Here is a 131520-nt window from a genome sequence, read left to right as displayed (position 1 = left end):
TCACTTAGAATGACATAAATATTGCAGTTTTTGCAGCCACTCACACAGATGTTCAAGCAGGAAGAATACAGTACTGTACATGCGAAAAATACGATATACACATGCAGTAATTGGGTATGGACAAGCCCGATTAAGCATATTGTTACGTCACAAATGTAAGTATCACTACTGCCATATTTTAGAAATGAACCAGCAGAATGTCGCGTGTCTTGACTGGCAAATGATCCTTCAACAATTTCTGCACCGTTCGAAAGTTATTGTCTCACTCCAAGAGTAGTGTGATAAATGTTATTCGCAACAGTAGAAGTGGCATCAGAATTCCCCATTTCCCCCCTAATTTCAAGCGAGCAAAGAATCGGACTTGAAGAAAATTGTAAATTAGACACCAAAGTTTGAGCAGTCATAGAATCTTATTACCGATCAGTCGATCGCGATATATTTTGAAGATTTTAGTCGATCGCAGTCGGAAGCAGGTTGGCCCCTTCTGCCCTATACCAGTGGCTTACAACATATTTTAGAGCCACCCAATTTTGTTTTAAATAACTTTAGTAGAATCTCGCAACCCAAGGAAATGCTCAAATACTACTAGAATGTAGCGCGTTTATGGTCGCAAACTTAATGACTAACATAAAATAAAACAACCCTATTTACATAACATTTATTCCCACGAATTTTGCGATAAAATACAAAATTTTGAATAATGATGATTTTGCTACTTCATAAATGCATCACAAAATTTGAGGAAAAAAACAAAAATCATATCAGGTTATAAATTTGAACTAGAGAAGTCTATTACACCAGAGGTTTCCAAACTTTTTGTATATTACAGACCAAATAAGAAGACAACTCATAGTTTACAGTGTTTTTTAATGAGATGGATGAGCTTGGTGTTCTTCAGCGAGTTTATTATTATATATATCTAAAATTACCCCGTTTACTGATGGAAAGGCGATTTCGTTGTTTTGATAGCAATAGTAGGACGGCAGAAAATCCCTTTTTCACCATATAAGAGGTCGGAAATGGAAAATTCCAGGGTTTCACCTTCTCAAAACCCACCGTGTACTCTTGCCTTATAGCATTTACCTCCTTAAATTCACCCCATTTCACATTAAACTGATGAAAACAAAATTAATTTTTCTGAACACTGTATTAAATATTTTCGTACAACGCGTTCGTCCCTACAGCCTGGTGACCTGCACCAAAATACATGATATATAACGGTCTTCGGTAAAATTCAACCCCGATAATCATCCTACCACGGCCTTCAGTCCGATCACCAGTCCATAGAATTAATCAGCCATTTGTTTTGAATTCGTGCACTCGGATGTGGAGAGGTCGTGACCAACTATCGGCTACGGCCCAGAGGTCGGCAAATTTTATGTCGCTCGCAAGACAAAATTTAGGGTTGCTAGTCTTTTTCATGTCGCATATATTTTTTGAAAGCTAGAACGGAACAGCGCGCGAAAACTGCGACAACACGTGAACTCAACTCAGTCGTCCTATTGAAAAATTATTACAATGACATTCAATGTGACACCGTCTTGTTGCTGTATTACGCTTGATAGCTTTACGACGACAAGATTGAAACATTTTCTAAATGAGCATCACTAATCCTAGTTCTGTGTAATCTTCATGTTCGAAAATAATTGTTCGCACAAATATGTAGCCCACTTCCAAACATCGAAGTGAATATTTTCGCATGGTTTGTGAAATTTTGATAAAGATTTTCTTTGGGAAAAGACATTCTTACAAAAATTAAGCAGTGAACGAATTTCTCGAATGGAATATGAATTTAATTTCCTTATTGCATTGCATTATATTCGAATATTTACTGCGCTATTGAACCCTTGTACACAGCATCAACTTTTCTGCGTGTTTCCATTTGTCTAATTAAAATTGAATTGTAGGCTCGTTATTAAACGAGCTGTTCAGTAGAATTTTTAGGATATAATGAATTTTAGTCTAAACGTGTCTCACGATAAATTCTGTTACGTAAAAAATGTAATTTACTCGTTGCGTAGATTATAAATAAAATTCTTAGTCAAAACCGCCGCTTGGGTGTTTCGCCGAGCATAGACTTCCTTGTTTACCTCGTGACATTGGCCAATCAGCAAGATGCAAAAATAAACGTAACAATGCCCCCTTTCGCATCAGCTCAGACATAAATCAAACAAGTCAATGATCACTTAGTCTTCCTATGAGTCTCAGTTTAATTACACTAATCAAAAATTAGTATAGAAATAGCTGTGATAGACTAGGCTAAAATTCTTTACCGTTACTTTTATAAAAACAATTTGTTGAATGGTTTCAATTAGAAAAGATAGGCGGATAAAATGTATTGATGTAGACATATTTTACTTCAGCCGTATTTGCCGATTACCGGGATACGCAAACTGCCGTGCGCAGATAAGTACAGCATACGAAAGACAAGTAGACAAGTACAACATACGAAAGCACGCAGAGTACAGTAATCAAGTGCATCGATGCGCCGAACAAAAACAGGTTTTGCGAAATCGCCCACCTATCGCCCCCTTCGACTTTTTCGCCCCCTCCCCTTGTATCGTTTTCGCCCACCGGGGGGCGATATCGCCCACTTTGGGAATCACTGTATTACACAGTCCTATTCCATGGCTTAAAAACAAACAGCCGTTCGCACAAATTTCATCAGTAAAACTTTAGGACTTAAAATTTTAATGCTGGAAACCTCCAGTTTATTTTTTTAAACCCTCTTTCAGCCGGATAGCTTATATGAGAGAAAATTTATATTTACGCTAGCGATGGGTAACATACTGTTAATATTGCTCTTAGCTATTTATTAGGGATGGGCCGGGATTCGGATTCGAGTCGAATCCAGGAATTTTTTGGACCCGAATTCGATTTCGAGTCCATGTCGTTTTTACCGAGTCTATAATCAATTCTGTTTTTACTAATTTACACCTATGTTTGTACTTTTACCCCTATAAATATCACTACATACCTTAGCTAGTTGAAATTCAAGGTTAGACATGTAACAATGTCACTCGTGTGTATTATAAACACACCTAATAAAAACGACGACAGATATCCAGATAATATAACGCAAGTTTAAAATTATTGATGGCTTATAACAATGATGCGCCAGTCGCCTTCAAATTATCTATCCTTTCTGGTATACATGTGGTACACAATAAAATATGCGTTAGCGCAATATTTTCGAGTTTTCAATTCGCGTAAATAAATATGAAACATGCGCAGGATCAACCCAAGGGAGAATCTCACATAAATCGAGTTTATTATGGGCAATCCTTTCTCTAAAAAGGGAGCAATGGAAAGCATGGAGCGTTTTAGAACGTTTACATGAACTACTAAATTGCAAGCATTGTATTGAGACAGAGTGGCATCTCTCTATCATTTGCGCACGCGACGGAGTAAATTTGAGACTAGGAATATCTGGAATTATGGGAAAGCATTGTGGTCAAAAGCTTTTTATTTTTCATATTGACATGTAAAAATTTTTAAATAGCCGCCCAGAATTTATGCAAAGTGGTGGGCTGGAAATCCAGGTGACCCGCGTTTACGTTTGTAATATGGCCGCCAAAAAAGAAGAAAAATATATTTTTAAATTGATTCAACAGCTATCTGCGGAATCATTAGGGAAAAAAATATGAGCTACGACGTATGTTCGTAAGCGCGCGATGGTGTAGTATGGTCAAAAACGTGTTTTCTACTTTTACATTGTGACGTCACGGACTCGGAGGATTCGATTCGAGTCCTTGACCTATTACTGGATTCGTCGAATCTCTGTAATGCCGGACTCGTCCCATCCCTACTATTTATTGACGTAATGCCCTGATATGAGAGAAGCGATAAAACCTTCCAGCCGGGACGCAAAGTGCGAATCGTATAAATATCGTGGATTTCAAAATCGCCTGTCAGATGTCTGAAAATGTTGACGCGACTCTGACAGGGACAGAGCGCGTCGATCAGAGCGCTGTTTGATTAAGGTAAGCCTCGAGCCTTTCTCGGAACTTTAGCGCAACAGCTGGAAAACAACGCAACGAGGAAAAAAAGGAAGATGAGCTACTCAGCAGCTGTGTCCTCGACTCCTGCCAGGGAAGAACCCACGGTAGAGACAAGAAACGCAAGACAAAGATCACTGTTTCTGAAGACCGAATTGGACATAGACTTCCCTGGACTAATGGAGATCCTCCGAATCAACAATAACACCACGGAATACGTCAAGTACATAAAGGGACTATACGAAAGCCGAAAAGGCACCTGGATTATAACCTTTGCTGCCACAGAAGATCAAAACTCAAGCTGCAGAGAAGAGTTTCTGAATGCCACCAATGGGCAAATAAGAACAAATGATGATGCTCTGATCTCCGTTACTATGCCTAGCGGAGCTTCTGTAAGAATAGCAGCTATGAAGGAAATTCCTGAAGAAGCATCATACCCTAAGGTTGCCTCAATAATCCACCGACTTGGTTGTGGCAAAGTAAGGAACGCTGTCAGAAATTGGCACAGAGGTACAGATGTATATAACGGCTTTACATCGTTTTTGATTGATGATTGCTAACCCTCAATGGGATTAGATGCAAGACCTATCTCCCACGCGAAATGTACATTCCCACATGTGGACGATGTCTCGAAATCGGGCATGCTTTCATAAATTGTGTAAAAGAAGCAGTATGTCGATATTGCAAAGAACCAGATCACATTAGAAAGAATTGCCAACAAAGAAAAATGGACTATCCGACCCCTGTCCCCAAGCTTGGGCCATGCCAAAAAGAAGACCGCAAAAAAAAAACTCGACACAGTCACCTCGTAAAACCATGGAGCATAACAAACAAAACAACGAACTTATTACGCCTAACCAGCAAACCCAATCAACGAAATTAACTACGCCGACCAAAACAAAACGGAATAAAACTCAAACCGAAGACCGCCGCCCTGAACCAATCGAGATATCTGAATTCTCGTCGTCTGAGAAGGAATCAACATCAAGCCAACAGCTGAGAGAGCTGTCCGATTGGTCAGCTTGTGGAGAGGTTGATGATCTCATCAGCCCGATATGTACACCAACGGCCCAGCCCAAACCAGCTAATACCAGACAGGCTGCAAGACTAAAGAAAGGCTCGACCATTGGAAATACGCCATTCCATCCGCCACCGAAGGGTCGAGCTTACGTGAAGGTGATAGTGCATAACCTCGAAGGAAAGGATTCAACATCATCCACATTCAGCGCCTATCCACAAGAGGTGATTTCAGCACCAGCAGACATGGGGAATAGAACAGTACAACCAAATTCAAATAACTCGGATACCGGAGACTTGGAATACAATAATAAGGCATAGAAACGATACTTCATCAGAGACGTCAACGTCCGAAAAACAGAAGCAAAAAAAAGAGAAACGTACGTGAGTTTAATCAAATTTCCATATAATTCGGACCTAACGTGTCTACTGGCGCAATTTCTAAAAATTTTAAGATAATAGAGCTCTGGATATTATGCACTTTTACCACACGGCCGAAGTTGTGCTGTGCTCTGCATGACATGGACGGAAGCCCTGGGCCAATGTTATGCTGTGACATAGCCTACAGCATATACAGAAACCCGGGGTGAAAGTCTGTGTCTTGCAATGGCGCGGCTAATACCGAAACCTCCATAATTGTATGACTGCTGCCTACGCAGTGGCGTGCTTATGAAGCGTCATATCGATATGACTCGGATATGACGTGTCTTTAAGACACAATCCGAGACTGGAAAAACTATGATCCGTACATTAAAAAAAGAGACTCTGACAGGAAATACTTCTTTAAAATGACTTATTACTTATCAATCTTAAGATCGATAAGTATGTTGATAGGTATTTGTCTGTTTGTTACTTATCGATTTTAATATGTTGGACCAGAAGCCTATTGATTTTGGATAAATTATGTCGTATAATTAGTGAGATATTAATTAATTAGTGATGAAGAGATCAGAATTTTTACAAAGGATTTTCGAAACGCGCTGATTGTGTGTGTGCGTATCCGATGCGCAAGTTTTCACGCTAGTGAGTCAGAGCGAAGGATACACACCGCTAGATCGTATCTCGTGATTAATTTTTAAGCATTGTCCATATCTCCCTTGTAACTTTGACGTCGTCGCGATGCCCAAGTTTCCTTCGAGAAATTTTCCACACTATTGAGTCAGAGCGAAGGATACACGCCGCGAGATCGTATCTCGTTACTTATAATGACTCTTTAAAGTTTAAGCAATGTCCATATACCTCTATCAGGTTCGGAGTTGCAGAATTCCTCACCAAAATATCGCTAGGCTGTGTTTGAATAGCCGTCGCAACCCGGGTTAGCGCCGTTGTATTTGACACAAAATATAGGATTGGTAATAGGCTATTGGCTGGAAACTAATCGAAACAATCCAGTTCGGATTTGCAGATTTTTTCATAAAAGTATTTCCTCGAGTAGCATTTCGACGACGACATTGTGCCGCTAGCCGAGGCCATTTATCTTTCAGTTTCGTAGCGCACATAAGGTAACTACCTGAAAATGATTTTGAAATGTTACTTAAAAATTTAGTAACAAATATTGCCTTGTTCCCACTTCCAAAAGTTACGCGTTTTACAGAAAAGACGCTTTTACTACAATAAATATGTGTTACCATCTGTCCTATTTTCTCTGCTTTTTCGGTATCATGGGCCAATGAACGCAGACTTCTGCATGACGTAACAATCAAATAAGTCAGCTGTAGGTGGATCCCCCGTGGTCGGATGAATATCAGATGTACTACTGATCGCTTTTGCGTTGAGTTGGGTAGCCTTTCCATAGTTTTTTTCAGTTATTCTAAGGAGGTGCTGAAAAGTATAAGTAAGATATTAAACACTCGTATATCCTTACCATAAATAGCAATTTTAGTTGAGCACTAGCTCATAAGACGTTGTTAAATAGGTACGGTGCGGTAACTCCAAGGAAGGCTAGACCTAGAATAATATCTCACAAACAACGATATTTTCTGGCTTGCATGAAATGTTTATGATTAATTGAATGACTCTTCTTGACTATTCAGCAGACTTATACTACTATATAGGCCACAGCATATTTGGAAATAGAAATTAATGGCTGTTTCTGTAATGCACGGTTGTGTGAACGAGAAGAAAATAATCAATTTTACTAATGTCGGTTGGTCTAAATCTGAATTCATAGAGTCGGCAAGAAACTGGGAAGCAATGATAAGTTATGCCGTGGAAAGAAAGTAGCATTGGAAGCAATTGAGAGGTGAGAAATCAAGTTGTAGACAGACAGTTGATGTTTTAAAATATAGTCTATAGTCCAAACTGTGATATGTCAAATATTAGTGTAGATATAGTCTAGTACTGGTATGCAAACACTGCTGGACTGTAGTACATGCAATGAGCATATATAAGCTCATTGAGTACATCAGATAAAATGCATTATGTATTCAAGGTATTAGCTAGTATTTAGTGGTATTTTTACACTCATGCTGTTCAAAATAATATTTTCTTCTTCATTTTAGATACTGTACTACAAAAGAAAACGGCAATGTTCCACCAGACCGACCTGACGCAGGCTCTAATCCCTGCTGCTATCAGTGCTATAAAATGGATTAAACGAGAAGTCTTGAAGCGTAAAGGTATATGAGAATCATAATAGTTGCAAACAGCTTAGAGGGGTTTTCATAATGAAATACTTTAGCACTTTTCTGCAAATGGAACTGCCCATCAAACTCATGTTGGAGACTTCATTGAGGTTTTCAATTCATTTTTTTTCTCAAATATGAAGATCTTTTGAGGTTAACGAGGCATTAAAAAATAAAGCTGAGGAAATTGTTTGTTCACTGTATGAAGAGGATATGAAAAATGTAAATTATATCAGGGCACGTCTATTTAACACTGGCAAACATAAGGATTATACTCTTTCACCCAACAATGATTCACTGAAGAAGCATGTGGCCCTCAAATCAGTTCTTGAGTTGGCAAACTGCAAGTGTAAGAAAAATAGTCAAAATAATTTAGGCAAGTGTGGCAAAATCAACTTAAATTGCACGGATTTTTGTTTTTGTATTGACTGCAAAAATCGCAGTACACTTATAGAGGAAAAGTCGATTTTCGAGATAGTGGATTTTGAAAACAATTCAGAAGAAAGTGAAATAGATATTGCAGTTGATTTAATAAGTATCATTTATTTGTTTGTTTTTTCGGACATTTGTTAGTGTCGTAGTCCTGTTTCGAGAAATAATATTGCCTTTGTTCAAATACATAACCACATGGACTAAAAAAAGACCAATTGTAATATTTCTGTCCACTATGTTATGTACATACTGTACATTCATTTAATTTTTTTGACATTTCCGGTAAGTTTCTAAGTGAGAAATAACTGATTTATTTGTGTTTTCGTGTTCACGATGTTAATTTGTGACTTCATTGCTTAAAAATAAATACGTTTGATAGCTTCTATAAAATGGATGTAGATTTTTATGCTGTTCTTGTTGTAAACTGCTTGCGGTTATTACATAAAATTTATTCGAGTTTTCGAGGTCACTCGCGACTCCTGTCACACAATAAAAGTATTTTTGTTGTTTGTTACATGTATGCTATATTTTTCGTAATCTACCTAATAAATATGATTGACTGGGGAAGTCTGATTTTGGTCATTCAAAACGTTACAGGAATACATTTGTGTTAGTGTGCTGTAGGGCTCTCGAATTGCATAGTTCTTATGTATGTGTTGTAAACTTATGGTTATTGAATTTCCGGTAACCTCTTATATTCAATTTTGCATCAGGATTGTGGAAAAAGCTGTAATGCGTTCAGTATGTTCATTTTCACACAAAACTGAAGAATTTATAGAGTTACCAGATCTGCGCTACGAAACTCATTTTCTGGGCGTTTTCAAGGCTTCGTCTCACGGCCCATATCCGTGGTAAGGATCTACAAGTGATTAATAACTTACTTATATTTTTTAACAACGTCTTAGCATAACTTACGGTAACTAATAACAAGAGAGCTATGCTCAAATATATGGACACGCAGAACAATTCTCCAAAAATCATATTCGGTGACTTACCAGTACCTGTATAAACAACGCACCACATCACAGGAATCAAACAGACAAAAACACGGTGGTCGCAAATTGGTTGACAAAGATATTATCGACGTATTGAAAATACGCACCCCCCTATTCTCCCTCCTTTAAATGTAAAAACGCGAAATCTTTAAAGAAGGTTAAAAGAAACACAACTCTACCCACCTGACAAAGTTCATCTTTTTATCTCATATATTTGTATGAATTTTCAAGCTTTTGACAGCTACGACTTAGTTCAGTGTCACCGCGCTACGAGGACTTCTCTATCTTTGAAAATATTGGGCTTCTAATTGCATTTCTGAACGTCATATATTTTAAGAACACGGTTATTTCGAACAAAAATCGTCAAATTATAAATAAAGCACCACATCACAACAATCAAACGAACGAAAACACGGTGGTCGCAAATTGGTTAACAAATACTGACCAACATAATATTGAAACGATCGTTATGTCCACTACCTGTCCAACAAGAGAGCTACGCTCAAATATATGGACACGTCTGTTCGTAGTACAGTACGGTTTACCGTACCGTCAGATCACAGTCTACAAATATATTCACACCAAGTGAAGCAGTACAGTAGGACACAAAATGGCGTACGATGCCGCAGAACGTTTAATGACGTCATAGCAAACAAAAACAAATCTCACAGAGCTAACAGAAATATTTAAAATGAATAAAAGTAATAGCCTTCTGGGGAAAAATTTTATCTTCAACCACTGAAAATTTCAACGCAATTAGTCCAGTATTCGAGAAAGAGAGAAAAGCGGATTTTTAATATTTCCACTAGGTGTGTTATTCTGTGTCAAACAACAAGAACAACATAATACTGAAACGATCGTTATGTCCACTACGTGTCCAATAACAACAAAATTTTGAAAACGATCGTTATGTCCACTACGTGTCCAATAACTAAACAGGGCTATGGAAAGGCTGCCCAACTCAACGAAAGATCGAGCTGTAATAACTAAGATTCATCCGCTCGCTAACAGCTGATTCGATTCAATTGTTACGTCATGCAGAAGCCATTGTTCATTGCCGGAAATGTAGAGAATATAGGACAGATCGTAGCACATATTTCTTGTAGTAAAAGCGTCTTTTCCGTAAAACGTGCAACTTTTGGAAGTGGGAACAAGGCAATATTTGTTACTAAATTTTTAAGGAACATTTTAAAATCATTTTTAGGTAGTTACCTGATGTGCACTACGAAACTCACTTTCTAGGCGTTTTTCAGGACCTCGGCTCGCGGCCTACATGGTTAGTTGGCCAGTGTTAACTCTAAGGAAATTATGAGTGCAAAGGGGCTTCGCAGTTGAAAATAAAAGTGCGAAAGTGCTTTTGCCGATTTTAGCAAGTTAGGTGCCCTAGTTTCTGCTTAAATTCATTTCAAATAGCGTAGATACTCGAAAAAGCGCTTTTTCAATATTGCTAATTGAAGAGGTGCATTTCTGTTAACGTAGTTTCGTTTCAACCATTGTTTAAAACAAGCGAATTCATCAGTAACAAAGGACACCTGCTAAGCACATCTGTCGCGAACAAAACTTTGTGCAATAAAACCAACCGATGTCAGTTGCTAACCGTACTCCTTTCCGTGATCATCAATGCCTCGCACATTTTTATTACTCCTTCCATCCAACAGACAGCGATTAATACACACAGCCATGGTATTAGTTACTACCGGCCATAGTCTAGACTCTAGAGAGGTAGTCATTTGTACAAAGCAGGTGCTAAATAACATCCCCAGTCACCGATATAGATTGACGTCATGTTTCTTCATCCTATTTTTTTTTTCGAAAGATTACACAAATTCACTATAAAAGTTGGCATCCAGCTATTTTGAGCGATAGGTTGACCTACTTTACAAAGGCACTTCGAAGCCGTTTTTTACGTTTAGAAACGTCAAACCAAATAAAGTAAGACAGGTAAATAATGTATTCCATGGATATTTCCAGAGATTTTAGGCGGGAATATTATTTTGACTACGGTATGTAGAATTGCTATCATCCCGATTTATTTAATCAGTATATTTAATTGAAAGCAACACTGAGTACACTGAATATTTTCATCAGGGGGTCAGCAATGATAATATTGTTCGCTAAAAACTAGGACCGTAATATACAAACTGTTATCGAACCAGATGATAAGATCAAAATAAAATTAAAATGTTTATGAATTCACTACCTAATAGTGTCTTTAACATTTTCGCCAATGTGAACTCATAGTTTGGCTTGAAATATAAAAATAACTTCAATGTCCGCCGCTGCGTGAGAATTATTACTTGTGAAAAAGTGCCTTAAAATCTAGTGCAACTATAATTAGGATGTCGGCCGCTGAAACGGTCCCCGTGACAAAAAATATTTCGCGATTGTGACAAAATTAGGAAGTAAAAACTCCGCCTTGTTACCGAGTTTTTTTTTTTATAAACGATTGTAACACCATTGATACTCGCGAGTTTTACTTTTCTCTTGAAAGTAATTTTCACTATTTTTATCGTTTTATTTCTAACTATTCCCACATTTGCGAATTAAATAATGGTCGAAGATTAGCAAGTATATTCTTGAAATAGGCATACCAAATTTTCACCAAACGACTACAGCGGGAGGCGAGCTACGCGAAACTCTGGAATGTATTTAAGAGACATCTTACGGAGTTGTAAATTGTACGATTAAAGCAATTACCGGTTTTTTATTTTACCGTGAGACCCCCCGTTGGAAAACTTCTGGCTAAGCGCCTCAAGTTCCTAAGACTTTCCTTTTGGTAAGTTGGTTACTCGATTACACTATAATATTATTATTATACACTTATTTGGGCATCCCGGCCAATTTCTAATTTGAAATAAATGAAAACCCAACAACAACATATCATAACTAAAACACAGATGTAAAATATAAACATCCATTAAAAAAGTAATTATTTAGGGAAGACGACATGATCGTACAATTTCGCCCGATGTTGGCCAGTGAGATGATAAATAAATGCTTCCCGTGTATTCGATCAATCAACTTTAGCGAATCGTTGTTCTGCAAATAGCAGGGGTGCTAAAGATTTCCGTCCAGTGATATACTCACAAATATTCTCGGCATTAATATCATAACCTCGCATATCAATGAAAAATAGTTGCATTTAAGTTTTGACTCTGGGGTAAGTTCGATTTATAGAGAATGAATAGATAACATTAAATATCGCAAAATGGCACGTGCTTTTGACATTCGTGGTTACAATAAAATGGCTGTTAATACGACCTATGTATTTGGTGAGTTCGCAAATCTGTGAGATGCTGCTAAAAGTTTCTTCTGGGATAGGATAGGATTTACATATTTATCCCGGGGAGAGGAAAGCCGATAAGACGGCTTATCCATATGGCGAACCACGGCCTCTCGTCCGGTTACCATTCTAAGTCGGGTATGGGATTAGTTATTGGACACGTAGTGGACATAACGATCGTTTCAAAATTTTGTTGTTGGTATTGTTATTTTCCTTATTTGTCTCCATCATTTAAAAAAAAAAATCGCTTTCTTTTCGAATACTGGACCAATTGCTTTGAAATTTTCAGTGGTTGGAGATAAAATTTTTCCCCAGAAAGCTATTACTTTTATTCATTTTAAATATTTCTGTTAGCTCTGTGAGATTTGTTTTTTGCTATGACGTCATTAAACGTTCTGCGGACTTCGGACGCCATTTTGTGTCCTACTGTACTGCTTCGCTTGGTGTGAATATATTTGTAGACTGTGATCTGACGGTACGGTAAACCGTACTGTACTGCGTACAGACGTGTCCATATATTTGGGCGTAGCTCTCTTGTATTGTTTGTTTTCGGAAGCATGGACTTGGTGGTGGAGGAAGCCGTAACCGACCAGTGGTTACGTGAACCACCCAACGACGGCGAGGAGTCCAGCAATCCTCCCGCACTTAACCATCCCTGCATGGGATTCGAACCTGCGAACCCACACAGAGTAATTAGAGGTGCGGTGGCGAGCGTATTCCTAACGCTTGGCCTGTTGAGCCACACCGCCGCGCTACTTCAAAAAATAATGGCCCAGGTTTACATTCGTTAAAAAAAACACCGTATCGGGTATCAGAACTTCCTGAATGGCTCCAATAAATTTACTAAGGAAGGAACAAATCCCGTCAAACTTGCACTAGAAAATCGTGTATATTGGTCACAATTCATCAATGTTATTGACAGTCACGTGACCACTCTCGTTTGAAGAAACGCACTGCGTTGTATTCGGACATCTGGTTTCAAAGACGCCGCCAGCTGTTTTTGCGGGAGAAGCCGAAGCGGTGTGCTTGTATAATAATCATATTATGAACAAGAATTTTGCCGTCAATGCAAAAGCATTGGTTTAGCATGTATTTTCAGTCATACATACCATCCCTGGCGCTGTGTTGTTTTGATACATATGATTTTGACTGCACCATAGTTGGCAGAGGTATGGAGATTTTGTATGTGAAAAAAAAACGTAAAATTAATAATGATTTTCACGCGTAACTGCGCGTATTGGATTGTTTACGTAGTTCTACGCGTATTTCCGTCGAAAAAAGTAAAAAAGTTTTTACATTGGGGGTGGTCTGTACAGTAATAATTAGAGCTGTGACGTCATCAAAATCGTCAATTGAAGCGTTGAACATGATAATTCTGTAAATACAAATGTGAATTCCAATAACCATTTATGCTATAATAGTCGTTTTGGTATTGTTATGTTGGGAAAAACTTGACGAAAATGTTGAAATAAAAAATGAATTAATTAGGAATTAATTATTAACCCTCTACTGTACACAGAATATCTCAAGGTCCAATTTTATTTTTTAGAAATTTTTGAAATTTTTTCGCATAAAAATTTGTTTTTTGGAGGAGTGTGTTTTAAAGATATATTGCTGAATAGAACTCTAGCACACGCTTTTAAAAAGCCATTGGCGCATTTTTAAAAGCTTTAGGGATTAATGAATGACAAAATTTTTTTTTTAAAAATACCCTTACTAAATGGCATGGGCTCAGGTCGCTGGGAGGGTTAATTTTCTATGAGTGGGATGAGAAAAAAAGTGCAGACAACACCGTTCACTGTTGTTGGTTACAACTAGCAACAAAAATAAAAGTGTGCACGTTGGGAAAGAGAGAAAATTAACAATGTTTAATAAATTATGACTCGATGAGAACAAAAGTAATATCAAGTATAAAAGAAGGACTGGCTGACGACAAAAATCCACTCAACAGATAAATACAAGCTCTAGATATCGGCTTGTTCGTTATTTCAAGTAACACGATTGAACATATGACTTGCTCATTATTTCCAAAAGTGTTGCAAAAATTTCTTGGATGAAAAATTCCCCCAGATGCAACACTGAAACCATTATGTGGTGCCGAATTTTACTATAACTTTTACAATTTATCATTATTTCGACACTATATAACCAAATTGGCCATCGTTATAATTTATCAATGCACCAAATTTCCAGAAAGTTTATCAAGATTAAATGCATTTACACTATGTAAATAAACAAATAAATTCTAATCAAACCATAATTTAATCAAAATAAAATATGAATGAATCGACTTCAGAAATTTGCGTTAGGAATAGAATGAACTGTATATTGGTATACACTCATAAATATTCCTCTAATTGATTTAGTCACAAGTTTTAACCATTTTAATTTGAAGTCGTCACATGGTGAGAAACAAATGAACAATCAAGCACTACACCAAGCAAGTTAGCTCTTCAATATTAACAAATTCTACTAAGGAGGAAAGAAAATCTCGCAAAAATTGTAATAACAGTCAGATGGATTGGGGCAGACAATTCGTGAAAACGACTAATAAATTGACATTCGTCTCCAATAGCAACAAGTCACTGTTATAACTGAGATCCAACAAAATCGGAGGAATCTCGTTGAAGTTTGTAAACCGCAATGTGAAATTATGGCAAGTCCTACTAAAGCATACATCAAATTCTAATGAAGTTCATATAAATCACAGTTTATCTTACAGCCAAAACACAGTGGTAATAAAAAATAGTCACAGTGGACTATAAAATACCCTTGTTAGGCATAGTAAAATACCACATATTGGGCAATAAAAGAGGACATATCTAAATTGCAGATTCACCTGTGATACAAAAGTGAAAGAATAAAAACGAGAATATCGGTCAGGATCAGGGGATCCCCAAAACAGCGCTCTTACTCCATAGTGACACCTTGTGTACAATCACTATTTGATTAATAACTCGCTACTTAGACTGCATAATTCATCCAAAATCAATAGGCTTCTGGTACGACATATGATGAATGCACATGCAAAATCTGGAGCAGATTCAATCTCGCTTTCGTGAGATATCGCGTGCATCTAACAGACAAACGAACAAACAAACAGACAAATACCTTTCAACATACTTACCGATTGAAATCGATAAGTAACGAGAATATCGGTCAGAGACCGAAGACTTATCGATCGAAAGTTAGGGGATCCCCCAAAACAGAAACTGCTGTTTCGATTCATCCGCTCTTACTCCGCAGCGACACCGTGTGTCCCATCACTGTTTAATCAATAACTCGCTAATATACGACATAATTCATTCAAAATCAATATGCTTCTGGTCCGAGATATGATGAATGCACATGCAGAATTTGGAACAGATTCAACCTCGCTTTCGTGAGATTTCGCGTAACATACGAAAGTGTCTAACAGACAAACAGACAAATACCTATCAACATACATACCGAGCTTAAGATCGATAAGTAACCACCACAATGGGATGACAAAGAGTAATAAATAAAACGAGAATATCGGTCAGAGACCGAAGACTTATCGATCGAAAGTTAGGGGATCCCCAAAACAGAAACTGTGGGTTTCGATTCATTCGCTTTCATTCGACTCCATATTGACACCGCGTGTCCCATCACCAATTAATTAAGACCTCGCTAATTATACGAGATAATTCATCTAAAATCAATAGGCTTCTGGTCCGAGATATGTTGAAGGCACATGCAGAATTTGGAACACATTCAACCTCGCTTTCGTGAGATATCGCGTGTATCTGGCAGACAGACAGACAAACAAACAGACAAATACCTGTCAACATACTTACCGATCCTAAGATCGATAAATAATGAAGACTCAGTTATTCATTCACAATATTGAGCATATCTACATTAAAAAGGAATAAGTTTATGTAGATTGTAGGCGAATGTTTAATGAGTGAAATATAGGACATAAAACGACAAAAAAACAATATTAAGCATATATATACGTTTGCGTGAGCAAATGTTATTCTAAAAATAACATAGGGATTTGTTGCTAGCAATTGTTGACAAAGTACCACCCGAACAGATCTTCATGCTTTCAGTCTGAATGTTCATGGGCATTTTAATCACTGCACGCATGGCTGCAATTGAAAATCTTGCATATTAAATTTGCTCGGATCTTTAGTTTGTAATGTTAATTGAAATTTATCGTTCTGTCCATCACTTCGAGTGTCTACGGATTCAGATAGCTTTGAAGTTCCTCAAATCTTTTCTACGACTAAACACCTCACGAATATCGGGTATTTATTGTAAATGTTTGATTATATAATTTAGCATTCATGATCGGAGTAAAAATTTGTAAATATTTTATCAACATTGTGATTTATCAACTGGACATGTTGTATTTGCTAGCAGACATAAGTCTTCATACTTGTTTGAGTTGATATAGAACAATGAATGGTTTGTCATGGGTCCATATTGTCGCTTCCTTCTTCCTCTTGAAAGTTTTCATAAAGATGAAATGATTGAAGGAAGTAGCTGACAGCCTGATAGCAAAAGTTCTATTGACCCTAAAAATGGAGATAATATTTTCTGTAACCTCATTTAAAATTTGCGTATCTTGAAGTAGTGAATTTGGTTTTGAAATTTAATTTGGTTTGTCCAAACGAAACAACTATTCTATAATACACAAATCGCATTTCATTTCTTGGAGAGTCTACAACTCTGCATACCATAATTCGGACCATCATCGGTCTTTGATCCCTCACATCTTTCACAGTAGCGATTTATCTGTCCAGAATCGTTATTTCATTTGTTTGGTTGATTATTCACTGAATATGAGGCTAAAACACGGTCTGAAATTGGTTTACCTCCAATGTTCAACGTCATCTTGTTCTCAGAATTTGCCAATGTTCGGCTGTGCCTTTCAATGCTCGCAACTATCTCAAGAATAATGCTAGAATTTGCTGGATTTGCTTGTTCATAGGTCGTAGTAAATTTGTGGAACTGTCATCTGAATTTCAAAACGTATTTTTATCAGTTCAAATTCTGTCCTAGTCAAGCAACGGATATTATGACATTGCGGTATCTGGAACCATTGGGTTTTATTGCAATTCAGAACTTCTCATTTTTTTGTTAAATTTCAGCAATGTTTCTAAATTCAAGTTAGTATTAAATAAACAAACTCATAACTAAAGTTTGTGGTTTACGCAGATTGAATGGAATATAGGCGCCAATAATTATGGTGTCTTAATGCATTTAAAAACCTATATGCCGCTACAGTGGATTTTCCGCCTTGTGCAAAATACAAAATATGACGTTGTACTAAAGTTTGATCTTTGTATACTAAATTCATCAAAAACAAATGCCACCGAGTCTTACTATTTATCATCCGAATTATCTTCATTAATTTGACTATTTTCGCTACCAAAATTGTGTAATCTATATTCTGAATAATATGTGATAATTAGGAAAAAAAATATTAGTCAAATATCACCGCATATATTTCTAACACCGCTACTGCTTGCGTGTGGACACAACAAAAATGTTTGCAATTGTTGCGGACATCTTTTCATGCGAACAGAGTTTGTCATAAAGCAATTTACGGGACTAATTTTGAATTCATAGATACGCCATTTATGCATATGGGTTTCTCATTTTTTGAGATATTTGTTCTTCAAATTGGTACACAAAAACGTTGTATACATGTTGATTATTATTACAAATTATCGGAATATCTGTAATATAGGCAATTAGAAGTATCAGCGTATTGGGATTGGATTTTATTTGGCATCGATATCGATACATGTACATTACTTAAATGAATCTATATTATATAGATGTGGCTGCATATGCATATGATAAGGCTGTATACATTGAGTTGACGGTATATATATTTTACAAAATTTATCATACACATTTATCAAATTTACATATAAGCAAGATTACCTGGAGGCGGTCGTCCCAATCGCAATCCGATATAAACTGCATATTAAATGGGAAGGTATTTAGGTACTATATTAAAAAAAAAATTCTCATCTCTCATAATAATTACGCCTCCTTTATTTCGATGAGAGTAAACATCGCCGTTGAATGTATACGACGCTATCAGGTTAATAATACCTTTTTAACGCGAATACGAAAATATAAACAGCTCTGCTGATTGCATTCAATGTCAAATCAATTACGGGTAATACAGTCTTCACACACGCCGATTGACATTGTTCTTGAAAGTTGCGTGCACGTCAGAGCGAAAACGTTTATCACATTTTCAAGAAACTTTAAGAAACTAAAATATAAACGCTCACTAACCTCCCTGAAAAGTAAAAGCGACCTGTGGTATAAAACCGATTGACTGATCCATTGTCGCAAATCTGCGGCGTCACATGCGTATAGTATACTAACCACACTCCCTGACAGACGACAATTTCCTAATCAGTCAAAAACAATCATAATGCAAAATGCAGGTTTGTCAATGGACATATTTTTCTGTTTTTATTTCTGTATTTTTCTGCCCCCCATTTTTTTTTTTATAAATAATCAACAACTGTAAAGACATATTGTTAACTGACGCGCCAAATCGTAATCTTAAGTAAAAAAAACTGTATGTATGCATCTATCAATCCAGTGTCACCAAAAGTATAAAAACTAAGGCTAGCTTATGTGTAATCAAGTTGCTGTGACATTTATACGGCTTCTTAGTAAACACGAATGTGTGCCCTGGCATCGCAATCCCATGGTTAAGCCTAACAAAACGCACCCAACAATAGAAAGCGTTGCCCGGTATTGCCAAGTCGACAAATCGATAACAACAAATTCAGTTCATAGCTTTCATGTGATATTTATCGTTTCGTAATCAATGAAATTTTTTCAGCGATTAAGAATGAGTAGATGGATTGCGTACATCAACGTGTGATATAGGGCATGGCTGAAAAATAGTCCGAATCCGAACATGGCGCAGCCCAAACTCAAATCATACTATTTCTGCATAGAATAATATAATAAAAAAGAATCGAGTATTATATTCATATTTGGAGAAGCTTTATTATTTCATCTTCAATCTTTATCTATCTATTTGAAGAAAACGAAACAATTTTCAATTCTTCTTCTTCTCCATCTGATCTCGCGTCATTGCTTAGCTGCTCTGATAATCAAATGGCAGTGTTTCTGAAAATATATATGCGAACATTTAATTCACGTCTCGCTATGCTTGTAAATGAAAGATGCATGTATTTGCTGCTTTTTACTATAAGATACATAGATTATACAGCCATTTGTCTTTATTTTGAACTTTGGTGGAATTAAAAATTGAATTATTATTTCGAAGTGCTGCCTTTTGAGTGCTTCAGAAGTATGTGTACCAATATGGAGGTGACTAATTTTGTTCGCCTATTTTACATAAATTTGTGTAAAGGGACTGAAACTTATGGGTAGGGGGATATTCATTTGGCTACCACAAACAGTCCCCTATTCGTAATATAACTAAAATAAGAAAAATCGCAATGAAATTTTGGCCCAACCCTAACCTGGTACACATACTACGGAAGTACCTCTTTTTGTACATTCGACTTATACGGATTTGGTATAAGTATCTTGCACAGCATATTTTATAAATACGAAACTTGACTTGATTGACTCACCATTGCATCTGTACATAAGATCTGACCAAATGATGTTCTGTTGTGAATTACAGAAAACACCGAGTCTTCCGCCTTTCAACGTTCCATCGATAACTACTCCACTATCAGTCAACTAAATGCATAGAAAAATATTTATAAGGTTTTTTGAATCATTATTCATTGCTGCTGGGATATTTAGACAGAACTGAGCTATATGATGAGCGCTGTTTTATATATATAATATATTTTTCAGAATAAAAATTTCGATTGTTTCATGCAGTATTCGAAATTTTTTATATGCAAAAATTTGAAAATACACGAAAAAAAAAGAGTGCACGCTTCTTTAGCACTCACAAGCTCATAACTGAATTTTTCTGGTTGCACCCTGTGTGGAAATTAACTAGAACATATAGCCACCATACCAATGAGCTTCCTTGATATATTCTCAACTTGATGTATCCAACTGAAGGTCTGTGAATCAATTCCCATCGGTATGACGTTTTATCACTCCATCCCGTGTTTTTTGGGTCAATATAGATGAGTTTAGCTTGGCCTTCTACACTTGAACCCGCCCACAAAGCATCAGATAATTCTTTCGAAGGACCAGTTACAGTTTCAACAACCTGTTTGTCATAGTATACAAGAAGGTGTTATTAATGCGCCGTCGATCGGGTAATTATATTTAAACCTACAACGAATTTGTAAGGAACATAAAATTTTTGATGTTTATTCATTCAGAGTTCTAATAAATTAGATTTATTTACAACTGTATTTGTTTTGATGTATATGCTAAAGTGATAAAATTGAAGTGAAATATTATCAAACTGACCTTAATTTGTAAACCAGCTTTGGCAACGTCTTGGTCACCTTGTTTCCACTGGGCAACGTAAAATCTGCTGCTGTCCTGCAAAAGAAATGTTACCAACTATTTACAAATTACTATTATTTCGGACATTTGCTATTGGTGATAAATGGGAAACGGCGCAGGTGATGGAAGCTGATGAGGTGAAATGATAGAATGAATACAATTATAGTCAGAGTTGAAGATAATTGATTTACTTGCATTTTCTGTTTATCACCTCGCAAATTAATCAAAATCAAACCTGGAATCCGAAAATAAAGCCAATGAAATCGTCGTCATAATCGTCATTGACAAACAATGTCCCATTAAAATCAACTCCATTGAATGCAGTATCACCGACTGCCAACGAGGGATCACTGTTGATTGTTTCAGTAATTTCTTTACCCTAAATCAAATTGCAAATTTAAGTTCAATTCACTTTTTTCCACTAAAAGCTTCTTCGACTCTATAAAGACCGTTTCAAACTCTCTCGAATCTGAAATCTTTAGTCCAACGAAGAATAGTGAAATTTTTATTTTCAACCAGTTTCTTTCCGCATTTTCTATTGCTTATTTTTGTCTACTTCAAAGTTGTGTTAAAAAATTGTGGGAAATTAGAAGTCGTTGATTTTTGCTGCCCTTTAGAAGTATACGACTTACAATCAGAGAATTGTCGTGGACAATGCATGTTATATTTAGTGAATTGTTTTTGCTACATACATTATGTGTCACCACCCAATTTGCCGGATATAGGCCATTTGGATCAAGATTAATTTGTTGTAGTTTGCGGAAATCTGTTTTCTGAATATTAGCATTATGTGGACAAACATCATTCTCGTCTGGTACATCATCATTGTCAAAATCATCTTCACACGCGTCGCCTTTGCTGTTTTCTGCAAAAAAGGGATTGGGAAAAATTAGTATAATCATGAACAACTTTTTGTCATGTTTCATAACAAATTTAAATGAGCACACTCACTATTTTTGTCTTCCTGATCAGGGTTTGGAACCAATCTACAGTTATCGTTCTCATCAGTCTTGCCATCATTATCATCATCGTCATCGCATGCATCGCCTAAAAAATTTGAATTTTCCAGATGGTACATATGCTCTTTATCAAATCACAATTAATATTAGTAATTTTAAGGTAAATGTCTTGAACTTGACAAATATCATATTGCATCATATCATTCTCCTTTTTTAAAACAAAGCAAACGATATTAATGCAACAAAATCTAGTATTTTGAATTGATGCCAATACATTTATTTGTTATCATTTTCTTGATGATTATGTATGTGTTAAATTTTCGGTTGTCGTCATTTGTAGTTTCTCATTTCAATTTCCATTACACACCTTTTCCATCTTTGTCAGTATCGAGTTGTGCACTATTGATGACATCCGGACAATTATCTTTATCGTCTTGAACACCATCCTTATCCCGATCCTAGATGTTGCCATTTTTTTTATTGGATTCAAACTTATTTACCAATGTTTTTACTAAAATTCTCTGCAATGTTTGATAGGAATAGTTTCTACAGACACTAAACTGTCTCCGAAATGTATGTTAGCGAACCTAGGTCAAATAGTAATAAACATCACGGTCATCACAAAACATAGTATATTATTCATTATAATATATATTATTAGGTATATTATTTAATTCAGTCAATTCAGAGAATGGTAGACAATATATATATTCTATTATGATAACTGTTGCAAATAGCTATTCCTGGCTTATAAAACAACGTAGATTCGCAGTTTGCCATTTCAGTTAAATCTGTATGCCTGAACACCAAAGCCAACGTATAGTAATGAGCTATTCTATCTGATTACAGTACTTAAAAATTACCTGGTCGTCGTCACACACATCGCCTACAAGATCTAAATCCGAATCCTCTTGGTCTCGATTTGGGTGATCTGGACAATTATCGCAGACATCTCCTACATTATCCCCATCTCTATCAAGCTGACTGTCGTTTGGAATATCTTCACAGTTATCATCAGAGTTGTCATGGTCTAGAAAAAGGTATAGATCAATATCAATAGATGGACGTCGGACCGGAATGTCTGTGGGGATGAGCATTATAACTTGAGTTACTTTGGCACTGGATCTGACTTGGCTCGAAAATAGCCTACAAGTAATTCAGATTAGACAGCACTTTTTTTCAAAAGTAGTGGCGTCTTTTTAACTTATAAGACGCCAAGTGGAGCTCAATGGCTTCTTCTTACTTACGACATTAGTTTCAGCACTGGTCGAGGGTTTTTGTATGAGATATGAGATCTCATATTCTCACTTACCGTCCCCATCCTTATTGTCATCACACTCATCGCCTAATCCGTCTTTATCAACATCAAATTGCTGGAAATTTTCATCCGATATGCAATTATCACATGCATCACCCACACCGTCTCCATCACCATCCTCTTGCCCTGCATTCGCAATGTATCGGCAATTGTCCTAAAAAAACTCATAATTGGGTGTGTATAGCAACATGTATAGAGTATATGCAACATTACTTATAGGTTTTAGAGTTGCTATTTAATTTATATTTACTTACATAATCAAGTTATAAATCAGTAATCATGGGCGTTTTGCACAAAAGTTATGTTCTTCCTTGTATATGCTACAAGTGACCTGTTTTTAGGAAAGGGGGTCATACTGTGCTGGCCATGAGAGACCAAAAAAGTGCAATCGAGGAAACTACTTTACTTTCGCGTTTGGTTTGCCGTCATCGTCGATATCCTCATCGCAAGCGTCGCCAATTCCATCTCCATCACTGTCCTCCTGTCCACTATTTGGTACATTTACACAATTGTCCTTCTGACATGAGTGCTCCTCACACGGCAATTCTTCGTCTGGTCGCCCATCAAGATCACTATCCGTTCCGCAGTGAATCCCGTTGCCGGCTTGTCCTACTGAACACTTTGTGATAAAAAAAATGGAATTTTATTTCAATGTCATTTTTGCATAAACTTGTACGCAATTGACATTTTCATAAATACATAAAAATTGATGAGGATGTTATGAACCATAGATAATAAATTCACAAACTCACGTCTTCGATAAATTTGCACGTTCTTCCATCACCCATATATCCCTCAGGACAACGACCACACTTCACGCCTCCATCTACATCAGTGCATTCAACACCCGTAAAGCAAGGGTTACTGAGATCACAATCGTCTTCTAGCTCTATTTGAAAATAGTATGATTTTAAATTGAAAATAATCAAGCGATTTTTGTATCAAACTTTTCTACAAAAATTAGCAACAACAGGTGCCAATTATGACTTTACTTTATTGCAAGTATTCTACACTTCTGTAGAGGTAGATTTAAGGACATCATACCACATGCTTTGCATTGAAGAAGTGCCTTTAGCATTTTCTGTGATACGCGTTTCAACTTTCCCATTTCTTCTTCCAGTTTTAAAAAGCCATCTTTTGTCGGGCTTTCACCTGTAACAAATCAACCAACAGACAGAACTAGTAAATAAATATTATTGATAAAAAAACTTGATGATGTGTTGCATTATTAATTTTTGATATATATATGTATATATTTGAGTTTATGGCTCAAAAAAAATAGGCATATACAATGTGTGTTATAGGCCACTTGGGAAATTCCTGGCTAAATTGCAGATTGTATTAACAATGTGAAATTATAAAGTGATGAAGGGCAATATTTGACGATTGGCAATATTTGTGATGCCAACTTTTGAGACATTCGACTTTTACTTGTTTGAAAATATGGATGACGTACCTCCTGAACTTGTTGGAAGCGAAACCACCTTCAAACACAGCATCACCAAAATTGGGTACGCTCTAACCATCTTTTCTCTCCGGTAATAAGACGATTGTGTTTTGAATCCAAGGGATCACCACAAACTAACCAATTCGGTTGTTACAATATTTTATATAACTAGAGGCAAGAAAAGATTTTTTTCTTTATTTTCAATATTTCCTTATTTAAGTCGATGGCCCATATTTTATAGTATACAAATTTCGTAAATTTGCAACAATTTTTAGCGTATGAGATGTTCATATAATAATGGTGGTGAAGTGGGGAATAAATACTTGCCTTGAATATATTATATTGAAATTTCCGATGAAAACAACATTTGTAATAGTTATTTTTTCATTTTGTAAGCAAACAAATATCGATGGTGCAACTGATGAAAAAAGTCATGGACATTTCTGTATTTTTGGTAATACATTCAAATTTGCAATAATACCTGTTCACATGGCAATACTTCATGATTGTGTTTTTTGACGAGTTTCAAAAAAATCAACTAGTTTTTTCGTAGCAGGTTAATAAAAGAGTTTCTTGATGCTTTCATGTACAATTTTGGGTTCTTCATACAAATCGTTACTTTTTATAACTTTATTTTTCGATTTGATACTAAAAAAACCTGTTATATTATTTATTCCTTGAATTTCACCTCAATTTGACGCCACATAATATTTCCTGACTAAATATTCCCGTAAAAATTTCATGAAAATATTCTACTAAAAAGAGTTGTGACTTTTCTTAAAGGATTTTATCATATTCTTCGTTTTAAAAATAAGCTGGTGAAAATGATTGTGAATCTATCTTCACTAAACCATTGTTCAGCCGATTATAGTAAACAGGTGACAAAGTAATAAAATCAAAGTCCAGTTAAACGTCTATCATTATTCACGTTTCATTTTTTATTATGAAGTCCAGTCAGGAAATTTTTTGTAAAGTTTAACCTACGCCTGTTGATAACTTTTTTTTTACGAGGCCCAGTATAAGTACAAGAACAGTAAGTATAACAGAGTTATTTTATAGTGATTAGTTATCACTACACATAGATTGTTTGTAGATTGGTCTGGTTTGTGTATTATAACCCCAGCATTGACTGACAATAATTTTTTCTTTCGTTCGTTAACTTGAACTGTCTATCTGTCGATAGCCTTCGGCTGTAGTAAAGAGACGTTTGAAAACACCTTATGAGTTTATTGCAATTCCGACAATATATACAGAAATACAATGCACACACAATTAGATCAAATCTAGTCTGATTAACACAAAACACATTGCTGAATATATATCTTTTTACTAAGCAATTAAAATGGAATGAAGAAACAGATTTTTACATTAACAATTAAAGAATCACGCTTCATTCCGGTTTCTGGTAAGCTTTCGGTTCACTATAATCAAATATTATTAAAAGTGTTTTCTTAAAGTTCATTCCTAGCAATTAACTTGTTATTGCCAAGTCACCGTGTTCCTGGTACGTACTTACTCCAATTATGAGATGTAAAAAGTTGTTCTCAAGTGGATAATTTGGTTTTAACAAGATATTTCGAATTTACGTTATTGGAGTATTACTGAAAATAAATTTTCATTTTTACATGGGATGACACCGAAAGACTATCAAAACTTAAAATTTGATTTTTAGAAATTGATAATTGCTATAACGGGAATAATTAATTCTGTTTTTCATGTGTTTCTCACGAATTGGGACAACTAATTGGCTACAATTTAACATTTTTTTTATGAAGCCCAGACAGAAAGTTTTTGCCTGTTGATAACATTTGATAGTGTCGCTAGACTTGCAAAAACTTCGAAACGGTGTTATTGATATGTGATAAATTACTTGTAACCAGCGTAAGGAAGATGTAGTAAAATGTCATTGTATCAGCCTCATTCGCCGGTAACCCTCTGTATGTTATTTGCGAATAAAGAAGTAACTTAATACCAATTTGCGTCAAACTTTAATTTAATTCTACGAAAGCTGGTTGTGACCTTTTATAAAATATTTCATCGTATTCTTAACTTTGAAAAATAAATATTATTACTGTATATGCTTGTGCATTCTTCAAATTATTTTATTATTTCACGTTACTTTCGTAAGAACTTGTTGCTATTATTTTTTGTAAAAATATGAACGCTGAGAACTTTACTGGTATTACACATCCTAACATTCTATGAAATTCGGCAGCAGAACGTTTCGACAAATAAAATTTTTCTGTTTACACCTTCTACAATTCCAAGTACTTCTGGCGCACTACTTTTTTTTACTCTTTGTCATAAGCCTTTGCTCCATTTTAAGTCAAGCTTTGCAATTAAATTATAATTCTGCAATACTTCGAATTCAAAATCTCAATATTTATTCGAAAAGTGGTTCAATCACCTCTAACTTCATTGAGTGCAATTGGGAACGTTACATATATACAGCCAAAATATACATGACCACGCCAATACATAGTACATACAGAGTCAAAAAATAACCGGATAAAGATAGTCAGTTAACAATTTATACCACCAAGCGCATCATATTTTTTGGAAAATTTGCCAACAAATTTGGCATCGTAGAAAACTTAAAATCGAATACCTAGGTTGGCTATGACTGAATATTAATGTAAGTAAATATTAATGTTATGGTATAACAATATGGTACAACCTCCCATTTGGTATTCAATCAATCAGCTGTTATTTGTAAGGTATTTTGTAAGCATGAGCTCATGACCTAAGAATATAATTCGAAACGGTGTGTGTGTTTGTGTGCAATGAACATTTTTTAAAGTTAAGATTTTGCTTACCGATGGCGATACCGAAACGTAGTATGTGTACCTGGTTATTGTTAGGCCATAATTTCAGGTATAAATACTACGGGATTCACTTGGCTAGTCTCCTAACTCATAATAAAACTAAAATAAGGAAAATTGGAATAAAATTATGGCCTAATTTTAACCTGGTACACATAATATGTTCCGGTGTCCGCCATCTTGGTTCACATGGGGCAGTAAACTGACGACAACCTTTAAAATTAAAGTTTGATGCAAACTATCATTAGGGTACGCCTTAATTCACAAATAACATACAGATGCTTACCGACGAATGATTTTTATATCATGTCATTTTACTACATTTGCTTTACGCTTCTTACAAGTAATTTATCATATATCAATAACACCGTTTTGAAGTTTCTGCAGATGTAATGACACTATCAAATGTTGTTAACGAGCTTAGCTTAAACCCGACCAAAATATTCTGATTAAGCTTAAGTGTAGGCTAAAGCGTAAAGTGAATAATATATGTATACCACGTTCTACGTGCATATGACATTGGCTACTACAGTAGTCTGATTGAACCCCTTCACTGTCCCAGTATGTACCCCACAGAAACAATTTTTTAAAAAATATTCTATAGTAGTTGGCTTGGTAGTTCAATCAGCGTACAGCAACCCTGGTGATTAGGTTGTAAGAGCTCAAGCATAAGGGTCTTCTCCAGCTGTATTTGTTTGAATTGTAAACATCTGAAATAGAAAGTGATAGGCCTATACTTATGGCATATATGATTGGTAAATGAATGTGATGTTACCGTATATTGCTATTTCGTAGACCGTCTCAGAACTGCCAGTCGCCCGTTCACCCTACAACTTCAATGCCCACGTTAATGAAGAAACTTTAGAAAACTCTGTTTGATTTTATTCTCAGATTTCCACGATACACAGAATACAAATCTTATAACATTTATCCAGACTAGCGTAACATTGAAAGATATCGAGTCGTATTTATACGTCGATCATAAATCTAATTAAATACTGTAAACGTGAGCTCGTGATTCACGTTATAAACTCCTATTATCTCAAGTGTAATTATGTACATCGTACGGATGGGAACTTAGATATAATTATTTCAATCAGTGCCAAAGGTCTTGAGAATATAAATTTTAATTTGATAATGACTGGGTGGAACACTACTTAAAACTGGTGTGATTTTATTCCTACGAAAGTCTTTGTTCGAATTTTGGGGAAAATTAACTTTGTTTTGATGATTTCAACATGAAGTGGGGTACATTTGGGGGTTAGTTGCTATATACTTACTCTGTAATTGTTCGTGAATACAGTTTTTATCTAGGCATACCGGTAGTCTGGTGATGTTATTACTTGTAAACAATATTGAAAACTCATCGAATCTTACCTTATAAGTTAAAAAAAGAATACCTTTCTTGTAGTATAATTTATGAGCTACCTGTATCAATATTATCCAAGTTATTGATCTGAAGATCAATATGGCATCGCATCGTATTCACATATGGAGGTTTACGGTACATCATGTGCACGTTATTTTCACTAAAATACCATAACGCATCTGAAAACAGTAATTCTATGAATCCACCAACGAAACACCATTACATTGCGTTTTATTCACAAGAAACATTGGAAGTCAGGCTTGGACGCGTTAACGTTCAGAGCAAGGAATCGCAGGCGTCACCTCTTGTTGCATCAGCGAAGGTCAAAGGGTATGTCAAAGGGAATGTCCCTAATTTGTTACGTGTAAACCCCGCGCTTAGCGTTAACGTAAATTCCATTCTAATTTTCGAATTGAAACCGTCTCGATGACAATATGGTCAATGAAGACGGTCGGGATGGTTTTAAGGGTAGTCCTCTAATGTAAAATCGATAAATTTAAAGTTGACAAAATCACAGCTATGGTCTTTGGAGGCGTCCCGCTTTGAGCTCACAAAAATATGGTAACCCTAATTATAGAGAATAAATATTTGACGTATCGCATAGTTATAATTTAGTTGCAAAGCTTGACTTCAAATAGGGCAAAGACTCTTCAGTAAAGAATGTATTGCACTAGAAGTACTTGGAATTGTAGAATTTATAGATTGAAAATTTGTCGAAATGTTCTGCTGCCGAATTTCCTAGAATGTTAGGATGCGTAAAACCAGTAAAATTCTCAGCGTTTATAATTGTACAAAAAATAATAGCAACAAGTTCTTACGAAAGTAATACGAAACAATTTAATAATTTGAAGAATTCACAAGCATATAATAATATTTCATTTTATAAGTGAAGAATATGATGGGACATTTTATAAAAGGTCACAACCAACTTTAGTAGAATATTTCCATGAATTTTTTACGGGAATAAAAGTCATGAAATATTATGTGGTGTCAAATCGAGGTGAATATTCGAGGACTAAATAATATGTCAGGTTTCTTCAGCATCGAATCGAAAAATAAAATTATAAAAATTAACGATTTTTATGAAGATTTTTATGAAGAACCAAATAATGAGCATGAGAGGATCAAGAAACTTTATTTACCTCCGTTACAAAAAAAGCGGTTGAATTTTTTTAACGTTGTTAATAAACACAATCACGAAGCAATATCATGTGAATAGGTATTATTTCAAATATGCATATCTTACCAAAATTGCAGAAATGTTGTTTACATCGAGCATTTTCTTGCGAGATTTCCAATGCAAACATATAATATTTCTCATTTCACGATGTTGACAGCAACATGTTCATTTTTTGGATTTGGTTTTTAAAATCTATAATATTGTTACTGCTGCCTGACTGAAATTTTCAGTCTCCAGTGGCAAGCTTGTTATTATATGAACGATCTTATGCGCCCGAAAATAGAGAAATTCCCAAAATTCGTCTACTATAAAATAACGCTGGGCAAATCGCATGCGGCTTGCGATAGTTGTCATGCGCTCTTCTCGCTAGCATTAATTAATATCCAAATTTAACCTAAGAGAAACTGTAGTGTAACAGTTTTTTTTTTTAATTTATTAATTAAGCGGTAGAGGAAGTTTTCATCAATGATTAAGACATTATGTTTTAGTATGAAAATCGTTATGGCGTGGAATTTTAAACCAGTCAATGGACAAATGTAATGTTCATATTCGATAATAATTGTTAGCACGCATATGTACAAACATCGATGTGAATTTTCTCGCATGGTTTGTCAAATTTGGGTAAAATCTATACGCACAGTTCCGGGGAAAAACAGAAACCTTTTTCGACGTCCTTGTCCAGTGGATCACTTGCCAGAGAGGTATAATAGACCTTAATCATTCAAAACCCATCCTACGCGCGAAATATAAAAGAGGCATAAACAAAACGATTTTAACATTAGCTCTTACGGGGAATGTGATCACCAGAGAAGAAATTTGCATTTTTTGTAATTTTCTAGTTATCTTTCATTGTGGACGTGTGCAGTTTTGAAAAAAGAATATTTTTTTATATACTTTCTGATATTTTTATCATGACAAAAATGGTCAAGATTTTTGATAATCGTTCATTGGAATATAATGGACGTGGTGTTTCCGCTGGCGTCTTTCTCACTATTTCATGACATTTCGCCAACGCGTTGTGGTCTGTGAAATATGCGCTCCAACTGCTCGTGTTTCTTATTATGTGATACCGGCAACACAATACCGGGACCACAACCTACCGTGTTTGGCGTTTAAAGAAAGACCTTTTTTAGTTAGTAAAGTTGAGCCGGAATGGCAGTCTGTTCACGTATACAGTCAGATTCATTTTTCCTTACTAGATTTGCGCATATCCTACCGGTACAGCAAGCGACTTTTCTCTGAAGGCATGCTTACATGTTTTTTAACCTAGTTAGGATACCGGTACTGTACCGGTATTGAATTTAATGTAATAGGTTGGAGATATTTATCTTTGTTTTTGTATACAACTTATTATACCGGGACCTATTTGCTAACATTCCCGTTATGATTTAGTTTTCACCCCCATCGTAGTGTACGGTACTGGTAGTTTAAAATAAATAACACGTCAGCATGCCTTCAGTAGATGGTTGCTAAATGTACCGGTATGAATGCGCAAAACCAAAAACAAACGCGAGTGAAATGGTATAGATCATTGGTTCTCAAACTAGGGTCCGCGGTCGCTTAGGGGTCCGCGAAGCGATTTTAGGACCGCGACCGCGAGACAACTTTAACCTCGGCACAAAAGCACTTTGGTCTGAAGTAAAATTTTGATATCATACTTTTGCAGTGTTTCTCCAAACCACGACACCGTCTAACGAAGATAGTATTACGTAACAAAGTACGTACAATAATAATGGTGGTAAAATGGGAAATAGATGCTTGTATGGAAATGCCCGATTAAAACAACATTTTGTCATAGTTATTTGCTCAATTTGTGAGCAAGCAAACATCCACGAAGCAACTGATGGTAAAAGGTGTGATCATTTCTGCATTTCTGGTAAGACATTCATATTTGGAATAATAACTGTTCACATGACAATGCTTCATGATTGTGTTTATTGACGATTTTCAAAAAATTCAACCTTTTTCGTAACGCAGTAAATAAACGAGTTTCTCGAGCCTCTCATACAAATTGTTAAGTTATATAATGTTATTTTTCGATTTGATACTGGAGAAACTGGAATAGTATTTATTCCTCAAATATTTACCTCGATTTGACACCACATAATATTTCATGAATATTATTCCCGTGAAAATTTCATGGAAATATTCTACTAAAGGTGATTGTGACCTTTTATAAAATATTTTATCATATTCTTCACTTCGAAAATGAAATATTATTATATGCTTGTGCATACCTCAAATTATTAAATTATTTTATATTACCTTCGTGAAAACATGTTGCTATTATTCTTTGTACAATTATAAACGCTGGGAATTTTACTGGTATTACACATCCTAACATTCTAGGAAATTCGGCAGCAGAACGTTTCCAAAAATACCATTTTTCAATCTATAAATGCTACAATTTCAAGTTCTTCTGACGCAATACTTTTTTTACTCATAAGTCGTTGCCCCATTTTAACTCAAGCTTTGCAGCTAAATCATAACTCTGCGATACTTCGAATTCTAAATCTCAATATTTATTTGCTAATCAATAGAACGCAAGGGGTTCAACCACCTCTAACTTCATTGAGTGCAATTGGTAACGTGATACATATATACATCCAAAAATATACATGACCACTCATATACATACAGAGTCAACCAAATATTCATATAAGCCAATGTCATATATATACACATGTAGTATACATATATAGCCGTTTAATTGATGCACATACAAAATTTAATGTCATGTGCTGGTGACAATAATGATATTGGAATTCCATCTTTACCAAACTATTGTTTAGCCAATTTTAGTAAACTGGCAACAAACTAATCATAGAGACTAGTGCAAACTATCATTATTCACTTCACACTTTTTTAATTTATTAAGCCTAATCAGAATAATTTTGTCAGGTTTAAGCTATCCTCGTTGACAACATTTGATAGTGTCATTACACTTGCAGAAATTTCAAAACGGTACTATTGATATATGAGAAATGAATTATAACAAGCGTAATGCATATGTAGCAATATGTCATGATATAAGCATCATTCGCCGCAAGCCTCTGTATGTTATTTGCGAATAAATGAGTAACCTAATAATAGTTCGCATCGAACTTTAATTTTATAAGGTTGTCGTCAGTTCGCTACCTGACAACCAAACAATTTCCGATTGAAAAAAGAGTTTCAACGTAGCTGTTGTCACCAGCACCTTCCCTGTGTTATGAGCGATCAGCTGTTGTGGGGGAATATGTAACCTACCACGAGCGTAGCACCTACTTTTACCACTAGCGGCCAAATGTATCATTATTCTCAAACAACGTGTTATTATGGTCAAGCAATTTGTTGGATCTAAACCGGGGTGGTCTGAGGTTGTCGGCTCCGGTGGCCACAAAATTATTTTTGCAATGTTCGCGGGCCACAATAGTGCCAAGAATGTGTAAAAAGTGCAATACAAAACAAAAACTTTTATTGCGCAAAATCATTGATCAGTATTTGTCAATTATCAAGCTAAAACATGCAAAACCACCAAAAAACTTACTAAAACCTGAAAAAGTCTTTCTGTATCTATATGTATAGCAACATTTCAAACTCTTCATAACGGAAAAAAAGTGCTTCCGTAAATGTAAGCGCTTTCGAACATCGCTAAGATTTTCAAAGCAAAATCTTAACTTTGAAAAATGCTCATTGCTCACAACATTCTAAAACGGCGTTTCAAATTATATTCTTTTGTCACCGATACAACTTGTCGACATATTATTGCATATATAGCATTGTGGCATTTTCCCTCGAACATCCAGTTAAATCTGTTTGAATTCAGCTTTCTTTTTAAACTCATGCTTACAAAATAAGTTACAAATATTAGCAGCTCGATTGGTTACTAAATGTGAGGTGCAGGAGGGTAATTACTAAATTTTCTGGTATATATAGGCAGTATTTTTTGTAATACTGTTTCGGCTGGTGGCAAAAAAACGGCATATATATATATATACTATATTGATATATGAGAAATGAATTGTAACAAGCGTATTGCAGATGTAGTAAAATGTCATGATATAAGCATCATTCGCCGGTAAGCCTCTGTATGTTATTTGCGAATAAGTTTAATTTTTAATTTTTATACCGTTGTCGTCAGTTTACTGCCTGTCAACCAAACAAAATTTTCTGCATATTACGACCACTTGAGTCCACGATTCGTCGCAGTATTTACTGCTATTTAAAGTCTGAAATTTCTATTTCCGATCTGTGTAAAAATGTGATTCATCAGTCACTTGCTCGGTTCTTGACTTTCTTAAAAAAATATGAGCGGCCCGCCAAGATTTGCAACCTTTAATTTTGGCCCGCGAGTGACAAAAGGTTGCCGACTCCTGCCGTACGACATAATCCATATAGGCTTCATAATTAAAAAAAAGTGATAGCGTGAGTTAGGATCGTTTACACTTGACTTTAATTAGTTTGTCGCTAGGTTACTTAAGATAGCTAAACATTAGTTTATTAAAGATAGAATCCCAACATCCTTAATTTCACCAGCAAACTCCCCTTGATATGTAAGATCATCTGTTGTGGGGTAGCGGCTTCGTAGTCGTATTCATCCACTACAAGCGGCTGATCTTTATATGCGTATGACATTGACTTTTGTCTGTACATCACTTAAAAAGTTTTGTATATGTATAATAAATTGACCCTATATGGCATTGGATGTATATACAGACTTATCATACGTCCCATTTTAGGCGGGACAGTCCCACTTTTAATGTCTTGTCCCGGCGTCCCGAACAGCCAGCCACAAGTCCCGATTTGACGTTCAGCCAGTCTGCATATTACACGAACATTACCGTTAAGCATGTTCTCGTTACTGTTGTTGCTGTATAGAGTACAGGTAGCCTGTTTACTAAAGTGGAATGCGTGATTTTCTTTGTTTCGTTGTTTTACGCTAACATTGTTGGCGGATAATTGCTACAATTTGTTACGGGTAAGGCCTGTACGCCAAGCGGATGCTGGTCAGCAGAACGTGAAAGCCGTTATCGCATGTAAAATCAATACTGATTGGTCCTGCTCGGACTTTTACGAGAATGTAACATTGAACAACATCTTTTTGAAGAAGGCGTTATCTACAGAATAGTATGATTGGGCGAATAAGTAAATTATTAATGCTTGAAAACGGCAGGCTATTTTATTATTCCTGTATATATTTCCTTTGGTGACCGTACATTTGAACCCATGTACATTTGAACCCATGTTTATATCCGCGGGTTCAATCAATATGCGGGTGCTAAAACCCATGGGTTAGGTTAGTATGGGTACAAATATCCGTAAACCAAAAAAAATTCCATAGGTGCAATGGCATGCAGGTGCAATTGTCGTGGGTTCAAATGTACGTGGGTTCAAATGTAATGGAACCATTTTCTTTTGCTGTACATAAAAAAATCTAAATTTGAATTATTTTGTATCGTTGACGTCAATTCCTTTCTATTTTTCGAACTGAAACCGATATTTAGACAGAGAATATTCACATGAACTCTCGATGACAATATGATCAATAAAGACAGCCGGGATGGCTTTAAATGTAGACCTATGTTCTAAAATCGAAAAATGTATATTCATGTATGGGGGGCTCTATATGTATATGGTTTGCATATGCATATCACGTTGCCAACCCAACTCCATTTTGTAGGCAAAAAAAACCAAACATCCCAAGTGCCACTAATCGCAAAAGTCGTCAACATTTTTAGCACTTCTGATAAGACATCCCAGTTTGCAGCACAAACTATCTACATTAGGGTTGCCATACCGTCCGGAAAATTCCGGACATGTCCGGAATTTAGGGTTAAATTTTGCGTCCGGGAGGAATTTTGAAAAATGCTCAAATGTCCGGAATTTTACTGCATCTGCAATTGTAATGTGCACACTGCTAATACAGAACATTGTTATTTCGTACCGTGCGCATATTTTTACTACGAGGTTGTATGGAATTTTAATATAACAGAGCGTTTTCCTTATCAATGGTGTTAGAGTTGCAAACGTCAATGAGAGATGCTTGGAATACCTGTGCAAATGGATGAAACCAATGGAAGAGTTTACTTGTTTCAAATGGATAACCTTGAACGAGATACCAAGTTGGAAGGATGTAAAGCAGGGGTTGGCATCCTACGGCCCGCGGGCCAGATCCGGTCCGCGGAGCAATATGATCCGGCCCGCGACGCTTCACTGGATTATAGTAACAAAACAGCTGTTTTAAAGATTATATTCTTTACGTAACAGAATTAATTCTGCGACACGCGTAGGCTAAATTATGTTATAACTCACAATTGCGCGTTTAATGACCCTATAATTTAATTATAATTACACAAATGCCAACAAAACGCAGAAAAGTTGATGCTTAGCGCAAATGGTTTAATGGTGCAGAAAATATTCAAATTGTCAGTCTTCGTGCGCTGCTCTAAATTTAACTTCTGATCTGTGTGAAAAAGTGTGATTCATCGGCTATCTGTTCGGTTTTCAACATTCTAAAAATATGAGGCCCGCCAATGACTTGCAACCTTTGGTTTTGGCCCGCGAGCGACAAAAAGTTACCGACCCCTGATGTAAAGCCTTGCCTGGAACATCTGATTAGTAAACGGGTTGATGTGGACGATGATAAATGCTTTGACCAATTCTGTAACTTGAAGGAAGCAGTTTGTGGAAAGTTACCTACAAGACGAAGAATTTATTAAACTGCCAACGCATAAGAAATGGTGCAAATATTTCGATCAGTCTACGAACATCACATGCCACTCCAAAATTTTGAGGATTGAACTGTTTTTCTTTGCTGTTACATCCCGCAATGCCAATGTAGAGAGTCTTTTCACTGATGCAAAGTCAGTGGACTAAAGAGAGAAACAAGTTGCGACTATAAAAGGCATGTTGACTCTCCAATATAATTTCAAAGATATGCACTGTAGTGAATTGTTTTCATTTTTGAAATCAGACAAGAAGAGAATTAGATCTTCAGAAAAATATGCATGGTCAGAAGAGTAAATTTGTAGTGATTGTCTTTAATTTGTTTTAAGCATGTAATTGCTGTTTTTCCGTTTCGGCACAATCTAATTCTCATTCTTATTTTTCACTCTGAAGTTGAGATTTTTTCAGTCGACGGCCCGTAGCTATATTTAGAGTGTGCTTACCTGCCTGGTGTGAGATTCTGCTTGTGACTGAAGACATTACTTTTCATTTCGGTAGCTGGCGCTTTAGAATGAGTATCGTATAGCGTTTGCAGGCTTAGCATTTCGGTAGCGCATATATATGGTCTCATGAAAATAGGGACTTCCTGAAAGAAGTATGCGCACCAAGCACATAGCACCCCGCACATAGTTTTTGTGTACCGGTTAGGACTAAGGTTGTGCGACATAGTCATGCACTGTCCGGAATTTTGCTTTTTCAAATATGGTAACCCTAATCTACATGGCATTACTTCATGAATGTGTTCAACGAGTTTCCAAAAATTTGTTCGGCTAATTCGCAACACCGGGCAGGTAAATAAACGTGTTTCTTGAGCCGTTCATGTACATTGTTATGTTTTTCATAGAATTGTTAATTTTTTTAAATGTATTGTGCGATTTGATACTGGATAAACTTAAAATGGACTACAATTTGTCACTCGAATATTTCACGAAAATTTGGCATTACACGATGTTCAATAACTGTTGTTGACTCTAAATACATTTCCTCATATATAAAATAAGTCTTCCTACAGCTATAAATGTCGAGCAATTTTCTTGTATTTGACATTGTTACCAGGCATTTTCTGCCAAAATTCTAGGAAATTTGACTTCAGAACAATTCGACAAAAATTATTTTTTCATTATTATTACACGTTTTTCAATTCCAAGTCCTCTGCATGCAATATTTTATTAATAATATTTCTTTGCACAAATTTAGTGTGAAATTTACAACCAAATTACAATTCTTCGTGACTTTAGGTTTAGACTCACAATTTCCTCATAAATTCACTAGACTAGTCAATAGAACCAAAGAGACTTCAATAACTTAAAACTAAAATACAATTGTTATTTTAATAATACCCCATCATAACTATACGAATGTCAAACTAACGAGTATTCAAGAATGAATTTTATGTTAACTACTTTGTAGTATAGCATAGTAGTGTGATTATACTTGATCTCCGCTCTATAGGAGACCCTTATTCTAAGTTGTTCTATATGTTTGTTTACCTGAAATTTCTCACGTGGGTTATGCTGTCACACTAGTGATGTGCGTTTCACCTAAAGTCCAAAGTGCTATTTTGTTTCCGTGGCAACAGCGAAAAAACATGCCGATCGTTGAAAATTTTCTATTTTTTTCATTTATAATTTTACGTTATTTATTTGTCAACCAAGTCGACTATTGAAAATCCGAGAATGCTACCCTCCGCGGAAGAAAATACTCTTTCGAACAAGTCGTCTTTTGTCTCGATAGTCCATGAACTGAGGAAGCTTTACAAATTGGGCGCCCACCGGCTTGTTAATCTAATTATATCATTTTAACAGATCAATTTGCATTAATACGAATAAAAAAATCCCTCTTATTCAATTTTGGGTAGCAAGATCGTCAAAAATATTAGTCGTTGACCTATTCTAGTCATGGGCGTTTGTTCTCATTCATACTGGGTTGTCAACAAAACGTCTTTGCTAAAATATTTCTCTCAATTATTTTTTCACTATGGGGCTGGAAACTTTGTTTTGAGCAAAATTGTATAATGAAATATGATGGCGAACTTAAGCACCAAATTCAAAAAGGTGTTATAACTTTAGATTCATTATGAGGAGTTCATAATGCCTCTTTGCAATTTAAAATATTTATTTCGGATGCTGAGATAGGAAGACGGTTATTTTGTGTGAGTTTAACGCAGAGCAAAGACATGGGTAGAGGTATGTAGTCTATCACCTGATAGACTGGGAGTTGATGAAGCCATAAAGAATCATATAAGTAGCAGGCCTATAGTGAGTTCAACATAACTGAATTTTTTTAGGACAACATCTTTGTCTAACGACGACAAGAGCATAGAGTCCATCGTGTAAATATATATATGCCGCTCTCGATAGTTCTGTAGCGAGTACATTGGGGTAGTTACTGTGTATTTTAATATTTTCACCACTTATTGTTAATAGTGCATGTTATTCGCCTGAAACAAGGTCGTTGCTCTAATTCATTTCCTTCCTGATTTATTTCCTTCGCTCAGTGTTGCTTGTCTTTAACGTTCTTTGCTAGTTAGAAATTTGGTTTCATCACTTAACTGCATTAAGGTTTTAAGTGTAATTTGTTATCTGTTCTTGGGATCCATTCAATTGTGCATCTTTACGATATAACTACATCGGCATTCAATACATTGTGACCTCTGAAGGAGTCAAGATCGGAGTTACACTCTGTTAACGTGTATTCAATAACACGGGAGTGTGGACCCGCAGATAATAGCACCTATAGTACATCTTGAATGGTAGTGTATCCCATTAATAACATAAAAGATATTTTTGCCAGATATTCGAGGTTTTACATATTAAATACCAAAAGAGTCTCTAAATACTATTATGGAATTTGGAATCGTTGGGCATCAGTTGATCTCGGAGTTCCTCACTGAATAAAATTCCAAAAAAGAAATCACTCCATATTCGTTTATTTAAAAACATACAAAAGCAGTGCGACATTAGTTTTAGACAGAGCTGCCATTGAAATGAACCCAAAAATAAGGACATCAGAGAAACCTAATGATAAGACAAAAAAAAAAACGAAGTGTAATAAACAAAATGTATTCATGCCATACTTTGCACTAGAAAAGATTTGCTGCGGCAGTTCTTTATTCTCATAAGTGAGGTGGACATAAGTTCACTTTCACTTGTAGAAACCCATAATCACCACGATAAAATAAGGGCAGATCTTCGAAATAAAGACGTTATGGCCGCCCTGGTTATAGTTCTGGTTAACAATACACGGATTGAAAATGCAAAAATGTTTATTGTACAAGTTTTGAAAGAACTACCATATGGTCATATCATCATCAGGGATTGGTGTTGTAACTGATGGTATGTTGTAATTTTTGTCTGGATGTTTGCAGTTGGAAATCTGTGAAAATAGTGTGAAACATCACATTCTAAATTTATATTAAACTTGAAAACATCATTACAATACAGAAGATGTTGACAAATATGCTATTTGTGCCCTCCCCCATCCCCTATAAAAAAAAAAATTCTGTACAACACATCTATTACGTTCCAGAAAGTATAGCCGACTACGTAATCATTAAAATTGATCAAGACTGATAAATACTGCAACCGCAAAAGCAATGTGGGAGAGAAACAAGAAACAATCACCTTATTTGGCGACATCTGAAGCACTTGACTCTCAGATAAACCAGCACTTTTAACCATTCTAGCAAAATACCCATCTTTCATCCCAAGAAGAGTATGAGGTTCGTCATATTCCTTAACTTGTCCTTCATCCAGCACCTGATCGTAACAAAATTTAAAATCTACAAAGGTATTTAATTCACCTTGTGCCTAATTATCTACTGCCATTTATGGTTGAGTTTATTAGATTTGTTGTGGGTTAGATTGAGGACGTAATTTCAATTTAAATCAGTGTTTAGCAAATGATTATTATATTTCAGAACTACTTACCAAAATTTTATCTGAATCTATTATAGTATTTATTCGGTGTGCAATAGTTATAACAGTACATTGTTTGAACTTTTGTCGTATTGTCATTTGAATAAGACGATCGGTCCTGTAAGCAAATAAAATAAAACATTGTGAGATTCATAAAGAAGTTTCCAAGAAAAATAGTAAATGAAAGAGGTGGAATTGTAAATTTACATTAACACAGTATTATTTTAGTAAGATCCAAGTCGTTTCTGCGTTTTACATTAAAATTATTCATTGAATTACCAAAAAGCGCAAAATGTAATTTTACTGAGAAAGCAATAGCGTCGGAAATCAGTCAGCTCCGTTTTCTACCGTTTTCATTGAAGTTTAAATGTATCAGGTCTCAAATGCATAGTTATTTTCGTGGATATTTAAAATATACCTGATATCAACATTTGCAGTTGCTTCATCAATCACAAGAATTTTACTTTTTCTCAAAACTGCTCGAGCGAGACAAACAAGTTGTCTTTGTCCAACACTGAGATTAGATCCAGATTCAGCAAGTTCTGTGTTCAGTTTCATCGGCAATGATTTTACCAAATCTTTTAACTGAACCTGTTACACGAGAAAATGAGAATTTTAGTCATCAAATGTAACAGCTGTAGATTGCTTCTCAAAAATGGAGATTGCTAGTAAAAAATTATTAAATTCGGGCTTAAAAAATAAATAAATTCAAATAAATTTTTAAAATTGAACCTGCTCCAAAGCGTTCCATAAATCTTCATCTGAATATTTGTTAAAAGGATCAATATTTCGTCGCATCGTTCCAGTAAAGAGAATTGGATCCTAGAGGAAAAATATGCGAATAAAATACATTCTACAAGAGTACAAGAACTCAAAAGATATATGAAGTACCTGAGGTATTATAGATAATACACTACGTAGATCCTGAAGTCCCAAAGGTGTTATGGGAATTCCATCAATGAATATTTCACCACTTGTTAGTTCCGACAGTCTGAAAAGTGCTGATATAAGAGAACTTTTACCGGCACCAGTTCGGCCGACGACTCCAATCTAAACACAATATATTGAAATATAATATAATTCTTGATAATCATTTTTGAAAGCACCAATTGACCTAGTAACATAATTAACAATTCCATTTCCTGATATACCATTATAGTGGCATATGTTCTGCGGTGATGTTCTTGTAAAATGTACAATTAAGTTTTAAATTCAATTATTTTTCAATTGGTTCGTCTTCATAATATTGTTTTGAGAAAGAATGCTATTTTGATATGTTTATAATATATGATTTGCATTACATAATACTAACTCACCTTTTCCTTGGCGCGTATTTCTAAATCAATATTTTGTAGTACATCTGGTCCATCTTTATAATATGAAAATGATACGCTTTTAAAATCAATAGCGCCATAAGGGGGCCAACTTTTAGGTGGTTTATTATCTGGATTCTCATCCGCGGCTTCTGGAGGAATTCGATAATATTGCTGAACTCTTTCTACTGATGTCATCTAAAAATATTAATTAGGAACGATTTTACTAAAAAAATTAATAACAGGATATAAAGACAGTTGAAAAAATCAGTAGATTATCAGAAATAAGTTTAGGTTTTTTTTTTGTTCAGTCGGATTTTCCAGATTAATAAATGTAGACAATGCATCAGCTCAAAATATACACAGGCCGGTGGACACTGTCATGATTCTTTACTTTTTATGTCGCGCAGATAATGTTTAATAACAAAATTAAATAACACAATAAGATTGTCAAAATATTCTACTTAAATAAAATCGAATCTTCATATATGATAGTTTCCCAATGTTATCTACTATAAGCCTATATATGCCTGTCTCAATGAGAACGCAGCTCACTTCTAACAAAGAAAATTTTCGACTCGTCGACTTACCATCACAGTATCACACTGATAAAGACAGTATATAATTGAATAGGATACTTTATCAAATTTATATGCATTGTCATCATGATTTTATCATCAAGTGCAGGGATATTTGTACTCACCAAGTTTTCTACTTCTGCACTTTGACGAACTCCCCATTGAAACTGACTTACAAGTGAAGCTGTGTAAGTTAAAATCAGACCAATTTCGCCAGGATTAAGATTCAGTAATGAGGCACTTATGACAGAAAAAAATGCTACAGTGGATACAAACGTAGCAGTTATCAAATCGAGTCGCAATCCAAACCATCTTGAACCAACAAGAAACAAAAACCAGGATGCTGAAATAATGAATAAATTCGAAATTCATTGGAAATTGTGATATACAGAGTTTAAGTTAAAATGAGTTCAGTCTGTGGTAATGCCATTTATTTCATTTGAAGTAAGGATTGTCTGAAATGGAATGAATAGTATTTGATCAACACCAAGTTAAGCCAGTCGCAAATGAGCACTAACATTGTCTCGTTTAAGTATATATCTAAGTGCGCGGAGTCAATTGCGACACAAAAGAGATAGGCACGTGCACCTTGTCTTCGTATATATTGTAAGAAAATTACCACTATGTAAATCTTGACATTCGTGAAATTTATCTTCAAATTGATTCTGAACACCAAAAGCCCGGACAGTGAGCAAACCTTGTAAAGTTGATGATAACAAGCTGAATACAGGACTCCTGCCTGGATAAAAATTATATCCGTTTACAAAATATCGAAACTGTTAAAGTCATCCCAATGTTTTAAATTGTTACGCCGCTATACCGTGCCATAATATTAATAGGTGACATCTTACTAATATAATCACTGACTGCATATCCTATTTTATTATACTTACAAGTTCCTTCTAGTCTTTTTATATCTCTTGAAGTACGCAAGTAATAGTTTCTCAGCCATAGAAAATAAATGACCAATGGGATAATTACAATGATGACAAAATAGTTGACAACTGATGTTAGAATCAATACACTGATGATAACGCCAAATATCTGTGAGTACAATAATAAACCAAAATCAGTATGAGTAATACGGAAAAACAGAGAACAACTAAGACCTCTAGAGTAAATAAAAGTATTACTGAATTAAATTACTTAAATTTCCTAACACTTTCAGATATGATTTTCGCTCTTACCCACAAAAAATCCATAAATGTAAGAGGCAGAAGTTCATCAATCTGTCCCATGTCTTTAGAAAACCTGTTTAAAATTCTTCCTGTATACAACGTGAATTTTTACATTCCAAATTTGTATAAAATATGCTAAACATAGCTAAGTTATGATAATTTAATAAAGAGATACATAACAATATGATGTAGTAATTTTTAATACATAGAAGTTATAACTGATTAATAAAATTACGGCGTCAAAAAAGTATTTATATACCGCCTACCTGATGGATTTGTATCAAAAAATCTGATAGGAGCTCTTAAAATTGCTCGAAACATCTTGTTGTGCATGTGAATACCAGAAGTGACGCAAATATAAAAATGTATGTTTGCATGAATCAACACAACCAACACCATTATTGCCGATAATACTGAAAACAAGATAAAAAGACATTGCAATATTTTACGCTATCAATTTTTGTTTGGAAAATAATGGAAACTCACTTGCATATACTTTCAGGTAGAAGCTTGAATCGAAAATTGCTGTAGAATCGAGTTGAGTTAATGAAGTCAAATTTGCAGTTTTAGTAGGTGATTCAAACTGTCCTGATCCAGAATAACGCATTGATTCATCTAGTGAAGAATTCGACATCATTGATAAAGATTCAACGTAGTTTTCGTATGATGTGGCCCTGTGATGATGTATTAATATCCAACATAACTAAAAGGTGAGAAATGTTGAATTCAATATTTTTTATGGCCAATATTTCCTGAACACGTCAAATTGCAAACATTACATATTTCGGCAGTGAACCTCGTGAAAAGCCAAGGCAGTTTAGAACCTTGTCGAGTTGTTTGGGCTGTGATTAAGTTTTAGTGTTATCCTCAGTAATCCATGGTATATAGACTTACCATTCTGATAGCCACCAGTCGTTCATAACGTAGATAATGTGACTTGCTATGATAAAAATGAAAAACAAAGCAAGGGAAAATATGTTTGCAGCAACTTTGAAATATTCAAGATAAACTTTTCCTTCAATGCTTCCTTGCTCTCGTGTTTCTTCCGGTAACAACTCTCCCATACTTTTTTCCTGTATATTGGTATATATGAAACGTCGACGGGCTTTTCATTAGTTAATTAGCCTTTACATTATGTTCCGCAATAAATATTAAGTTCATTCAAATCAATTGATCGCGAATCGTTTTGTTAAATTGCTTTTATTGTTGTTGTTAGTATTCTTATCAATATTCTTGTTGTAGTTGAGAAAAAATGCTTTTTTCTCAAACTACTGACTTAATTGCTTTATTTATTTCAATTATTTTTGTGAGGCCGTGTGGTTTATGTTAAGGAAGACTTTTTACTGTGGGTAAAAAATTTCGTTTCGGCATACGTGTCCATATATTCGAGCATTGCCCTCTTGTTGATATACAAATCATAAAATCTTATCTATCATGTTAATATATTACTTTGTGTATGATATTTCGATTTATACACGAATTTCAGTTACCGTTAAAATAAATTGGCAAATTTATTATATTGAGAACAGTCGTTTGGGATTACCCAAGATAATTTACCTCTTGCTCAATTTCGGTTAACGAAAGTCTTGACATGATAGATATATGCGATGTGTTGAGTGAATTTCTTCTTGAGAGTAAGGGAGATCCACTGATTGAGGCTCTACGTCTGATTTTAGGTGTCAAAGGTATAGATTCTGGAAAATGATAGTGTGTGATTTTTTACTGAACTTTCAGAATGTCTCAGAGTAGACTGATTTTCTTCTCAGTAATTTTTGCTGAATTAGTGATTGTAATGTAACAATTTATATTTTCTAGACAGCGCATCGCATACCTTCAGCGGCAACGCCCTTCTCTTTTTTCTTTAGAAGAGCAGCAAAGTCAACCCCCTTAGCTTGAAGCTCATCATATGTGCCACGATCAGATACCGTTCCCTGAGGTCGGAATGAAAAAATAATAATAACTATGGCAGCACAATTAAATGGAAAAATTTATTCAAACTATTGAAATATAAAATGTCAAATTTTAGGTAATATATACGGATAATTAGTAGAAATTGAAAATTATAGAAATTGAAGATTATATATACCGCTATGCCACAATTTGTTTTAAATTAAAGCTGTGAGCTACATGGCAGCAAAATTGGATCACTGCGCCAGCAAACATACTATATTCTACATTATTATTGATGTATAGGCATCTAATAATTTTCTTTATTTAAAAATTCGGTAATTAAAAAAAAAAACAAGATTATAAAACGTAGTAGGTAACCTCCTTGAAAATCAGAATTTCATCCACGGTCTTCAGTAGCTGTAATTGATGGGTCACGAGTATTCGGGCCTGTCCAAAATATCGTTATCGATTCAGTTTTATTAAAGATAGTCAACAGTTTATATTGTGCAAGTTACAGGGTTGCGAAAATGTTATCAGTAAAGCATTTATACCACTTTTTTTTCTAAAATTAACCAAATATTTGAATATATATATATGTGAGATGAGTGTTGTAAGAATGCAGGATGCTATGGGGGAAAATGAGAAACGGATATCTTCAAAATCATTGAAGTTTCATAACTTTGGGTTGTTGCCAAAGTATATGATAAGAATATAATATATAGCAATTCAATGAACAATATATAATATTGCCATCAAAATTGCCTTTTTCCCTTCGATTGTTGCTTGATAAAAAATGAGAAGCAACTTTGACTTGGGCTAAATTTATCCTACTGAAAAGAAAACAATCACCGACAACTAATTTTTATTTTTCAATCAATTACCTTATGTTTCATGAGTCCACAAATACAATGTTTGAATATGTGACTTGCTACTGTTGTATCTACTGCACTTAGTGGGTCGTCCAATAAGCATATATCTGCATTTCTCTTGTATGTTGCTCGTGCCAAGCTGACCCTTGCCTTTTGACCACCGCTTAATGTGACACCCCTTTCTCCAATCAGTGTCAAGTCTCCGTCGCTAAGAAGGGTCAAATCCTGAAATCATTTTTGTTTGAATGTTGCTGATAAGTTTATTGCTTGGCCATTTTTAAAAGGTATTAACAATGCTTTCACATTCCCATGTGTGAATTAAAATCAACTGACCGTATGAATGGCTGTATACGTATATATTGATTAAGCTGCCTGTATATAGATATGACATTGGTTGTATATATGATTGGTTGTACCATATTTTGGATGTATATGTATATCAAGTTACCAATTAGGAAAACATTTTTGATAGCAATGTTCATGGAGAATAGAACATTTACGCATCCATATATATTTTATTCGAAGAAACACTTGTTCAACCCTTATCCTTTCACCTTTGTTAAACAGCACGCGCTGATTACATCGTCATATCGTTCTTTTTCGTATTCTTCACCGAACAAAATATTTTCTCGTAGAGTACCGGAAAAAACCCAAGGAACTTGATTGGAGTAAACAACCTTTCCGTGAACTATAGCTTTTCCTTTTAAGGCCGGCAATTCGCCCAACACTGCACTCAAGAGGGAAGACTAAAATAAAGACATATTAAGATAAATTTTAGTTTGAAACTTTCAATATTTTATTGAAATAGTTATTTTCTCCACAGTACACAGCACACGAACGCTTATATAATAGGGGGAAACAATATTTATATTTTAGATTTCAATGAAATTTGGTTTACCTGGTGTAGTTTAGCTCTTCAATCTTCAAATCTATATTCTAGCAAATAAGTAGTCATATTATAACAGGGAACGTTTATTACCTTTCCTGCGCCTACTGGTCCAATAACCGCTAACAGTTTTCCTGCTTCCAATCGGACGTTTATACATTTCAAAGTGATATCAGCTCTTTCTTTAGAATCATCATCCTGAGTAAAATGTACATTATGTGAACTTAAGTATAAGAGAGCCACAACGGCGATTTATTTGTCTGATATCTCGATGCGTATTTCTAGAATTAATATTTCAAACAAATATCAGTATTACATACTTTGGGTGTTATATAGCCTATCTAGGGACTTTTCTCTATTGAAATTGGACTCAATTTGAGATTTTCAATCAAGTCCAAAACAAGTATGTTTGAATCTATTTTATGATGAATCGTTTTCAACGAAAACATTCTATATTTGGCTTACAAATAATTTTTGATTTACTTACTAAATCCCATTTACCGCTGAAATTTTTTAGTTCAACAAACGCATCTATATTTGCCTTTGGTTGCAGATTAGTTCGTATTTCTGAAAATTCTTCCATCAGCAAATATTTCTAATGTTAAATAAAAAAGTTTACCAATTTTCCACGAAACGAGGACAAAATGCTCTAATGTGTTTTGCAATGCTAACTCACAAGACTGATTCTATCAAAATGGAACTTTTTTGAACAGTGTATCTACATTTTGAACTTTTTGGATAAATAAATTTCGATAAACTGATTACAAAACTATATATCACAAATATAATGTATAAACAAATCCAGCCAGATAATAGTCTCGTAGCTTGAGATTATTAATCGACAAATCGTTGGTCAGTCTAATAAATAATATAAATAAATAAATAAATAATGCATAAATATTACAATAATTACACCACCGAAAAAGTTTTATGCATGCTATCAAAAGATTAATTCTATACATGCAACATGCATTTCCCAAACGTGCATTTGATTTGCTTCACGTTTTCCAATCATGCGAAATGTTCGTGCATATGTCTGATCTTTCTTTTACACTGGTGTTCATATTCTTTTTAAGTTTTTTATACTGTAATGACACGAAGACACCCGGGTATAAATTGTGAGTATCAACCAGTAAACTGCCCATGTAGGCCTACGTGATAGGAAACGTTGTGTGATGTGATAGTACCGGTATTTGTGATGGTTCAGAACGATTTTGTATACCCGAATTCGTCTCATGGATACGTCAACCGACCACAAGCATTCAGCTGCTCGCCCATTGAAAAAACACATTTCTCTCAAAACAATAGAAAGTCCCAATAAGCTAAATATCTAAATTAGAAACAAAAGTGCATAAATCACCGAAGATATTAGAAAATTCTTAATGATAATCAGGAAACTTAATACTGTAGCCGCTGGTTTGACTTAAATTTTATAAATGTGCAATCAGTACACACTCGATATTCACCAAAAACTACCACCAATCTCCGATTGTTGGTAGTTACTATAAAAAAGCAAAAATGACATGGTCTGCTCAAAATGAGTTGATAGCAATAGTCCAGATATTTTCATTCATCCTTAACTCGACTTTTCTTTTTGTTTAAATTTGTGATGAAAGCACAGAACCTGGAGCTCAAGTTGTTTTTGTGTCAGACCACGTCATTTGATGGTATTTTTATATTTCGGTAATTACCAATACACTTAAATCCTACCTGTATCCTACCAAATGAAACGATCGACGACGATAAAAATTCAATTGCTAATGGTAGAAATGAGCCGGTAACTAAGCTCACAACTCGAAGGATGCTCATCAGAAAAAACGCCTAGATTTTAATGAGTTTATTATAGATATATCGTAATCAATGATCAAACATTAAGCATCAGACAGAATATTACCATGATCAGAGGTGATTCGATAATAAATGTTTAAATCCAGGTTTTCTTGTTAAATGACTTATTTCAGATAGTATTTCAGTCATTGTCCGGACACAGTTATCGAAAGCAATTATACGAATCTCATTGCCATGCATGCGGTAATGTGTTAAATATCAATAAGCTGCTTAAAAAAAGTTAATGCATCAAGCTTATGTATGTTGATTATGATGTGTTTTTTATTTCAGTTGTTTCATGATTTATTTATACCTCGATTCTTGAAATTGCAACAAGTGACTCTGACAAATATGTCATAGCACGGGGATAAAAGAAGCCAACTGGAAGTCTCAGTGCAGTACTGATCGACAATAATAGAAAACTCTATAACAAAAAAAAGTTTCTGCGATAAGACAGACAAATTTGGAAAACGTAATATCAGTAAAATCACCATAATTAGTGATCTCATATTATTGGTCTTGCTGTTTAATTTGACATATTATTTTGTACTTATATTGATAGATATTTTGATACTGTTCACCAATTTTTAAATTTTTAGTGTTATATTGTGATATTAAATTGTAATACTTAAATTAAAAGAAATCTTTATTCATAGATAAACTACAGAATTTTGCTACAATCCGAAAACGAACTACCATGTTTATTGGGAAAGATTTTTATAAGTTGGTAGCTACGTTCCCGCAATATGTTTTTGACGACTCATATATACGTATAGATCCTGTATGTAAAACTTATGTAATACGTCATTATCAGTTATCACTATTTATTACTAAAATATGTAATTTTCGCATACCTTAGACGCTGTAACTGTACCTCCTAAAGCGACATATACTATTAACGTAACAAAAGTCAGTATTTTGTCCTGACATACAAAGAAACAGAAATTGAAAGCTTTTATTGAAGATGCCATGAGGATTCGTTTAACTTCTTTTCTGTATGAAAAAACGTCAAGATAATAAACTTTAGTAGTGATAACAAAATGGAGGGTAAAAATCAAACTCTATAAAAGGGTAAAATATAAGATAAGATACAATATATTTGAATTCTGATATGCAATGAGAAGGCGGATTTATGAAGATCCTAACAAAGGTCCATTGTTCTGTTGCCAGTCTGCACAAAATGTAACAGTAACTAAACGGTTAAAGGTTATACATACATATATATACAGGGTAGTGAAAACGCCATGACAAACTATTTGTTGCAAGAATGTGACCGAGATTCAGCCTTGTTTTCGCACACAGTCTCCCTCTATATGATTTAAATCAAGTAGATTTATCAACCGAGCTTATATGATCACATGTCTAACGGCCAAGCCGTATATTATATGTTTAAAAATCGACAAGAAACAAACGAGAATATCGGTTGGAAACCAAAGACTTATCGATCGATAGTTAGGGGATCCCCAAAACAGAAACTGCAGTTTCGATTCATCCGCTCTTGTAACTTGCGCACTGCGCATCGCACACACACACTCGACGGGTCTCAAAATTCTCTCGCTTTACAAAAATCTAGATCACTATATCAATAATTGATTGATAACTCGTTAATTATACGACATAATTCGCACAAAATCATAAGGTTCCTGGTCCGAGATAAGATGAATGCACATGCAAAATTTGGAGCAGATTCAACCTCGCATTCGCGAGATATCGCGTTCATCTAACAGACACACACACAGACAGACAGACATACAGACAAATACCTATCAATATACTTACCGATCTTAAGATCGATAAGTAATCATATAAAGCATTGGTATAACGTCAGATCAAGATTACCTTCTGACATCTGATACAAGTTTGGCAAACGGTTTCTCCCACGCATACATTTTTATTATTCTCATTCCAGTGACTACTTCGTTCATCAGTCGGATTCTCTCATCGGTAAGAACAGCTGTCATGCTTCTGTAATTCAGGTCGTAACTTCAATATTTTGTCGTTATTTTTTTTTTATGAATATTTACGGGAATTACACGCCTTCGCAAAACAAAGTTTGTTGATCACAAACGTTATGAAATTCATGGTAAATTATTTATTACAAAATATAAAAACGAAGGCTGAAATTTTTGCAAAATATTTGTTATTGATATAATTATTTTTATACGCTATACATTTTTTACTTGACGTTTTTGCGCCTGTGCTCTGAACAGGGGTCTATACAAGAAGTCACTGATATGTAAAGAAGCTACTAATTTTAATAATGTTAGAACAATGGGCTGATTTTGAATCCTCAATATTTGTAATCTTGCATTCCATAATATTGCAGCAAGAATAACAATAATAGAAAACAATACATATTTCAATAAGTCACCTCAGTTTTCCAAACGCTTTGCCATTAAAAGTTTGCAAAATCATGATCAACACTAGAACTCCCATTCCAGCTAGTATTGCAATTCCAAACTCTTGCCAGAGTATTACTCCAACTACTAAACATTGCAAGGGGCCGATCCATAAATAATGCAGGAACACCGGTAACTTTAACATGTAATAAAATATTTTGTTTTCAATCGCTTGGAGTATCAAATGGTGCTTTTGCTATATACCAATTGTCAGTATTTAAAGATTTTTCTGAGTATCTATTTTCCAGGGTGTATATTTTTCTCATTTCCGTTGTCTTACTGTTTTAATTTAACTTTTCTAATTTCAAAAATTGTTCGATACCATGTCGGTTTTCCATTGTAAAAATTAGTAAAAATTTAAATCGTTACCCTGAAGATTTAGCTTGAGTAGCAAATGATAGAATGGTCAGAGAAATATGAAAAGATACTGATTCGAAAAATGCTTGCTTCACATGCTTGCTCACCCAATCGAATCTAAGAACATCGGTTGCCCCAAGGTTAACAATTTGTCCTGTTGTTGTGTGATTCAATGATTTCTGACTTAATCGAAGTGTCTGTCAAACAAATTTTAATATTTAATATGGATCGAAAGAGGGTACAGAAATTCTCGAAATGAAATAACATTTACCAAATATTTATTGGAAAATAAAAGAAAATAATTTAAGGTATGGAGGATGTGGATTATTTCATTTATTTAGTTATTCTTCGAATAGAATTTATAGTCACTTGATATTGGAAGTTGGTAACACATGAAAAATTCACACCCTTGAAAATGCATTTGCAGATAAAAATGATGTCGATTGCACTACCTTTTTGTACATCAATGCACATGTTGATGCTCTCATATGCCACCCAATCCTTTGCGATAAATAAAAACTTTGATGATGTAAAACAGCCAATGATATTGTTATGACACTGATTCCAGCTGCATAAGCATATGCATGCCAAACCGGAGTATCAGTCTGATTCTCGAAATATTTAATCAGATATGCAATCAGAACTGGTACTGCTGTTCGAAGACATTCCTGAAGAATATTAGGGAAGTGATGTTGAAATTTTCTGATTGATATATCGTTCCGCGAATGTTTAGGGAAAAGACGACGGCAAATTTACCTTTTTGCATGTCATTTCGGAGATATTGGCACGATGATATTTTTAAATTTCATATTCTAATCTAAATGGTGGATTGAAAAATACGAAGTACAATCGACTATTTTTAAATTATTACCTTCATACGTTTTTAGAATGAGAATAAAACAACACGAATTGGAATCAAAAGCTGCTTATATGTTAAAAAAATATTATTTAAAAAAAACTTATTTAAATATACTTCTGAATATTTTCCTCCTTGTACTGTTGGTATACAACGAAATAATTTTCAATAGTAAAAATAAGAAACTAACTGCATCCTGGTATTTACAATATTAATTACAAAATTTTTACTTCACTTACTTCTAAAAGAGCCAATACACCACAAATCGCATGTCTTCCTTTATAAGTCATGACTACTGCACGAATTAAGCTCGGATTGTTTGTTTTGGATTTGATAGAACGCTCGACTTCTTTCTTCCAATTTCTAAACAAAATTAGTGATTGATGTATCATTTTTTAAAGAAAAAGTTGATTCTAATTGCTATTACATTCAGATCACTTTCTAAAATTGTATCTTTTGGATTCTTCAAAAGAGTCATTCGAAATGGTCTCAGTGCTTCGTGCATCTACTCTAAAATTCGCCCTTTCTCGCTTCTATTCGCAAGTTCATGATAATGTTTTAGCTTTTTCTAAAGCGTTGAAGTAATTACTCAAACTTGAAGATTTATTTTCTTCTGCTCAATGATTTTTAGAATTGATAGAAAACTCGAATATTTGGCGGTTCAGATATGACAAGAACTTAAATGTTTTACTTGCGTGACTACTTTGTATAGTAGGTTTAAGATAAATGATTGCAAATATGCAAATCTATTCACATCATCAAATTAGCAAATTCAATTTCAAGTGACGAGGATGCTTGTTCTGTTCAATGCTTGTACGTTTGCAGTTGTGTCAGAAGTTTAAAATACGTTTTGAAAATTGTTTAACATTCGCCACAGGCAAGAAAAAATCATTGTCACCATTAAACATCACATGGAGTACATACAAATAATGGTGGCCCTACTCGGTGTCGCGCGGCATGGGCTTTGGGATCGTTTCCTGTGTATATATAACCATCAAGCATATAAAAATATGAGTGCTCCTGAAATATGCGCACCAAAATGTCGCATACCCTGAACCCTAACCTGGTACACAACCTGAGTTCAGGTTGTGCGCCATCTTGGTGCGCATACTTCAAAATATGATATCGTTTATTTTCTCACTTTTCTAAATCACTGGTAATTGCTGCTGATGTATTGGAAGTATCAAGTTCCAACATATCGTATTCTTGTAACGAACGTTTTGATCCTTCAGCAAAAAAGTCATTCAACCACCTGATTGATGAATGAAAATAGGTTTCGTAGTATTAATTAGGTAATCGATTAATTAGGTAACTAATTATTAATTAATTATGAAATGTAGATGACTTTGATAACAATTATATCAACTATATTGATAATGTTCATAAGATAAGTCAAATTTTCTGAATAATGTCAATCAAATTAAAACTACGAAGTCCTTTGAATAATAATACCTGGGTGAATCTGCGATTGGTTTATTTACCTTTAGTCGTAGTGCGAGAGATTTAAATATGAAAATGTGGCATTTGGCACTGCTGTATAATGTCGATTTCAAGTCTTCACATTCGGCTACTTGAATAAAATATATTTGGCAGTGGTTTGGGCCCAACAGGAATTTGCATGCTTTCGGTAGAATAAGCGTCGGAAGTCCAGTTCGAGAGTCAAAATCGAAATTCTGAATTCCCCAGATTCTGCATGCGACCTTATTAACCAATTTATTAAAATAGGCTTCCACATGCCGAAGGTTTTATCATCAGAATTTATTTTTCCAGAGCGGGGGTCAGCGTTAAAAAATTGGGGTGGGGATCGTGATCGAAGAGTGATTGAGAGTGGGGATCGTGATCGAAGTCGGCAAATGGAGTCGAATATTTTTCACCCACCCGGGCTCAGGTCTTTGATATTCGAATAATTTTCACTATTTATAACATTCGCCCGCGAAGCGAATTAAGGCGGACCGCGAGCGACTCGGCACAGAAGCACTTTGATTTGAAGTAAAATTTTGATGTCATGTTTTTAAAGTGTTTCTCCAAAGCATAACACGCTCTATCGAGGACATCATTATATACCAAACGTTGGTGAACGTGGCAAGTACCGTAAATCAGAGCGTATTGTTTATGAGAGGGGTGTGCATCTGATTGTAAATTTTCTCGGGTAATTTAAAAATGTGTGAGGCAGCTTTTTCTACGTTATACTCGCTATTAAAACAAAATGTTGAAACAGAATGGACGTGAGACACGATATGAGAGTTGCATTATCCAAAACATAACCCAAGGTAAAAGAACTAGTGGGAGCCATGCAGACGCACCCATCCCACTGAACTGCTTTAATGTCATTCAATAGGTGAATGCTTGATATATCGCGTTGCTATTTGCTTTCATTTCTTTAGTGGGCCGCGAGTCATCAGAAAAATTGAAAAGAGACCGTTGTGCTTAATTTTTCAAAAAGTTCGAGAACCACTGATTTATAACATATAATTTGATAGTTGGTATTCGAACTCTTTAATAAGATTTCAGATTAATTGCATTCAAAGACATTTTCGGTAATATCAGAGTGATATATTGAAAATAATCGAATACAAAACAATAAAAACAGATTACTGGTATCAATCAGGTTATGATTAATTACACATAATGAATAGTTGCAACCTATTCTTATGCACCCGATACAAATATTATAGGTTACCGTAATTTATTAGAAAATTATTGAACAAAAAGCGTTACTCACCAGTATGAAAATAAAGAAAATATATTTGCCCGAAACATTGGATTTGGCTGCAATTTCTTCATTTTTATCAAATAATGATATCTAATGTAATTGGAAGAAATATGTCTTGCTGAAAAATTAAAATTTACCATAAAATATTTTTAATTTTACAAAGCAAAATAATCATATTTTGGAGGATATTTAAACGAAAACGAACAAATACTTTCCGTCAATCGTAAAAAAAGTTTGTTGAGTTTTCAAATTATATTTACGGGTATTCAACGATAAAATGACGGGTACTTTCTGGTTTTTCTATGTCATAATACAAAAAACTGTGGTGATTTTATAAGTAACAAATTGAGTGGCGCACGAAACACCGACATATTTTGTCCATCACATTTTTTAGGTGTAATTAGCTCATTGCCTATTTGTATATCCTATTTTGACAAGGTTTGGAAACACCGCATTAAAATGCCCAGAGCGTTCATGAATATCTTCCTCGTTGATTTTACAAAGATTATACCACAAGCAGTATAAACCTACAGACATTGTATAAACGTCAACAAATCTGATTTCTCGTTTAGCTATCAATTGATAGCAATAGAAGCTTTGATTTTACAACATTGCATTTAAAAAACGTCGGTTAGGAAATTTTATGCCCACAGAAAGGGAAAATACCATGACTCTATTTTTATGTTGAATTGAAAGCTTGACATCAATAAACATTTCAATAGCTCCTGAAATTAAAACGGCTCTTCTGAAAAACTTGCTCAAAGAAACCCTATGTTGTTCCTTCGTTTACAATGTATCTACGAATAAATCAAAGCTTGCTATTCCAGAAATTTTCGCCAAAATATTAACACTGTTATTAACAATGTAAACACTTTACATACTTTAATTAATTTCAAAATGAGTTCAAACATATTGCTTTAAGTATTGCCAAATAGAAATACCAATATTAAAAAATTCCTACATCGTCTCTCAGCGTTAATTATAATTTTACCAGACTGAACTGTGAGACCAAGTTCAATTAATAGATAGATGGCATTGTTGTTTGTTTTCGCTATTAAATTCGGGAAACACAACAACAAGTTATTGTATCTCGATGGATTTCAATTATCACTTGCAATGTATTATTTGAGAATACTTCTGAGAAACCGCCATAGCCGTATCATTGACGGTACATTTATCTAAATTAGTATGCAAATAAAATTGGAATGCTGTGTAATTAACTTTGAGAATAGGTATGTTGGGCACAGGACAAAGCGATGGTACGATGGCGCACATGACATCATCAAAAAAAACCTACAGATAAATTTAAATCTAAATAATGTATGAATTTCTCTAACCTACAAAAATCAGTTAAATTTACCTAGAACGAAGTTTGGCTGTGAATAGTCTACTCTACACTTTAGTGTGGTCACATTGTATCTATTCAACAGGGTAGAAAATTTCCTGCAACTGAGATATACTTATAAATATTAAATAGTTGTTGCTTTCAATACTATATACACTATTAAATAACTTAATAGTTTCTGACGTATTGAAATTGATTTGTATGGTATTTCACAAATTATTTTATTTACAAACTATTTTATATATATATAAGGATTTTTTTTGATATATTTTCCCCTTAAAAATTGTTTCTTGTCAACAATAGATAATATATTCACAAAACTGACACAATTAATGTTTTTCAGACACAAAGAATGTCAAATATTTCTCCGCTAGTTAGAAATCATAGCAAAATTCTTTCTATAAATATCACAAGCTAATTAAATTACATATTAAAACTCTATGAATTCGACATACTGTTCGATATATTGGTGGTTCTGTAAAAACATCAAAATTGCTAACACCTGTAATAACGAATCTAACTGCAATCGTTTTTTCCTTGCAGTTATGTCGTAAAATAGCAGCACCTCCTTTAAGTGAACAATAAAATAGTCATAGAAAATAAAATGCAGCTAAAGTCTGGGACTGAAATTTATGAAGGGCTTATTACGCCTACACCTGTGCTATAAATCTATGTATGCTGGTGCGCTTGAAGTGTTTATTGTGTACAATTCCTAAATGATGAACGCCACAATGCGAGGCTCAAATTCTGTTCATCTCGGTCAAATATTATAATTCAAATTGCATAGTATATCGCGGACAAGAACTCGTCTATAAGATCTTCTATATCTCGTACACGGTGGACACAAACAATGTGAAAATTATGCATGGCAGCACGCGCTTCGGTTGATTTGTTGTTGACGACAACTATTGAACCGTTAGCTAAAATCCATGCTTGATTAATCACTCACTAATCGCCCACCACATGCTCATAGGAATTCCTTATATGTATTTAAAATATAAAACTCGTTCAGCTGCTCAACTTGCTGGTGAAATTATTATGAATCTGAAAATATATTACATTGATAAACCCGTCTCGGAAAGAATCCACTTAGTTATATAATATTTCGCTATTTATAAAAATTAGTATGAGCCAGTATGCTAGATTCATGCCATTTTTTCATCATGTTCTACTTAGTATTTCACACTTTGATCCTTTAAACAATATGCAATAAGATACGTAAATTACAAAATTAGAGGAAATACACTGAAGTCTCCTTCTAATTTGAAAACTAGAAACTGATTATTAAATAACAAATAGAATGTTTCCTGAAATACGAGATGGTGTCATCAACATGCTCAAATTCGTGTTTAAACTCAGATATATTTACTGGCCTATTTTCTAATACAAACATGAGGTATAGCTGTCTCCCATTCACAAAAAAAAAACGAATGAGACAAATATTAATAGTACTGGTAGGGGACTGGTCTAAAAGAACATTTTTTTAATACACACTTTGGAATAAATTTATAAAAACCGATCTAAATTCGCGTCGAACTGTTTGATAACTTTCCAATTAATTATTGTTTCTCAACTATGTCATTCTCGAGTGGATATTGGGAAAATACTTTTTTGTTGTGATTAAGGTATGCTATAATTACTGAACACTAATTTGCACACACATAAAACAAATGTCAAGCAGGTAATTTTAACCATACTGCAGTTGTTGAATGAAGATCTTTTATTTGCGTTTTGGTGTCCATTCAAGAATGAAAGCTCGAGGTACACATCGGAAAATGGTACATAACATAAATTAAATATAATTCGGGGCTTTCGCTATTCTTTAAATGTTTAATATGCAGTTCATTTTAAAGACTGTTGGTATTTCAAACGAAAGGTATTAATTAAAATTTGTTGGAATGTATGAGTCTTAAACACTAGAACCGGACTATCAAAAGGGGAACTCTAATAAATTTTCACATCAACCGATGATGGCTTTGTGGATCGGTGATCGACATGAGCTGTCTTGTTTTTCATTACATGAAAAAGCAGAATTTGAACACAAGTTTCTCAATTTTTAACCGATTTTTGCCATGACATTTATGTAATCAATATTAATATCGTAGTTGAATAGAAGATTTTTGAGCGTTCGATTGAAATCGTCTATACTCTGTATATTATATCATTGCAAAGTGTGTCAAATTCAAGCTGAAATATTTATACAAAATTCTTCTCTAGAAAACGGTTTTTCAACACAAATTACAAGATATTTTATCAATAATAATCACTTATAATTTTAGTGTGTCGAAGATGTGAAGATATCTATATTATACGGATATTGATGAATGGATCCTCCTCATTAAAAATCCCAATACAGATTCATTACACTGTATTTATATTAATGTATGTATTGTAATTGTATCTACAATATTTTGGGTCGGCATAAGTTGCCTAATGCTATCGAGCAAAGTGGTCGTTTTTTGCGTAATAAATTGATAAAGCCTTGAGGGTAAAATTTCGATTTTGCGAAAACATATAGCTGGTCTAACGCAATACTTCACGATTAAAAAACAACTGAAGCAAAAGTTTATTTCAATGCAAAACTTACATTGCTATCAACCAAGCTAATACGCTGTTACTTCTATTTGAGAAACATTTGCACTTTATCTATTGCCAGAAGCAATTAAATCAATCTCCGTAGTCTTGAACTTTAAATTATGCTTTTCAATCAATATTAACTGACATAATTCAAAAATGTTATAAACACCAATAAAAAATGGATTATAGATTTATTAAGTTACACATATATTCTCCACACGGTATTATTCTATTTTAAACATCACAACAACGATCGACAAAATCGGTTAAAGGTGAACGCGTAATAAGTACGTTTTACATAATTATAAATTTTCGGCATTAACTATATAGATTATAAACAATGTTGTAATATAATATTATATACATAGTTGACAAAAAAAAACGCATTTGTCATGATTGATATCTTTTCTTCTTTATTAATAAAATGTAAACAATTTTTTCAAATTAAGCAATGTTTCCGTCCCTGAATTGGACTATTTGTTCTCATTCCGTCCCTAATGTTTCGTGCATTTAAATTAAATATGGATATCCCGTGTACGATGCATTTTGCATATGTTCGCTTGGAAACAATTGACTATTTTGAAAAAAAATAACTAAAAAAAAATAAATTGTTCTTAAAGTAGACATTGGTCCTGCGAAAATACTGTATTACACTGCAATAATACTTAATGGCGAGTCGAAGATACACCAATAAATATAAATGTGTGTAGCAAAAAATACAACACTTTTTTCCACATACCAGTAAACATCTCATTTTATTTTATTATCATGTTATTCGGTCTAATTTTTATTTAATGAATAACACTGATCTCATTTGTTACGTTCAAATTAGAAGGTACAGCTGGTACTAGGATGTGTTTTATTTGTTAATAACTGCCTTGCAATTTATTTTTCACAGACAAATAAACGGGGAAATAAATAATACACATATTCTGGAGTGCAAGTACAAACTAATATCCAGTCATAATTTCTGATATTGAATATTTGTCAATGAGCAAACCTATTTTTAGGGAAGGGATAATATTTCTAATTTTGTGCTCGAAAATTTATTCCTTTAAATCATCATATGAAAAATGGTGTGAGATAAATTTAGCATTAACTTCTATCGAATAGAATGTGTGATTGACAATACTCCACAGTTCGTTCTTACAATGTTTTTTGATGTCACGATTACTGAAATAATTACACAAATCAATAGCGAATGTGTCATATCATGAGCATGAAATAATTCTTCATAAAAATTATGCCGCGTGTGGGACAATCATGGCGTCAGAGCCTAAATGACACCAATTGTCTACCATGTGTGTTTGTGACTAAATTTTTGAATAATATGAATAAAACTTGGCAGCGTTGACTTTTATCATTTTGATTCAACATATCGTACGATTTAGTTCATGCAATCCGTTTCGGGCTTAGCTTATTTGGCTCATGTAGTTTGGGAAAACGGATTACTAATACTAAATACTCGCAGGCGTTTTGTTGCAGAGATAGAATTTTAAAAATTTGAAAGCTATACAGGATATAAAAAGTCTATTAGAATGTAATGACAGCTTAATCATTTTCATTTTAGATATCAAAGTAGTGTCTTTCAGTCGGTAAACCTAAACAGTCGCCGTATCTTATTACTATCGAGAAATGACATTGACACAACGAGCAAACATGAAAAAAATTTAAGTTTTTGTATTGCAATTTTCTGTCGTATAGCGCCGTTGAGTGCTTGATTGATTTAATCCTCCGTACCCTTTGGCTTAAGTCATATAATTTATTACTAATCATAGTATTTTAAGGTAAATTTATATTTTTGCAGTTAGAACTGTGTAAAATAGCAATAACAATATTATAATTCCGAAGTATGAAGAAATTACGTCCAAATCCAATGGCTCAAGCAAATATATTCTCCATGTTATCATATTGGTGAGTAATATACATATGTTGTAATCACTTATATTTATTCTTCTGCGACATTCTCCTATTATTGTAACAAATCTCGTTTTACTGGTTCACACCGCAATCAATATCTGATAGCACTCATAGCAGTCACGACATCTACCTCATTCGTTTATCTGATTTAGCTATTTTCATGCTAGCAGCATCCGCTGAGAAGGACTAGTTTTTGCTCAGCTGTTCCTGGCCATGCTTAATCAAACATCGTCGAATATTTATCTGATTTGATCTGTAGCCCAACAATGAATCTATATATCGCTTCACACTTATAATTATATATTGAGCGCTTGCAACTCTTATCAGAAAACTTTAATCGATGGCTTACTATATATAATACGTTCCAATCTTCAGTTGCACTCGCAGTTCTCATCTCTGTTACATAGCAAATATTGATGATGAAAAAATGATATTCATCAATCATAGGTGACCAGACGAAATAAAAGTCAGAATCAAAGTTGTATAGAAATAGTTGCAGTCGTGACCTGTATGTCCGTGTAAGAGTGATGGACAAGACGGGAGATTGCCTTTGCAATCAGAGTCAACCGATCGATCAAGTCTAATCTAGTCAAAACTAAAGTAAAATTACAAATTCAAAGTATTAAATCTTTAGGTACAGTTAGTAATATTTTGTAAAATATCTAGGAGTAATATAGCAGAATGGCAGTTAAAAAGTACAAACGCCAGTACATTGAGTACATATTGACCTCAATGATTTTATATTAATTTTCCAACAGGTGGTTGAATGATTTTTTTGCTGCTGGGTCCAAACGTCCGTTGCAAGATTCCGACATGTTAGAGCTTGATGCTTCTAACACGTCGTCAGAAATTACAAAAAAACTGGAAAGGTAGGATGCAACCAAATTTCAAAGTTTGTAAGTACAGAATATTTTGTTCATATCCAAATATATTTAAGTTAATCTCAAAACTCAAATAAATCTGACATTAAACTCAGAATAGTAAAAAGGTAATAAAATTAAGCAAACAAGAGGTCAATGCTCATATATATAAGGGACATATGAGGCTATAACGGAATAGTATCAAGTATTTTACAGTACCAACTCCTTGACAGCGAGGTCGCTGAAATGCGATCACGAAACCGCCACACGGTGCGCAATTTTCAATTTTGATGACAAATCCCATAGAGCCCACGAAATGTTCGAAATAAAAAAAAAGTAATATCCTCATAGCGACAACAACAATCGTGAGCCACTGAAAATTTCAGAAGTAAAATTTCAATTGGTCGGCAGTTGAAGAGAAATCGATTTTTTTCACAACAACAAAAAGAATACCAAGAAGAGGAATACTAACAAGAACAACAAAAACATAATAACAAAACGAATCATAGGTCCACTGCGTGTCCATGAAGGTAACTCGCATATTTTGTTTTTAGAAATTGGAATAAAGAAGTCGAGCGGTATAAGCACACGAAAACAAGGAAACCAAGCCTATTCAGAGCAGTAAGAATGACATATCGAAGAGAATTGGTCGTTTGTGGTGTTCTAGTATTATTTGAAGTAAGTATTGGGAACAGATCACACATACAGCAGGTGGTAACTAAAATACAAGCGATTTTGCTGACTGAAATATTCCACTGCGATTACGAAATAAACAATAGCATAGTCCTGTAACATTACATGTTTGGGTGACAGCTTCTTACATATTTTTTGTCTTTAATTTTCACACATATATTATTGGTTGTGATACGTCGGTTAAGTTAAATTTATGACTAAATGCAATCGTGTTCGTAATTCACATTAATTTGTGAATATAAATGCGCTAGCATTTGAACTATCATACCAATGAATCTTTCTCTGTCTACATTTTTTCAAAATCTCAATGTCTATCCGTAATATTTCTATCATTGATCTTCAGGAAAGCTTACGAACAGCAATACCAGTTTTAACAGCTTATTTGATCAAATATTTCGAAAATCAAGATATTCCAGTATGGCATGCATATGCCTATGCAGCTGGAATAAGTGTCATGACAATACTATTGGGAATCTTGCACCATCAACTTTTTTATAGAGCACAAAGAATCGGATGGCATATGAGAGCATCAACTTGTGCACTGATGTATAAAAAGGTACAATAAAGATGACAAAGTCATTGCGATAAAACTATATACATTGTGATGATTCTGATTTGGCAAAAATCATTTTAGAAATTTGATCTCTGTCCTTATTGTTTATCACCTTAACTCAGTGGTTCTTAACCTGGGTTCAATCGAACAAATGGGGTTCAGTGGAGCTGTTCCAGGGGTTCGACGAAGGCCCTTTGAAACAGTTGTATATTATGGGACTTTTCTATTACTTAGCCTACTAATTATGCAAAAATAACTATAGTTCATCGCAGATATTCAAACATAAACGTTCAAGAACTAATTAATTAGCTTAGCCGTGAGTATAGCTTCGCGCAGATAGAGGATTAAGTGAATCTGTCGGTGTTCTACACCTTAGATTCTAGTACATATCATTGAAAGCTCATATCTTCACATATGACGTACGTACGTGTGTATACTTATCTAGGATAGCGCTTTTAGATGTTTTTTGCTTAGGGTTTTGAAACATCTTAGGTTGTCATGACAAACCAAGGATTTTCAAGCTTAAGATTTTGCGTGATCCTTAATCATAATCTACCATACTAATGAAATTTAAATTAGGTTTACGGATAAATCGAAGATTGGCAGTAAATTGTACATAAATGAATGCAAAATCAGAGCGTGTTTGAGTTTTACTAGGTGATAAATTTGCGACAAAGAATACTTCATTGCAGAGCTTTGCCCAAAATTATCATCACCGTTCTGGATAACTTCGATATGACGCCGATTTATATCCTTTCTCTATTTCTGTAAAATAAAGCAAGTGGTGAACACTTTTATCCGCATTTCAATCCAGTTTGAAGTTGAAAAACGAATGACTTGAACTTCCAACGTTTTGAGGCTCATTATCATCTTTCGGATTTTCAAAGTTGCTATTTTTTTTATCAGTTTTTCGGCTTTTCTCCCGCACAAATACATCGCTTCCCCTGCCGCCGACACTATTGTGACAAAACAATTCCACTATCCACGAAAGGTATTGGTCTCTAAGGTTACGCCACAATGTTCATTTTCTATAATCTTGCACGAAATTAGTTTCCCTTCATAAAGTTAGAATTGGGCTCCTAATTTCAACTGTTCAGTACGATGTGGTTCGACGGGAGCTTATAAAATAGAGCAGGGTCTCGGCAGACTCGAACCACTCACTGCCTTCAGCAATAATACATGTACAACTGAAGATACGCTAGTTATATTCGAGGTGAACCGCTATAATTGGCCTAAGCCTATATAAATATGCATCAGGAAAAAATAAAAAATAAAACAGGTCATACATAAGTTAACTTGGTCATTCTGTCGTTAGAAGCACGATGTCTGTCATGCCAGTCAGTGAAAAATGACCAGCTTCTAATCACCAAGAAATTTGTTGTCTTGCAGACACTTCGACTGAGTCAAAAATCTTTGAAAGACACAACAACGGGCCAAATAGTTAACCTTGGGGCAACAGATGTGCTTCACTTTGACGCGGTTAGTAAATTGGATTTGGAAGAATAGAGTCAAATATAACAATAGAACAGTTTACATTATCGGCTGATAAACAAGTGTATAATGAATCACGCCAGTTGTTTGTTTCATTGCTTTCGATCATTATTTTGTTCTTTGGATTTACCTCATATAAACTGTTTACTTAAAGTATTCCTCAGATTATGTAACACTGCCTAATTACGCAAGCAGATCTTAAATCGTGCACTTTACAGATAAAAAAAGATCAAATTTGTAGCATTAACCCATATCATAATGGCATTTTATAGCCAAAATATTGATAATCTTTTTTCAGTGCAAAGCAATGTTTCGCAAAATCGATAAGATGCAAAATAAATCAATTACATTGAATAAGAAACTTTTGTTTTTCTTTTTAGTTCTTTATCTACTTTAATTATCTTTGGCTTGTACCACTGCAACGTATAGTTGTTGGAATATTGCTTTGGCAAGAGTTTGGAATTGCAATATTAGCTGGTATTGGAGTTCTCGTTTTATTCATGATTTTGCAAATTTTCAATGGAAGAATCTTTGGAAAACTCAGGTGATATTTTTTAACATGAAGTTTTGAAAAACAATTTGAGATATATTTGCGTCTATTAATTTTCCCACTACTATTGCTATAAGTGTAATTGTGTCTGTACCACGTGATATCCACATGTAGAATTTAAGTTCACAAAACCAATATATTGCGTCGTTTTATTGCACACCATCAATTATCAACATCTGACTGAAGTTACTTCTATTTATGCATTCAATTACCATCATGTATATTTTGTAATTCAATGAAATGTTATAATTTATCTTATCCCTTCCTATATAAAACATATGCATATTGTCTGCATAAGCCTTGGGTCTAATTTACAGGGCAATGACAGCTGTTCTCACAGATGAAAGAATTCGTCTGATGAACGAGGTGATCACAGGAATAAGGCTAATCAAAATGAATTCTTGGGAAAAATCATTTGCTAAACTTGTATCAAAAGTCAGAAGGTATTTGGATAATTAGGCTTCCCGCTGCTTGTCAGCAGGGAACCTATTGTATTCCTGTGTTTTATTATTATTATTTATTTATTATTATTAGGCTTCCCGCTGCTTGTCAGCAGGGAACCTATTGTATTCCTGTGTTCTATTATTATTATTTATTTATTATTAGGCTTCCCGCTGCTTGTCAGCAGGGAACCTATTGTATTCCTGTGTTTTATTATTATTATTTATTTATTATTATTTATTTATTATTATTTATTTATTATTTATTTTTATTATTTTTTTTTCAAATTGGTCCTACAAACTTGAAATTCACCTCAAATGTGCAGAAGTTCTCAGCTAGCAATAAAATGCAAATTTTATGCATGACTGACCACGCTTTCACGCTCCAGTGAGCAAAACGCGTTTTCAGTTTTTTTGCGATTCCTCAAAATTGATACATGCTATTGGGTTGAAATTCATAACAAAGATTAATGGACGTGTTCCGGATACGATATGTCAAGGATACGCATGACTGACCTCGGCGATACGCTCCAGTGAGCAACATAGGATTTTACATTTTCATCTTCTTCTCGAGAACGACACTACTTAGAGACTTGAAATTTACATCACATGCAGATAATAAGTCCCCCGTCATAAATTGCAAATTTTATGCATGACTGACCACGCTTTCACACTCCAGTGAGCAAAACGCGTCTATAGTTTTTTTGCGATTTCTCAAAATTGATACATGGTATTGGGTTGAAATTCATAACAATGATTAATGGACATGTTCCGGATACGATATGTCAAGGATACGCATGAGTGACCTCGGCGATACGCTCCAGTGAGCAATATAGGATTTCACATTTTCATCTTCTTCTCGAGAACAACACTACTTAGAGACTTGAAATTTAAATAACATGCAGATAATAAGTCCCCCATCTTAAATTGCAAATTTTATGCATGACTGATCACGCTTCCACGCTCCAGTGAGCAAAACGCGTCTTCAGTTTTTTTTGCGATTTCTCAAAATTGATACATGCTATTGGGTTGAAATTCATAACAATGATTAATGGACATGTTCCGGATACGATATGTCAAGGATACGCATGAGTGACCTCGGCGATACGCTCCAGTGAGCAATATAGGATTTTACATTTTCATCTTCTTCTCGAGAACGACACTACTTAGAGACTTGAAATTTACATCACATGCAGATAATAAGTCCCCCATCATAAATTGCAAATTTTATACATGACTGACCACGCTTTCACGCTCCAGTGAGCAAAACGCGTCTTCAGTTTTTTTTACGCGGAAAGCCTGTTAAAGCTGCACGCAGCTCTAGTTTTTATTATTTTTTTTTCAAATTGGTCCTACAAACTTGAAATTCACCTCAAATGTGCAGAAGTTCTCAGCTAGCAATAAAATGCAAATTTTATGCATGAGTGACCACGCTTTCACGCTCCAGTGAGCAAAACGCGTTTTCAGTTTTTTTGCGATTTCTCAAAATTGATACATGGTATTGGGTTGAAATTCATAACAATGATTAATGGACATGTTCCGGATACGACATGTCAAGGATACGCATGAGTGACCTCGGCGATACGCTCCAGTGAGCAATATAGGATTTAACATTTTCATCTTCTTCTCGAGAACGACACTACTTAGAGACTTGAAATTTAGATCACATGCAGATAATAAGTCCCCCATCATAAATTGCAAATTTTATGCATGACTGACCACGCTTTCACGCTCCAGTGAGCAAAACGCGTTTTCAGTTTTTTTGCGATTCCTCAAAATTGATACATGCTATTGGGTTGAAATTCATACCAATGATTAATGGACATGTTCTGGATACGATATGTCAAGGATACGCATGAGTGACCTCGGCGATACGCTCCAGTGAGCAATATAGGATTTAACATTTTCATCTTCTTCTCGAGAACGACACTACTTAGAGACTTGAAATTTACATCACATGCAGATAATAAGTCCCCCGTCATAAATTGCAAATTTTATGCATGACTGACCACGCTCTCACACTCCAGTGAGCAAAACGCGTCTATAGTTTTTTTGCGATTTCTCAAAATTGATACATGGTATTGGGTTGAAATTCATAACAATGATTAATGGACATGTTCCGGATACGATATGTCAAGGATACGCATGAGTGACCTCGGCGATACGCTCCAGTGAGCAATATAGGATTTCACATTTTCATCTTCTTCTCGAGAACAACACTACTTAGAGACTTGAAATTTAAATAACATGCAGATAATAAGTCCCCCATCTTAAATTGCAAATTTTATGCATGACTGATCACGCTTCCACGCTCCAGTGAGCAAAACGCGTCTTCAGTTTTTTTTGCGATTTCTCAAAATTGATACATGCTATTGGGTTGAAATTCATAACAATGATTAATGGACATGTTCCGGATACGATATGTCAAGGATACGCATGAGTGACCTCGGCGATACGCTCCAGTGAGCAATATAGGATTTTACATTTTCATCTTCTTCTCGAGAACGACACTACTTAGAGACTTGAAATTTACATCACATGCAGATAATAAGTCCCCCATCATAAATTGCAAATTTTATACATGACTGACCACGCTTTCACGCTCCAGTGAGCAAAACGCGTCTTCAGTTTTTTTTACGCGGAAAGCCTGTTAAAGCTGCACGCAGCTCTAGTTTTTATTATTTTTTTTTCAAATTGGTCCTACAAACTTGAAATTCACCTCAAATGTGCAGAAGTTCTCAGCTAGCAATAAAATGCAAATTTTATGCATGAGTGACCACGCTTTCACGCTCCAGTGAGCAAAACGCGTTTTCAGTTTTTTTGCGATTTCTCAAAATTGATACATGGTATTGGGTTGAAATTCATAACAATGATTAATGGACATGTTCCGGATACGACATGTCAAGGATACGCATGAGTGACCTCGGCGATACGCTCCAGTGAGCAATATAGGATTTAACATTTTCATCTTCTTCTCGAGAACGACACTACTTAGAGACTTGAAATTTAGATCACATGCAGATAATAAGTCCCCCATCATAAATTGCAAATTTTATGCATGACTGACCACGCTTTCACGCTCCAGTGAGCAAAACGCGTTTTCAGTTTTTTTGCGATTCCTCAAAATTGATACATGCTATTGGGTTGAAATTCATACCAATGATTAATGGACATGTTCTGGATACGATATGTCAAGGATACGCATGAGTGACCTCGGCGATACGCTCCAGTGAGCAATATAGGATTTAACATTTTCATCTTCTTCTCGAGAACGACACTACTTAGAGACTTGAAATTTACATCACATGCAGACAATAAGTCCCCCATCATAATTTGCAAATTTTATGCATGACTGACCAAGCTTTCACGCTCCAGTGAGCAAAGCGCCTCTTCAGTTTTTTTGCGATTTCTCAAAATTGATACATGCTATTGGGTTGAAATTCATAACAATGATTGATGGACATGTTCCGGATACGACATGTCAAGGATACACATGAGTGACCTCGGCGATACGCTCCAGTGAGCAATATAGGATTTTACATTTTCATCTTTTTCTCGAGAACGACGCTACTGAGAGACTTGAAATTTACATCACATGCAGATAATAAGTCCCCCATCATAAATTGCAAATTTTATGCATGACTGACCACGCTTTCACGCTCCAGTGAGCAAAACGCGTCTTCAGTTTTTTCTACGCGGGAAGCCTGTTAAAGCTGCACGCAGCTCTAGTTATTATTATTATTATTTATTATTATTATTAGGCTTCCCGCTGCTTGTCAGCAGGGAACCTATTGTATTCCTGTGTTTTATTATTATTATTATTTATTTAATATTATTTATTTATTAATATTATTATTTATTTTTATTATTTTTTTTTCAAATTGGTCCTACAGACTTGAAATTCACCTCAAATGTGCAGAAGTTCTCAGCTAGCAATAAAATGCAAATTTTATGCATGACTGACCACGCTTTCACGCTCCAGTGAGCAAAACGCGTCTTCGTTTTTTTTGCGATTTCTCAAAATTGATACATGGTATTGGGTTGCAATTCATAACAATGATTAATAGACATGTTTCGGATACGATATGTCAAGGATACGCATGAGTGACCTCGGCGATACGCTCCAGTGAGCAATATAGGATTTAACATTTTCATCTTCTGCTCCAGAACGACACTACTTAGAGACTTGAAATTTACATCACACGCAGATAATAAGTCCCCCAACATAAATTGCAAATTTTATGCATGACTGACCACGCTTTCACGCTCCAGTGAGCAAAACGCGTCTTCAGTTTTTTTGCGATTTCTCAAAATTGATACATGCTATTGGGTTAAAATTCATAACAATGATTAATGGACATGTTCCGGATACGACATATCAAGGATACGCATGAGTGACCTCGGCGATACGCTCCAGTGAGCAATATAGGATTTTACATTTTCATCTACTTCTCGAGAACGACACTACTTAGAGACTTGAAATTTACATCACATGCAGATAATGAATCCCCCATCATAAACTGCAAATTTTATGCATGACTGACCACGTTTTCACGCTCCAGTGAGCAAAACGCGTTTTCAGTTTTTTTGCGATTTCTCAAAATTGATACATGTTATTGGGTTGCAATTCATAACAATGATTAATGGACATGTTCCGGATACGATATGTCAAGGATACGCATGAGTGACCTCGGCGATACGCTCCAGTGAGCAATATAGGATTTTACATTTTCATCTTCTTCTCGAGAACGACACTACTTCGAGACTTGGAATTTACATCACATGCAGATAATGAATCCCCCATCATAAACTGCAAATTTTATGCATGACTGACCACACTTTCACGCTCCAGTGAGCAAAACGCGTCTTCAGCTTTTTTTACGCGGGAAGCCTGTTAAAGCTGCACGCAGCTCTAGTTGGACATTACTTTTTTAAGAAGGAACAAATGTGTAATGGAAAATACAATCATCTGTTGGCTTCGTTTTCTTTTTATCTGATCTACTACATGCATGTTCATTTTCATAAAGGAAAGAGGTGATTCGAATTCTTTTATCGTCTTCCATCAGAGCTATGAATTACAGTGTGTATGTATGCCAGGGCAAGATACTGACATTCATCATATTCCTACTATATGTCTTATTGGGAGGTGGAATTTCAGCATCAAAGGTACGTAAATATTGATAACTGAATATTTCTCAAAATCAAATATTATGACATATACAATTTGTACAAAACAAAAAGATAAAATATATATTCAACTCAAAAAATTAAAGTAAAAATACAAATAAAACAATTAAATTAGTCAGGGTTATTTACATGTGTTTAATTATCTGAAATCGACATCGAAAAATATCATCAATTTCTTGTATTCGATCCTAAACTTGTGTACATGAACTCGGGATTAATTTGTAAACGAGTATACTAGTCTCTCATGCTTTATCTTTACGATGTTCTGTAGCCAAAATTATACAATATTTTAATTTAGATATTTTTATTAATTGGACTCAGTTATGTGATGGGATTCACTGGGAAGGCATTTGCGCTAGCGTTTGAACTTATGTCATTAATCAACGTATCAATGGCGCGAATACAGGTAATGGCAATGTTTAGTGCACATTGTAAAGCTTTGGTCATTACAGTTTATTTTCATGCATAGCTTTATTTGAGATTACTACTTTTTTAACCCTACGATACAAGACTGCTAATGTCATTTTGTTTTCATTTATGTTGTCGCAAAGGAGAAATATGACATTAGTATTTCACGAGTATTTTGCGTTCAAAACATAATTCTATAAGTTTTTTCCCATTCATTTGTTCACCTTCATATTTTCACCTGTTTTATTGTACATTATCGCGCATATTTCTTTTGAAATAATTACCTTTTACAAAAATCTGTGACCTGGTCTTTTTCCCAGCAAGTCCGAAAAAAATATTTTGAGACAAACGAACATGTTATAAAGTTATGACCTGATAATAATAGTACTTTTATGTATCTACAAACTGAATCACTAAAAAATGTTTATGATCTTGTCAGAAATATTTACTGATGGATGAATTTTCTGAAATTCAAACGTGTTTCCAACCCAAATCCAACGAAGAATATTTTGTTGAATTTAAGAACTTCAGTGGAAAATGGGAATTGGTAAGAAGGCAAATATAAAAAGATTCTCAGCTCTGAGAATAAATATCTGCTATACAAATATAATAAAAGAAATACCTAAAAGATCTGATTCTCAATTCAAACTCAGCTCACACCCGACATGAAAATGCTTCAAGTTTAAATATATTGAGAATATTCTCGATTAATATTTCTGTTTCCTCCAACATCTCATGACAAAAACATTGAATATTACTGAATGTACAATTTTCACTCAGAATGAAGATACCAAAGAAAGACCAGAAATCACTTTAAAATGTATAAACGTTCGGGTGGAAGCAGGAAAACTTCTTGCAGTTATTGGACCTGTCGGCGCAGGAAAGGTAAGCAAATGAGGGAACAAATGTTTTGTTTACTAATTTGTATTTACTGGAATGCAAAAGGTTTCTTCTTAAAACAAAATTTTCCTCTGAATTTTCGATATTTTTTTATGTAATTCCAACGAGTTCTCTTACCAAAATAGTTGGAAAAAATTCTACTGCCGAAAATTTTACTTCTCCGAAGAAGGTAAAATTTTGCAAATTTTCCTTGTAAAGCATTAAAATATTTATTTAAATATTTATTTATTTTAGTCCTCTTTCTTGAGCGCAATACTCGGCGAATTACCGGCGTTAACAGGTAAAGCTTTAGTTCATGGGCGTATCTCTTACTCAAATCAACTTCCGTGGGTCTTCTCCGGTACTGTGCGGGAAAACATCTTGTTTGGTCACGAATTCGATAAAGACCATTATGACGAAGTGATCAAAGCGTGCTGTTTAAGGAAGGTATAAAATGCTGCGTGTTATGTATGTATTCTATAAGTAATGTGGGAAAATTTATTGAAAATGTAGAGAGTTTTTATATCTTTATATAACTTTGAAATAACTCGTAGACGCATAAATATATATCGAAATAAATGTCTTTCTTGATGTTATCAAAATCTTCGAAATAAAATATACTTGAATCGAATTTATCGAAGTTCATTCACAGAAATTCTGGCAGAGCGTTGCAATACATACAGTTCATATTATTTCTGACCCATTTTTATCGGCAACATTTAATATTGTCATTACAAACAATTTCAGGATTTAAATCTTCTGACTGATGGAGACTTAACACTAATAGGAGAGCGCGGTGTCACGTTAAGTGGTGGCCAGAAAGCAAGGGTTAGCCTAGCACGAGCAGCTTATAAAAAGAACGCAAATATCTGCTTATTAGACAATCCATTGAGCGCAGTGGATACAAGGGTAGCAGGTCACATATTTAAACACTGTATTTGCGAACTCATGAAAGACAAGGTAACTCATCACGTTTCATTTGTTTTATTTGGTGACTTTTCAGTGGCACTCAAACTATAATCCTTTTTACCAGGTTCGGGTACTTGTGACTCATCAATTACAGTTACTGGAAAACGTTGATGAAATTCTCATTTTCAAAGAGGTTATAATGCTTTTATAACTTTTGCTTTATAATTATGTAGATTATTTTTATCAGATATAATATTTTCCACCGTTTTCCCAATAAAATTCCTTGGACCCCCTGAAGTATGCTCACCAAGATGGCGCACAACCTGAAGTCAGGTTGTGTACCAGGTTAGGTTTCAGGTTGTGAGACATCCTGTTGCGCATACTTCAGGAATACCTGAATGATTAAAAAAAGGCAATATTCTTATATGCACAGCAAATATCGCCACCTTACTTTTATTGTGATTTCCTTGCATTAATGCTTTAGGGAAGAGTATGTGATCGCGGAACGTATATTGAACTCCAGGCTAATGGTGTAGATTTTGCTGCTTTGCTCAATGAAAAGAATGAAAACAAAATCGAAAATGCTACGGAAAGTATGCGTTTTATATTTATGGAGCATATAATAAGTTCGAAACTGGCGACATAACGCTTGCTAGATTAGTGACATATTTTATCCTGGTGTTTCGTTCTCTCATTACTTATCGATCTTAAGATCGGTAAGTATGTTGATAGGTATTTGTCTGTCTGTCTGTCTGTCTGTCTGTATGTCTGTTTGTTTGTCTGTTAGATTAATGCGATATTTCAAGAAGGCGAGGTTGAATCTGCTCCATGTGCATGTGCATTCATCATATGTCGGACCAGACGCATAATGATTTTGGATGAATTATGTCGTATAATTAGCAAGTTATTAATTAATTAGTGATGGGATACGTGGTGTCACTATAGAGTCATGAATCGAAACCGCAGTTTCGATCGATAAGTCTTCAGTCTCCGACCGATAACCTCGTTTATTCTTCACTGAAAATACTTGAAGAAATTATTTTATATTTAAACAAATTATTTAATTTAAATCTTAATTGCTTTTCACAGAAGAAAGTACGCATAGGAAATCAAACACAACATCTCCCACGAAGTTGAGAAAAAGTTCATTAAACTTATCGCAAGTATCCAATATTTCGAAAAATTCGTTCACTGAGATGCTGGATGAAGTGAGCTTCAATATTGTAAATAACCAATAAAATTAAAATTGAATTATTATTGTCAATTGATGATTGGCAAACAAAAATAGAATATTTGCTCTGCATATAAAAAGAATTAAATGCAATATAGAACATCTCAAGAGTAAAAGTGTATTAATTTTCATACAGACACAAGAAGAAAGTATTGAAGAGAATACGCGAAAAGAAGCTCGAGAGCAAGGACGCATTGGTGGAAACGTTTATCTTGAGTATTTTAGAGTTGCGACGAACACGTTGACACTTATTTTGTTTTTCATCGTTGTCATAGCCAGTCACGCGCTTTACATCCTGAACGACTGGTGGCTATCAGAATGGTACGTCTATTATAAAGATGAGAACCTATAAGCTATTTCGTGAAATATGAAACATTCAACTTACTGTTCGCTCAGTGGCAAAGTTTTGAATTTTAATGCTTTCAGTGCTTGGTCCACGCAATACTTGTAATGCCAAAACTTAATGACGAGTTGGGTTTGTTCTTGAGTTTGTGATCGACAAATGAAGAAGTATGTTAAGACATTACTCTGTCAAGAATGATCAAAGTTATTTAATGATTTTTACCTAACTATTGTCGTATTGTTTTCTACTTGAGAGTTTTAAATAAAACATTTGCTTTGATGATTGTATTTTATGTTTGAATCGAAATGTTTGAATTTATTGAATGTGAGCCAGATTACAATCTCGTTAAATAAGTTTTGTTCCGCTTCATACTGACGATATTTACATATTGGTGTTTAAATACAGGGCAACTTCATACGAAAATTATACAGCATTTTCAACGACACAGAATTCACCATTTAATTTATCAGTATTATATTCTGGATCAGGAATAGTTAATTCACGTTCTAAATTTTTGAATTTGAGCACCTCCACAATACTTGGCCAAAGAGAAGAATTTAATTCACATTTTTATCTGAAAGTGTATGCAGGTAATTATGGCGGAACGCTTTAGAATTTAAAGTTTAGAACTTTAGGGGATGATTCTGGCTTTTAAATTATCAATTTTTCGAAATTGTTTTAGTCATTATTTTTCATATATTGACATTGCTTATCAGGTAATATTGCTCAAAGATTTATAAACAGAAACAAACCGATATTTTGTTAATATTTGTATCGGTAATTAAGTATACCAACTGCATGATAAATGTATTATTTCCGCCATCTTGGTTTTCAAATGATTAGATAGTTTACAAAAATTTATTATTGATTTTTATTGTATTGGAACGGTTATAATGTGGAATTGAATTTTTCAGCCATTATATTACTTTTCAGTCCTTTGTGTGTCAATGATCCTTGCAGTGGTGCTACGCACAAATATGAATTTATACATTTGTGTCACGTCTGGCATCCACATGCACAAAAAGATGTTTCAAGCAATCCTAAGAGCCCCGATCAGGTTTTTCGATACAAATCCGTCAGGTATATGGAACATGTCTTCATTTAGTACCTAGAATACATTTGAATATACTTTTAGAATATATTTGAATGTTGAATGTTTAATATTATAATATATTATAAGAACTTGGCATTGAATGCATATTGTGCAGAACAAATGTTAACCTCACTACATGGAAATATAAGACAGTACATATATTTATTGCATTTTGAATAAAGTTTATTATGTTCCAAACAATAACAGGGCGAATTCTAAACAGATTTTCCAAAGACATGGGACAGATAGATGAGCTTCTTCCAATCGCATTTATGGACTTTCTCTGGGTGACTACTATATTATAATAGCGGTTATGGCGTTTGGTTAGAAAAATCTAATGCGTTATGTTTAGTTGACTGGTTTGATTTTAGGTTTTCATCGAATCGAATTTTTTTTTATGTCACTGCAACAGTAAATTACTTTCAATCAAATACCAGACCAGTTCCGTTTGTCCTTACGAATTAAAGTCACAAGTCAGAAACTTAAAGACAAGTTTATCTCAATAACAGCATTATTGTTCCCGAATTTTATATTAATGTCGTTAATTTTGAATTATTCTTATATTCACAGATTTTCGGACTAATCATCGGTGTCGTGATTCTAACATTAGTGATCAACTATTTAGTTATCGTTATTGTTATCCCACTAATCATATGTTTCATGTGGTTGAGGAGTTACTACCTACGTACGTCAAGAGATATAAAAAGATTAGAAGGAACATGTAAGAAAAGTATCATGATATAGATTTATTTCTCAATAATTTTTTATCAATGCATTTATAGGATTTACATTGTGACAAACAATACGATAAAATGCAGTTAAAGTGAAAGACAGAACATTTCGAAATCACTCACACACTCGCGTCTGCATATTCGGACTAGAAGTATACATATGGATCGTTTTGTTAAATTCCTGTTGTTGAGAATGGTATTTTCGCCACAACTAAATGACCAATCAGCCCTCATATTTTCATTACTTAACAATAGCAAAATGTCTAGAATACTATGACTTTCATTTTGTCAAATATCCTATTATACCGATATTTCATCAAAAATTTTACTGTTTGATTAAATTTCAAATAAAGGGGAACACTTTTTATTCGGTATTGATCGGCCTCCTATTTCTTGTTGATTGATTTTCAACTCGTTTCTCTACCGTGCCGGTACCGATACACGACAATCATGTCCCTTGTTTTCGGTGAAGTTGTCCTATAATTTGTGCATTTTATAATTTCAATGTTGTAAACTATCTGTCTCTATTTACTATCAAATTCAATGTTTTAGATAGGAGCCCAGTCTTCAGTCTACTATCTTCAACATTGGAAGGTTTGCCTACTGTCCGTGCTTTCGGCGTTCAAAGCGAATTCGAAAACAAATTTCACGAATTTCAAGATCTACACAGTGGTATTTTTATTTAAAAATACATACATAAATATGTAGGCTACATATATAAATATATATATATATATTGTTAGCCTATTACATCTCGCTTGAGATACGACTGCATTTATAATGTTACAAGACAATCAAAGTTTACCAAATCAAATTATGTTGACATTATCCCAAATTTTGCCCACAAATTCGCTTGAACTGATACAATGATTCAACACGCTGAGCCCATTTTTGCTTGATTGCATTTCTGATGTTATAGTTTGTCAGTATACATTTCTCATTTTAGCTTCCTGGTTTTTGTTTCTTGTTGGTTCAAGATGGTTTGGGTTGCGACTCGATTTGATATCTGCCACTTTTGTATCAACTGTTACATTCTTCTCCGTCATTGGTGCTTCGTTTCTGAATCTAAATCCGGGTGAAATTGGATTGATTTTAACTTATACAACGTCGTTGGTCAATATATTTCAATGGGGAGTTCGTCAAAGTGCTGAAGTTGAAAACTTGGTAAGAATAATGCTTTTCAATGTATCAATTGATTGTCCTTTAAATCCTGAGTAAACTATATATTGCAGGAAAATTATTAAACTATGACTTTTCCAACACTTTTGTCCTTCATCTCATATTAAAAAAATTTCAATTTCACGTAGATGACATCGGTAGAAAGAGTACAGCAATATTACCGCATACCTCCAGAACCAGTAGAAGAAAATCCAGATAAAAAGCCGCCGGAAAGTTGGCCCAAACATGGATCTATCAAGTTTGAAAACGTTTCTTTCTCGTATTACAATGGTGGACCAGATGTGCTAAGAAACGTTGATTTTGAAATACGGCCCAAAGAAAAGGTCAGTTAGTTTCAAGTGAAATCCCATTGAAGCCAAATTTGGCATTACAGGAATGATTTCTAGTATACAACGAAGTTAAAAAATTTTCGTAAAAAAGTATCACGTCCTGAACTAAATACATACTACTAAAACGGTTTGAATTATTTTAAAATATCTGAATATTTATCAAATTTATCATGGAGTATATTTTGAAACATTTTTGTCTAGATAGGAGTCGTCGGCCGAACTGGTGCAGGTAAAAGCTCTCTTATATCAGCACTTTTCAGACTGGCGGAATTAACAAATGGTGAAATATATATTGATGGAGTTCCCATAACACCTTTGGGACTTCAAGATCTACGGAAAGCATTATCTATAATTCCCCAGGTATTTACTATTACTACATGTCATCTTCTCTTCAAGTTCCAATATTGGTTTGTACATGAAAATTCGGAGGCGCAAATTTGTGTCGCAAATTATTTAATTAAAGATAAGAGATGTGGAAGAGGCATATAAATAAATTTATATAGTGCGTCAAGTTATTAACGGCATCTGACTGTATAAACCTCCTTTGAAAACTTACAGGATCCGATACTTTTTACCGGAACAATGCGGAGAAACATTGATCCTTTTAACCAATATTTGGATGAAGATTTATGGAACGCATTGGAGCAGGTTTTACATTGTTGATTGGTAATAATAGATGTTATGAATGATGTCTATTCGAACCATTCCATTTAAAAAAAACTTATTTAACGAGCGCAATATATATATTAAGCTTGAAGTAAGTATGAAAGGTAAAAAAAATTAAATATTAAAATAAGAACAACTTTGTGTAGACTTACAAGTAGTGGTAAATACACCAGTTCATCTAAACGTTTTATTTCTGACCAAAATTTGGAATGGAAAGTGATCATTGTTCTAGATCGGGAAGTATGGTGACATTCGAAATTTGCACAAACGACATTAGGCAATCATATTTCAATAGGTTCAGTTGAAAGAATTAGTCAGCTCCTTACCAATGAAACTCGACACAGAACTCGGTGAATCAGGTTCTAATCTCAGCGTTGGACAAAGACAACTTGTTTGTCTCGGTCGAGCAGTTTTAAATAAAAGTAAAATTCTTTTGATTGATGAAGCAACTGCAAATGTTGATATCAGGTATAATTTAAATTTATGCAAAGCGAGTGCAACTAACATATATATCATGTTTAAACACTTAGCAGTAGTGAATATATATCAAAGATATTTGAATTATACCTCAAATACAAAAAATAAATAAACATGGTGATACTTATTTTGATGACATCAAATTGAGCCATTCACCATTCAACTTGAAAGAAATAACTTACTATTAAATGGTATTTCAACATTTTCTGCAATATTGAAAATTTTATTTTATGATTGAGTGCAAGAGGGTCCTAACAAATAGTGTATTTTTACAATTCCTGTAAGTATATAAAATAAGTCGCAATTGGTCAATAAAAGCATCCCAATGTACGTCCGCTACGTATGCGATTTTATGTTCAACAGTTCGTTGTCTGATTTTCCTATTTTATTAACCTACTGCTTTCAGAACTGATCAACTAATACAAACTACAATCCGAGAGAAATTCGAGCAATGCACGGTGGTAACAATTGCACATAGAATAAATACAATTATAGATTCCGACAAAATCTTGGTGAGTTTTTGTGGTTATAAACATGCAAAAGTATCACAAAAAATTATTGATATTGATAAAAAGTGACAATTTGTGACATTATTTTTACAGGTACTTGACGAGGGACAGGTGAAAGAATATGACGAACCCCGTGCTCTTTTGTGCCAAGAAAACAGTCATTTTACTGAAATGGTGAAAAGTATTGGTTTGTCTGAAGAATCAGTTGGGATATTGGCAAATAATCACGTGTGATTTGTTGACATCTTTCAGAAATTGTTTTGATAGTGTATTATAGGCCAGGAGATTGATGTCCTTATCTGCGCATTCGCACTCCCTTGTTATTGGACACACGTTAATTAACCGAGTGTAACTCCGCTCTGAACTTCTAAAGAGTCAATAGGCACAAAATGTATTGTGGTGCCAAATGTTTGTATATTGTAAAGATGCACAATCGAATTGAATCCAAATAACAGATATATTGAAATATACACTATTTTTTCAACTCCCGAATGAAGGCCGGAAACACACGTCATCCAATTCGTCGATACAACGAACGCTATGCACACTAAACTGAGGCTTGTAGCTGTCTCGATAAATCATAATCAGGGAAATAACTAGAATGACCTATTTCATTGAATTCAACATACTATTAATATGAAGAGGTTAAATAACATTAAAATACATAGTTACAATCCCCATTCAATACACAATTTGCCATTATTGAAATTATTTTACAAAAATGTAATTTAATTTCCAAAATCAATCTCAATGTGATGTTACTATTTTTTAGGTTGGCTGACACTTTTGATATTGCTTTTTTAGTTTTCACTGCTAATTAAATACATGATATTCTAAAAATTGAGTGTGACATTTGAAGTTTATTTTGAATGCTCATAGCAAAACGAATGATAGTAAAGCAGAGCTACTACTTTTAGTTTTTTGTTTGATCATGGGTTCCACAGTATGATATGAATATATACTTATACATAAGACATTGAATACGTGGCAACTGCACCTGTTAACGATCGTTGCAACCGCTCTTGCTAACAGCAGAGATATAACGTAAATAAAGTAAATGCATCCAATCTTACTGACTATAAGTGAAGTGGAAAGCGATGTAAGTAAGTCTCACTTTCGCTTTTGGAGTCATAGACGACGTTATATATATAATTTAGGGTTACCATATATCCAAACCCTAAAAGGAGGACACATCGTTTGGTGGAACAATATTACACCGTGCCTGAGATATATACATTATGTTTGTACTAAATTCTCCACAATTAAAAATCTAAGTGACGATAGACGATGTGACGGCAATATGGACCTTTCCCCGAGCATCGTCTTCCTTGTTTACTTCGTGACATTGGCCAATAAGCAAGATGCAAAAAGTGTCGCTGCTCAGACAGATTTCCAAGCGTGGTCGTAAACATTACCTCGTTCTTGCGTTTTTGAACTCTATTCGTTAGTTTTCTGTTGTGTTTCGGAAACTTAAATATAAATCAGATAATTCAATGATCATTCTGTCTTCCTAGGAGTTTTAATTTAATTGCAATGATAAAAAAATAGTGTAGAAATAGCTGTGATAGACTAGGGCTAGGCTAAAATTATTTACCGGTACTTTTAAAAAACATATTGTTGTACGCGATGAATAAAATTATGGTTTGAAGCACGTACTCCATTTTACAGGCGCCAACTTGCAAAATTACTCCCAAAATAGTCCCGAAAATTTTACAATGGTAAAGTATAGAAAGAATTTTTCGGTGGTCAAAGGTCAGGGAAAGGTCCATAATGCATTCTTGTCTTGGCAACGAGCAACTGTAACCACAAGTAATGCACTCCGCTTCGCTATCAAATCTAAAGCATGAATACTCTTGCTTCAGTAGATGGGTAGAAAAAAAATATTTTTTTTTTCGGCCTAATTTACTGTGTCTACTGACGTAATTTTCTGCCAAAATCGAAACCCCACCAAATTGCTAAATACAAGATGCAATGACGTAGAAGATAATTGCAGAACAACACAATTTTTAGGTGATGAACAAGTATGCATTTAACACTGAGCAGTGGTTCTTAACATTTGCGAGTCTGCCAAACCCCGGAAGCTATTGTACAAGCTCCCTTTAAACCCCCATTCAACGGCTGAAATTAGGAGCGCAATTAGAACTCACAATAAAAAAACTAATTTTGTGCATGGTCATAAAAAATGATCTTTGTGGTGTAACCTTAGATACCAATATGCAGCGTGGAAATAGTCATTGTTGTTTCACAAAGGCACCGGCAGCATTAATCTTTCGCTGTATTATAATTGCTCTTTGGAGATGATATGATACCTCAAAAATGTCGGTATCTCAGTCGTTTCTCAAACTGCATTCGAATGCGGATTAGAGCGTTTTTTCATGGATTTTTGCCGGAATTGACATAGTCTACTATAGGGCAACAAAGATTCGACCCTATCTGCGTGTCCACACTCCCGTGTTATTGAACACACGTTAACAGAGTGTAACTCCGATCTTGACTCCTTCAGAGGTCAAAAAAGCACACAATGTATTGAATGCCAATTGTTATATTGTAAAGTTGCACAATCGAATTGATCCAAAAACGAATTACACTTTAAACCTTAAAGCAAGTATATGTGATGAAACCAAATTTCTAACTAACAAAAAACGGCAAAGACAAGCTACACTGAGCGAGAAAAATATATCATAAAGGAAATGAATTGGAACAACGACCTTGTTTCAGGCAAATAACATGCACTACTAACAATAAGTGGTGAAAATATTAAAATACACAGTATACACAATTCCCCCCGACAATGAAAAAAAATTAGTTTGCTAATTTTTAAATTTTGTAAGACTAGCTAATAACGATTTCTGATTGAATAATATGTCGTAAAATTTGCCATGTATTGGTATATTTAATTCTGCATCAAAGTCGCTGATGACCAACTAATGCAACGACACAGGAAAACCAATTTGATTGAGATACCTCCGGTTGAAGGATCTTTTGCGGTGAAATCTACAGATTTTCACGAAATCTTCGATAACACCCAGAACTAAGCCATTGCGTTTGGACAATCGACTTCTTTCTGTTTTGTAAAATAATGAGCGTAATAGTTGATTTGAAGAATATTGTTGACGTTAAGATTTCGTTCGTTGAAAACATTCCTCTAAGCTTTGAAATCCTGTCCAACTCTCGGATTTTTCAATCTGGGAAGATTGTCCGATGAATTGAAATGTAACAAGAGTGTGGTAGCGTTGAATTTCGGAGAGTTGCCGGCCGTGCAAACTTTCGTATCATCAACGTTCCAGACAAATGTAAACGCACCTTTCCGGCAAAACACGGAATTGGGTGAGCATTGGCTTAAATCAGCTAGGGGAGATTGAAGTTTTCGTGTTATGTGATTGAAGTGGAGAGGACCCTTTAACGCGGGCCACGAGTATTGGTTTTCGACTTGGTTTCCAATGATGCTGAAATAGATGATGATCGACTTGAGAGAATAAAGTAGATGTTCGTTCGTACGTTCGTCAAACAATAGGTCGCTAAATGCTGCTTCTTGGTGTAAAAAAATCGGCTTGCGTATAATATCAATGTTTTTTCCGGCGTAGCTTGCTTTGTCGATAAACACATTTGAAAATCCAGTAATAATATGAAGTTGTCCTGGTAACTTTAAATTGTAATGAGGCGAATTGATCTGCTGAAGTCCATATCTCCTGATCCGGTTGACACACAAAACATATAGTTGTAATATATAGGTTGATAATGAGACACAAATTCAAAGAATTTGGGCATTGATGCTTGGAAAATGAAAATACACGAGCGTGAACTCGGACGTTAAACTTGAAGAGTTGAAGTTGAGTTAGTGCTGTCTGATCGTAGGAGGTCCTGGTCCAGATTCCTCGTTTTGAGTCAAAAATCTACCTTATTCTGGCCTTCTTGACTGCTTAATAAATTGACATACCGCCAAAGACTGCAGTTTGGTTGGTTGCTTGATTCCTGAAATGCTGACGTATTGTCCACTGACTCGGTTAGTGATGAATTTCTTTTCCATTTTGATTGACGAATTTCCAGTTGCTGAATTGAAGTTGATTGCTTATTGATCACGAACGGGTATCACAAAATTATAGGGCAACAAAGATTCGACCCTATCTGCGTGTCCACACTCCCGTGTTATTGAACACACGTTAACAGAGTGTAACTCCGATCTTGACTCCTTCAGAGGTCAAAAAAGCACACAATGTATTGAATGCCAATTGTTATATTGTAAAGTCGCACAATCGAATTGATCCAAAAACGAATTACACTTTAAACCTTAAAGCAAGTATATGTGATGAAACCAAATTTCTAACTAACAAAGAACGGCAAAGACAAGCTACACTGAGCGAGAAAAATATATCATAAAGGAAATGAATTGGGACAACGACCTTGTTTCAGGCAAATAACATGCACTACTAACAATAAGTGGTGAAAATATTAAAATACACTGTAACTATCCTTATGTACTTGCTACACTACCATATGACTCAGCGCAGGGGTCGGCAACCTACGGCCCGTGACGCATCACTGAATTAGTCAAAACAACTGTTTTGACGATCATATTCTTTACGTAACAGAATTTATTGTGAGACACGTGTAACGTGTGTGTAACGTACCAGAATGTCCAGTCATTTCACGATGTTTGGTAATAATCAGTTTTGTAACATGATGGTATGGTGGAAGATAATCGGATGCTTCTGATCAACGGGTAAACGTGAGTTGCAAAATCGTCCACCTACACGCATGATTCCATGTTGTGCAAAAGGGTTGCACTTAGGAGGTGTTTTCGATAATTGTGTTTTGAGTTTCTTCTTTTTCTGTAGATTTGATAGTGCCTCCTCTGCACTTGTATTATCTTGAAAATATTCGAGCTCCCCTGAGATGATTGTTGTACTGTTTTCATAATTTTTTTGGTCGCGCAATCTAATTCCTCCACAGACAAATATTCCAAAGTTTGGGAATATCCTGAATGTAAGAATTTCCAAGTGGCACATGTACGAAAACGTAGTAGCCATGCAACAGCTCTCTAATGGTCACTCATGCATGGTCATAATGGTCTCAAGGTCACTCATGCATGGAATAATGGGAGCTATAACACAGTATACCCCATTTCCCCCTTTGTAAAAAAAATATGTACAGCAGCAAAGTACAAAAGCAATATAAGCATGCATAAATCACATTTGATAATCTCTATGCCATTTTGGAGGGACACGCATTCTAGAACTTCTACGAGGCAATTCAGAATTGACAGTGTCTGAATTATCATTAGCAGTATTATCAACAGAAGATATCACAGTATCATTAGAATCAGGTAAAGCACCATTAGAATGAGATAAAGTATCATTTTGTACAGGGTTAGGATCAGCACATGGAGAAATTTTGGATTGATTCCATCTACGACCATCACTTGCAGAATATGTAGCAGGACCATGTACACCAGTAATTTGTACAAGTTCTCCAAACTTAATCTGACCTTTTGCAACATGACCAGGTTTTTTAATTCTCACATAGTCACCAATATTCAAATCAAGTTGTTTAGCACCACGTTTCTCATCAGTATATTCTTTACTTGCATTTTGTTTCTTCATAACTTGATCATACACTTTTTCATTTGACCAGTCTTTCATCATATTATGAATTTCAGGAATATCAAGACCAGTTCTCATTTGTCTATTGTGTAGCAGAACAGAAGGAGAATGTCCAGTAGTAGCATGTTTAGTGCATCTATATAGACAAAGAAATAGTTGAATAGTATCTTTCAACGGCTGTACATTAGTAGAGCAGTTTTTACAGCATTTCCGTAAACAGCATTCCAACGTTCAATTTCACCAGATCCTTGGGGATAGTAAAGTGAAGAGTAACTAAGTTTAATATTTCTTTGACGTAAAAATTCTTCAAACATTTGTGATCGAAATTGTACACCATTGTCACTGACAATTTCATTGCACTAACCTTCTTTGCAAAAAAACAGTTTTCAAGAATTTTATCATAGTATATCAGGTATATCAGGTATAGGTATATCAACTTTCGAAGTAAACATAACTTCAGACCATTTGCTGTAGTAATCAATCAATGTAATAGCAAAACGACATTCAGCAGGAGTACTTTCATTAGGACCCACAATGTCAATACCAAGCTTTTGCCAAGGTTGTTTAGGCAAAGGAACAGATTTCAATGGAGCAAATACAGGTTTAGCAGATTTATCATGAGTATTGCAGACAGAGCAATGACGAATCAAGTCTTCAACTTGTTTATCCATACCTTTCCACCAGTATAGATCTCGTAATCTTTGTTTAGTACTAACAATTCCTTGATGTGTAGTAAGAGCATTAGGAACAATGATTCTTTCAACTCGGATTATCAAGTCTTTGTAAATTGTCAGCTCATCACGTACATGATAAAATGTCTGTAAAGCACAATCAACATCTTTTTTGTAAGGCCATCCATTACCAATGTAACATTTCATTTTAGAGAGCATAGCATCATTGCGTGTAGCTTCTTGTAGTTCAAGTAATGAAATGGATAAATCAGTATCCGTAGTATTCAGAAACTTGCACACAGCATCATTTTCGCAATCAGCATTTTCAGTAGAATTCAAAGGTAATCTGGATAGAGCATCAGCAAATTTATTTTCGGAACCAGATTTGTATTTCACTGTATAATCATAATGTAGCAAACGAGCATTCCATCGAGCAATTCTCATAGATTGTCGAGTATTTCCTTGGGATGTAAGCAAAGTAGTAAGAGCTTGATGATCAGATCAGTCTGCAGCTCAAATTTTCTACCCCGGATGTAATTATGGAATTTTTCACATGCCCATACACAAGCAAGTGCCTCGCGTTCACCAACGGAGTACTTTTTTTTTCATTTTCAGTAAGTGTTCTCGATGCACATGTTATAACACGTTCAGTCTTATTTGCATCAATTTGACTCAAAATAGCACCCAAACCATAGCCAGAAGCATCAAGTAGGCAAATTAGGATCATAAAAAGCAAGCGTAATATGGTCAGAAATACACTTTTTAGCAGTAATAAAACTTTCTTGAGCATCAGTATCCCAGCAAAAAGTAACATCTTTTGCGTAAAAAACGTCTCATTGGTTCAACAATAGTAGCAAAATCATGACAAAATTTAGAATAGTATCCAATCAAACCAAGAAAGGAACGTAAAGAGTAGCATCATGAGGGGAGGGAGCATCTAGTATAGCCTTGGACAATTTAGGGTGTGGCATTAAACCCTGAGCAGTAAGAACATGTCCAAAAAATTCAATTTTGTCAACATTAAACTCACATTTATCATTCAATTTGAAACCAAGCTTCAAAAGTCGTTCAAAAATTTTATGTAAATTAGCATCATGTTCTTGTTTGGCACGACTCCAAATTACAATATGATCAAGTATACATTTAACATCTTTCAAACCTTCAAGAACAGAACCCATCATTTAATATCGAAATAAACCATCATGTGTAACAAAAGCAGTTAAATCTCTACTTTCCTCAGCTAAATCTAATTGATGATAAGCAGAAGCAAGATCTAATTTCGAAAAATATTTGGCACCATGCATTTCACTAAATATTTCATCTACTGTAGGCAAAGGAAATTTATCAACCACAATCATTTTATTAACTTTCCTCAAATCCAAGCACAAACGAATTTTACCAGTCTTCTTTCGAACTACGACTAGTGGTGAAATATATTCAGAGGAATTTATCTTTTCAATTATGTTAGCATTTTCTAGCTGTTGCAATTCAGCTGTAACAGCATCACGAATAGAAAAAGGTAATCGTCTCAACTTCTGTTGAACTGATTCGGCATCTTTCTTCATTTTTACTTTATGCACAAACCCTTTAATAGTGCCAGCAATAGGTTTAAAACATTCAGCATATTTAGCAAATCCAGGCCCTAAGCTATTTGGCAATTTGTAGGAAGCATTTGTATCAGTATACATTACAGACATACTTGTACCATCAAGTTTCATATGTAAAGCATGTAAAATATCACGTAATGCAATGAACGCCCAGCAATGAAAGACCTTCTTTCACTACATGTATAATAGTATTGCATAATTTACCATTATAAGAAAGATTAGCATGAAAAATAAAGTTAATTTTGTGGGAAGTAAGAGTAACTCTAGGTTTCATCAATTTCAGATTAGAAAAATATTTGCGATAAAGGTAACGCGATAGCAATGTAACTGGACTACCCGTATAAACAAGAAAAGATAGTACTGTAGAATTAATACACAATTCAACATGAATAGCATTATCATAATGACTAGAATTAGTAGTATGAAAAATTTGATTAGACGCCACATCTATGTGTTGCAATGGTGTATTTTTGCAAACATTTTCAAAATGTCCAACTTTGTTGCATCTGCGACATTTCGCATTTTTGGCTTTGCAATTCTCATTATTAGGAAGATGATCTTTGAAACCACATCTGTAGCAGGATCGTGTTTTCATCTTATTCGTAGTAGGACGTTCTTTGTATTTGAAGTTAGTACGCTTTGACTTCATTGTATTTACTGTATTTGTATGTACAGCAAGTGAACTGAAATCACGTAACGCTTTTTCAACTTGACGAGCAATCTCCAAAGTTTTTGTAAGTCTAAGTGTAGATTTCATTAGCAATTTTTCTTGTATTTTATTCACACTCGTTTTTTCCACGATTTGGTCACGAATCATTTCATAGGGATCACGAAAATTACAATCAGTTATTAACTCACGTAATGCAGCAAGATTTTCACCAATGGATTCACCAGGTAATTGAGAACGTTGTCGGAAACGATATCTCTCAGCAATAACACTTACAGCAGGTTGGAAATATTCTTCAAGCATTTTAACAGCTTTGAAGTATACATCATCATTTTCATCGAACACAACTGCATCTTCTGTTAATGTGTAAAATAATCTTTGGCCTTCAGCACCTAGGCAGTGTAGTAGTATAGCCTTTTTTCTAGCAGCAAGCAATTCAGTATGGTCAGTAGCAACCATGTAGTTTTGAAACAACGCAATCCATTGCTTCCATGCAACTGGGGTTTTTCCAGGATTGGCCAAAAACATATCAGGTCGTGGAAATCCGTGAGAACTCATTTCTCCGTAAGTAAAAAAGTAAGGTAGCAGAAATTGGAGCAATGTAGAAACAGCAAAACGGTGTGTAGGCTAGCTTTTAGTATCAAGCCGGCAGTGACAATCAGCAAAAAGTCCGAAGTATTTACCGTCGCTTTTCACGTAATGTAAGGTTAACTTTGCATATGAAATTATTCCACCGGCATTAGAATTCTTTAAGCATCCTCATCGCCATTATATGTTGTGTCGTGAACTCGAAGAATAGACGAAGTTTGTAGATATTCAAAATGTATTACAGAAACACGCAGTCATCGACTGAAGCGTCAACAAAAGAAGAAGGGCGAGAGAGAAACCAAGGTCACTCATGCATGAAATAATGGGAGCCATAACACAGTATACCACACTTTTCGAATGATGAGTAACGCAATAACAGTTCATGTAATGGAGAATAATCTGGGAGATCTTCAATAGGTTCAGTATAATGAACTTTCATCTCCGGAACAAGTTGTGGGTCGCATGGGACTTTATGAATGACAATCATTAACCATGGTCCATGCATCTTCACTTCCCCATATAAATTGTGGGCCTTAGAACCAAATACCGGCATTGTTCAGTTTATCTGGCATTAGGCCACGAGAAGCAATAAAAGCCCAAAATAACGCACGCAGTCCTTTTAATCGAATGACATTGTAAATATGTCTTATAGTCAATTAATCAAAAATGAGACCGATATTTCTTCACGCAAAAAGGGAATTTTATTACAATATCATCATTAATTTCAGTATTAAAATTTAACCCCAAAAAGCAGCTGTTAAAAGTTGTTTTTAAATACCCATCCATGAAAAAATTCGTGTTTTTTAAAATTAACCTCACAAAGCAAATTTTTACATCAATTTTTTTTCTTACTCTGGGATTTCCATATTAATAATAGAAAAGTTTCTTTGGTATATATACTGTGACAGAGACTGTTATCAAAAAATTTAGTTAAACGTCCTAAAGTGTTTAATTAAAGATGCTAGTACGATCTGTTTCAGATATGTAATTGCATGAGCATATCACGTCAGGTATATATATCATAGCAAGAATTCATGTTCACAGAGAATGAATTGAAAGCCTGAATAAATAAATGCATCGATTCATGACACTTTTTCCTGACTCTATTCGCAATTTGGTTCTGCTGCAGATAGTCCAGCACTTTTCACTATGCTAGCAAACAGGCCATCCCTTTTGTGCAAAAGAACATTTGGTTTGTCAAACTCCTTGACTTGTCCTTCCTCTAGCACCTATTGATAGAAAATTAAATTGTATCAACAAATGAGTTCATAAAACTGACACACATAGTTGAAATATTTATGTATAGCAAGTAAACTATTATAATCGCCGACTGACTTTTCGTCAAATAAAAAAAAATTACCAGAATCTTGTCTGAATCTATTATTGTATTTATTCGGTGAGCAATGGTTATAACAGTGCATTGCTTGAACTTTCGTCTTATCGTCTTTTGAATCAGACGATCTGTTCTAAAAATATAAAACATAGACTCATAAAGCAAATTAAGAATAACTAGGGAGTCGTGTCTTTTGTTTTCAACGAATGGATTTGTGATTATTGCGCGTAAAGATGAAAAAACAACAACTTGTTAATGCAATATGAATAGCGCTGGGAATATTTAATCGGTAAGTTCGTTAACCGAAATAATTTGGTGAAAATTAACTTTACCCATTATTATGGTCATGACAGATAGTACTCCCTTTTCAGTGTACATTCAACAATGGTAGAAATTAATTTGCTACAATTTTGGTTTACATCGTTTATATGAAATCTTTTTTATGAATATCTCTAAATCACATAGGAAAGATTATTGGGAAGTAGGCCTATTGCCAATTCGCCAATTATTTCTGCTTAATGCTCAAGAGATGTTGGTTGAAATTCCCAGTTCTAGTTATGAGATATTACTAAATTTTTTGATTCAATATAAAATATTTTTCTGTCATAACTATTCAGAACTTTGCACCATTATATTTAAAGGCATATTTCTTGCAAAATTATGAGGTAATCGCAGAATTACAACTTTCAAATTTATAATACTGGTACACTGTGATCGGACAATTAAATAGAAGGTTTAACTATTTAAATATAAAGTAAGGCATATTTAGTGGGTTGTGCAGTATTTTTCTTATTTCCGTGACGTCGAATAAAATTGTACATATCCAATAAAGATTTTCATTTTCTAATTTCACATATTTCGAACATATGTAGAGTGAGCGGTTCTTAACTTGATGTTTTAGGGGTAAATAAATCGAAACTAAAAAAAACAAAAATCAAAAGTAAAGTTCGAATCTGGTATGACGCTGTATATGATATTGTTTGTGGATTATCTACTACTGCACCAGGCATTGTACAACTATAGTTGCCAATAAATAATATCCGTCACAATATTAAATATAATAAAGTAATTTGCTAATTTCGTTTTTCAATTAATGAGTACCATTAATTACATTTGCGGTAAATCTATAGGTTTGTTAAAAGAGTCAGAGGTGCAAAAAGTTTAAGAACCACTTTTGGACTGCGCGAAATAAAAAGATTTCGCATGGTTAAAGAGTTTAATTTTAATGCTTAACAGTTGCAATAACAAGCAAACATATTTTCATCGTTAATTTCATTCGATATGCCACGGTGGTGTCAATATATATATATTCAATTAAAATTTGCAGTTATTTTACTTTTCTGAGCTTCCATTCAATTTTTAACAGTATCAAAAATTAACATAATCTAAATGCATAATTGCATTTCTGGGAATTTGACACCCTATATACCTGATATCGACATTTGCAGTAGCTTCATCAATCACAAGAATTTTACTTTTCCTCAAAACTGCTCGAGCAAGGCAAACAAGTTGTCTTTGTCCAACACTGAGATTAGATCCCGATTCAGCAAGTTCTGTGTTCAGTTTCAAAGGAAACGATTCCACCAATTCTTTCAACTGAACCTGATATGAAAAGCGAAAAAGATCGTTATCTGATAATCCGATGATTTCGCAAAATTCTATATGTGCACTTCCTTGCTGTTGATGTCTATTTTTGAACGAAATCAAATGAAACAAACACTCACTTGATATTCTCAACCTAATAACGCTGGCCGACCAGCACAATACGTTCTCACCAAACTTCATCTTTACACTTTCTGAAAAGTTTGTCCTCGGCTGCTGTCGTTCTGGCATTTACCAGTCATAACAAGAGATATCAGCAGTTCTACGATGATAGGTCGATTATAACTAATTGGGTTTATTCCAACAGTGCTGACTGCTGATATACAAATTAATTATACAATTTTTTTGCTTTTTTATTTTCGAGAAATCTGTTTTGAAAAGCATATGCCCTCAAAAATGAGTTTTTTTACGTTTACCTATTGACATCAAATTCAAAAAAAAAATACATTTGGTTATTGTGAATTGTATATTTCAGTGAAACCTGCTCCAATGCGTCCCATAAATCTTCATCCAAATAATTGTTGAAAGGATCAATGTTTCTTCTCACTGTTCCAGTAAAAAGCATCGGATCCTGTAAAATGAAACAATCACTCAGTAAATGTCATAAGACTTAAACTGCTTTAAATTTATCGCCAGTCAATAATTCCTGCCAAGGTCTCAAGTTCATATTCCGATAATTTCTATAGCATTTGTGCGTGTGAGTTGAATTGAATTTCAAACTTCCACGATGATAGACTTTAAACAGAATTTTCTATGATAATAAAGTAATTTAGACCTGTGGAATTATGGATAATGCTTTGCGTAGATCTTGAAGTCCTAAAGATGATATGGGAATTCCATCTATGAATATTTCACCACTTGTTAGTTCCGACAATCTAAAAAGTGCTGATATAAGAGAACTTTTACCAGCACCAGTTCGTCCAACAATTCCGATCTGAGATAAATGTGTAGAACTTGTTGATTGCTTAATTTTATATTTTTAACATTCAATCTACACGACATATTTGAAGTAGAACGAATTGAACATAGGTAATTCTGTTTCTTTTATGTTCATTGAATTAATTGTGGGGAGTTTTATTCCTATATCTTCACTGTTTTATGCGCCAAACAAAATATTTTCCAACTATATTCCATACATCAAACGCACAGGGGCTCAAACAACCTTATAAAAACAAAAACAAGAGTATCAAAATTTACATTACAAAAAATGATTGGAATTGATATAACGTTACTTTAAGCAAGGTTGCACAAATAGGCAAAGATGAAGTACTAAATACCTTTTCTTTATGAAGAATTCCATGGTCGACAGTTTATCAACCTTAGGTAACGATAGAAAATCAAATACAACTAATAAAATCACTGAATAAACATTGCGTGAATCCTATCAATATTTTCGTTAGATAACTTGTTTTAAAGACAGCATACCTTTTCTTTTGGTTGTATTACGAAATCAATGTTTCTTAACACATTGGGTCCACCATCATAATAAGAAAATGAGACGTTTTCAAACTTGATAGCGCCACATTCTGGCCAGCTGTTTGGTGGCTTTTTAGCTGGATTCTCTAACGCGGCTTCTGGCGGTAGGCGATAATATTGCTGAACTCTTTCTACTGATGTCATCTGCAAGACATTTAAATAAAGATTAATTCTGAGAGCAAATGAGGGAATGCAAAGTAGCATAAATTGATCATCATTACCGCATATATCAATTTGTCATGGCGAGTATGCCGCTGTGGCAATTGCAACGAGAGAGCAATGCTCAAATATATGAGCAGGAAGATTTTGTATCGGTACCGGTAATGCCTCAACTGAGCATGGAGTTGGTTAAATGATCAGTGGACAAGCGTGGTCGAATAAAGTATTCACACGAATAGAATAAAACAGGAAAATTCGTAGTGAAATATTGTCTCCTATAGGACTCCCGTAGGATTTAAAAACAACATAGAAGTCATAGCATTCTAGCAACTTCTTCCATCTTTACCTTCTGAAATTTTATTAGACCAACAACATCTAGAATTTAGCAAAACGATCTTTATGTCAAATTCGTTTCCAATAAATGACAATTTAAAGTAAATTTGATATTGTTTGAAAAAACGTATAAAAGTATTCCTCTAATGTTTATAACTATGTGTATCGCTTTTGTTAGCAATTTGCTTTCAATTGTAAAATATAGATTATATTGAATGCGTTTAATAGATATAATTCGAGAATGCTGCGCAGATGAAACTTTGAGAAAACTCAACTTCAAACGCATTCACAATATTCTATATATCTAACTGTTACTGTTAGATTTAACTTGATTCTAGCAGACAAACTAAACCATACTTGAACTTGTCAAACAGAAAAATGGAAAGATCAAGAAAGAATATGAAATGTGTAATAAAAAGAAATTTTTATTTACTTTTAGGAATACCGGTTTCTACTTACTAAATTTTCTACTTCTGCACTTTGGCGAACTCCCCATTGGAATATACTGATTAATGATGCCGTGTAGGTTAAGACTAATCCAATTTCACCCGCATTAAGATTCAATAATGAAGCGCAAATTACGGAGAAAAATGTAACGGCTGATATGAAGGTAGCAGTTATCAAATCGAGTCGTAATCCAAACCATCTTGTTCCAACAAGAAAGAGAAACCATGACGCTGAATGAAGAAATGATAAATTTAATTGACACTACGTTATGACGACAACGACAAGTTACATTGACTCATGTAATGCACTGGCAGTAAAATGGGAAAATCAGTTGAGTGGAGTCTCAAAGCTTTAATTCATGAAACACGGGAAAGGTATACCAAACTTGGAATACCGAATTTAAAAAAAAACATTCGAGTTCAGCACGATCATTTCTCATCATTTTATTATTTACATAAAAAATAAAACTGAACTGAAAAAAAACTGATTTTCATCTGAAATTTTCGAAATTCAAATTATATATAAATTTATTCTCTTAAATGTTTTGTCACTGTTTTAGAGCTAATTATATAACAATTTATGATCGGAGGTACTAGAGTTTACAAAAATTACAAAAAGTTTATTCAAAGTTTATAAACAATTATTCTAATAATTCACTTCACCTATACCATGGCATATATAGGTCCAATTTTAATTATGTAAAATAACATTTTCCACACCCCCAAAAATAATCGAATAACATGTCGGTAATATTAAATACCAATATAATATAGAAAAATACCACTGTGTAAATCTTGATATTCGTGAAATTTATCTTCAAACTGTTGTTGAACACCGAAAGCACGAATAGTGAGTAAACCTTGTAAAGTTGATGATAGCAAGCTGAAGACTGGACTCCTGCCTAGGTAAAATTACATGTAACAAACAAATAAAACAAATAAAAATGCTACTGCTGATTGTACTATTTTAGTAAAAATATTGAATAATACAATTTGTAGATTTCCATGATTTCGTTTCAAAAATTCAGCATGAGAATTACTTTTGGCTAAGAATTGCTAGGACACAATATATAACACAAATGGACAATTAAGACATTTCAACAATGGCTGCCTGTATCCCAGAAAGTATTTTGTCTATCACGGTGTGTACGTTTGGTTTTTTCAATTTTGGTAATAGTTTAAAAAAGATTCAATGCTTCCTTACAAGTTCCTTCTAGTCTTTTTATATCTCTTGAAGTACGCAAGTAATATATTCTTAGCCATAGAAAATAAATGACCAATGGAATAATTACAATGATGACAAAATAGTTGACGGCAGATGTTAGAATTACAACACTGACGATCACGCCAAGAATCTGTAAATCAATAAAAGACGAAATAAAGCAACAGAAGTTCACAATTGTGAAAATCATGAACATCCAGATCATTACCCGACGTTTCCTTCTTGTGATTAATCATTTGATGCCCCTCTGTTATACAGAGTAACCACTGTCTTCTATAATTACAGCATATGATGTCAGTATTGTATCCACGAAAATGCCAAAGAGTAAACTCATTCTCCAAGACTTATTTCCCACGTCGAAAATTTAATCAGTTCAGTCAAGTATGTACGGAAAATAGCCGATGCAAAATTTTTTGAGCATTGGGGATATGTCAAATAAAGTTGTTATCGTTCACAGTCAGTTTATTACAGAGCTGAGCACTTTGAAAACAAATAAGACTATTGTACGGAAACTCGATTTGAAATGAAACAATTTCTTCTCACCCACAGAAAGTCAATGAATGCGATTGGCAGAAACTCGTCTATCTGTCCCATGTCTTTGGAAAATCTGTTTAGGATTCTTCCTAAATGAGCAATAAAATGAAGCTTTAATAAATTGAAGAATAATGTGATATACCGCCCATATTAGATTTAACTAACAATTTAATGAAGAATCAATTCTATTCAATATAATCGCGAAAAGGATATGAAAATAATGCCGGTCCACCTGCTGGATTGGTATCGAAAAATCTGATCGGGGCTCGTAGGATTGCTTCAAACATCTTCTTATGCATGTGAATGCCGGAGGTGACGCAAATATAAAAATGTAAATTTGCACGAAGCAACACAATCAAAAGCACCATCGAAGATAGAACTAGAAACAAATAATAAAGTATGTAAGCTATGTATGCTGCATCAGTTTAAATATTATTTTAAAACTATTGAAATTTTTTCTTGTTTCTCTATATTCGTCAATCAAGTGAATTCGTGAATCAAGATATTTACTTGCCCATAACAATGATGTTCTAGAATCTAGATTACCTGCATATATCTTTATGTAATAGCTGGAATCAAACGTGTTTGTATTGTTAACACTTGTAAACGAGGTAGTCGAATTAAAAACCTCAGACGGTTCATATTGTCCTGATCCAGAAGAAAAATCTGGATTATTTGATGACAAATTTGACAGGTAGTCTTTATATGATGTTGTCCTGTTGATATATTGAAATATTATTATTAGAAAATAGTTTCCGTGAAAAAAAGTGTTTTGCAGCTAAATAGCTTTCTATGAATTGGAAAAGAAGCAAAATATTTAACATGTGAAATTTACACGCGTCACGCAAAACTCTCTTGTACTTTTCTATAACTGGCCAAGCTAAAATGAAAATTTCCTCTGAGTAATGCTTTCACTCACCATTTCGATAACCACCAGTCATTCATGATGTATAGCACGTGACTTGCTATTACAATGATGAAAAATAAAACAAGTAAGAATGCATTTGCCGCAACTCTGAAATATTCGAGATAAACTTTTCCTCCAATACTCCCTTGTTCTCTCATTTCCTCTGCAATGATCTTTGCTGCATGTCCCTATATTCGAGTTTAATATTTTGATTTTGAAAATTTTCTATAGAAGTTTATTTTATTCATAGAACCGCACTCAACCTATAAAAAAGAGCATATATGAACTTCCTTTGTCGACAAACCTTGAACCACAAACCAATTTTTAAAGCAAAATTATTTGAGTCAGCAGAATATAGGCTACTAGAAGGAAAACGTTACTAGCTGGTGCTGCTAAAAGTTACATCTAACAATTTACATATTAAAAGTTATTAGATGATTTTAACCTCCATTTCTGTGTCTTCGATGGATAGATCTGGAACTATAGATGTTTGTGTTGAGTCATTTGAATTTGCTCTCAAGCTAAGGGGGGATACTCTAACGGTTTGCCGTTTTTCTGAAAATAGCGTAAGTCAAAGAAAAAAAATACCGTCATTTGTGGTGAAAATAGTTACTATCTTTCAATATTTATTGACTTCAAAACAGTTTGTATTAATGCCGATACATAATCCAATATAGCTATGCGAAAGAAATAATACCACAAAAGACTGATTCGTTGTCGTCTTCTTTTTTCCTGAGCAAAGCAGCAAAATCAACTCCACTATCCTGAAGTTCGGCATAAGTTCCGCGACCATATACTCTTCCCTGAATATTGAATGCAGATTAGACAAGATAACCGGATTGATTGACTTGTTTTAACTGTATTTAAATACTTCTATGTAACATTAATTCAATATTTCTTCTCCTCTAAAAGACTTTTCAAAAATGGCAGTGAGAATCGCAGAAAACTTTTAGGTATGACCCGTTATTGAATCATTGTCATAAGCATCATCCAATGGGAACAATTTTCTCTAACTCGAAGTATATAATAAAATATCGTGTTTAATTGAACTATATGAAAAAATAAAACCTCTTTGAAAATGAGAATCTCATCCACGCTCTTCAATAGCTGTAGTTGATGAGTAACGAGTATTCGTGCCTAAGTAAGAATAATATTAGTTTAGGTGTTGGTGATAGTAAATAATTAAACATTCGAATACTCCAGCATAAAAACATCAATTTATTGATCCGGATCGTATTCAGAACATTGAGTGAGATTGATAAAATTTTGAAGGGCATATGTTATCTTATCGTTGGTTATTTGTAGGACCTAGCTATTCCACTCGTAATCAGTATAGTTATAAATCATTTCTCTGTTAGAATCCCTTCTATGTTACAATTATTCGGTCGTTTGTAATCAACTATATATGGAAGAGTGCTCATGGTGGGTGTGAAATATCCCAATTGAGTGAAATACTGTAAATCTATCAAATGAGGCGATGATTAGTTGCATATTATTATTATTCAAAATTAACTCTTACTTTCTTTTTCATTATTCCACAAATGCAGTGTTCGAATATATGACTTGCCACAGAGATATCTACTGCGCTAAGTGGATCGTCCAATAAGCAAATATCTGCATTTCTTTTGTACGCAGCTCGTGCTAAGCTTACTCTTGCCTTTTGACCTCCGCTTAATGTAACACCCCTCTCGCCTATAAGTGTCATGTCTCCTTCAATCAGAAGATCAAGATCCTGAAATCAGTTTTCATGTTGAACTTTTTTTGAAAAACAAAACAATATTATATATATTATAGAATGGAGTCTCTGAAATGACATACGGATAAAAATGTAGCCTTCAAATTAAAAGTCGTGTGAAAACGATATGCTCTAGTCTAGAAGACCAGTTCTCATCAAATTATTATAATTAAGCGATATTAGTTCGTACCTTCTTTAGACAGCATGCGTGGATTACTTCGTGGTAACGTACTTCGTCGAATTCCGCGCCAAATAAAATATTTTCTCGTACAGTACCGGAGAAAATCCAAGGAACTTGATTGGAGTAAACAACATTTCCCTGAACTATAGCTTTTCCTTCAGCCGCAGGCAATTCACCGAGTATTGCGTTCAAGAGCGAAGACTAAAAGAAACCTTTTGTTATTTCACATGTTTTACTGTTATTGAAAGAAATTCAGTCATGCGACTGACCTGGCCGTTTTGAGTAGAGTTTTTCAAATGTGGTGTCGAATCCATGTTTACAAACATTTTTGTTAGTGACTTGCGATTCAAGTTTTTTTCCAGAATATTCAAGATTATAATTAAGAAACAACGATTTGTGTATACTGCAACTATTCGTTCCGTAAGGAGGGTGCAATAATTTTTGTTTCGTTACCTTTCCTGCGCCAACTGGTCCAATAACTGCGACCAACTTTCCTGCGTCTACTCGGACATTTACACAATCCAATGTGATATCGGATCTCTCTTCAGCATCATTATTCTAGAAAATATTTTCAAATTTAAAAGATTTTTATAACAATATTCAATTTATTTTTGCTTATGCGAACGGAGTCAACAAAGTGAACATTGCCCAAAATATTTCACAAATCCTATTCATCTGAAAATTATTTTCAATTTCACAATACGGCATTGCATTCTTACAACTAGTTTAACTAAATCCTTCACAGTATTTATTTTGATTCAACGCGAAACTTTCTATTCTTGAATAGATATAAACATGTTTGAATTAAGAATAATACATGATCTATTTGTATACCTTATTGCAACATATATGCATTTAACGAAACAATCCTTACGGATCAGTGAAGCAAAAACGATAGAAAACAAATCCGAGGGACCGTTCGCCAAACTCAGTTGACATTTAGCGTGTAAGTAAACCATCAATTTTCTTCTCGCATTTCTTGGGTAAGAGGCATTCGCCAACTTTCTTTAACATACTAGAGCGCTCTCGAACTAATCAAGCCAAAGTTCTCCTCGCTAGCAGTTCGGCCTGTTATTAGTCGGTATTCAAGTCTAGATTTATTGTTCGCATACATATGAAAAATTCAGTTAATATAAATATACTATACAAATCAGCAAACTGCAACGGTGATAATAATCATAAAAGTTCCAACCCATTTATGTTTATTTTAATGTGATCAGCAACTGTTTTCACTGGAAGACAGCTTATACACGCGGACTGGTACTTATAACATATTACAGTATTATTGAATCTGTTAACTCTGTTATAAAAGTAAGACAGAGCAGGATACATACGGCGGGATCATGATCGACTGCTTTCGCGAGATTAGTCGGCCTATAAATCCTCTATTTGTGTTCTTACCAATTCCCATTTACCAGTGAAGTTTTCAAGTTCCACGTGGATTTCTTGGTTGGAGTTTGATTTTAAATTATTTCGAATATTAGAAAATTCGTCCATCAGCAAATATTTCTGACAAAAGTGTTTTAAGGTTATTTCAAAAACAAATCATGAAATATTCCAGTGCAGTGAAAATTAATACCTCACAATAGCAATTTAGCAACTGAAATTACCTAAAATAATTTCAATGATAAATTCCGTATGAAATAGTTTTCGATCATATGCCGGAGTTAAGTCAAGACGATGTTTTAAACGCCATTAGCTTTACACATATATGCCTAACGTGCTCTATCTAATATTGTATAAAAATAAAAAAAAGACGGTTACATGCAATTACACGTTTCAGATAAGCATGCAATGTAGAATTAGTACAATGTATCGTGTAAAATGAATAAAATGGCATGCCTGACGTTTACGAGGATATTGGTGTATGACCCAATGTAAATATACCTGTATTCTCTTCATTGATATGTTAGATGTTGAAATTTATTCAATTGCTTGCGCGAAAAAAGTACTAGAAAGTTTCAAAGATATACGGAGTCCTATTATATACTATAAATATCCAAAGTGGAAAAATGTGTATATTTTGAATAACACACATTTATTTGGGTTGAAAGAAAGAAGTTATGTGTGTGATTCGTTATGCTCCGCTTTATATCCTGAATGGTTTGACGCGTAAATTTGACGTTTAATATAAATATAAAATATCCTGGAAGTAGAACGCGATGCATGCTGAAAGTTTTGATGGGTTGTATTTTAAAGTAATTCAGAATATCAGTGTAGGCTATGACATTATAACATTGAGAAGATCTCGAGTGCGTTTTCATTCGATTATGGTGTCATTTTGATAACTAAAGTCCAAAAAACTTTGGTCGTGAAGTGCTTTTTCAGTGGGTACACAAATAGTAAATGGATGAAAACTGTTAGTCAGGTAGCAAAAAGAAATTAGCAATATGCACAAAACAACATATATATTAAAACAAATTAAGCATCACAAAGCACACCGACTATTTAGGAGCAATAATTAAAACAAATGTATTAGTAATATTAGCTAACAACTGAAATTTCTGACTCGTATTATGAGTTTGTATTATAACTATGCAGATGATGTTATTTCAGCCATCATGTTGCAGCCGTCATGCAGGATTATTATGTATTAAGACCTTCATATCACGATTTCATACCTCAATTCTTGCGAAGGAAGTTAGTGATTCGAACAACAATGTCAAGCCACGCGGCAAAGCCAACTGAAATCCGTAGAGCAGAACTGATGGACAAAACCATAAAACCCTATAAAACAAATATATATATATGTGAATAAAATTGGAACAAGAAAAGAGACTTGGTACAGATGAAGTCAATGTTGTCAGAGATACAGCGTGAAACTTTGCAGCTGCTGTTGTTGAAACGTAGTAAAGAAATGTTTGCGGAAAACGAAAGTAAGGAAAATGCTATCTATTCCAGCCGAAACAAACGAAGTTCGCTATAATATGCATAAAATAGGCAACGCGAGGAAACATTTCATTTGGCAAACCTGATGCGAGTGTTAAATCAGGTATAATTACCACCACCAGCCGTTGGAACTACCGACCCAACAGCAATATCTTATGAAAGAGTATAAGGTATCGATTTGTCCAAGTACGGTTTCATTCAATCAAAAATTTATCTAAAACCTTCACAGGTGTAGTTTTGATGGACAGAAACGTACGTAAAACGTCTTTAACAACGTTATTTTCACATGGGAACTGTCTGGTTTCAACAAAAACATTGCAGAACATCCAGTGTTTGTCGAAACGGCCATGATCCTTGGAATGACTATGGTTAGAATTGTATAAAGAACTGCGGAGTTGAAGAAGTTTCATCCGAGTTTCCAATTCAAAATATGGGAATCCCAGAAAGACTTGCAAAATGTGACCGCATGATACTGCAGCGATGTATAGGTTGCAAGACTTAGCTATTTGCACTACTGGGTGACTCCAGCCCATGATAAACTATTCTCCGATTATTCCTGAGACTGTCGATTCACATTGCGTATAGAACGTAATAATGTAATAAATTTTTTCAATTAGTTTAACTTTATGTAATTGTACGAGGTCTTTTGAACAAAAAAGAATTTCGAGTTTTAATAGTAAGGATAAATTCAGAACGCCTCTGTTGAGTGCCATATTTTCTTAACTAAAATTTGCACGATTTTAACAAAGAGCAGTGAGAAAATTCCGTGTTATCTATTGATATATACTACAATAATTGATACTGATAGTAAACTGTTATAATTTAGTTATTAGTGAAATTGGGAAATATCTTATCTTCAATAAAAATTTGGATTAGATTAGTTTATGCGAAAAAAACGTTGGTTTATATAAACATACCTTCGACGCTGTTATTGTACCTCCCAATGCGACATACACCAACAACGTAACAAAAGTTAGTATTTTATCTTGGCATGCATAGAAGCAGAAATTACAAGCTTTCAATGAAGACGATAAAAGAATTTTCTCAACTTCCTTCCTACAAAAAGAAATTGCATAATGAATATTATGTTTGAACTTGGAACCCGGAAACGAACAAACTTTGTACGGAACTATAATATACCCGTTAAAATCGTATAGCATAGTTCCTAGAATAGAAAGTTAGATACGTGTTATATGTAACATAACTGTCGCCTGCATACTCTAGTCTAGTCGCACTGGAGGCAATGTTATGAGTTTTATCACGTGTACCCTGTCCATACTTGCAAAATTTAGACGACTCGCACTTGCACCCCCATGTGTCGTTTGTAGTATGTTGTGTAAGTGGTGCAGATAAATCAGAAGGTATTAACAATACACATAATTTACGTTATTTGTTGTACAAATGGAACGCATGGTACTTGCCGGTACATGCAATACAATACGTACAGTGCACTATTCAAGACACCCGTTTTAAAAAGTTAAATCTCATTTTTTTGACAAAATGACGTTTGCCATACAGAAAGTTACTTCATACAAGTTATATAGCCCTAACAAAACTAAATGAATTACCTCCTAGTGTTCGAAACAAGTTTTGCAAATGGTTTTTCCCAAGCATACATTTTTATAATTCTCATTCCAGTTATTACTTCGTTCATTAGCCGTATGCGTTCATCCGTAAGAACAGCTGTCATGCTTCTGTATATTATATTAGAGGGTAGTGGTAATATTAAAGTCACACAACATTCAACTGGAGAGCTGTATTGGAAAAGCGGACATTTATTTGAAAATTATCAAAAACTGAACGTATAGTATGAAGTTAGTACAAAATAATGCTTTTTCGCTATTTCAACACCGAGAACACGGCTTAAGAGGAATAGCAATGCAAGATGCAAGAGAATGAAAACGTATAGAGGACAAATCTGTTGAATTTGATGAAGTACAAATCCAATTGAGTAGTTACCTGATTTTTCCGAATGCCCGTCCGCTGAATGTTTGTAAAAACATGATCAAAATCAAGACTCCCATTCCAGATAATACAGCAATTCCAATTTCTTGCCAGAGTATAATTCCAACAATTAAACATTGCAAGGGTCCTACCCAGAGATAATGCAGAAAGCTAGGGAGCTAATGGAATTAGAATATGCATGTGTAATATGTACAAAATCCTTTTTGACATAGGCCTATATAGAACAATATGTGTCATTTTTATAGGAACGATTATTTTGGGTTGTATAATAAATATACTTGACAATATAAAGTTAGAAAATACAGTTTGTATTCTGAACCCAATGTCGGAATAAGAATTTGTGTCAATTTGCTGTTTTTAATGGCTCTTTTTCAAACTCCGCAGTTGGTTGGTACTTTATCTGACTGGTCACCGAGAATACAAATTTTGATTGGGTTACAACCTTGTAATATAAATGCATTCAAAAAAACAGATATATATTCTAGATCAGGGGTGGCCAACCTCGAGGCTCGCGAGCCGCATGCGGATCTTGATCCGATTTCATGCGGCTCTTTTTGCCTTGTTTATTTTAAGGAAAAAATATTACCTTTAAACTACGAATAATCATGTTTCGATTAAACATATTATGATTTGTGGTGCATTCTTCTTTCACGCCGAAGACACATGGACGCAGCCATTAATTCATAATGTAATCGTACATTATTACGTCACAATCAAATTCTTCGTTGTGAGACGCGTTTATTGCTCTACTGCGGCTGTCGTAATCATACCGAATCCGAACTATAGCGGTTTACCATTTGAGTGAAGTAATTGAAGTACAGATAAGACCTTACAGATTACGTCGTTTAATTTAGGATACAGCTTGTTTAAAATTCCCTTTTGATCAGTCTTTCAGATGAGGACCATTGAGTTATGGAATAGCATACTAATGGAAAAATACCCTAAGGCCAAACATCACACGCTTGGATATTGACAATGTTTATGTCAACATACATTGACGAATAGGCGATTTCTACCCCAAAATACGCGAAATCAAAGCCTTGATCTGTTCTGGCTGACACCCATGTGAAAGAACTCCATGTAGCTACAACGACTAGCCTAATTTAAAGAGGATTGTTCAATCCAAGGATTGCCAGAAGTCCCGCAAGGTAGCATGCATAATGATAAATGGCTTGTAAATTTCTGTCATAATCATGTTGGTTAGTGACATTTACAATAAACTAGCAGAGCCAATCCAAGCAGAGCTGAATAAAGGTATATCTGATGTTCATTTATGTTGTTGCTTATAATGTGGGTCTTCGCGGGAACAAAGTACGAAATGCGGCTCTTGGTCTCTGACCGGTTGGCCACCCCTGTTCTAGATGGATGTTTGATATTTACTCACCCGATCAAATCGAAGAACATCTGTGGCTCCGAGATTAACTATTTCACCTGTCGTTGTATTATTCAATGATTTCTGACTCAAGCGAAGTGTCTGAAAAACGAATCTGTATGCGATTGAGTATATCGACAGCATTTGTAATTATAAAATTGAAGGAACAAGACTTTATACAAAAACATATGCTGCAAACCATTAATTAAACCATTGAAAGACTCGGTTGATCGTTTTTTTATGGTTCATCGAGCTACAATAGTCATAGTTCGAATGCTCAAACTACACTACTTTTGAGAAAGGAAAGCAGTACAGCGACGTACAATAACCTCGATAAAAGCGAAGACTGATTTTCGTCATTTGATGGAGAAGTTTTAAATTATATGATTATTCACAACGCTGGCAATATATATATACATGTGTATCTGGGATGTCATACTGCAGTTGAAACATTGCAATATTATAAAAGTATACGAAAGTATCCTACCTTTTTATACATCAAAGAACAAGTTGATGCACGCATAAGCCATCCAATTCTACTCGTTATATAAAAATATTGATGATGAAAAATAGCCAATGTTATTGTAACTATACTTATCCCTGTTGCGTAAGAATATGCATGCCAAACTGGAGTAAGCGCTTGGTTCTCGAAGTATTTTACGAGATATGCTATCAAGACTGGTACTGCTGTTCTGAGACATTCCTGGAACAAATAACTTTGTTTATCATTTTTATTTTTTTCCATAATTACATTTTGGTTGTAAGGGTAAAACAAAAAACTTCACTTCTCATAATGATTTAATAAGCTAATAGATTTTTTTATAAACAGGCAATGGTAATAATAACTCACAAAATGGGGCAGCATTGTACATTTGAAAATTGAATTTAATACATTTACTACTCACTTCTATAAGAATCAAAACACCACATAATATAAATTGACTTCTATACGTCATTGCTACTGCTCGAATTAAACTCGGTTTAATTTCTTTTTTAGATCTTCGAATTTCTTTCTCCCAATTTCTGAATAAAATTGACAGATGGAGTATTTTTTATTGTGGCTTTGCAATATACAATCATGCTTGGTATCCCACCGACTTTGTATTGTACAAGAAATGAATTACTTTATTTTGTTCAAACGTACCTTTCTAAATCCCGTGTAATTTCTGCCGACATATCAGAAGCATCAAGTTCAAACATATCAGACTCTTGTAAGGTTCGCTTGGATCCTTCAGCAAAAAAATCGTTCAACCACCTGGTTGAATGTTGATTCTATTAGCCATTTAGTCATTGCATGATTTTACTAATTTGTGTGCATATTTTGAATTAAATTTTGACATCACAATTACATATGACATTCACATATTATATATATTTCATTTTAATACTGAACAATTAAATCCTTTTTATTAAACAACTTCTGCAATATGACTATAGATATGTATACAAAGCTTAAATAAATTTCCCATAAAAATATTTATTTACTGATTGAGAGAACTCATTTTTTATAAATATCTTCGCCAGTCTCGAAGGTTTGTAATTTTTCATAGTAGTAATTAAATCGTAAACCGTAAATGTCGAAAAAATATCTTACTTACCAATATGATAGGTAGGAAAATATATTTGCCCGAGACATTGGATTTGGTCGTAATTTCTTCATTTCTACAAAACATATACGCCTTTGGATTGCTAAATACTTTTACATTATATCAAGCGATAACTGTAAGATATTGATTCAGAAGTTATTCTATATATCGATTTAAAAGTTATTTTGTCGCCACAAAAACCTTGAGGCAGTCTATTAAATGACGTTTGTTACACCACCAAATGATTTTATCTGTATATAAGAGTGTAATCTTAGTCTCCAGATCATGTTTGTTTTGAAAACGCAGCTTATTTTAAGCTTTATTTAATTGTAACTTTTGGTAATAAATGATGGTCAAGTTTGATAATATTTGTAAAAAAAAATTAAATTCACTTTGTTAGTTCAACAATATAAATTAAATTTAACCGTGAAGTATATTGCACAGCAGCAATATTTACTTGGAAATCACAAGCTTCTATTTTATGCTCTATAGTTATACGTTCTGCTGATCTAAAGGCGGACAGTCATAAGTATACGTCCAGACAATCTCATCCATCGATTCAACGTCGCGTTCATTCGCCTAAACGGATTTTCTATAAAAAGTTGTATCTGAGAGTATTACAAAATAAAACTCTGATTTAGGAAATGCAAGATAGGTTTTGAATTCTTTCCTCTCGGGCATTCAAAAATCGTGCTATAATATTTTTCCTGAAATATCAGTTATTACATAGTATGCACTCACATATTATCTCACATCATCGTAATAACTATCTTCTAAAACTCCTCACAGCTACAACAATTCATAATCAATCTTGTAGGGTAGGCGATACTTCAACGGATAGTTTGATTGTGTTGCAGCCCTTTGCTTTTCATAAATGTTGTATGTTAAACAGCTATTGTAAGTTGATCAATTTACATTATTAGAGCAGAGTCTGTTACACCAGATGCAAAATTTGAATGCTGACTAAAAATCATAGTTCACCATGATATATAAAAAAACAATACCTCAGTAAGATTTACTTTTTCTTCGCAATTTGTTACAATTCTATATATATCTGAAAACAAACCTACTTTCATGCCAAGTTAGACAAGATTTCCCAAAATTTATTGTTCTTTTTGTCATATAGTCTGTATTTTAGTCTAGGTCTCTATGAACAGGCCTTAAACATATTACGCGCTTACTGCAAGAAAACCTGGTCTTATATTTATTCAATTCATAACCCGTTTATTTATTAATCAATATTTTATCCGTAAATTAATTTTCAAACAAATGACATGAACGCACGTTTGAATGAATAAATGTCTGAATTACGTCTAAAGCGACACCTATGCCATGTGACCCTGTAATGCGCTGGCCATTGTAGCTTTTTGGGCGTATCTTTTACTGTCATAGTTACTTTTACTTGAACTTTTATATCGATTTTATCGTTATTGTTTTAACCAAGGAATATAATACACAACCAAGATTTTACACATTTTCAACTACTAGTGACTTGGAAGCGGACGGTTGAAAGAAAGCGCAGTCTCGGCACGCAGTCTAGGGAAGGAACATCATCCAAGAACCTTACAATACTAACCACTCTGAGAAAAAAGAAATTCCTAGGTCCTAGACATTGCACTGTAGCCGTGAAACAGAATAATACTGGTAATGCAGCTCATCAGAAAAACGACATTTCTTCCAAAGGAGGTATTGGCGAGCGCATTTTAGCAAAACTGAATGAGATACTATAGGACAGGGGTGGGCAACCTTTTTCGGCTCGCGTGCCAAAATCGGCTAAATTTACGACAAAATACTTCCGCGTGCCGACCCGAATTTAAAAAGAGTTCTTTTCTATTTCAAAGCAAATATACTCAATAATAAACTTTATAACCATGTACAGACACATTCCCTATTCGAGAAAACATCAGTCCGAGAAATAGATTTGATTACTTTTCTTATTCTATATCAGTGGGACTTCTGCTGCTGCATTACCGCTGATAGAGATTTTACATCGGGTTTATATTTTGTGATTTACGCTAACTACTGGTTTCATCTTGTAGGCTAATTCTATCACGAGACCTAATAAAGTCCATAATTGAGAACAGGGATTCACAAGCATATATAGATGAAAACATAGAGAGTATTGCAGTTGCAAAGTTTTAAAAACATGGAAAATTTTCGGGAATGACATCCCAATCACGAAATAGTTCGTTTTCTGCACTCCTCTCTTGTATTCCATTCGCTATCGCTAATACTTTTTTTTGAAATAAATTTATAACAGCAAGTTAGCAAGTAATTCTAAACAACATGAGCATTACGACTTCATAAATTAAGCAGAAATGAAGTAAAAGGGTGGCACAGACGAACTATATTATGTAAGAATGTAGCCAAATGAATGCTGTGCTCTTCTCGTGAGCTCACTCATTTGTTATGTCATAAATATATTTTTTTAGCCAAATGTCACAAAGGACACAAAGAGTTTAAATAAATAAGAAATTTTTGAACGATAATAAATAAACGAACACAGAGTTTCATCAGATAATTTTGAAACCATTTATCTGAAGAAGAATGATCTCGTTTCCGAAGCCTCGCTCGCGTGCCGGATAAATGGGCTCGCGTGCCAAGTTTGGCACGCGTGCCAGGGGTTGCCCACCCCTGCTATAGGACATGGGTCGCCACGTGCTAACAGCAATCGCAATTTTGATGGTACACCATGCAACCTCATCGATGGGGTAAGTATGGTTCTGGGGTAGGAATTGCAAAGCATGTTTTAATTGCAAACAGACTGAACATCTTAAACGGGATTGTCCACATTTACACAAAAAGATTTTATAGATTGCCCTATCAGTACTAGTAAAGTTTCTTTGGTATATATCGGGGGTGGCCAACCTGCTTTCGACCTCGATCGACTAAAATCTTCAAAATAGATCGCGATCGACTGATCGGTAATAAGGTCATACACAAAAGCGAATGGGCACTGAATGTGCAGATGACTGCACACAAGCATACAACAAATTTGCAAAATCGACACAAAATTTGTATTTTTTATGTTCCATGTAAGTTGTCGATTTGAATATTTATTTGTACCCGGAGTAAATGTTTCATTATTTATTTAGGATTTATTCAAATCCTACAATTCAGATACAGGACGTGACTAATTTTAAGTCGTAAGTGTTGAAAATATTTCAAGAAACCTTGCCAAGTATTATCCGAACAGCGAAAATAAATATTCTCAAACCATGAATGTCACATGACTGCTCAAACTTCAGTATCTAATTTACAACTTCCTTCAAACGCGATTCTTCCCTTGCTTAGAATTTGAACAAATTGGGCATTTGTCACTGCTACCATTGAGAATAAAAGTTATCACAGTACTCTTGGAGCATACTGCCGAAGTTATTGTAGAATCGTTTGTCAGTCTAGACCAGGGTCGTCAGAACCCAGCGATGAAAAAAAGCCAAATCAAGACAGAATAAAGCCAGAGAAAGCCAACAATTTTAACAAGTACAAAAACCTCATGATTTGAACTTCTAGCACAACGTTTCCCAACCTTTTTTGGTCGCGGACTATTTTCTCACCGGCGAAAACCTTTGCGGACTCAACGTGCGTTTATTGCAAATGTACTCGGTGTGAAAAAGTAATAAAACCAAACACAACAGAATTTTACGATTCCCAAAATCGGAAATTCGCCGCAATTGCGCGTTTGTTAAAAGAGTCGAATTTTTAGTGTGTAAATGGCCTTTTCTGTCGCACAATATTCAATCCATGACAACGACGAGAATTAAAATTTCTTTCTATTTTAATTTAATTGTGTTCATGGTCACCGCGGTCGCGTCGACTTATGACAAGATGAGAGCATTACTTCATTAAAATGCCATGGCTATCTGCAAACATAATAATATGAGAATATATTGCCCGATTATATTAGTTTTGATACATATTTTTTGGCGATCTTGCGAATTTGTTATCGCCGTTAGAAAATTTCTACTATCTGCTTTAAATTTCCAGAAAGTACAACTTGATTTAGTATTTATTAAAAATATAATCAATGTATATATATTAGTAAATCAAAAAAAACATTCATCGCCCTGCTTTAATATTAATTTAATTGTGATCATTTTAATCTGCGGTTGTGTTGACGAAATAAAAGCAATACTACTCAAGAAATATCACGACAATCCGTGGACACAAAAATGCGTGGTGAAGTGCCCGGTTATATTTTGTTTTGATTCGCATTTTTGTAAATTCAACAAATCTGAGCTGTTCGTACAACACTTACGGCGCTCCAGTACTGCACGTACCAGTGTCGAGACAGTAAAGCAAATAATCTTAAGGGAAAAAGCTCTTATTACAGTATACTACAGTAGCCCCCGAAATTTTGCGATTTGCAATGTATAAAAGAGCGTTTTTAATTTGTCGTGGACCATCATAAAATAAAACTTATGGTGTTCTCCATTTTATTTTTAGTATTGCCGCTTTTCAATTAAGAATTAACCAAATTTTCGAATAGTAAATTGCTATTCTATTAGTTGAATATATGCCCAGCCCTACTCAGTATCCAGTAAATATTGAATCGACTAATGTTATGTGAATAAACTTGCCTTTTTATATTTAATGTAAATTCTAACGTAAATTGTAACTTGGCTGATGGTTAAGTTTCGCAAAAACGTTTTCAGCCCGCCGTGAATTTCTGGCTCGTTGCAGACTCATTCAAACACTCCGCGGACTCATTTGAGACCGTGGACACTGGTTGGGAAACACTGTTCTAGCACAATAGTGGATTTACACAGTTCGCAATATGCTGATTTAGAGCCATCAGTTGATTCAGTGAGCCACATCAAATGCTCAATCCTACTAAAATTTGTAGTTTTGGTTGCTATCATGACGATTTCCACTTCAGCACGATCACAAGGGTTTACAACTAAGAAGGATTATTGAGTGACAGAATTAGAATGTATATCCGGCATAATACAGTCAAGCTCACATCTAAATAAAAAATTTAAAAACATCAAAGAGCCAAAAAAAAGTAAATTTTAATTAAGCGGAAAGCATTATTTTTTCAATTCAAATATATACAATACACCATGTATACCGCTTTAGGACAGATAAATGTACATGTTTTTACTTGAACTTGCGATACATATATATATACCTCAGAAAATTGGAAATGTGCTGCAAATTATAAACTGGTTCACATGTTTGAAGGCATCATTTTTACTAAAATTATTCAACCACGTGCCGCTTGCACAGATAGTCTACCGATAGATGATTTTAGCCGAGATAATCACGTCGTTTGCTAGTATTTTGATTAACGCAACCAAACTAAAGCTCCTCGGGAGGGAAAATGACAATTACTGAATTAAGCCATACAACTATTTTTTGAAAAAAATAAATGAAACTGAAACTGAATAACAGCACTGAAATAATAACACTGTAACACGCAAAACTATAAAAACGAAGCCTGCTTGAACATCTATCTGAGTGACTACAAAAATGCAATTGTTATGTCATTCTAAGTGATTCAATAGTCCTGCTGCACTACCTAACACAAATATATTTCTGTAACGTTTCTTCGGACCAAGGTCAGACTTCCTCAGACATACATAGTTCAACCTAATCGATAGCACATGTTATGTCATTGTTGTCTCATTTTCGATTGAAGGGAAAATCTAAATGTTGAGTAGCTGAGCATGCTATTGTTGCACAATAAATACCGGTATTGTATTTTAAATGATTTTAATAGCAGACAGTAGAATGGACATCAAAAAACCCAAACGAAAATTCTGACGGGATTCACGTAATAATATGCTTTATCGAGACTCAAATACTGTTGCAAAATACACAACTGGTTCGAGGCAATTTTCGGGTGTATTTCAAATAAAATTCACTCAACATCAGACGCGATCGACACTTTTGTAACCTTTTCTATTCGCAATTAGATTCTGCTGGTAGACCAGCGCTTTTTACTATGCTCGCAAACAGACCATCCCTTTTTTGCAAAAGAACACTTGGTTTGTCGAACTCCTTGACTTGTCCTTCCTCTAGCACCTATAAATAGAAAATAAAAGTATTTCAACATTTTTACTGATGAAACCTGACAGACATATTTGAAATATTTATGTATAACATGTAAACTATCACAATCGGCGACCGACTCTTCGTCAAATAAAAAAAATTACCAGAATCTTGTCTGAATCTATTATTGTATTTATTCGGTGAGCAATAGTTATAACAGTGCATTGCTTGAACTTTCGTCTTATCGTCTTTTGAATCAGACCATCTGTCCTAAAAGTATAAAACATAGGTTCAGAAAGCGAATTACGAATAATTAGAGAGTCGTGTTTTTTGTTTCCAACCAATGGATTTGGGATTATTGCGCGTAAAAATGAAGAAAACATGTTACTGTATTATGAATAGTGCTGAGAATATTCAATCGGTAAGTTCGTTAACCGAAATAATTTAGTTACAATTAACTTTACCCACACTGCCATGACAGATAGTACTCCCTCTCCAGCGTACATTCAACACTGATAAAAATTTATTCGCCACAATTTTGGTTTACGTCGTGTTTTATAAAAAATAGAATATCTCGATATCATATAGAAAGACTTTCAAGTATTGCCAATTCGCCAATTATGTCTGCTTAATGCTTAAGAGGTGTTGGATGAAATTCACAGATTTAGATATGTGATATTGCCATATTACTAAATTTCAATTGATCCACTATAAAATAGTTTTTCTGTCATAAATATTCACAATTCCCCATCATTAAATTTAAAAGATTATTTTTTGCAAAATTATGGGGGAATCGCAGAAATACTACTTATGAATAATTTCAAATGTTCTGTGCTGATACACTGACATCGGACAATTAAATGGCAGGGTTAACTAATTAAATATAAATTAAGGCATATTTGGTGGGTTGTGCAAAAAATTTCGTGACGCCGTATTAAATTTTTACATATCCAATATATATTTTTATAATCGATTTCAAGTAATTCGAACCGGTAATAATTTTGTATAAAAGATCAACACCCTTCATTTAAAGCAGCATTTCTCAACTTGTGAATAACTTGTGATGTGAAATTCCCCCTAAAAATATTTTTTTTTGTTTTTAGGGGTGAATAATATAAATCCAAAGTGGAAACTATGAAAAAAAATCTAAAGCTCGAAGGTGACAGTTGTTGTGCATTATCTACTACTGAACTAGACATTGTTTTATCAGTATCAAAAATAAACGGAATCTAATTCATAATTGCATTTCTGGGAATTTTCCACCTTATATACCTGATATCAACATTTGCAGTTGCTTCATCAATCACAAGAATTTTACTTTTTCTCAAAACTGCTCGAGCAAGACAAACAAGTTGTCTTTGTCCAACACTGAGATTAGATCCCGATTCAGCTAGTTCTGTGTTAAGTTTCATAGGGAACGATTCCACATATTTTTTCAACTGAACCTGACAAAAAAAGAAGAAAAATATTGTAATCTGCTGATAATCCGATGATCTCGAAAAGATACTAATTAGATTTTTGCCAAATGTGCTCAGACCATATATATAATCAATTAAATATACAATGGCGAAGACGTTTTTATCTACACATATTTACATCAAGTTAAGAAAATACATTTTGCTATTGTGAATTGTATGTATGTATGTATGTTTATTCGTCTCGTAAAAGCAATATAAAAGAGTAAGTAATTATAAATACTGAAGACGGGATGTATGCACAAGACCATATTGGCCTAAAACACAGATGTGCGGCATACACCCCTTCAGTCAAACCTGCTCCAATGCGTCCCATAAATCTTCATCCGAGTAATTGTTAAAAGGGTCAATGTTTCTTCTCATTGTTCCAGTAAAAAGCACCGGATCCTGTATAATAAAAGAATTACTCAGTAAATGCCATAAGATTTAAGCTGCTTCAAATATATCGCCAGTTAATAATTCTTGCCAAGGTCTCAAGGTTATTTTCCAAAACTTTCTATAGCATTTGGGCGTGGTTTCGTGTGATCTCAGGCAAGTTTTTGATTTCGGTAATTTTGACTATGAGAAAAAAAACAAGTAAGTATGTTTTATCATATACATATAACAACACTAACTTCGTTGAAAAAAACACGCGAATGCAAAAACTATACTAAGTGGTTGCTGTAGTCAAATTTTCTAAGTCAAATTACTTGATTGAGAGTAAACAGGTGAACAAAAATTGACTCTTGATTCAATTTGAAATAAAACATGACTAAGCAAAATTCCCCATAATAATAAAACTAAAGTAATGGAGACCTGTGGAATTATAGATAATGCTTTGCGTAGATCATGAAGTCCTAACGATGATATGGGAATTCCGTCAATGAATATTTCACCACTTGTTAGTTCCGACAGTCTGAAAAGTGCTGATATAAGAGAACTTTTACCGGCACCCGTTCTTCCGACAATTCCAATCTGAGTTAATAGTGTAAAAATTGATTCATTTTCGATTTTTATATTTTTAGAATTTTTCAACATTCAATCTACACGACATATTTAAAGAACCTAAAATGGCAGAGAACCTAGGTAACTCTGTTTCATTTAATTAATTGCAGGGTGTTTTATTTCTATATCTTTATTGTTTTATGCGTCAAACAAAATATTTTCTAACTATATTCCATACATCAAACGCGCAGGGGCCCAAACAATCTTGAGATAGAATAAACTAAAGTATCAAATATTCATTTTACTGAAATTGCGTGATATAACGTTATTTTCAGCAAAGTTACACAAATAAGCATAAGCAAAGATGAATTACTGAATTCCATGGTCGACAGTTTAACAACTCTGGGTAATGGTAGAAAATCGAATACAACTAATAAAATTATCGAAAAAACATAGTGTGAATCCTATCAATATTTTGAAATATTTTCGTTGGATAACTTTTTTCAAGCACAGAATACCTTTTCCTTTGGTTTTATTACAAAATCAATGTTTCTTAACACATTTGGTCCGCCATCATAATAAGAAAATGAGACGTTTTCAAACTTGATAGCGCCACATGCTGGCCAGCCGTTTGGTGGCTGTTTATCTGAATTCTCTAACGCGGCTTCTGGCGGTATTCGATAATATTGCTGAACTCTTTCTACTGATGTCATCTGCAAGAAATTTAAATAAAATAAAGATTAGTTCTGAGAGTAATCAAAAAAATGCAAAAAGAATACATTTTTCACGGCGACTATGCCGCGTTGTACCATTGCAACGAGAGAGCTATGCTCAAATATGAACGTGTAGACTGTAGGCTTTGTATTAGTACCGGTAATCCCTCAACTGAGCATTGACTTGTTTAAAAAGATCAGCGGACATGCGTGACCAAATAAAATAAAACAGCAAAATTCGTAGTGAAATGATAAATGAAAATATAATAGAAAATATAGATTATTTTGAGCGCGTTTAATTGATATAACTCAAGAATGCTGCGCAGAGGCACCTTTGAGAAAATTCGACTCTTCATAATGTATTCACAATATTACATATATCGAACAATTTTATTATAGCAGCCTAACTAAAGAATAATTAAAATTGCCAAGCGCAAAAATGAAAAGCTTAAGAAAGAATGTGAAATGTGTGACGAAAAGTACTCTTCATTAACTTTTATGAATACGACTTCTACTTACTAAATTTTCAACTTCTGCACTTTGGCGAACTCCCCATTGGAATACACTGATGAGGGATGCTGTGTAAGTTAAGACTAATCCAATCTCACCGGGATTAAGATTCAGTAATGAAGCGCCAATTACGGAGAAAAATGTAACGGCTGATATGAAGGTAGCAGTTATCAAATCGAGTCGTAATCCAAACCATCTCGTTCCAACAAGAAACAGAAACCATGACGCTGGAAGAAGAAATGACAAATTTAACTTACGCCACATTATAACGATAACGACAAGATGCATCGACTCATGAAATGGACTAATAGTAAAATGGGGGAATCATTCGAGAGTCTCGAAGCTTTAATTCACAAAACACGGAAAAGTTTTACCGAATTTGAAAATACATATGATTTCCGCAAGATCAATTCTCATCATTTTATTTTTTACATGAACAAGAAAACTATTTTTCAATTCAAATGTTTACTCCATTCACTAAATCAAATATGAATTTATTTTCTTAAATGTATTGTCAATGTTTTGGAGCTAATTGTATAATAATTTATGATTGGATGTACCAGACTGGAGTTTACAAAATCTACAAAACGTTTATCCAAATTTAAAAAAAATAATACTAATAATTCTTTTTACCTATATCATAACATATAGGTTTAATTTAATGTGAAATACCCCTTTTCACATCTCCAAAAATAATCGAATAACATGTCGGTCATATTAAATATCATTATTATTATATATAGAAAATACCACTGTGTAAATCTTGATATTCGTGAAATTTATCTTCAAATTGTTGTTGAACACCGAAAGCACGAACAGTGAGTAAACCTTGTAAAGTTGATGATAGCAAGCTGAAGACTGGACTCCTGCCTGGGTAAAATTACATATTACAAACAATAAAATGCTACTGCTGATTGTGCTATTTCAGTAAAAATATTGAATGATACTATTTGTAGATTTCCAAGCCTTCGTTTCAAAAATTCAGCATGCTAATCACTCTTTGCTAAGAATTGCAATGACACAATATAGAAGCCATATGGACATTAAAGGCATTTCAACAACTGGTTGCATGTTTGGTGTTGGTATCCCAACAAGTATTTTGTCTATCACAGTGTGTATTTTTTATTTTTAAAATTAGGAAATAGTTCAAAAGATTCCTTTCTTCCTTACAAGTTCCTTCTAGTCTTTTTATATCTCTCGAAGTACGCAAGTAATATATTCTTAGCCATAAAAAATAAATGACCAACGGAATAATTACAATGATGACAAAGTAGTTGACGACAGATGTTAGAATTACAACACTGACGATCACGCCAAGAATCTGGAAATTAATAAAAGACAAAATGAAGCAACAGAAGTTTGCAATTTTCAAAATCATGAACATCCACATCATCAATATCATTGATGCTATTCTGTTATGCAGAATGACCAATATTTTCTATAATTACTGCACATGATGTCAGTATCGTATACACCAAAAATGTCGTAGATAAGACTAATTCTCCAAGACTTATTTTCCACGTAGACATTCTATCAGTTCAGTTTATTAAGTACGGTTAATGACAGATGCAAAATTTATTAAGCATTGGGGATATGTCAATTAAAGTTGTAAACGCTTACAATCAGTCAATGACAGGGATGAGCAGTCTGAAAACAAATCAGATTATTGTGATGAAAGAAAAGTAGATTTGAAGTTTTACAATTCTCCTCTCACCCACAGAAAGTCAACGAATGCGATTGGCAGAATCTCGTCTATCTGTCCCATGTCTTTGGAGAATCTGTTCAGGATTCTTCCTAAATGAGCAATAAAATAACGCTTTAGGATAAAAGATTCATGTGATATACCGCGCACATTGAATTTGATTAACAATTTCATGAAAAATCAATCCTGTCCAGTGTCCAATATAATCGCCATATATATGAAAAAAATGCCGATTCACCTGATGGATTGGTATCAAAAAATCTCATCGGGGCTCGTAGGATTGCTTCAAACATCTTCTTATGCATGTGGATACCGGAGGTTACGCAAATATAAAAATGTAAATTTGCACGAAGCAACACAATCAAGAACACCATCGTAGATAGAACTAAAAACAAACAATATAATATGTAAGCTATTATTCGTAAGTATTTTACGAATATTGAAACTTTTCCTTCTTCTTTTATATTTCTACTGAATCAAGATATTCACCTGCCCATAACAAAGATGTTCTAGAATCTTAGAATCAGATTACCTGCATATATCGTCATATAATAGCTGGAATCAAATGTGTTCGTATCGTTAACACTTGTAAACAAGGTAGTCGAATTAAAAACCTTAGACGGTTCATTTTGTCCTGATCCAGAAGTAAAATCTGGATTATTCGATGACAAATTTGACAGGTGGTTTTCATATGACGTTGTCCTGTTGATTTATTGAAATTTTATCATAAGAAAAAAGTTTTCAAAAAGGATAATGTTTCGTTGCTAAATAGTCTCCTACGATTTGGAAACAAGCAAGAAATGTAGCATTCGAAATTTACACGCGTCACGCCAAACTCTCGTGTACATGTCTTCAACTGACCGAGCTAAAGTAGACAATTTCTCAAGTATTAAGTAGACTCACCATTTCGATAACCACCAGTCGTTCATAATGTATAGCACGTGACTTGCTATAACAATGGTGAAAAATAAAACAAGTAAAAATGCGTTTGCCGCAACTCTGAAATATTCGAGATAAACTTTTCCTCCAATACTTCCTTGTTCTCTTATTTCTTCTGAAACAATCTTTGCTGCATATCTCTATGTTGTGGTTTAATATTTTTGATTTTAAAAATTTCCTATAGAAATTTATTTCATTTATAGAACCGTAACTTAACTTAATATGAAAAGAGAATATATGAACCTTCTTTGTCGACAAGCAATGAATTACAAACGAATCATTAAAAAAAATTATCCGAAACAGCAGAAGATAGGCTACTACAGGGAAAACGTTACTAGCTGGTGCTGCTGAAAGATTTACAGCAATTTACATATTAAAAGTTATTAGATGATTTTAACCTCTATCTCTGTGTCTTCGATCGATAGTTCTGGAACTATAGATGTTTGTGGTGAGTCATTTGAATTTGCTCTCAAGCTGAGGGGGGATCCTCTAACGGTTTGCTGTTTTTCTAAAAATAGTGTAAGTCAAAGATAAATAAATAACGTCATTTTCGGTGAAAATAGTTACTATATTTTAATATTATTGATTTTGGAAATGTTTAGCTTTGCTGATACATAATCCGATATAACTATGCAAAAGAAATATTACCACAAAAGACTGATTCGTTGTCGTCTTCTTTTTTCCTGAGCAAAGCAGCAAAATCAACTCCACTATCCTGAAGTTCGGCATAAGTTCCGCGACCATATATTCTTCCCTGAATGATGAATGCAGGTTAGACAAGATTAACGAAAAGCGTTCATTAAATTGGTTGATTTGTTTTAACTGTATTAAATATTTCTATGTAACAGTAATTACAATATTTCTTCTCCTCTAAAAGACTTTTTGAAAATGGCAGTGAGAATTGCAGGAAACCTTCAAGAATGATCCGTTATTGAATCATTGACATAAGCATCATTCAATGAGAACGATTTTCTCTAACACGATGTATACAATAAAATTTCGTGTTTAAATGAAAGTTGTGAAAGCATAGAACCTCTTTGAAAATAAGAATCTCATCCACGCTCTCCAATAACTGCAGTTGATGAGTAACGAGTATTCGCGCCTACATAAGAATAACATTAGTTTAAATGTTGGCAATTGTATTTATTCAAAAACATGCATACCCCAGCATAGAAACATCAAATATTGACACCGATCGTATTCAGAGAATTAGGTGACATTGATAAAATCTTGAAGAGCATAGGTTATCTTATCGTTGGTTATCTGTATGGCATAAATATTCCACTCGTAATCAGTATAGTTATAAATGATTTCTCCGTCATAATCCCTTCTAAGGTGCTATTATTTGGTCGATCGAGGTCGACTATATAGAATAGTGCTCGGATTGGGTGTGAAATATTCCAATTGAATAACATACTGTAAATCTATCAAATGCGACAACTCTTACTTTCTTTTTCATTATTCCACAAATGCAGTGTTCGAATATATGACTTGCGACAGTGGTATCTACTGCGCTAAGTGGGTCGTCCAATAAACATATATCTGCATTCTTTTTGTACGCAGCCCGTGCTAAGCTCACTCTTGCTTTTTGACCGCCGCTTAATGTAACACCCCTCTCACCTATGAGTGTCATGTCTCCATCAATCAGCAGATTGAGATCCTGAAATCAGTGTTCATGTTGAACCATTTTTAAAAAGCTCAAATCTCTATGCGAAATAGAAATGAATAGAAGTCATATGAAAACAACATTTTCAGTTCATATGTTGAACCTTTCCCCAAAAGACCAAAATTATTATATCAGAGTAAAGTGGATATAAATGTATCTTTCAAAATAGAAGTCGTGTGAAAACGATATGCTCAAGATGACAAATTCTCTTCAAATTTGGTCTTATTGTTTTCATTTGCTGTTTCTTTTTTTAGCAAATCAACACAGATCTTTGTTCATTGAAAATGTTAATTTCGTTTGAAAATCTGACTGAAAATTGTTTTTAACTGCAAAACTAGTTGGGCGGTAAGTCTATGCGATATTCGTTCGTACCTTATTTAGACAGCATGCTTGGATTACTTCGTGGTAACGTTCTTGGTCGAATTCCTCACTAAATAAAATATTTTCTCGTACAGTACCGGAGAAAATCCAAGGAACTTGATTGGAGTAGACAACATTTCCATGAACTGTAGCCTTCCCTTTAGCCGCAGGTAATTCACCGAGTATTGCACTCAAGAGCGAGGACTGAAAGAAACCTATTGTCAATTCACAGGCTCTGATTTTTTTGCAAAAACTTCAGTCGTGTCACTGCCCTGCTAGTCCTAACTTACTTGAATCTTTTCAAATGTGGTGTCGAATTCATGTTAACAAACATCTTTGTTAGTGACTTGAGATTCAGATTTTTTAAAAAAGATAAATAATAAAAAATTAGGAATGGTATATGTTCATGCTGCATATATTCGTTCCGTAAGAAATATACAATAATTTTTGGTTTGTTACCTTTCCTGCGCCAACCGGTCCAATAACTGCGACCAACTTTCCTGCGTCTACTCGAACATTTACACAATTCAATGTGATATCGGATCTCCTTTTAGCATCATCATTCTGAAGAAAGTTGCATATTCAGAAGACTTTAATTACAATTTTCATTTTCTGATGTGAACGGAATCAACATTGTCGAATATAATTCACAAATCCTATTTATTTAAAGTTAGTTTAAATTTCACCATACTTTATCACAATACGTCATTGCATTCTCATAACTAATTTAACTAAATCAATTACAGTAATACTTTTGATTCAACGCGAAAACTTTCTTTTTTTGAATACACTTTTGATATAAACATGTTTGAATTAAAAATAATGCACGGTCTATTTTTATATATTATTGCAACATTTATGCATTTAACGAAACAATCCTCACGTATCACTGAAGCAAAAACGCTATAAAAAAAGTTCCATTAAATTTGAACCCACTTACATTTGAGCCCACGACAATTGAATTTGCGTACTTTTGCACCTATGGATTTTTCGTTTTACAGATATTTGAACCCAAACTAACCCTAACCCATGGGTTTTAGCACCGGCACGTAGATTGAACCCGCGGATATACACAAGGGTTCAAATGTAGGGCTGGGCATTTTCGAATATCTTGTGATTTCAGAATCGAATCGAATAATAATTTTCGAATCGAATCGAATCTCGAATACTTGAAAATATATAATTGTAAGCGATTTTATCATAGTAATTGGTCCTCTCAACACATGAATTACCGAAGACATAGAATAAATCACCCAGATAGATTACTGAGCGCTCACATAGAATAACAAACACGTTTTATCAATAACTCACTACAGAAAATAGTCATATGTTAGAATTTCGTTGAAAAAATATGACTCCAATGAAAAAAAAATTGGGGAATTCACCTCGACCATTAGCGGAAAGATAAAAACAAGATGGCGGCGATTCGAAATTTAGCTTTGAACCGATTCGAATAATTTACTATTCGATTCGATTCGAAAATTCGATTCGAAATGCCCAGCCCTATTCAAATGTACGTGGGTTCAAATGAACGATCATCATAAAAGAAATCTAAGTGTCCATTCGCCAAACTCAGTTGACATTAACGTGTAAGTACACCACAAACTTTTTTCTCGCATTTTTTGGGTAATAGGCATTCGTCAACTTAACACACTAGAGCGTTTGCAAGCTAACGAGGCTGAACTCTTCTTTGATAGCAGTTCGGTCCGATGTTAGCAGGTATTTAAGTTAAAATAGTCTAGATTTGGTGTTCGCATAAAAATGATAAATTCAGTTGTTATCGATATACTACAGTAACTACACAAATCAGCAAACTGCAACGGTGAAAAATATTCATAAAAGTTAGTATAAATGCTCTATTCGTATTCTTACCAATTCCCATTTACCAGTAAAGTTTTCGAGTTCCACGTGAACTTCTCGGTCGGAGTTTGATTTTAAATCATTTCGAATATTAGAAAATTCGTCCATCAGCAGATATTTCTGACAAAAGTGTTTTGATGTTATTTCATAAACAAATCATGAAATATTCCAGTTCAGTAAAAATTAATGACGCAATAAAAATAATAAAGCAAATCAATAACTGATATTGCTTAAAATAATTTCAATGATCACTTCCATGTACAGTTAAGCCCTAGTTAAGTCGAGCAGATCTTTTACATGCCTTTAACTTTACATCTATGCTTTATCTAATAATGTATACAAGACCCAAACATGACGGTTACATGCAATGACATGTTTTAGATAAACATGCAATGAAGAAATAGTACAATGTAACGTGTAGTACAGGGGCGGATTATGCCCCCTTGGTGCCCTGAGCACTGAAGACTTTGATGCCCTCTTATGTGTAATTTAATTATAAAAACAATAAAGCACATAGGTGTATTATCCATTAAAAATATTCACAACCAACAGTAAAGAAAACAATATTTACGAACATTTTTAGGTTTTTTACTTGTTATATATAGCCGATATATAAGAGGCAAACACGCAATATCGGGCCGATATATTGGTTGAGCTCTAATACTGAGGGAGTGTGACAATAAAGATTCATGCCGCCAGTCTCAACGTGAATCGAAATACCAAAGTATACAAGTCACAACTGTAGCTTGAAACTTTACCGGTACCTATAGTAGTCTACCTCAGGGTGGTTCGAGGTTGCTAGGTTGGAACCGCAAAAACTTTTGAGGAGGTCTTGCAGGCCACAGGTCGGAGAAAACCCAAAAGTGATCAAAATATCGCGAGTTTACTTACTTTAATTTTAATAGTTAACGAGAGTTTACCGTTCTAATCAAACTATTATTATGTTGCATGCTTGGCATTCTTTTGAAAAAAAGATATTTAAAGCCTTCAGTTATTCTGAAAATAATTCCTGAGAATTACCGTTGTATTTACCGCATCTCGTGTTTAATGTCGCTTTAAACTATATTCTTTCGTGACAGATATTACTTGAAATCAAACCAGACACTATGTGATGGGCAAGGAAATAAGTTTTCGGCCGTGTTTTCCTTATGTCACCTTTTTGTGAAACTCATTTTATTACGAATTGTTATATTTAATATAGTAATTTATATAGTAATTTAAAAAACCTACAGCGTGAGCATGCTTAATGCCATCGTCAAATAACTACTAGGTCCGTCTAAGTTGGTACACGGTTGAAAATAGAGGTGTTTATACCAAAATAAAGGCACAAAACGTTAGAAAAAAAGGTTTGCATCTCGGGATCCCAACCCCAGTTAGAATACCCAAAAAAAAAAACTTAAAAACGTTCTGCTATTAGACACAAATAGAGTATACGCTAAAATTGTTCTGTGAGCCTCACGGAATGTATCAGCATGACAGGGTTTGGACCACCCTGGTCTACCTTATCAAAAAACTCTCGACTTCGCTGACCACTAGATCGTTGAAATGCAATCGTGCAACCGCCGCATAGTGCAAATAGTTCATTGGTCTAATTGTTGAAGAAAAAAGAAATCTTTTTAAAACAAAAATGCAGCAACAAGGAGAATACTATATAGAAAGAATAATTACAACAACAATTTAAGAAAACGACTCATAGGCCCACTTCATGTCCAATAAATAAATTTCAGTGTTTATTTTTAATAAAGAAGGTTAATATGATACTTGAAGAAGAAAAATAGGCAAAGTTTTGATGTTTGAGTCGTCTGGTGAACTCGTAATATATTAATAAACACCGATAAACTATATAAAATTGGGCTCTGAAATTTTTGTGGTGCCCCTCTTTGCTTGGTGCCCTAAGCACGTGCTTATATTGTTTAATGGGTAATCCAGCGCTGGTGTAGTATAAAGACGCTATCCAGCAATTCAGTAATAAATCATTAACAGGATAAATATGGTATTTTTAGACCACTGCTAATTCTCGCTGTATATGTTTTTTGAAGGGAACCGATTATCACTGAGAAATTTTTTATGGAATGAGAAAAAAAATAATATTCTATGGGTTTTATTTTTGTCATGGTTATATTCGTAAGGTAATAACGATACTGACAATGAGTACATATCTGTACATAAAAAATTGGATACCAAAGAATTGATTTACAAAAAAAAGAGCATGCCTGGCGTTTTTCAGGATATTTGCGCATGGCCCAATGTAAACATACCTGTATTCTCTTCATTGATATATTAGATGTTGAAATAAATTCAATTGCGAACGCGAAAAAAGTACTAGAAAGTTTCAAAGATATACTGAGTCCCAGTACTAAAAATATCTAAAATGTAAAAAGGTGTATATTTTAAATACCATAAAATTTACTTGGGTTGGAAGAACTGCAAATAAAAGTCACAAAACTAGACTATTACAAATATATATTAGTGTGTGTGTGTGTAATTCGTTATACTTCACTTTAAACTTTATATTCTGAATGATTCGATGCGTAAATTAGAGGTTTAATGTAAATATAAAAATATCCTGGAAGTAGAACGCAATATATGCTGGAAGTTTTGATGGGATTTATTTTTAGGTAATTGAGAATATCAGTGTAGGCTATGACATTATAACACTGAGAAGACCGTGAGTATGTTAATTCTGAAATATTGTATTGATATGAAACTATACTAAACAACTTTGTACCAGTACCTTCATTTAACGTTTTCATTCGACTATGTGTCATTTTGATAAGTCCTTGGGAAAAACTGGTCGTAAGAAGTTCTATTTCAGAGGATACACAAATAGTAAACGGATGAAAACTGTCAGTCAACCGATAACAATGTCTTAAATATTTTCTTTGAAAGACAAATTCCGAACGTTCAGAAAAACCCATTATAATATAAGCACCCCGAAAAATTCATTATTTCATTTTAATAAGTGATTTCGGAATAATATCAGAATTTGTTGGAAGCTGGATTACTAAAATGGTTAGACTCGCTTCCTAGCATAAATGTAGCAAATAGAAGATTGGCACTACCGCGGGCAAGATGCACAAGAAACATTTACGGCAAGTTTGAACTTTAATGTTCTTCAATGATTAATTGTTTATAATATGTCATTTTCATTTTCCCGTCTTCGTATTTGTAATGTGTGACAACAGTATCTTGTTTAACGTTACCATCATATTTAATGACTTCAATTGCTCTGGAACTAATATAATATATTTAGTTGTGTTCGCTGTTTTTTTCTATTCATAATTAAGCGGGCGACATGCGAAATTTATAACTGAATTTGCCTCGTCATTGATTCTAAGCAACAGCCAATAGCGCCATCGAGCGATACAAAAATGACGCGCACAATGTAAACACCTGTGTCGCGCCACCAGGAGCGTGATTGCGGCGCGTCGCATCCAGTGTGAACGCACCTTAAAAGCATTACAAACCACACCGACTATTTAGGAGCATTGAATAATACATATATTTGGTAATATTAGGTTACACTTTAAATTTCTATATCGTAGTATAAGTTTGTATTATAACAATGCAGGTAATGTTATTTCAGTTATATTGTGGGATGCATATCTAAGGATTATTACGTGTTAGGACATTTATATCACGATTTCATACCTCAATTCTTGCGAATGAAATTAGAGACTCGAACAACAATGTTAATGCACGCGGAAATTCAAAGCCAACTGGAGTTCATAGTGCAGAACTGATGGACAAAACCATAAAACAAATATTTATATATGTATAGTTGAATTTGGAACAAAAACAAAAATGTGACTGCATTATACTGCAACGATGTATACGCTTCAAGACTTATCTATTAGCACTACTGGATGCCTCCAGCACATGGTGAAACTATTCTCCGAGTATTCTTGAAATTGTCGATTAACATTGCGTATAAGAACGTAATAATATAATGTAATATAATATAATATGATTTTTCAATTAGTTTAACATTATGTAATTGTAAGAGGTCTTTTTAACAAAGAAGTTTTCCATCTTTAATAGAAAGTATAATGTTTCTGATGAGTGTCATAATATGTTCTTGACTGGAATTGTCTCTGTAACATTTGCCCGATTTTATCAAAGAGAGGTGTAAAAATTACGTCTTATCTATTGATATTTACCACAATACTTGATACTGATTGTAAACTAATTATTTAGTTGTTGGTAAAATTGAGAAATATCCAAAGTTCAAAAAAATATTTGAATCAGTCCATGAGATAAATCTTTGGGTAATATAAACATACCTTCGACGCTGTTATTGTACCTCCCAATGCGACATATACCAATACCGTAACAAAAGTCAGTATTTTTTCTTGGCATACATAGAAACAGAAATTACAAGCTTTCAATGAAGACGATAAAAGAATTTTCTCAACTTCTTTCCTACAGAAAAAAAAATGCATAATAAACAATATATATGAACTTCGAATCGAAAAACGAACAAACTTAGTACGCGGATCTATAATACCCGTTAAAATTGTAGCACTATTCTTGGAATATAAATTCACGTACGTGGTATATGTAACATAATTGCCGCCTGCATGGTCTAGTCGCATTTTTGGCAATCCTATGAGTTATATCACGTGTACCCTGTCCAGACTTAAAAAAGTTGGATGACTCGCAACAGTTATATAGTTTGCGCCCCAATGTGCCACATATACCTAGTGGTGAAGTAATTCGAGACACCTCGTTATAAAAAATTGAATCTTTTTTTTTTGCACAATGACGTTTACGATACAGAAAGTTACCTTATAAAATTTATATAGCCCTAACAAAACAACATGAATGAAATTACCTCCTAGTGTTCGAAACAAGCTTTGCAAATGGTTTTTCCCAAGCATACATTTTTATAATTCTCATTCCAGTTATCACTTCGTTCATTAATCGTATTCGTTCATCCGTAACAACAGCTGTCATAATTCTATATTTAAAGATAGCGGTATTATTCAAGTGCTATCACACAACATTCAACCAGAAAATTGTATGGGTGAAGCGGGACATTTGTTGAACATACCACAAAAAATGAACACATAGTATGAAGTTAGTAGAAAATAATTCTTTTTTACTATTTAAACGCCGCGAACAGTTGACAGCCATAGCACTGCAAGTGAATGAAAATTAAGGAGAAAATGTGTCAATTCTATGAAATACAAATCCATTTTTTTCGGTGATAGATGTTTTGGGTGACAGTTACCTGGTTTTTCCGAATGCCCGTCCGCTGAATGTTTGTAAAAACATGATCAAAATCAAGACTCCCATTCCAGATAATACAGCAATTCCAATTTCTTGCCAGAGTATAATTCCAACAATTAAACATTGCAAGGGTCCAACCCAGAGATAATGCAGAAAGCCAGGAAGCTAATTAAATGAAAATAAACAAAGCCACTTTTTACACCAAAAGTTGCCATTAAACGATATAGGTCATTTTTGAATATTTTTTTGTAAAGCAATTTCTGTAATTTGAACTATTAGAAAACGCATTTTTTTAAAAGGCGCAGCTGGTTTTCAGTTTTTGTTTTGTTACAAAGCTACATATCACGCATTCATTTTTTTTATTTTACATTTTATCTCTATTGAAAGTCATTAAAATAATGAAAATCCAGCTACATATGTATATAAAAAATTCAGATATGATAGATGATTGTTTGACATATACTCACCAAATCAAATCGAAGAACATCTGTGGCTCCAAGATTGATTATTTTACCTGTCGTCGTATCATTTAATGATTTCTGACTCAAACGGAGCGTCTGCAAAACGAACCTTTGAGATTCAATAAATTGAAACAGACAGGTTTGTAATTATGAAAATGATTTTCCGAGTAGAATGTCATTGTTTTGTGCAATAAACCGAAAACTATGGAAAAGAAATCAGCTCCAACCCATTCTCACATGGCATACGCCTGAATGTAAGGTCGGCCGGTAATATTACCTTTTGTTTATACTTGCGAGTGTTGCGGATTAAATTTAAAGTAGATAACATATCTATAAAATGACAAAAATGTGCAAAAACGTATTACTACAAATAGGGGGGAAACAAGCTAATTCTTAGGAGAAGGTAATTAAACCAAAGGATTCGGATGATTGTTTTAAAAAATAAAATATAAGGACATGTAAGATCTGGTATTGAAAATGCAATAATCTCGATAAAAGCGGACAATACTATTTGTCAATTGATTGAAGATTTTAAATTTATTGATGATTTAAAACGGTAATAAATACATTTGTACCTGGTATGCAATATTGAAGATAGTAAGAAGACTTTAGAATATTACTGATTATACGAAGGTATCCTACCTTTTTATACATCAAAGCACAGGTTGATGCACGCATACGCCATCCAATTCTATGCGCTATGTAATGATATTGATGATGAAAAAAGGGCAATAATATTGTAAAGACACTTATTCCAGCGGCATAAGCATATGCATGCCAAACTGGAGTAACCGTTTGATTCTCGAAGTATTTTACGAGATATGCTATCAAGACTGGTACTGCTGTTCGAAGGCATTCCTAAAACAAATGAGTTGATTTACATTTCTTATTATATTTTAATTACTTTTTAGTTGTATGTGTAATCCGAAAAACTTCAAGATCCACACGTTTCACAAGGACTTAATCTGCTTATCATCTTTTATAAATATACAATAATAACTCTCAAAAGGCGACACCATTATACAATTAAAAATTGCAGAAATTAAAATATTCATTACTCACTTCTATAAGAGCTAAAACACCACATAACATAAATCCCTTTCTATATGTCATTGCAATCGTTCGAATTAAACTCGGTTCGGTTGCTTTTTTAGATCTTTGAATTTCTTTCTCCCAATTTCTGAATAAGAATTGACAAATAGAGTGGTTGTTATTGTGACTTTGTAAATTACAATCATGCTTGGTATCCCATCCATTTTGGGATTACACCAGCACTGTCCACCATCTGAGACATTGGTATTGTACAACAAATGAGTTACTTTATTTTTTCTAAACTTACCTTTCTAAATCACTTGTAATTCCTACAGACATATTAGAAGCATCGAGTTCAAACATATCAGATTCTTGTAACGCTCGCTTAGATCCTTCAGCAAAAAAGTCGTTCAACCACCTGATTGAATGTTGATGCTATTACATTTTTTCATGTACGGTTTTATCGATTCTTGTGAATATTTCGAATTATATATTTTTTTGACATAACAAATAAGATAAATTTACATTCACAAATTAATATATATTCCATTTCAATGCCCTCAAAACATTTTTTTTTAAAACAATTTCTGTAATTTGAACTATTAGAAAACGAATATGAAAAAAAATAAATATTTATACAATGCTTGCAAAATAATAAAAATATTAATTCGACTGTCGATTTAAGGAACCCATTTTTCTGGTTATCTTTATCAGTTTCGGAGGCTTTCACTTTTTTAGTAGTAATAGTTATAGCATAGTAATAGTTATAGCGTAAACCGTAATTGTTAAAAAAAGTATTTTACTTACCAATAAGATAGGTAGGAAAATATATTTGCCCGATACATTGGATTTGGTCGTAATTTTTTCATTTTTACAAAACTTATACGCCCTTCCGATTGCTGAAGAATTCTACAATCATTAAACTGATAACTGTTATATATTGATTTAAAAGTTATTTTGTCGCCACCAAATCCTCAATTGAGGCAGTCTAACAAATGACGTTTGTTACGCCACCACATGATTTTATTTCTATATAAGATTGTATACTTGATATTCAGATCATGTTTGTGTTGAAAACGCAGCCTGTATCAAGCGTTATATAATTGCAGGTATATTAGCAAAGTTTCATATTTTTTTGTAAAAAAAAAATAAACTGGAACTTTTAGATGAAAGAGATAAATTTAATGTAACCGCGAATTACATTGCAGTGCAGCAATACTCAATTGAAAATCACAAGGTTCCAATCTTCTGAACGGGGTGTTAATGTTAAGTCTTAACATTGTGCGGAAACACTATTTTGAATCTGCCAACCGTTCAGACAACTTTATATGTTATATTATTTTAATTTATTTATTTTTTCCCACTCAGACAATCAGAAAGTGGGTTTTAATCATATCTCGCGCTATAGTATACCACAGGGCACAAACGCGTCGGTGTATTAGGTTAGGAGCTGAGATATATATAGCAAATAAATCCGCTTCGTTAAGTAATTCGACTATATTCTGAAACCTCTTAATGTTACAACAAATTGTAATCAACGCTCATGAATTTTGTGCATTGAACTATCTTACTACATTTATCTTACTAAATCATCCTTTAATTCTTTATTAAGGTGAACTTACCAGCTGTTGTCATTGTCCACCTTGCTACACTGATGTCCCACTTGCGACTAAATTTACTTTTCATTTAAATTTGATATTATTTTCATAACAATACGACACTACCTTCCCCTGCTGTTACAAAATGTGGCCAGGCCCTAAACATATTATGCCTATTACAAGAAAACCTAATCTTAGAAGCATTCAATTCATCACGTCATTTTTAATTAATCAATATCTTATCTGTGAATAAATGACATGCACGTTTTAGGAAATGAGGTCTGAATTATGCCAACTTGTGCTTAGGCACGCACTGAGATATAACGCAATCAATGCTAAACTCAGTCATACACCATAGCCCACAAGTAGAATACGTGAATTTTCGTTAACTTTTTCAATTTTAAAACAGAACCCAT

At 34.2% G+C, this 131520-nt stretch overlaps 5 protein-coding genes and 1 pseudogene across 17 annotated transcripts; 1 reads left to right on the top strand and 5 right to left on the bottom strand.

The window, feature by feature from the left end:
* Positions 1-19148: 19148 nt before the first annotated feature.
* LOC120335848 (cartilage oligomeric matrix protein-like) lies at positions 19149-24682 on the bottom strand. Its single transcript, XM_078109738.1, has 14 exons — positions 24543-24682; positions 24131-24238; positions 23839-23975; positions 23493-23705; positions 23081-23240; positions 22632-22798; positions 22136-22226; positions 21761-21856; positions 21502-21674; positions 21045-21188; positions 20771-20845; positions 20364-20564; positions 19963-20074; positions 19149-19489 (listed from the first exon to the last, which is right to left on the bottom strand). Exons 1-14 carry the CDS (start codon positions 24610-24612, stop codon positions 19458-19460), a joined length of 1779 nt encoding a protein of 592 aa, XP_077965864.1. The 5' UTR covers positions 24613-24682; the 3' UTR covers positions 19149-19457.
* A 14839-nt stretch (positions 24683-39521) lies between these two features.
* LOC120336964 (ATP-binding cassette sub-family C member 4-like) lies at positions 39522-56864 on the bottom strand. Of its 6 annotated transcripts, XM_039404772.2 has the most exons (32): positions 56756-56864; positions 55405-55513; positions 53824-53934; positions 52922-53045; positions 52279-52494; positions 51934-52023; positions 51442-51605; positions 50910-51035; positions 49925-50063; positions 49384-49494; positions 48954-49064; positions 47731-47838; positions 47337-47441; positions 46912-47103; positions 46370-46582; positions 45867-45935; positions 45430-45529; positions 45156-45292; positions 44493-44671; positions 44085-44272; positions 43865-44011; positions 43608-43687; positions 43314-43464; positions 43040-43159; positions 42546-42763; positions 41846-42040; positions 41421-41579; positions 41262-41351; positions 40948-41120; positions 40542-40647; positions 40236-40370; positions 39522-39987 (listed from the first exon to the last, which is right to left on the bottom strand). In XM_039404772.2, the coding sequence occupies exons 2-32, from the start codon at positions 55464-55466 to the stop codon at positions 39901-39903; spliced, it is 4206 nt and encodes a 1401-aa protein (XP_039260706.2). In that variant the 5' UTR covers positions 55467-55513; positions 56756-56864; the 3' UTR covers positions 39522-39900. The 6 variants fall into 6 exon arrangements, with proteins under 6 accessions (XP_039260706.2, XP_039260708.2, XP_039260710.2 ...); XM_039404774.2 differs by lacking the exon at positions 47731-47838; XM_039404776.2 differs by lacking the exon at positions 48954-49064.
* A 4260-nt stretch (positions 56865-61124) lies between these two features.
* Positions 61125-80575, top strand: LOC120336966 (ATP-binding cassette sub-family C member 4-like). Of its 4 annotated transcripts, none has more exons than XM_039404778.2 (29): positions 61125-61231; positions 61996-62106; positions 62652-62775; positions 63134-63346; positions 64733-64822; positions 65215-65378; positions 65702-65827; positions 70852-70990; positions 71310-71417; positions 71859-71966; positions 72200-72304; positions 72554-72745; positions 73046-73258; positions 73332-73400; positions 73692-73800; positions 74297-74415; positions 74575-74759; positions 75187-75371; positions 75715-75861; positions 76082-76161; positions 76445-76595; positions 77158-77277; positions 77552-77769; positions 77913-78107; positions 78315-78473; positions 78672-78761; positions 79075-79247; positions 79663-79768; positions 79859-80575. In XM_039404778.2, the coding sequence occupies exons 1-29, from the start codon at positions 61170-61172 to the stop codon at positions 79997-79999; spliced, it is 4002 nt and encodes a 1333-aa protein (XP_039260712.2). In that variant the 5' UTR covers positions 61125-61169; the 3' UTR covers positions 80000-80575. The 4 variants fall into 4 exon arrangements, 3 of the variants coding, with proteins under 3 accessions (XP_039260712.2, XP_039260713.2, XP_077965950.1); XM_078109824.1 differs by lacking the exon at positions 61125-61231 and adding an exon at positions 61673-61871; XM_039404779.2 differs by lacking the exons at positions 79663-79768; positions 79859-80575 and having other exon boundaries at positions 78672-78779; positions 79075-79165.
* A 7198-nt stretch (positions 80576-87773) lies between these two features.
* On the bottom strand, positions 87774-88868 carry LOC144432100 (uncharacterized). Its single transcript, XM_078120160.1, has one exon. It carries the CDS (start codon positions 88866-88868, stop codon positions 87774-87776), a length of 1095 nt encoding a protein of 364 aa, XP_077976286.1.
* A 654-nt stretch (positions 88869-89522) lies between these two features.
* Positions 89523-106843, bottom strand: LOC120335353 (ATP-binding cassette sub-family C member 4-like; annotated as a pseudogene). Its single transcript, XR_013480392.1, has 29 exons — positions 106651-106843; positions 106197-106307; positions 105958-106075; positions 105540-105755; positions 105065-105154; positions 103675-103838; positions 103284-103409; positions 102633-102771; positions 101448-101553; positions 100228-100335; positions 99280-99384; positions 98836-99027; positions 98430-98642; positions 97979-98047; positions 97608-97713; positions 97356-97465; positions 96923-97098; positions 96550-96719; positions 96236-96382; positions 96013-96092; positions 95452-95602; positions 95030-95149; positions 94261-94478; positions 93259-93453; positions 92609-92767; positions 92315-92404; positions 91661-91833; positions 90259-90364; positions 89523-90127 (listed from the first exon to the last, which is right to left on the bottom strand). The product of XR_013480392.1 is annotated as an ATP-binding cassette sub-family C member 4-like (transcript).
* Positions 106844-112525: 5682 nt separating this feature from the next.
* Positions 112526-131246, bottom strand: LOC120335355 (ATP-binding cassette sub-family C member 4-like). 4 transcript variants are annotated; one of them, XM_078109818.1, is made up of 30 exons: positions 131129-131246; positions 130314-130415; positions 129814-129924; positions 129537-129654; positions 129117-129332; positions 128481-128570; positions 128015-128178; positions 127616-127741; positions 127065-127203; positions 125040-125147; positions 122794-122901; positions 121381-121485; positions 120934-121125; positions 120343-120555; positions 119929-119997; positions 119544-119649; positions 119294-119403; positions 118860-119035; positions 118489-118658; positions 118195-118341; positions 117969-118048; positions 117425-117575; positions 117005-117124; positions 116264-116481; positions 115550-115744; positions 114903-115061; positions 114405-114494; positions 113905-114077; positions 112797-112902; positions 112526-112665 (listed from the first exon to the last, which is right to left on the bottom strand). In XM_078109818.1, the coding sequence occupies exons 2-30, from the start codon at positions 130373-130375 to the stop codon at positions 112543-112545; spliced, it is 3945 nt and encodes a 1314-aa protein (XP_077965944.1). In that variant the 5' UTR covers positions 130376-130415; positions 131129-131246; the 3' UTR covers positions 112526-112542. The 4 variants fall into 4 exon arrangements, with proteins under 4 accessions (XP_077965944.1, XP_039258783.2, XP_077965945.1 ...); XM_039402849.2 differs by having other exon boundaries at positions 130314-130436; positions 131129-131212; XM_078109819.1 differs by lacking the exon at positions 125040-125147 and having other exon boundaries at positions 130314-130436; positions 131129-131212.
* Between the last annotated feature and the right edge of the window lie 274 nt (positions 131247-131520).

This window comes from Styela clava, chromosome 2, assembly GCF_964204865.1.
Source record: "Styela clava chromosome 2, kaStyClav1.hap1.2, whole genome shotgun sequence".
Lineage (NCBI taxonomy): Eukaryota > Metazoa > Chordata > Ascidiacea > Stolidobranchia > Styelidae > Styela > Styela clava.
The sequence above is the reverse complement of the archived record's forward strand: the minus strand, read 5'-3'. Positions and strand labels throughout refer to the sequence as shown.

Bases quoted from the DNA above. Each gene is read 5' to 3' on its own strand.
- LOC120336964 (XM_039404772.2), bottom strand. From the start codon at position 55,466: ATGAAGAAATTGCAGCCAAATCCAATGTTTCGGGCAAATATATTTTCT. The intron at 53,046-53,823 runs GTGAGAAAATAA...AATTTTGTTTAG, and splicing joins ATTACCAGTGATTTAGAAAA to AAATTGGAAGAAAGAAGTCG. The intron at 43,465-43,607 runs GTAAGAGCGAAA...TTGTACTCACAG, and splicing joins CATTTATGGATTTTTTGTGG to ATATTTGGCGTTATCATCAG.
- LOC120335848 (XM_078109738.1), bottom strand. From the start codon at position 24,612: ATGGTTAGAGCGTACCCAATTTTGGTGATGCTGTGTTTGAAGGTGGTT. The intron at 23,976-24,130 runs GTATGATGTCCT...ATTTTCAAATAG, and splicing joins TCTTCAATGCAAAGCATGTG to AGCTAGAAGACGATTGTGAT. The intron at 20,846-21,044 runs GTTTGATTTTGA...TTTCTTTTGCAG, and splicing joins GCTTTATTTTCGGATTCCAG to GACAGCAGCAGATTTTACGT.
- LOC144432100 (XM_078120160.1), bottom strand. From the start codon at position 88,868: ATGAGTTCTCACGGATTTCCACGACCTGATATGTTTTTGGCCAATCCT.
- LOC120335355 (XM_078109818.1), bottom strand. From the start codon at position 130,375: ATGAAAAAATTACGACCAAATCCAATGTATCGGGCAAATATATTTTCC. The intron at 122,902-125,039 runs GTATGTTTACAT...CACTTTTGTCAG, and splicing joins TATCAATGAAGAGAATACAG to AAATATCTGCTGATGGACGA. The intron at 119,036-119,293 runs GTTAAAATCATC...ACCACAACATAG, and splicing joins TCGAAGACACAGAGATAGAG to AGATATGCAGCAAAGATTGT.
- LOC120336966 (XM_039404778.2), top strand. From the start codon at position 61,170: ATGAAGAAATTACGTCCAAATCCAATGGCTCAAGCAAATATATTCTCC. The intron at 64,823-65,214 runs GTTAGTAAATTG...TTTTCTTTTTAG, and splicing joins ATGTGCTTCACTTTGACGCG to TTCTTTATCTACTTTAATTA. The intron at 78,474-78,671 runs GTATTTACTATT...GAAAACTTACAG, and splicing joins CATTATCTATAATTCCCCAG to GATCCGATACTTTTTACCGG.